The sequence below is a fragment of the Rhinatrema bivittatum genome, chromosome 16 (assembly GCF_901001135.1).
Source record: "Rhinatrema bivittatum chromosome 16, aRhiBiv1.1, whole genome shotgun sequence".
NCBI classification, from domain to species: Eukaryota; Metazoa; Chordata; class Amphibia; order Gymnophiona; family Rhinatrematidae; genus Rhinatrema; species Rhinatrema bivittatum.
In genome coordinates, this window is record NC_042630.1 from 60,434,934 (window position 1) to 60,579,112 (window position 144,179).

General features: G+C 43.3%; 4 protein-coding genes and 2 pseudogenes across 4 annotated transcripts; all 6 read left to right on the forward strand.

Moving 5' to 3' along the window:
• Positions 1–4,919: 4,919 nt before the first annotated feature.
• On the forward strand, positions 4,920–5,826 carry LOC115077743 (annotated as a pseudogene).
• A 26,438-nt stretch (positions 5,827–32,264) lies between these two features.
• Positions 32,265–33,227, forward strand: LOC115077744 (olfactory receptor-like protein OLF3). The gene has a single exon (XM_029580030.1). The coding sequence runs from the start codon at positions 32,265–32,267 to the stop codon at positions 33,225–33,227; it is 963 nt and encodes a 320-aa protein (XP_029435890.1).
• A 7,527-nt stretch (positions 33,228–40,754) lies between these two features.
• On the forward strand, positions 40,755–41,707 carry LOC115077745 (annotated as a pseudogene).
• Positions 41,708–76,931: 35,224 nt separating this feature from the next.
• On the forward strand, positions 76,932–77,891 carry LOC115077746 (olfactory receptor 6N1-like). The gene has a single exon (XM_029580032.1). It carries the CDS (start codon positions 76,932–76,934, stop codon positions 77,889–77,891), a length of 960 nt encoding a protein of 319 aa, XP_029435892.1.
• Positions 77,892–89,570: 11,679 nt separating this feature from the next.
• LOC115077747 (olfactory receptor-like protein OLF4) lies at positions 89,571–121,236 on the forward strand. The gene is made up of 3 exons (XM_029580033.1): positions 89,571–89,768; positions 109,740–110,413; positions 121,074–121,236. The coding sequence occupies exons 1-3, from the start codon at positions 89,571–89,573 to the stop codon at positions 121,234–121,236; spliced, it is 1,035 nt and encodes a 344-aa protein (XP_029435893.1).
• A 19,621-nt stretch (positions 121,237–140,857) lies between these two features.
• LOC115077748 (olfactory receptor 5V1-like) lies at positions 140,858–141,826 on the forward strand. The gene has a single exon (XM_029580034.1). The coding sequence runs from the start codon at positions 140,858–140,860 to the stop codon at positions 141,824–141,826; it is 969 nt and encodes a 322-aa protein (XP_029435894.1).
• The last annotated feature ends 2,353 nt before the right edge of the window (positions 141,827–144,179 follow it).

Genomic DNA, 144,179 nt, shown 5'->3' on the forward strand with positions numbered 1-144,179 from the left:
GTGATTTAACTACTCTGAATAATTTTGAATCATCTGCAAATCTGGTTACCTCACTCGTCATATTCTTTCCAGATCATTTATAAATATATTGAAAAGCACAGGTCCAAGTACAGATCCCTCAGGCACTCCATTGTTTATGCTTTTTCACTGAGAAAATTGACAATTTAATCGTACTCTCTGTTTCCTGTCTTTTAACCACTTTGTAATCCATGAAGGCAAATGCCTCCTATCCCATGACTTTTTAGTTTTCTTAGAAGCCTTTCATGAGGGACTTTTGTCAAATGCCTTCTGAAAATCCAAAACACTACATCTACTGGCTCAATTTATCCACATGTTTATTAACCCCTTCAAAAAAAATGAAGTAGATTTGTGAGCAAGACTTCCCTTTGGTAAAGCCATGCTGACTGTGTTCCATTAAACCAAGTCTTCTATGTGCTCTGCAATTTGATCTTTAGAATACTTCTACTATTTTTCCTGACACTAAAGTCAGGCACACTGGTCTATAGTTTTCCCAGATCACCCCTGGAGCTCTTTTTAAATATTGGGGTTACATTGGCCACTCTCCAGTCTTCAGGTACAATGGATGATTTATTGGTATGTTTTAAATTTTAATTAATAGATCTGATATTTCATTTTTGAGTTCCTTAAGAACCCTGGGATGTAGGGATGTTCACATAAATCTGATTTATAGACACTATATAACAGTTTAATAACAGGTGAAAAACCATGAGAGCCACATTCATCTTGTTGCAAAGGATTCACATTGGTTGCCTGTAACACAACAAATAGATTTCAAAGCATTATTCCTAAGTCTTCCCATCTTTATATTTACAATGCTGGAAACCCGCATCAGCCATTATGTTTCTTGCGGTCTTCACAATGAAGCTTGTTGGAAACTCCGGCTCCTACTTCCAAATTAAAGCAAACAAAATGGAGTGCATTTATCTTTGGAGATCTGAGGCTCTGGAACTCATTGTCTTTCCTTTCTGAAGCTATAGATGAAGCTATTTGGCAATTTTGAAACTGTTTAAAAAATGTTTCTAGCTGCAATTTTTATGGTTGCCTTAAGGCTTGGGGATAACTGCACAAAGCGACAGTTACTGCCCTTAAGAGAAACATGGGAGAAACTAGCACGGAGTGGCAGTTACTACCTTAAAAAGCTTGCTGGGCAGACTGGATGGACCATGTGGTCCTTTTCTGCCATTATTTCTATGTTTCTATGTTTTTTTGAATGGTAATGTACAAATTTAACATTAACAGAGATTACGGGCTGGACAATATACTTACGCTAAATCTAGTACGTATGGGGGAAACTTCCCATATAATACCCGATGCACCAATTTCAAAATCTTAAATTGAACTCTGTATTGGAGCAAAGCCTGACTGACTCCTTCAATGTCATAGTGACATGGGCTGATAGAGCACACCTTGCAATCATCCAGGCTGCCACATTCATTAACAGATTGCACAGAGCCCTTGGGAAGGACCACATAAGGCCTGCATTACTGGTCTAAAATTCCTCCTATTCAATATGTATCTTAATCATGTGATTTTTCTTAGCTTGAAAATACCTTTCCTCACCACAGTTTAATAGCTGTTGCCGTAAGGTAAATCAGGTGTCTAACAAGTCTTCCCTAAATCATGAATAGCCTTCACACTATGCTTTCCTACCTGTAGTGATATTTATGTTTCATTTATTCCTCATGTAAGTGATATCTTGTCTGTCTTTTTTTACATTTACCAACAGATTATTCTGACCCATCCATGAAATAGCTAGACAGTATAAAACCCTCCTGATCATATTTGGGCTTATAAAGTCTTCCTTTATGTTTTCTGGATCATGCTAAGGCTTTAGACATCACCAGGTTCCTCCAACTTGTTAGTTCACATCCTCTATGAAAGTTTCATCTCCTTATAGAGACTCATCTTTCACTTTAAGGTTAAACAAACCTAAATTAATCTCCTTGGCCAGGTCAATATTCAGCCACTGCATCACTGAGGTTATCCAGATAAACCAAAGTTAAGTGGATAAATTTAGGGATGCCTTGCAACATGAGCAGACTTATCTCAATATCTCCTTTATAAGGTATGTGAGCTCTACCTTGGAATGCTTCATATGGCTTTTGATGCAGACCCTGCACCATTTTGGTCAACTCTCTCAGGTCCACCTCCATCCTTTCTCTATCCTTTTTGAGATACGGTCTCCAGAACTGAACACAATAGGGATGTGCATTCAATGATTTGAAATATCGTACAATATTTCAAAAGTCGTCATGTATCGGGGGGACCCTGAACACGAAAGGAAAACCCCACAAACTTTTGTGTGGTTTTCCTATCATTTTTTGGGGGGTGGAGAAAGGGCACATAGAAAAAAAATCCAAACCCACCCCAACCCTTCAGATCTGATTATTTACAATCCCCCATTGGCCGGCCTCTGTCACATGGCCATCTTAAAAAATGGCGCTTGCCATCCATTGCTCCTACCATGTGACAGGGGCCGGCCAATGGCACTAATAACCCCTGTCACATGGTAAGGGAAAAGGGCCATGGCATCATTTTGTTTTCTTGGAGCTGATGGCCCGAGAGCGGGAGATCACTCCTGGGACCCCTGCTGTACCACCAGGGACTTTAGGCAACTTTTTTTTTTTTTTTGGGGGGGGGGGGGGGGTCAGGAGGGTGGAAGATTGTAAATAATTAAATTTGAAGGTGGTTTTTTTTTCAGCTCAGGACAGCCAAAAAAAAAAAGCTATCAGAACCACGGGAAACAAAGATTTCCTGTGGTTCTACGAACATGATTACCGGAAACGATTCCGGAACTGATTCACATCTCTAGAACACAATACTCCAGGGAGGCCACACTAATGACCTATATAGGGGTATTATCACCTCCTTTTTCCTGCCTGGTTTATACCTCTCTCCATGCAGCCCAGCATCCCACTGGTTTTAAGCTACCTCCTTGTCACATTGCTTAACTATTCTTCAGATCCTCAGACACTAAGATCCTGAGGTTTCACTCCTGGTCTGTGCACATCAGTCTTTTGCTCCCCATTCCTATGCTATTACTTTGGATTTCGGCACCCCCAGATGCAGGACTCTGCACTTCTTGGCATTGAATCCCAGCTGCCAAAACTTCAACCACTCCTTGAGTTTTCTTAGATCACCTCTCATTTTCTCTACTCCTTCAGGTGTGTCCACTCTGCTGAAGATCTGTACTGCAAGGGGAGGTACATCTTAACCTGCAGGATCACACTCGAATAAATGTTTGCTAATCCTTTCATCATTATGTACATGAAATATAATGGATGGACATCCCATACTCCCAATCTGATCTCTTGTTCTTATTTGTGGATCGATAGCTGCCCTTGTATAATCTTAGTAGTCCCCATGTTCTCTTTCTAATTGCTCATATTTTCATTTTACTCTTAAAAAATTGGTGTCAGTTTTATCCAGAAATGCTTGTTTTTCCTTAAAATAATTTTAGTAAGAATTAGAGATGAGCTTTCGTTTTTTTTCTACCGGGTCGTTTTTCAGTCAGACGCTTCAGGGTATATTTCGTTTTTCCTCAGTTTTTTTGAAAAATGAAACAAAAACTAAATGGGGAAAACAAAACCGGCCCAAAAAATGACACGGGAAAACAAAGCTAAAAAAACCCCACCCCAAGCATTAAAATTCACTTAAATACATTAAATACAACCCCCCACCACCATCCTGATCCCTCCCCAAGACTTACTAACATCCCTGGTAGTCCAGCGGGGTCCCGCGAGGGATTTTTCCCTCTGTGCTATCGGGCGGTCTGGCCTGCCTCGATCAAAATGGCGCCGATAGCCTTTGACCTACTATGTCACAGGGGCTACCGGTGCTATTGGTCAGCCCCTGTCACATGGCCATCGGCACCATCTTGTGCTCCTACCATGTGACAGGGGCTGACCAATGACACCGGTAGCCCCTGTGACATAGTAAGGGGATTGGCGCCATTTTGATTACTGGCAGCCGATGGTCCGAGTGCAGGAGGTCGCTCCCGGACCCCCGCTGGACCACCAGGGACTTTTGGAAAGGCTTGGAGGACCTTCCTGACCCCGATTAGACTTGCCAAAAGTCCAGCGGGGGTCCAGAAGCGACTTCCTGCACTCGGACCATCGGCTGCCAGTAATCAAAATGGTGCCGATAACCTTTGCCCATACTATGTCACAGGGGCTACCGGTGCCATTGGTCAGCCACAGGTCACATGGTAGGAGCACAAGATGGCGCCGATGGCCATGTCACAGGGGCTGACCAATGGCACCGGTAGCCCCTGTGACATAGTAGGTCAAAGGCTATCGGCGCCATTTTGATCAAGGCAGGCCAGAACCGCCTGACAGCACAGAGGGAAAAATCCCTCGCAGGACCCCGCTGGACCACCAGGGATGTTAGTAAGTCTTGTGGAGGGATCGGGATGGTAGGGGGGTTGTATTACAGTGAATTTTATTCTTGGGGTGATTTTTTATTTAAAAAAATAAAATGTGCCCCTCCCCCCCGTACAAACCCAAAAAACTAATTTTCCTCATAGATCAGGGAAAATCAGTTTCGGGGTTTGGGGTCCCCGACCCATGACAAATTAGGCAATTTCGTTGAAATTGCCTAATTCATGATAAACGAACCACATCTCTACTTAGAATTAATTTTCAAAACATTTTCCCAAACACATAGAATAGGATAAGATTTTAATAACACAACAATTTGTCTGAGCAATCTCCTCCCAATGCAATAAATGGTCACTGCCCAGCCAGTGAGTTTAATGTGACATCTGTTGAGGTGCAGATCAGTGACCTTTTTTTTTCTGGCCACACATTGCAGCATCTTTAATGATCAATGATATCTGTACGAAACATGTCATATCAAATTTATTCTTATACCCACAGGACAAGAAAAAAAAGGAACAAATGGACATTGAAAATATGACATTGGTGGCAGAATTTATAATTCTGGGACTTTCTGATAATCCCCAGCTGCAGGTTCCTCTCTACCTGGTCTTCCTAGTCATCTACATTATCACCATTCTGGGGAACCTTGTGATTATTACAGTGATCTATGCTGACTCCCGCCTGCACACTCCCATGTATTTCTTTCTCTGTAGCCTGTCCCTCACAGACATCTGCTGCACCTCCACTGTCATCCCAAAACTGCTGGAGATCTTCCTGTCAGGAAATAAGTCAATTTCCTATGCTGGGTGCATGGCGCAGCTGTATTTTTTCCTAGGTTTCACCGGCATTGAGGCCTTCCTTCTCACTGCTATGGCTTATGATCGCTATGCTGCAGTCTGCCACCCCTTACACTATTCAATCATCATGAATCAGAGAGTCTGTGTCCTGCTGACATCTGCTTCCTGGATCATTGGCTTTCTACCTTCTGAGACAATCACAGCTTCTGTCACCCGCCTTTCATTCTGTGGCTCTAACAAGGTCAATCATTTCTTCTGTGAGCTCATGCCACTGTTAAAGCTTTCCTGTACTGACACGGCTGGCCCTGAAACTATATTGTTTGTTGAAAACTGCATTGTTATCAGTGCCTGCCTTCCTTGTGACTCTTATATCCTACACCTACATCATCTCAGCTATCCTGAGGATCCGCTCTGTGGAGGGGAAGCGTAAAGCCTTCTCCACCTGTTTCCTCCCCACCTCATTGTCATCCTCCATATATTATCTGTCACTCTTTTCCATTTACATGAGCTCCAGCTCAACATATTCCCAGGAGCAGGGTAAAATCCTATCTGTGGTCTACACAGCAGTCACACCCCTTGCTGAACCCCATCATTATAGTCTGAGGAACAAGGAGGTGAAAGATGCATGAGGAAAGTCATAGGGAAGCTGCTTATGAGGCCACATGATGTATAAATCACAGAAGGTTATTAGAAGGAGGAGACTCCAGTTTCTAGAAAGGCTCAAGATGAAGCTCCCTTTAAAGTTTCTGGTTCAATCAATGGGTTGGGTCTTCCACTCTCAAGTCAGCCAGTTGCTACGTATTGGCAGAGACAGCATTCATAGCTCCATTGAGGGAGGGGGGGTGGTGCACAGAAAGTTGTGGTCATTGCTCAAAGCCAGTTTTAGGGACCAAGAGTTTTGAGTTCCAGAATGATCCCTGCTGCATGGTCTCTGGCTGAGATTGCAATTACCAGACTAAAGGGGAAAGGGGAATAATAAATAGGAGAAAACTGCATCCTAGTTGTGAATGAAGGCTCCTGGTGCCAGATCCAACCCTGGTTCTGATTGGGCCCAAAAGGAAAACAGAAAACAATGCTCCAGTGCAACTCAGCACAACTCTTAGACAGCTGACTCAAGAAAAGATTCACAGATATACAAACTCTTCCAATAGGAGAGGGATCTTTCCTTCATCAAAAAATAATCTCACCGAGAACCCTGTGGAGGATCAAATCTCAATTTTGGGATCAGTAAAATTCCTTCCTCTTGTATTCTCAGGCCTCTACACACTCCATTATAGCATCAGTACCGTCCATAATACAGCACTGTGACATCATCACTGTGAGACTCCTACCAAAAATACCCTACCTATTGTGCACCTTCTAACTAATACTCTATAAACTAAAAAAATATTTGAAAGCAGGAAGAGGAAGGTTTCATATATATACTGCACCTTGCTAATACATAGCCTTGTCTGCAGTAATCATCACACATATAATCATCAACCAACCTTCCTCCTGCCGTTTTTATTAATTGTTCTCCAAGCAATTCAACCCTTTATTTCCCTTATCTTGCAGCTTAAAAAACTTTAAACAGTTTATGGGTGACGCTCTTTAACTAATGAGTCTTGCTGATGTAATCTTACTTAGATATTTTTCTTGCACTCCATTGCTGTAATTGATATTTCCTCTTTTTAATTTCTTAAAAAACAATTGTACTTGTGCCGTTATTTTCAAACCGGCACCCATCAGCTATCCTTGTGGTTGGAATTAGGTTTACGTAAGAGACGCGGTGCTCCATTGGTTCGAATGAGATCAAATGACTGGTTTAAAAACAGCAGTTACAAGTTTTATGAGCTTGAGGAACAAGGAGGAACAAAGAAGAGCGACCCGACGATAAAGAAACAACTAAGAGACTCCCTTGAAGAAGATAACACACAGATATCGAAACATGGCCATGTCGGGAGACATTAAGCAAGGAAGATAAGTAGATCGGGAATGCAGTGTTATTTGATAAAACAGGATGAAGGGGCAGTGTATGGGTTAACAAGACGCTGAAGATGGAGTAAAGAGATGCTGTGATTTTGAAGGGGCAGAATATATATTATATAGATGCAGTTAATTTGAAAGGAGATTATAAATTAAAGCGATTATTACAATAATGTAAAGTATTGATAAGGATAAGAAATGTCATAATACATTTTACAATAACAAGTTCTTAAAGACAGCCGGTAGTTATCGGATTGAGAGACCACAAGGATAGTTTGAAAAATAACGGCGCAAGTACAATTGTTTTTTAAGAAATTAAAAAGGAAATTTCAATTACAGCAATGGAGTGCAAGAAAAATATCTAAGTAAGATTATATCAACAAGACTCATTAGTTAAAGAGCGTCACCCATAAACTGTTTAAAGTTTTTTAAGCTGCAAGATAAGGGAAATAAAGGGTTGTAATAATATATTTTTTAACATAAATAAGAAAAATAAAAATTGTTTGGACAACAATTAATAAAAATGGCAGGAGGAAGGTTGGTTGATGATTATTATGTATTAGCAAATTGATTATTATTATTATTATTATTATTATGTATTATTATGTATTAGCAAACTGATGTATTAGCAAGGTGCAGTATATATATATGAAACCTTCCTGCTTTCAAATATGAGTTTAGGTTATAGAGTATTAGTTAGTAGGTGCACAATAGGTAGGGTATTTTTGGTAGGAGTATTGTGATATTTTTATCTTACCAGTAGCGGGGAGTGAGGATAGATCATCACTGTGAGAGACAGCCTAACAACATCACCACTGTGAAATACAGATTAACATGACATCACTGTTGTGACACACAGCCCCAAATGACATCACTTCTGTGAGATACAGATTAACATGACATCACCGTTGTGTCACACTGCCCCAAGTGACATTAGTTCTTTGAGATACAGATTAACATGACATCTCCGTTGTGACACACTGCCCCAAGTGACATTAGTTCTGTGAGATACAGCCCAACATAACTCACTGCTGATAGATACAGTCCCATGTGATATCACAAGTAAGGGATACAGCTCAACATGACATCATTCCTGTGAGTTATAACCAATATTCCCTTTGGATGGAAAACCACTAACTTCTTTTTTCCCATTAGTTGTGCCCAGCCCTTCTGTACTTTGAACTGTACTGGGCCACAATTCCCTTAAAGGGTCTTGCAAGACCCACAAAATGGCTGGGGTGCACCTGGTAAGGAGAAAGATGTAAGTGGTCTTTCATGTACCTAACAGGGACATTGATTTGAACACAATTTTATATTTCTCTTGTGAGTAACAACCGCATGTGACATCACACATAAATTAGCCTATTGTGACATCATTTGTGTCACTGCATTGTGACATCACTCCTGTGACTTAAAGTTCAGGGCACATTCTTAAGAGTCATTAACTATACAGAAAATGTGATTCCAAAGGTCAAGTTGTTTCTGTGTGGAGCCAATCCATCAGGCTTGGGGTGCCTTAAAATATCTCCTGTTTGCACATCTCATAAAATGATTCACTGTTTCCATCAGTGGTAGCACTGAGAGGAGAGGATCACCTTGCTGGTGGCTGAAAGGAATCAGTAAGTTTTTTCTTGGGACATTTTCTTTTTTAAAAGTACTGGGGCGAAGTTAACTATTTAGGAATATTATTTAGTGTGTTTGTGTGTTTATGCTTTTAATAGTCAGTAAGGCAGCAAATAAACAGAAGTTAGACTGTTTGTATTTTTAAATAGTCAGTCAGTAAGGCAGCTAGTAAGCAGTAGATAGTGTGTTTATTTTTAATAAGTCTGTAAGGCAGCTAGTAAGCACAAGTTAGAGTGTTTGTATATATTAAAAATAAACAAACAAAACAACAAAAGTAGCCAGAGCTAGAAATAAGCTAGGAGCAGTGTATACCTAAGTAAAAAGTTGAAAAGTTCAGTTCAGTTACTCACCTTGGAAAGGTGTTGAGGTAGTGTGATTTGGTTTGAATAGGTACCAACATTTTAAATCAGTAAGTCTTGTGGGGTCGGTTGGGCAAGTCTTGGGGGGTTGGGAGGGTGGAGGGGTACAATTAATTACATTTGAAGGGTAGGGTGGGTTTGAGTTTTTTGGGTTTTTTTTTTACAATCCCCCTTGCTCGGGAACAAGGCGGGGCCCACAGACTCAGGCTTCCTTGTCTGGTTCATGCGGCGGGCAGTGGTGGAAACATGCTACCAGCTCAGGTATCCAGAAAAGTTATCATGTTGATTAAAATAAAAGCTGTGGCCATATTATACCAAAGATGGAGTATGTGTAGCTATGGACAAAGAAAATTGAAGGGACGACAGACAGAGGAGTAAGTGGCAGCTGCGAGCATTAATCTAACGGTCCAACCGATTCCCTCACAGGTTTCTTGCTTTGGACGTATATTTTTAAAGTTTTTATTAATATTTTTTTCCTCTACAGCCAACTTCATTTCAAATTCTCTCTTCGCCTGTCTTATCAATGTTTTATACTTAACACTGCTTATGTTTTATCCTATTTTCTTCAGATGGATCCTTCTTCCAATTTTTGAAGAATTTTTTTTGGCTAAAATAGCCTCTTTCACCTCACCTTTTAACCATGCCAGTAATTATTTTGCCTTCCTTCCACCTTTCTTAATGCGCGGAATACATATGGACTGCACCTCTAGCATTGTATTTTTAAATAATGTCCATGCCTGTTGAACACTTTTAACCTTTGCAGCTGCACCTTTCAGTTTTTTTCTAACTATTTTCCTCATTTTATCAACTTTCCCCTTTTGAAAATTTAGTGTTAGAGCTGTAGATTTACTCATTGTCCCCCATTGCCCCACCACTGATTCCTCTCTCACCAAATCCTGTGTTCCACTAAGAATTAAACCTAAAAAAGCTCCCTCTCTCATTGGTTCCTGAACCAATTGCTCCATGAAGCAGTCATTTATTACATCCAGGAACTTTATCTCTAGCAAGTCCTGATGTTACATTTACCCAGTCAATATTGAGGTAATTGGAATCTCCCATAATTATTGCACTGCCAAATTGGTTAGCTTCCCTGATTTCACATAGAGTTTCATCATCTGTCTGATTATTTCATCCAGATGGACAGTATTATACTATCACTATACTCTTACACAACACACATGGGATTTCTACCCATAAAGATTCTACTGAGCATTTAGTCTCTTGTATGATCTTTATCCTGTTGGACTCTAAACCCTCCCAGACATAAAGTGCCACCCCCCACCATGTTGATCCTCCCTATCATTGTGATATATTTTGTACCCTGATATAGCACTGTCCCATTGGTTATCCTCCTTCCACCAAGTCTCTGTGATGCCAATTATGCCTATCTCATCATTCACTGCTATACACTCTAACTCTCCCATCTTACTTCTTAGACTTCTGGCATTGGCATACAGACATTTCAAAGTGTATTTTTTGTTTGTATTAACAACCTGCTTTTCAGTTGTTAGGGATAATTTGGAAATCTTTAGCTCAGGTGACTTTTTACGTATAGGCACATGAACTACATTTGCTTTTATTGGAACCCCTCTGTGGGATGCCCTGTTTCATTAGTATCCTTCAAGGATCCATTTCTCCGAAACCATGCACTGCTGAGTGACTGTTGGCTTTCACCCTTGTTCTAGTTTAAAAGCTGCTCTATCTCCTTGTTGAAAGTTAGTGCCAGCAGCTTGGTTCCACTCTGGTCAAGGTGAAGCCCATCCTTTCAGAAAAGTCTTCCCCTTCCCGAAGAGTTTCCCCAATTCCTTACAAAACTGAATCCCTCTTCCCTGCACCATTATCTTATCCATGAATTGAAACTCTGGAGCTCTGCCTGCCTCTGGGGACCTGCGCATAGAACAGGGAGCATTTCAGAGAACTAGGGGTCACGAAATGAAACTCCAGGGAGGATGCCTCAGACCCAATGTCAGAAAATATTCTTCATGGAGAGTGTACTAGATGCATGGAATGACCTTCTGGAGGAGGTGGTAAAAACCAAAACAGTGAAAAAAATTCAAAAGGGTATGGGATAAATACCATGCAACCCTAAAGGCTAAAGGATGGAAATGAAAAAAACGAGTGCATGGAGTAACTTGATGGAGCAGCGGTTATTACCCTTAACCAATAAGCCTTGATACTGTTAATGCAACTCCATCATTGCTTTCTGCTTCAACGGCAGGGGGGGGGGGATAGGGGAAATTGATTTTTTCAGCAAGGGAGGGCCCTGACGTTTATGATCTGGGGGAAAAAAATATGGGGGTTACTTTCTGATGCAGTGGTTACTATCCTTAACCAATAACACTGTTACTTTGATGCAACTCAAACATTGCTCTCTGTTCCAACAGCAAGACATAATAGGGAATTGGATTCAAACAGCAATCAATAAGGGCTAATATGGGTAACTGCTAAAAATGTGGGGATACCCGGAAACTGGATTCAAACAGCAAATAACAAGGGCCCTGAGCCTGACTTTTATGGTCTGTGCTCTTCTGGCAGCTATCTCATGGGTAACAGGTTTAATAGAAGCATTGCCACATACTTTCATTATATCCAAGATTTCTTTCTTTCTAATTTAATCAGTGACTTTTACTGTGAACTCACAGCTCAGCAGAAACTTTCCTGGAGAGACATCACAATCATTGAAATTATGACATTTGTAACAGGAGTGATTTCTGCCTTACCTCATGTCTCCTATCACTGACATTCCTACGTATTTATCATCTCCACCATCCTGAGGATCCATTCTACAGAGGGGAAGAGCAAGGCCTTCTCTACCTATTCCTCCCACCTTATAGTCAATTTCTGTTACATGGGACTATAATTGGAGTGTAAATGCAACCTGGGTCAAGGGAATCTATGAATCCAATGTGCTACCTTTCTCAATGTATACCGTCACTCTCCCAATCCCTTGGTTATAGCATGAGAAGCAAAGACTTTGTCAGATACATTTTGAGGGGTTTTTGAGCAGGATCAAAGTTTTCTATTGGTGCTGATCAATATGTGACAGAATTTAATACAGTCAATTATACTATGCTACTACATCATCTGTCTGAATTCAATACGTTGGGGTTATGAAAGACTGGTTTTACTCATTTCTTTCAAAGAGAAGTTTTCAGGTAACTATTTGGTATGGGAACTTAACATGGGGTTCCACAGGGATCTTCCCTGTCTGCTATCCTATTAATATTTATATTGCATCGTTATGCCAGGTACTGGGAAAATTGGGGTAGAGTATCAGTTGTTTGCAGATGATATTCAATTTTGGTTCCCAATTTAGGATTCCCTGAAGGATTGCATTTTGAAATGCTGGCAATCATATTTGTCAATAATAAAAATATGGTTAAATCAAAATTGGTGTTAACATTGAACACCATGTAAGACTGAAATATATTGTTGGCAAAATAGTGTTTGCATGATGGCAGCATGTTTGAAGATGTCATTGAAGGAAACTGATCTTGTACTATCATCAGTTGTATGTAGCTTGGGAGTCCAGCTAGATTGCAAATTAGCTATGAAAGATCACATGCGTAAGCTGCTGAAAAACTGGGTACTTCAAATTGTATATATTGCCATTGATTAAAGCCATATTTGGGTTTGATGATTTTAGGTTAGTTATACAAATGATGGTACTAAATAATGTTAACTATTGTAACTCACTTCTTCTAGGGTTACCAAAAACGTGATTAAATCAGTATAATTGTTACAAAGTTCCACAGCCAGTGTACTTTGTGGAGTGAGGAGGTATGAACATATCATGCCTGTACTTAAGGACCTTCATTGATTACCAGTATCTATTAGGATCTGTTTTAAAGTGTTAGTAGTAATACATAAGATACTCTATAAATTGGACAATAGATGGTTGAGATCCAGATTACAGTGATATCTGCCACAAACGGAAATATGGTCAGTGATCAATTAGTTTTTCCCATGAAAAGAATTTTCCTTTGCTTTCAAGACAAGAGTTCCTTTAAAATACTTTCTTGAAGGATCTTATGTAAAGCATTTTGAAAGTATAACTGTGTGATATCAACTTGATCCACCAGTTTATGTGGTTGCAGATATTCTCAAGGAAGTTCAGTGGATTAACCTGATCAATAATACACCAGTAGAAAACAAGAAATAAATGGGAATGAAGCGGTGCTGGACAATCAGAGCTTGTATTTTATTTTTAGAAATACAACTACAGTGTTCCATCTTTATCAAATGCTTAGTTCTTCCCACATATAATTTGTACATGGGCAGATGATAACATATAACACTTATAAAGATGTACAATTGGTCATATTCATCAATATATAAGTACTTATCCAGATGATGCCTCCCGCCATGTTTCTCTACTAATTGTCAATGTACAAAACAAACAGTCACCACATGGGGAGTGACCTTTTACATAGGATGCATTGTCATTTCAGTCACATCAAGCAAAACTGATTTTACCAATAAATCTGATTGCTTCCTCAAATTTATGCAATTAAAGGTAGAGTGTGGGATACTGAATGTAATTAAATATGCCAGTGCTTATAAATCAGTGAAGCTACCTTGGCTCCCAATATTTTAATGTCTGTAAGTTTCTTCTACATTTCTTTGAATCTTACTTTCTCTATGCTTCCTTTTTCTACCAGTTCATCTTGACTTGGCATCGCTATATAGATAATGTTTTTTAATTTGGTCTGCCTCTATTATCCTATTTTTTACTCTTCTTTCATTGGTTAAATTCTTGCGACCCTAACTTACAGTTTAGGATCTTTGTCTCTTCAGGTTCCTTGATATTAATCTCTCTATTATTACTGGTAGTGGTTACTTCCCTCTCTAGAAAATTCTCTGACAGAAAAAATCCCCTCCACTTTAATAGCCACCACCCACATTCCCTTAGATATAACATTCCTACAGGCAAATTCCTGTGACTTTATCACCTGTGTTCCTCCCAAGAAGATTTTGTTATGCATGCCTGTGTGATGGTGAAAAACATTTTTGCATATGGCTATCCTATTTGTGTCATTAAAAAGGCCTTTAAACATGCTTACTTTGGGTCAGATTTTCAAAGGGGTATGAGCGTAAGATACGTGTGTACCCCCCGAAAACCTGCCCGAAGGTCTCCCTGCATGCACCAAGCCTATGTTGAGTAGGCTCGGAGGCACGAGCAAGCCCCGGGACGCACGTACGTCCCGGGGCTTTCCTGGGGGAGGGGAGGGGGGGGTGTCGCAGCAGCACGTCATTTGGGGGCGGGGCCATGGGCATGGTTCTGGCCCAGGGACGTGGCCGCGGCCTCTGAAATGGCTTCTGGGCCTGGGAATCGTGCACCGGGCCAGCCCTGACGCAGGCAGGCGTAACTTGTGCAACAAAGGTAGGGGGGTTTAGGTAGGGCTGGGGGGGGGGGTTTAAGTAGGGGAAGGGAGGGGAAGGGAGGGAAAGTTGCGGTGGGGGAGGGGTGGAAGGAAAGTTCCTTTCGAGGCCGCTCCGATTTTGGAGCTGCCTTGGAGGGAACGGAGGCAGGCTGTGCAGCTCGGTGCGCACAGGCTGCCAATTTTGCACAGCCTTGCATGCGCCGATCCCGGATTTTAACAGATACACGCGGCTACGCGCATATCTATTAAAATCCCGCATACTCTTGTTTGCGCCTGGTGTGCGAACAAATGTACGTGTGTGCGCAAATTTGTAAAATCTACCCCTTTGTGAACTGTGACCTTCTTTTTCTACCCTGGACTGTAACTACATAAGTTTGTTTCTGTGGAAAATCTGCCTTCGCAACAACAAAACTGTAGAGATGTGCTTCGGGTTTAATTTTCGTGTCGGGCTTTGTTTCGGGGACCACCCTCGGGAATTTCATTTTTTCCCCGGTTCTGGGTTGTTTTTTGGGGGGGCCCAGATTTTCGGGTTAGCGTGTGCTAACTCCCGATAGTGCGCACTAATGTGGCAGAGTTAGTGTGCACTATCTGGGAGTTAGCGCAAACCCGTGCTAACCTGAAAATGAATTATTTCTGAAATTTTGGAAAAAATTCAATCATTTTTTCCATTCTCCGGAACCTTTCCAAATTAGGCAAGTTCATTGAAATTGACTAATTTGGGAAAAATGATTGCACATCCCTACAAAACAGTGGCAAACATCTACTGGTGCTTGGTCTCTGTGGCAAGATTCAGAGGGAAAGCAGGCACACACGTTTAACTTTGACTCGGATCACTATCAATAGGCAAAGATTTGTGACCTTTATCCCCACAGTGAACATTTGAAAACTTGCCCCCTTAAAAGTATCCAGAAAATCAGATTATTTAATGGCTTGATTATCCTGGATTTCTTACACAAGTGAGTAATCACTATGTATGTGAGTTTAGGTGTCATATAGGTCTAAAGATACAGAAAAGAAAAGCATGGGTCTGTGTGCCTGGAGATCAGATCCCAGAGGTGCATATAAACCTACTTAAACACTCCAAGCCATTCATTCCAGAGACGCAGCATTCACTGGACAAGAAGGCAAGTAATGGCATCAGACTTTACTTTACTATAGGATCTGCTCAATTCCTTTTTTCAATATCAAGCTTCCTCTGATACGAACTGTAAAAAGTATTTATACTAAAAGCAGGGTTTTTCATGTGAATGAATAATTTCTTGACTAGTTAATCCCTGGGTCCAGATACAAATGTGTTCATTCTAGATTTATAAAACAAATTCTGCTTTTCTGTAATGTCTTTGGGGGTAGAAGCTCAAAAGTTGATCCCATTACCTCAATAAACCTGAGAATTGGGTCACTTTTAGAGTGGCAGGATCTGAAGTGTAACTTAGGAGGAATCACAAATGATCTGGTGTACCCTCAACAGAGCAGTGATATCTCTTGTCATATAAAAGGTCATGACATTTAAAGAGAAACCATCTCCAGACTTCTAATTGAAATCAGTGTTTACATAGTAACAAAATAAATGACATCAGAAAAAATGGTAGATCAAGTCTGCCCAGAAAGTTGCATATGGTAGTATTAGTAGTTGCCATGCAGGTTACCCCATGCTGTTATTTATTTATTTATTTTTAAATTTAGTCTTTATTATTTTTTTTAAATTATGACATAATACTGTCATTTACACTATTCAGATGTCTACTATCATAAGTTTACAATACAGAAAATTATTTAAATTAAATATTTAATTTCATATAAATTCAATTATAGAAGGCAGAATAAATTTAGACATTCTTTTAGACATCCTAAACCATGAAGTAGGAGGAATCAACATCTTAGCTGAGCATATATCAAAGCAATTTAAGATTAAATATATTAACTGGAAAAACCCCTATCTTCATTACTTTATGAATACCATTAATCAGAAACCATTTCCCCCAATAAATTCTTAGCCTCCAGGAATTTTTTTAGATCAGAGGTTCATAATAGATATAATTTATATTATTCAATTTTATCATACATTTACTAGGGTATCATATTGTCATCTGAGCACCCACTCTGTCTGCTAATTGTTTTAAAGCCAAAAATTCCTTTCGTCTGGTTTGTGTTGTTTTAGTTACATCTGGAAAAATACAGATCTGTTGATCATAATACTTTACAGATCTATTTCTCAAAAACAATTTTAGTACCATATCCCTATCTGATGGAAAAATGAATCTAACAAGTACAGTTCCTCTCTTAAGAACCATTTCTTTATTTGACATTTCTAACAATTCTGTAACATTTAATGGTTCTTGTCCTTGTTGTTGCTGTTGATCTTGCTGTCCTGCTTGTTCTTTCTCTCTTCTCTCAGATAGAAAGTATATTTTTGCCAGAGATGGTGTCAATTCATTCGGTATTTTTAATACTGTACCCAGATATTGTTTAAATTGCTCTTGAACTGAAATTCCTCCCACCTGTGGAAAATTAATCACCCTCAGATTTAAGTATCACAGTTCATTTTCAATTTTCTCCATTTTTATAAGATGTATCGAATCCCCTTGTATTAGGCTCGTCTGTATTTTCTCTATTTTTGAAATCCTCAGGTCTATATCCTGCATTTGCGTCTTTTGTGTTTCATTTTGTTGTTCAATATTTAACATTCTTTTATTCACATCTGTGACCACATTTGTAAGAGTGGTAATAGACTTTTCCAAAGCCATTATAGCAGTCCAGACATTATCTAACATTATTTTATAGGGTTTCTCGAATTTTGGAGGTAAAATGGGTTCTGACCCTAAGGCACTGACAGTATTCACACCCTTGTGTGTGTCTGTGCCTACTCCTTCATCCAAATCACAAGGTTCTACATCACCTCCTTCTTGTATTACCTTGTCCCCTGTTAAAGCAGAATTTAACTCAAAAATCTTAGATACAGATAGTCCACCGAGGGGGGGGGGGGGGGGGGGGTGTTTGAAGATGTATTCGGTGCTCCCGGACTTAAAGATGTCAATGAGGCAGGTGACTCCTCTTTGTGCTCAACCATAGGCTGCACAGCACCTCATTTTATTTTAAATAGATGGTAAACTTAAAAATATCAAACATTTGAGTGCTTAGTTTTAATTTCCTATACATTCTATCAATTCATTGCTTCATTGCTGAACCACATCAGTCTTTTCATTTTCTTTTCCTTCCTATAACTCCCGACACAATGATTTGACAATTCAGTTCTCTTTTGCATTGCTGCCCATTCCTTCTCTGCAGCGCTTAGATCCACTACTCTTTTGCAGGGTTTTCCCTAAAAACAAGATTAATTTTCTTAGGACAAGCTGATTCTGGACAGGACAGACAGAAAGAAGAAATTACTCTCAAACTAAGAAGTCCAGTGATTTCAGGAACATTTTGAGAGCTGCCTCAAACACACGTCATGTAAATTCAAGTTGATTTTTTTTTTTGCTAGTGTGCTGCGTGGAATCTTTAACCTGTCAGTACTGATGCTGTTTTGTGTTGAATCATTGAAAGTATGGGAGACTGATTCCTTCAGTTTGTGACACTGGGGAATCCTTTGCTCAATTGAGAGGGTCATTTTCAAAAAGATTAATACACTTAAAACTGGGTTTTATACATGTAAATGCACTTTACATACATGGGCTTTTGACAATTGCTATAATGTATCCATTGAATTATCCATTATACCTCCATAAGTGCACTTTACTTGTATAAATAATATTTGAAAATTGCTATGAAAGTAATTATATTTACACGTGTAACACCTTTGAAAATTATTCCTTGTGAGCGATCACCAGCTGCATTGAGTCTGCCAGACTCAGCTGCCCCTCACTCACTTTTCTGGTCAGCTAAATGTATTTTCTAAACAATTTAGCCAAGGTTTGTGGAAAGGTAGCATCAAAATCACTCAAAATAAATAAATAATGTTAAAACACTTGCAAGACACTTTATTGTATGATTTCACAGCAGATTATGAAAATCCTTAATTTTTTTTGCCATTCTGCATGTGATTTTTTTTTTTATTATCTTATTGTGAGGAAACCTTGGGCAACAATCACCATTAGAAATATTCACTAGAATGAGTCCAGAAGTGCCTTCTTCATCATTTTGTGAAATCAGACAGCAGGATGCTAATAGCAAGGACCCTCTTGAAAAACATTTCATTCCTGCGGCAGTGCCATAAACTGCCATTGATAACCCTTAGGGGACACATTGGGGAAAAAATGCATGCTCCCTTCTAATCCTCCTCTTCCTTAAACCCATCATTCTCTGTAATTCTTATTATTCCACTTTTGATCTTCCTGTTTTCATATATATGTTTAAAGAAAGTTTTTACTAATTGGCCAATACAATGGCGGTTTGAGTCATTCACCGCCCTTCCCTGCCTCCCTTTGTTTCTCCTGCTGATTTTGCCAAACCATCTCTTTTTGAGTCTATATTTTTGCTGTGCTTTGTTTGCTCTTTTCTCCTACTTCATTGCTGAACCACATCAGTCTTTTCATTTTCTTTTTCTTCCTATAACTCCCGACACAATGATTTGACAATTCAGTTCTCTTTTGCATTGCTGCCCATTCCTAGACACACTTCCTAGACGCACTTCCTAGACACACTTCCTAGACGCAATCCCCTCCAAAACCCTCCTCTCCATACCCACCACCATCGCCAAACCCCTAGCTAACTTCATTAACTGCTCCCTCACCTTCGGCAGAATCCCAGACCCCCTCAAACTCGCCGTTGTGAAACCCCTCCTAAAAAAACCCTCCCTTGACCCCGCTGACCCAGCAAGCTATCGGCCCATATCCAACCTACCCTTCCTCGCGAAAGTCCTTGAGAAAGTAGTCAACACCCAGCTCACCGACTACCTCGAGGACCACAGCCTCCTGCACCCCTCACAATTTGGTTTTCGGAAAGGCCGAAGTACCGAGAATCTCCTCTTAGCCATCACTGATACCATGCTCATCGGACTAGACCAAGGAAAATCTTACCTACTGGCTCTTCTAGATATCTCGGCAGCCTTCGACACTGTCAATCATCAAATCCTTATCACACGCTTGACAGAGATAGGAGTCGCTGACACAGCGCTAGACTGGTTCACCTCTTACCTTACTAACAGAGAATACCTCATAAAACTTTTTTTTTTTTTTTTAATTATTTATTTATAGATTTTCAAAAATTACAGAAAATAATAATTGAACTTTACATTATTCAAAGAAATCCTTGAATATTTTTCAGGAACTCAGAACATTTTTATATTAAATTTACATAACCTTCATTCTCCTAAAAATAAATCTAATTCATGAGACCAGTTACAATACCAATATTTGGGGAACCTAGAAGCAAAAATTTAACATAAATGCATCAATCCTTCAGGATACATTACAACAGGAATTAGGTAGAAAATTACATTTTTTCCAACTTGAAACAGGTTTAGACAATGTTCCCTACCCCTTGGTTTCTTCGCTCTTCCAAATATTTCTCTAAATGAGATGGATCATAATATACATATCTTACCCCTGCCACCCGCATGATGCATTTACAGGGAAATCTACCTCATAAAACTTGATAACTTTGAATCATGCCACGTTCCCCTCAGACAAGGCGTTCCCCAAGGATCATCCCTTTCCTCCACCCTCTTCAATATATACCTCCTCCCCCTCTGCAACTTACTCTCAAACCTAGTCCTGGACTTCTTCCTATACGCCGATGACATACAAATACTCATACCCATTCAAAAAACCCTCAATGAAACCATCCTTTTCTGGGAATCCTGCCTAGTCTCCATCAACTCCCTACTAACCGACCTACACCTTGCTCTCAACACTACCAAAACCGAACTACTCTTTATATCCAAGCAACCTGAACACGACACCTCCACCACACCACCGCACCCCTACATCTCCCCCCACACTACCCCCCTCCGTGAGAGACCTGGGAGTCACCCTTGACCAACACCTGAATTTCAAGCCACACATCAAGTCCCTCCTCAAAGCAGGTTTCTACAAACTCCAGATCCTCAAAAAACTTAAGCCCCTACTCCACACTCAAGACTTCAGATTAGTCCTACAGTCCACCATTTTCTCCAAAGTGGACTACTGCAACGCCCTCCTACTAGGCCTCCCATTCTCCACCATCAAACCCCTACAAACCCTTCAAAACGCCATGGCTCGTATTCTTACTAACACACGTAAAAGAGAGCATATCACACCCATCTTAGTAGACCTATATTGGCTGCCCATCCAGTTCCGCTCCCAATACAAAACCCTTACTATTCTTCACAACACCCTCTACAAAAACAACTCCCCCTGGCTTAAAGAAATGCCCCACTTCCACCTCTCAACCAAACAGACTAGATCCACCTCCACAGGCACCCTCCACACTCCCCCCCTCAAAACTGCCCGCCTATCCACCACCAGAGAAAGAGCCTTCACCATCGCAGGCCCTGCCCTCTGGAATTCCCTCCCCACACACCTCCGTCTTGAACCCTCCCTAACCATCTTCAAAAAAGGCATTAAGACCTGGCTTTTCAGACAGGCTTACCACTGTTCCAGCCCCTCATAGTCTACCCCCCTGAAACCCCCCCTAGTCACTCCCCCCTGTCTCTCCCCTGTCTCACCACCCTGAAACTACCCTAGTCTCACCCTTCAACCCACCCATACCCACCCTCCCTCCCCTCACCCTTTCCCTATACCCCCGCCCACCTCTCACCCCATCCCCACCTATCTACCGTGCTCCTCTGTAACCCCAGTTAAAACGTACAACCTTTATGATTAAATCAAGATACCGTTATTACCTGATATAACTGCTGTAAATAACCTAATATTTTATATATATGTGTTTAATTGTTTAATAAGTCATCAATATAATCCACCATAACTGCTGTAATTAAGCTTTAATATATATCTTTATATAATCTATTTATCCTGCATTAACCGCTGTAATAACCATCCATATTCTAACCTCGTTAAGCATCCTTTTTTGTAAATACTGATACGTTCCTTGTACCTTTCTCAGCTGCTGTCTTTCCTACTTTACCTCTCTCCCCCCTCTCCCCCGCCCCTTTTTTTTCGCTCCTGCTCCTTTCCCCCACTCCCTGTTTTTTGTAATTTCCTCCTTTCTCAAGTTTATTGTAAACCGGCGTGATGTGCTTGCACGAACACCGGTATATTAAAAGCTGTTAAAATAAATAAATAAAAAACACTTAGATCCACTACTCTTTTGCAGGGTTTTCCCTAAAAACAAGATTCATTTTCTTAGACACAAGTTTAGAATCTAGTGCCCTTGTTCAAGAATAATTGCATTTGATCCAGTGTTTACTAGAGATGTGAATCGTGTCCTCGATCGTCTTAACGATCGATTTCGGCTGGGAGGGGGAGGGAATCGTATTGTTGCCGTTTGGGTGTGTAAACTATCGTGAAAATCGTTAAAATCGTGAGCCGGCACACTAAAACCCCCTAAAACCAACCCCCCGACCCTTTAAATTAAATCCCCCACCCTCCCGAAACCCCCCCCCCCAAATAGGCTACTGATGCAATTAATAGCAGTGGCTAATGGCTATTCCCTAAGTAAAATTGATTAATAGCCATTAATGGACTTCTCCTCCAAGAACTTATCCAATCCTTTTTTAAACACAGCTATACTAACTGCACTAACCACATCCTCTGGCAACAAATTCCAGAGTTTAATTGTACGTTGAGTAAAAAAGAACTTTCTCCGATTAGTTTTAAATGTGCCCCATGCTAACTTCATGGAGTGCCCCCTAGTCTTTCTACTATCCGAAAGAGTAAATAACCAATTCACATCTACCCGTTCTAGACCTCTCATGATTTTAAAACACCTCTATCATATCCCCCCTCAGTCGTCTCTTCTCCAAGCTGAAAAGTCCTAACCTCTTTAGTCTTTCCTCATAGGGGAGTTGTTCCATTCCCCTTATCATTTTGGTAGCCCTTCTCTGTACCTTCTCCATCGCAATTATATCTTTTTTGAGATGCAGCGACCAGAATTGTACACAGTATTCAAGGTGCGGTCTCACCATGGAGCGATACAGAGGCATTATGACATTTTCCGTTTTATTCACCATTCCTTTTCTAATAATTCCCAACATTCTGTTTGCTTTTTTGACTGCCGCAGCACACTGCACTGACAATTTCAATGTGTTATCTACTATGACACCTAGATCTCTTTCTTGGGTTGTAGCACCTAATATGGAACCCAACATTGTGTAATTATAGCATGGGTTATTTTTCCCTATATGCATCACCTTGCACTTATCCACATTAAATTTCATCTGCCATTTGGATGCCCAATTTTTCCAGTCTCACAAGGTCTTCCTGCAATTTATCACAATCTGCTTGTGATTTAACTACTCTGAACAATTTTGTGTCATCTGCAAATTTAATTATCTCACTCATCGTATTTCTTTCCAGATCATTTATAAATATATTGAACAGTAAGGGTCCCAAAACAGATCCCTAAGGCACTCCACTGTCCAGTCCCTTCCACTGAGAAAATTGCCCATTTAATCCTACTCTCTGTTTCCTGTCTTTTAGCCAGTTTGCAATCCATGAAAGGACATTGCCACCTATCCCATGACTTTTTACTTTTCCTAGAAGCCTCTCATGAGGAACTTTGTCAAACGCCTTCTGAAAATCCAAGTATACGATATCTACCGGTTCACCTTTATCCACATGTTTATTAACTCCTTCAAAAATGGCAGCTGATGGCCCGAGAGGGGGAGATCGCTCCTGGTACCCAACTGGACCACCAGAGATTTTATACAAGTCTTGGGGGGGTTGGGCAAGTCTTGGGGCTCAGGAGGGTGGGGGTTTGCAATTAATTAAATTTGAAGGGTTGGGATGGGTTTGGGTATTTTTTAATGTGCCCTTCCCCCCCCTCAAGAAAATGATAAGAAAACCACACAAAATTCCATGGGTTTTCCTATCATTTCGTCAACCCCCCTGAAATGCATCAAAATAGGAAATATCATCTTTATTTCCTATTTCATTGCAAACAAATGCACATCCCTATTCAGCACTGTTTGTGACACAATTGAATCATTATATATTTCCAATATGTCAATTCTTAGCTAATCTAGATATGGGTTATTGGCTTTATGATGACAACATCCAGTTTTTTGTTTCAATTCAACAAACTGTAACAGAAACATTGTGTAAGGGATAGGAGGGGTGTGCACCCTTAGTGCTGCAGCATAGTTGATGCAGCATCGAAGGTAAACACCTGATGATTACACTGGCAGCCCTGTAGCAAGACAGTCTGAAGATTCACTTTCACCAGCCGACTTCTCTGCAGGATGAGCCCTTGGATTCTGGTGGCCGGCAGAACATAGATGGATCTCTAAGGCAGAGGTGGTACTTAAGAGTCTAGAGACACACCAGAGACAGAGTAGATAGCAGAAGAAGACCAGAGGAGAGAATGTCAGGACAGGCAGCAGGCAAGAATAGTCAGGGCCAGGCAAGGAGGCAGTTCCAGGCAGCAGAGAATCATAGTCAAGTCCAAACAAGAGGTCATGATCTGGAGTGACAAGCCATTGGTGGACATGGACACACAAAAGACACTGGAAGAAACAACAAGGAAGACAGGATGGATGGGGCTGGAGTGCAAGACAAGGCTGGAAGCCAAATTAAGGATTTTAGGTAGGAAGCTGAAATCCAGAACCTCTAAGGTTGCATTCTCTGAAATGCTTCCTGTTCCACGTACAGGTCCCCAGAGGCAGGAAGAGCTCCAGTGTTTCAATGTGTGGATGAGATGATGGTGCAGGGAAGAGGGATTAAGCTTTATTAGGAACTGGGGAAACATTTGGGGAAAGGGGAGACTTTTCCGAAAGGATGGGTTCCACCTTAACCAGACTGGAACCAAGCTGCATGGTTCAGAGAAATGTATCCTTGAAAGATACTAATGAAACAGGAGAGTTAGGGCATCCCAACAGAGAGGTTCCATTAAAAGCAAATATAATCCATATGCCTATATGTAAAAAATCACCTAAGCTAATAATTTCCAAGTTATCCCTAACAACTGAAAATCAATTTGTTAATACAAACAAAAAACAAACTTTGAAATGTCTGTATGCCAATGCCAGCAGTCTAAGAAATAAGATGGGAGAGTTAGAGTGTATAGCAGCAAATGATGAGATTGACATAATTGGCATCACAGAGACTTGGTGGAAGGAGGATAACCAATGGGACAGTGCTATATCAGGGTACAAATTATAACGCAGTGATAGGGATGATCAACTTGGTGGGGGTGTGGCACTTTTTGTCTGGGAAGGTATAGAGTCCAATAGGATAAAGATCATACAAGAGACTAAATGCTCAGTAGAATCTATATGGGTAGAAATCTCATGTGTATTGGGTAAGAATATAGTGATAGGAGTATACTATCGTTCACCTGGACAAAATGGTCAGTCAGATGATGAAATGTTAAGAGAAATCAGGAAGCTAACCAATTTGGCAGTGAATTAATAATGTGAGATTTCAATTACCCCAGTATTGACTGGGTAAATGTAACATCAGGACTTGCTAGAGACATACATTTCCTGGATGTAATAAATGACTGCTTCATGGAGAAATTGGTTCAGGAACCAACAAGAGAGGGAGCTATTTTAGATTTACTTCTTAGTGGAACACAGGATATGGTGAGAGAGGTAATGGTGGTGGGGCCACTTGGCAACAGTGATCATAACATGATCAAATGTATACTAATAACTAGAAGGGGGACAATAAGTAAATCTGCAGCTCTAACACTAAACTTTCAAAAGGGAAACTTTGATAAAATGAGGAAAATAGTTAGAAAAGAACTGAAAGGTGCAGCTGCAAAGGTTAAAAGTGTTCAACAGGCATGGACATTGTTTAAAAATACAATCCTAGAGGTGCAGTCCATATGTATTCCACACATTAAGAAAGGTGGAAGAAAAGCAAAACGATTACCGTCATGGTTAAAAGGTGAGGTAAAAGAGGCTATTTTAGCCAAAAAAAACATCCTTCAAAAATTGGAAGAAGGATCCATCTGAAGAACATAGGATACAGCATAAGCATTGTCAAGTTACGTATAATACATTGAAAAGACAGGCGAAGAGAGAATTTGAATTGAAGTTGTCCATAGAGGCAAAAACTCATAATAAAAACTTTTAAAAATATATCCAAAGCAAGAAACCTGTGAGGGAAGGTTATGCCATTGCAGAAAGACTAAATTAATTCTTTGCTTCTGTGTTTACTAATGAGGATGTTGGGGAGAAACCAGTTCCGGAAATGGTTTTCAGGGGTGATGAGTCAGACGAACTGAATAAAATCACTGGGAACCTGGAAGATGTAGTAGGCCAAATTGGCAAACTAAAGAGTAGAAAATCACCTGGACCGGATGGTATGCATCCTAGGGTACTGAAGGAACTAAAAAATGAAATTTCTGCTCAATTAGTTAAAATTTATAACCTATCATTAAAATCATCCTTTGTACCTGAAGACTGGAGGGTGGCCAATGTAACTCAAATATTTAAAACAAAGCTCCAGGGGCAATCCGAGTAACTATAACTGGGAAAAATAGTGGAAACTATTCTCAAGATCAAAATTGTAGAGCATATAGAAAGACATGGTTTAATGGAGCACAGTCAACATGGATTTACCCAAGAGAAGTCTTGCCTAACAAATCTGTTTCATTTTTTTGAAGGGGTTAATAAACATGTGGATAAAGGTGAACCAGTAGATGTAGTGTATTTGGATTTTCAGAAGGCATTTGAGAAAGTCCCTCATGAGAGGCTTCTAAGAAAACTAAAAAGTCATGGGTTAGGAGGCGATGTTCTTTTGTGGATTACAAACTGGTTAAAAGACAGGAAACAGAGAATAGGATTAAATGGTCAATTTTCTCAGTGGAAAAGGGTAAACAATGGAGTACCTCAGAGATCTGTACTTGGATCAGTGCTTTTCAATATATATATATATATATATATAGATAGATATATATTTATATATTATCCACTATGATAACATGGAACCTAACATTGTGTAACTGCAGCAAGGGTTATTTTTCCCTATATGCAACACCTTGCACTTGTCCCCATTAAATATCATCTGCCATTTGGATGCCCAGTCTTCCAGTCCTGCAAGGTCCACCTGTAATGTATCACAATCCGCTTGTGATTTAACTACTCTGAATAATTTTGTATCATCCACAAATTTGATAACCTCACTCATCGTATTCATTTCCAGATCATTTATTTATATATATATATATATATATATATATATATATTTATATTTTATTGAGATTATCAAATTTGAGGATGATACAAAATTATTCAGAGTAGTTAAATCACAAACGGATTGTGACACATTACAGGTGGACCTTGCAGGACTGGAAGACTGGGCATCCAAATGGCAGATGAAATTTAATGGGGACAAGTGCAAGGTGTTGCATATAGGGAAAAATAACCCTTGCTGCTGTTACACAATGTTAGGTTCCATGTTATCATAGTGGATAATACTTTAAAATCGTCAGCTCAGTGTGCTGCAGCAGTCAGAAAAGCAAACAGAATGTTAGGAATTATTAGGAAGGGAATGGTTAATAAAACAGAAAATGTCATAATACCTCTATATCGCTCCATGGTGAGATCGCATCTGGAATACTGTGTACAATTCTGGTCGCCACATCTCAAAAAAGATATAGTTGCGATGGAGAAGGTATAGAGAAGGGCAACCAAAATGATAACTGGGATGGAACAGCTCCCCTATGAGGAAAGGCTGAAGAGGTTAGGGCTGTTCAGGTTGGAGAAGAGACAGCTGAGGGGGGATATGATAGAGGTCTTTAAAATCATGAGAGGTCTTGAACGAGTAGATGTGAATCAGTTATTTACACTTTCAAATAATAGAAGGAGTAAGGGGCATTCCATGAAGTTAGCAAGTAGCACATTTAAGACTAATCGGAGAAAATTATTTTTCACTCAACACACAATAAAGCTCTGGAATTTGGTGACAGAGGATGTGGTTAGTGCAGTTAGTGTAGCTGGGTTAAAAAAATGTTTGGATACGTTCTTGGAGAAGTCCATTAACGGATATTAATCAAATTTACTTAGGGAATAGCCACTACTATTAATTGCATCAGTGGCATGGGATCTTCTTAGTGTTTGGGTAATTGCCAGGTTCTTGTGGCCTGTTTTGGCCTCTGTTGGAAACAGGATGCTGGGCTTGATGGACCCTTGGTCTGACCCAGCATGGCACTTTCTTATGTTCTTATGTTGACTAGATGGCAAATCTGGATGAGGCTAGACTGGAAGGCAAGGCTGTAAATGCAGGAACAGTATAGCAGTACTTTCTAGGGATGTGAATCATTTATCTGACGATTGAATATATCGGACAATATTTTTAATCTTGTCAGATATCAGGGAGTCCCCGATAGCGATAGGAAACCCCATGATTAATTTTGTGTGTGTGTGTTGGGGGGGGGGGGGGGGGGGGGGGGGGGCGGGAAGAAAGGGCACTTAAAAGTAACCCAAAACCATAGCCCGACTCTTTAAAATTAGTTCTTTAGTATCCCCCCACCCTCCAGACCCCTCCATCCCCCCAAAAAGATTTTTAAGTACCTGGTGGTCCAGTGGGGGTCCCGGGAGCATTCTCCAGCTCTCGGGCCATCAGCTGCCATAAATAAAATGGCGCAGATGGCCCTTTGCCCTTAGCATGTGACAGGGTATCCATGCCATTGGCTGGCCCCTGTCACATGGTAGGAGGAATGGACGGCAGGAGGGATCCGGAGGGTGGGGGGATACTAAAGAACTAATTTTAAAGGGTCGGGCTATGTTTTTGGGTTATCGGCTCTGTGCAGCCGATAAAAAAAAAATAACGATTGGACCGCGGGAAAAATAGTTTCCCGATGGTCCAAGAATCCAAAACCGAAACCGATTCTGGTTCCGATTCACATCTCTAGTACTTTCTGCTAGAGATGATACCTGCTGTTGAGGTGAGGAGGGGAATTCTGGGGAGCTCTTATGTAGGGCTGATGTGCTGAGATCATCAGTGAGCACTGAGGGCATTTTTCTCACTGTGGGCTTTTAACTAGCATGCATGCCTAAGGAAGACTGGAGGAGCAGTGGGCATAGTGGCATCCCGCACCACATTTATTTATTTATTTATTTATTTTTAGTTTTTATAAACCGACGTTCCTGTATAATATAGAGATGTGCTTCGTTTTTTTCTACCGGGTCGTTTTTCGGTTCGAATACTTCTTGGTATAATTCGGGTCTTCTCGTTTCGTTTTCGGGTCGTTTGCCCGAAAACGAAACGAGAAACCCGAAACCGGACCGAAAAACGAATCGGTAACGAAGCGAAAAAAAAAACCCACCCCAAGCATTTAAAAACATTTTTAAGCATTTTCGTACATATATAACAAACCCCCCCCCCCCCGATCCCTCCCCAAGACTTACGACGATCCCTGGTGGTCCAGCGGAGTCCCGGCTTCCATGTGCCCTCCGTGCCAGTGCAAGCCGCGCGCCTCAAAATGGTGCCGAATAGCCCGAACTACCATGTCACAGGGGGGTCAGGAGCCCCCTCCTGACCCCCCCAAGGCTTGCCAATAATCCCTGGGGGCCAAGCAAGGGTCGGAGAGCGATTTCGTTGTCGGCTGCCAGTAACCAAAATGGCGCCGATAGCCTTTGCCCATACTATGTCACAGAGGCTTTCGGCGCCATTGGTCAGCTCCTGTCACATGATAGGAGCACAAGATGGCGCCGATGGCCATGTGACAGGGGCTGACCAATAGCGCCGAAAGCCCCTGTGACATGGTAGTTCGGGCTATTCGGCACCATTTTGAGGCGCGCGGCTTGCACTGGCACGGAGGGCACATGGAAGCCGGGACCCCACTGGACCACCAGGGATCGTCGTAAGTCTTGGGGAGGGATCGGGATGGGGGGGGGGTGGTGCAAACGAAATTTCCACCGAAAGTCGGGGGGGAAATTTTGTTTCCGGTTTCGGGGCCTCCGAAACACCGCCGTTTATTTCGTGTTTCGGGGCCTCCGAAACACGAACGAATTAGGAAATTTCGGTAAATTTCCTAAATAGGGCGAAAAACGAACCACTATACATATCACACCGGTGTACAAGGAATAAAACTGTCGCCTCGGGGGCTTACATTTTAACAAATAACATTATAAATAACATTGTGAACAATTAAAGGATGAACATAAAGGAGTATGACGGAGCTTAAAGGAGCATAAATGAACTTAGGGGAGATTAGAGGAGTTTACAGTAAAACATGAGGGGAGACAAGTGGCATCCTGCCGCAACACAAGATCCAGCTGTTGGTGGCATCATGGGTAAGTCCAGTGGCTCGAGAGGTCTTCCTTCAAGCATCAATCCTAACACATTGATGAAGATCCCTGGAAGGATAACTTTCCAACAACTGCATACAGCAACACATACAGGATGTGCTTGATTTTCAAAACCATTTACATGCTTAAAAATGAGTTTTTACATATCTAAATGCAATATATCCATGTAAATGAGCTTTTGAAAATTGCTACAATATATACTATTGAAATGTCCATAGTATTTACTTGCATAAGTGTTCTTTACGTACATAAATAGCTTTTGAAAATTGCTACATAGTATATTACATTTATGTACGTCACTCCTTTGAAATTTCACCTGTATGTGTGTATATGTCAGTGCCCATATTTGTTCTTGTATTTTATAACATCCACAAATGATATGTGCACATTTTATAAAATATTCATAATTCTACCCTGCAGCATACGTGAGTACATAGGCTACTGATGCAATTAATAGCAGTGGCTATTCCCTAAGTAAAATTGATTAATAGCCATTAATGGACTTCTCCTCCAAGAACTTATCCAAACCTTTTTTGAACCCAGCTACACTAACTGCACTAACCACATCCTCTGGCAAAAAATTCCAGTGCTTTATTGTGCATTGAGTGCAAAAGAATTTTCTCCGATTAGTCTTAAATGTGCTACTTGCTAACTTCATGGAATGCCCCCTAGTCCTTCTATTATTCGAAAGTGTAAATAACTGAGTCACATCTACTCGTTCAAGACCTCTCATGATGTTAAAGACCTCTATCATATCCCCCCTCAGCCGTCTCTTCTCCAAGATGAACAGCCCTAATCTCTTCAGCCTTTCCTCATAGGGGAGATGTTCCATCTCCTTTATCATTTTGGTTGCCCTTCTCTGTACCTTCTCTATTTCAACTATATCTTTTTTGAGATGCGGTGACCAGAATTGTACACAGTATTCAAGGTGTGGTCTCACCATGGAGCGAGACAGAGGCATTATGACATTTTCCTTTCTATTAACCATTCCCTTCCTAATAATTCTTAACATTCTATTTGCTTTTTTGACTGCTGTAGCACACTGAGCCAATGATTTCAAAGACTATCCACTATGATGCCCAGATCCCTTTCCTCGGTGGTAGCTCCCAATATGGAACCTAACATCGTGTAACTACAGCAAGGGTTATTTTTCCCTATATGCAACACCTTGCATTTGTCCACATTAAATTTCATCTGTCATTTGGATGCCCAATCTTCCAGTCTTGCAAGGTCCTCCTGTAATATATCACAGTCTGCTTGTGATTTAACTACTCTGAATAATTTTGTATCATCCGCAAATTTGATAACCTCACTCGTCGTTTTCCTTTCCAGATCATTTATATATATTTTGAAAAGCACCGGTCCAAGTACAGATCTCTGAGGCACTCGACTGTTTACCCTTTTCCACTGAGAAAATTGACCATTTAATTCTACTCTCTGTTTCCTGTTTTTTAACCAGTTTGTAATCCATGAAAGGACATCGCCTCCTATCCCATGACTTTTTAGTTTTCGTAGAAACCTCTCATGAGGGACTTTGTCAAATGCCTTCTGAAAATCCAAATACACTACATCTAACGGTTCACCTTTATCCACATGTTTATTAACCCCTTCAAAAAACTGAAGCAGATTTGTTAAGCAAGACTTCCCTTGGGTAAATCCATGTTGACTGTATTCCATTAAACCATGTCTTTCTATATGCTCTACGATTTTGATCTTGAGAATAGTTTCCACTATTTTTCCCTGCACTGAAGTCAGGCTCACTGGTCTATAGTTACCCAGATCGCCCCTGGAGCGATCCGGGTAACAGCAGTGCATTGAAACCATGTATATCGATGGATTGAACATGTGTACTTTACCCACCTATTTTAAATATATATGTGCACATATTTCACCCCATATCTAGGTAATTCGCAAAAGCATTTACACGCATAAAATTGGGGTTTACTGTGTAAATGCACTTTGACCATGTAAGTGGGCTTTTGAAAACCTATACAATATATGCCATAGAATTCTCTATAGGTTTTTTTTATGTGAAACTTTATGAACATAAATGGCTTTTGAAAATTGCTATGATGGTATGTTACATTTACATGCATAACTGCTTTGATTGCTTCCTTGTTCTTCACAAATTGATCATCTAAAGGAGTGTGAAATATAAATAACATCTATCAAGTCAGGCAGAAATAAAAAAGTTGTGGTCAACCACACCAATGCCAAACTGCTGGTAACTTCAAAATAATACATCATTTCTAGCTTACTTGGTCTGATGTATTAATTCAGTGTTTGTGGGAATATGTTCTGATATAAATGTTTTGGTCTCAAAGCTGCCTTGTTCCTCATCATTTTCTCCATTCTCTTTGTTTTTCTTCCTTTCAGCACCCATGAGTTATGAATTCTATAAAGTGGGAAACCACAGCAGGTTGACCACATTCCTGCTTCTTGGGTTCTCAGAATTCCCGGAGCTGCAGCTCCCTCTCTTCACTCTCTTCTCACTGCTCTACCTGATGGCTGTGCTGGGGAATCTCCTCATAATCTGCATAGTATGTGCTGATCCACACCTGCACACCCCCATGTATTTCTTCCTGCTCAACTTGTCCGTCATTGATATCTGCTCTTTGACCATTATTGTTCCAAAGTTACTGTCAATTCTTCTAACAAACAGCAATAACATATCTTTTAGCAGATGCTTTCTGCAGATGTATTTCTATCTGGGATGCCTAGGTGCAGAATTTATACTTCTTACTGGGATGGCCTATGACCGTTATGTTGCAATATGCAATCCCCTGCGTTACACCATCATCATGAATAAGAGGGTCTGTGCTCTTCTGGCAGGTATCTCATGGGTAACAGGTTTGATAGAATCATTGCCACACACTATCATTATATCCCAGTTTTCTTTCTGTGACTCCAATGTAATCAATCACTTCTTCTGTGAAATCTCAGCAGTGGTGAAACTTTCCTGCACAGACACCTCTGTCATTCCAGTTATAACTTTTGCAGAAGGAGTGCTTACAGTCTTTACTCCATTTCTCCTAATCCTAATATCCTATGTGTTTATTATCTCTACCATCCTGAAAATCCGTTCCACAGAAGGGAAAAGCAGAGCCTTCTCCACCTGCTCCTCCCACCTGACAGTCATCATTCTGTTATATGGGACTATGATAGGAGTGTACATGCAGCCCAAGCCATGGGACTCTAAGAAATCAAACAAGCTGCCTACTGCATTGTATATCGTCAGCCTACCACTGTTAAACCCCTTGATTTATAGTGTGAGAAGCAAAGAGTTGAAAGTGGCTCTGAAAAAAGTCATAATGAGGAAGACAATATTTTTGCCCCACCAATAGCTTCTGTAAGTTTGCTGTTCTAGCAAAGGAAGCTCAAGACTAATAATAATATTATATCTGACTCATTATGGAAAATATTTGTACATGTTCCAGTCTAAAGAAAACTAAAATCTGATCCTGGTACTTACCTTCTTCTCCAACGGGCCCTACATCTCTGGAACACAGAAGCTGATGACCCTTTATACTTTGCTTTGTGTATTCCTTTGGGTATTCATTTATACTTCCTTTTGGGATATGAACCCTGGAGACACAGTTTGTTTTTTATTTTGCCACATTAACATAGTCATATAATAATAATTTGAGAAATGCTCTATATATTTTCTATAGCTGCCAGCCCTCCCCCAGGAGGCAGGGCTGGATCACCAGGCTCTGGCATTGCTGGAGGACATCATTTCCTGATGGCATTTATCAGGCTAATAGAGTCATTTTACAAGGTGCAATAGCCCATTATACCTCATACCTAACTTCCTACCCTTTCTCCTTTCCCCTCTCCTCTCAGTGGTAAAGGGCGGGGGGAGGGGCAAAAAAAGGTGTGGGGGGCACTAGTGTGCAGCCGGCCGCATCTCGGCAGTGCGGTTTCACCTGCTGTGTGTTATGGTTTTGAGGTGTTGGAGTGGATTCTTGGGGACTACAGTGATGGCCACTCCCATGGGGAGGAGCCCCATGAGGAGCCGCAGTACTAGCCTAGACTCTAAGCACGCAGACACAGAGACGTTGTATTTATTGTACAGCTCGATGGTACTGCCCGGGGAGCGGGCAGCAGTGAAGGTGACCCAGTAGAAGTAGTCCAGGGGTTCTCAGCAGAGGAGACCAGTCTCACACTCGAGTAGGTGATAGGCAGCGCAGCGTAGCAGGGACAGGTCCCGGATATAGACACAGAGCGCTGAAGCTGAAGGTGAGACGGACTGAGAGGGTTAGTACTCACTGAAGCAGCAGCTGTATAGTTGAAGGTCTTGGCAGGCAGAAGTTGTTCAGTGGCAGGCACCAGATTAGGGAGAGCAGGCCCTCGAGGAGTGAGTACCCGGTATCCCAAGATAGGTACCTGAAGTAGAGCAGAAGGGCCCCAGAGGAGTGAGTACCCAGGTTAGTGAAGAAATACCCCGAAGGGCAGAGAGAGCTTCCTGCAGCAGCTGGGAAGCAGCAGAGCAGCTTAGACCAGAGGCAATCCAATCCTTGCTAACTCAGTTTGTTAGCAAGCGAAGGGCAGGCTAAATGCCAGGATGTGATGATGTCACTCGAAGGAGACGCCCCAAAGGTTCCCGCCATGACTTGGATAAAGATGTGGGTGGCGTGCACAGGCACACCCTAAGAGGCCCTCAGGAAAATCATGGCGAACACTGTCGCCATTGCCGATCCAGGGACACTGGAGAGAGCAGCAAGAAGACGCAGCAGCAGCCATCTTCCCAAGGCTTGAGGAGAGAGTAGGAAGAAAGGTGAGGCACAGAGGTTGAAGCCATCTAAGACCAATGGATGCAACACTGTGGTGCGACCGGACTGCACACTATGGCCCCCATAGAGCCACGCTAAAAGGTGGCGCTATTTCCCGTGCTACTGCCGGCGATAATGTCCAAAACATTATCACCAGCAGTGGTGTCACCACCCCATTTCCCCAAACCCCTCCCAAGCTCCTCCCTAACCCCACCCCTTCCCCTAATTTTAATTTTACCTCCGCGATAATGGGCTATTGCACCTTGTAAAATGACTCTATTAGCCTGATAAATGCCATCAGGAAATGATGTCCTCCAGCAATGCCAGAGCCTGGTGATCCAGCCCTGCCTCCTGGGGGAGGGCTGGCAGCTATAGAAAATATATAGAGCATTTCTCAAATTATTATTATATGACTATGTTAATGTGGCAAAAGAAAAAACAAACTGTGTCTCCATGGTTCATAGCCCAAAAGGAAGTATAAATGAATACCCAAAGGAATACACAAAGCAAAGTATAAAGGGTCATCAGCTTCTGTGTTCCAGAGATGTAGGCCCATTGGCGAAGAAGGTAAGTAACAGGATCAGATTTTAGTTTTCTTTAGACTGGAACATGTACAAATATTTTCCATAATGAGTCAGATATAATATTTAGGAGTTCTTTACTGAATGCTCATGTATTTCAATTGATTTTATCTGTTATGATAATAAACCTGATGTAAGGAAGATCTTAGGGAATGGGTTTTCTTGTTGAGTAATTCATCATCAGGTATGGAAATAAATGAGTCCCCTTCTCATCTAAGCAAATGCTAAATATGATTCTTTTTAATAATCTCCTTGGAGCAGTTGACTAATAAATCCCATCATGACATTTAAAGAGCAAACCTTTCCAGATTTACAAATTCAAATGTCTTTATTTTAAAATGATGCCTAAATTAAAAGGCAAATATTCAATTGACCTAAATACAATGCATTTTATATTCTGAACAACAATTCGCACCACTTTGTGTCCTGCTGTCTGGTTTCTTTATCCTGCCAGTTTTCTTGCTATTAAGGATGGTGCTCGGCTTCTTGCTGAATCCTGTAGAGTATTGGAGGCGGATTTCATGAGCTCGGTGACACTGGGGGATCCTTTGTTCAGGTTGGCAGACTCTGTGCAGTCGGTGCTTGCTTACACTCAAGGCATCAGATGAGTGCATCTGTGGAATGTCTTGCAGGAAATTTATCTAAAGATCCCAAACCTAGAATGGTATAAATATAACACCCAGAGAAAATGAAGTTAATTATATATTAGAAGATTATCTAAAATTTAATATTTATAGCTCTAACTGTAATATTTACAAAATTATAGCTAACTCTTCTTGAGGAAACCTAATGCCACAAACATTTTCAATATTCACCATAGAAACCCCGAATGTGTCCCTGCAGGTTCTGCTTCTCCATTGTGGTAAATCAGTCAACAGGCAGATAATAGCAAAAGCTTCTAAAGAAGCTTATTCATTTTATTCAATTACTGCAATGGACATATTATATTTATAATATCAGATTGATTACTTGGAAATTGATGTTAACCTGGCTGCATCAACTAGCTACCCTGACACCTTTGTCCAACTAACTTACTCCAGATATTCAGCAAGAACGTGGCTAGCATGAATATCTGGTGTAGAGTAATTTTAGGCCAACCAATGTTACCTAGATAAATTTATTTGCATAATGCTGATTATCACTGTAGCCTGGACAAAGTAAAACCATTTTATCTGGGCTATAATATGCCCAGGAATAATTTTTCCAGAGGGTATGGGAAAAATTTAAGAATTCAATTTTTTCTAATTAACTCCAAACATTTGTCGAACAAAACTTTGAATATCAACCTCTTGGTGACTTTCCATTCACTTTGAACATTATTATTATCTTTTCAACTGGCATTGCTATATTAATGTGTACATTTATAATAATTTTATAGAGCAATATAATAATGCTTATATTTATAGTACTATTGAACATACACAATACTGTAGAAATGTAATAAGTAGTCAGGTACACTAAGTCCCTTCCCCAAACAGCTTATAAACTAAGTGGATACCTGAGGCAATGTGAGATAATGTGACTTACTTAAGGTCACAAGGTATATCAGCAAGAGGTGTAGAATTTGAATTCTGATCTCCCTGGTACTCAAGCCACTAAACTATAAGGTCAGTCATTCCTCCTACATACTTTCTTCTCCTTGTTCTTTCCAATTTTACAATTATATGTCCCCTTACCAGGTTTCCATGCTGTATTCCAGATTTATATGCATCAGTATGAAGCCTGAATGTAGCACTGGTGAAGATCTGCTCTTCAGCTCTTGGTGCTGTATTTATGCTTTATAGATATCAGTACAATAACTGAATGTGGCATTGGTGAAGATCTGCTCTTCAGCTCTTGGTGCTGTATTTATGCTTTATAGATATCAGTACAATAACTGCATGGGGCTCTGGTGAAGATCCACTCAGTAGCTGTTCATGCTGTCTTCAAACGTAATGTATATAATTGTGGATGATATCAGCATGATTTTTATGAGTGGCGCCTTTACAGCTTATTGTGCCATATATAGAAATGCTTTCAATTATCATTGGGATGCTTGATGGAAAGCTAATTGAGAATCCATTCTGCCCAGGATGCATTCCTAAGCTTTACTAAGAGATCAATATTCAAATTCCTGTTTAGCAGGTAAGATACCTGCTTAGCAGATATCTTACCTGCTAAGCAGGATATTTGAAGGGATACATTGAAGGATATTTGAAGGGATACATTGAAGGGATACCTGCTAAACAGAAATCCCTTCAAATACATTGAAGAAGGCAAGTAACAGGATCAGATTTTAGTTTTCTTTAGACTGGAGCATGTACAAATATACACTGAAGGGATACCTATTTAGCAGGTATTGTACCTAGTTAACCTGTATTCAGCATCTTGCTACAGTTTTTTGTTCCCTGTAAAGGCTATGCCTGTCGTTACGGCGACGCTGTTCATGTTTTATGTAAACCGATACGATGTGCAAACGGATGTCGGTATATAAAAATGCTAAAATAAATAAATAAATAAATAAATAAGATAGCTGTTTTTGGCTGGCTATCTTTAAACAAATATTCTGGTGAACTTAGATGGCCAGATATTACAGTTCTAGACACCTACCACTGAAAATCAGCATCACTGCCTCTCGAGCCCCCTACCCTTTGTAAACGACCCCCCCCCACCAACAGCCCATTACTCTTGTTCTGATTCTCTTTCCTTCTTTATTAAAAATTCCTAACATGCAGCAGTCCACCTCCCCTCCCCTCCCCTCCCTACCTAAAAAAACACAAAAAACTAGAACTATGGATGAGCCTGGAGTTTTTGAAGGGGGTCTTGAAAATGCCCCACAAGGAAAAGAACCAGCTCTCGAAGAACCCTGCATCCCCATCTGTAATAAAAGACAGGGGTGGTGCTCAAGAGAAGCATGAAACCGATGCCCTGCAAAATCATGGACTCTTCCTATCCTTGGACTAATAAGCTGGAACAACCAGGACAAAATAGAGCTGAAATGTATTCCTGATTCTAAGGCATATCTAGAAATCTGTAAGTGCCTAACACACCCATGCCATCTTGCTGGCTACTATGGAATAACAGCAGACAGTTTTACTTATATTCTGCAAACAACATGAGATAGACCCAGGGATAAGTACACATCCAAAACATGTTCACCTCCAAATCGCCACCTCTAGATTATAATAATAAAGACATCATACTAGGCTCCACCAGTATGTAAATGCATCATAGCCTTTTAAATAATCATAGGTCCAACTGTAATATTTTTGAACTTTCTTGGTTTTGCAAATACAATTTCATTACTTATCTTTCAGAAATGCTTTTATAGTTGGTGAAGATCTGAATTAATAAAATGATTCCTGACATGAGTCTGTGTTTAGCATAGGATCTGTGTCAGGGATTGATTAGATGTTTTCTTCCATAATCAATACTTCACCATGAAAAGCTAGAATGCAGCAACACTGATGTTATCTTCGCAAATAGTGTGAAATAAAATAAAACACAAAAGCAAAGAAGATCACTCAATCGTGCTCACTCTGACAGTGTTCAGGGCTAGTCTGGCGCCAAAATTTGAAACAGAACGATTTCTGAATGGTGTCATATATACAGATTTTTTTTATATTGGACAAGAAATAATTCAATTTAAATTTAAATTAAACTGTACAAGTCAATTTCTAAATGAAGGCTGTGTGGTAAAATTGTGCTTAAACTAAAAATTCAGAATTGTTCCCTATAGTCTGGTTCTCCTTTCCGATTGGGAGAGGAGAATGTGTTCAAGTATTCCCCACCGCATATCCTCAAAGTGTGTCCCAGGGCGATGCAGTGTGCTAAGGGTGATCCCAACTCAATATCATTTTTAGATATTTTAATTTTCAAAAATCAACAATGTATTGGCACATCAGTGTACTGAAAATTGTCTGAACATTAACAACCTATTGCAATTCTCAAGATTTCATCCATATCGGCTAAAGAAGAAACTTCCTGTGGGACAATTAATTTGGCGAATGTTCTCTGACAAAAAAAGACTTCATCTGTCAAGCACAAGAACTCACTGCTCCACGTCTTGTAAGAGTGCATACCTTTCCTATAATATAAAAGAACTTACAAATGTCTTTCAATGCAGACTGATCTTGGCTACTCTTAGACAAGCAAGATTCCTTAAATTCATAAACAGTGTACGTGATTCGCTACTCTCATGTCACTTCAGTCATTGCAGTGATTATTTTCAAATACTGGGAAATACTAAAAATGCACACGATATCAAAGATATGGTAGTAAATTTGTATTTATCATCTGAACCCCTTGACAGGTTTTGGTCACTCAGGGCCATATTGCTTGTGGACAATGAGCCATTTGCTCATGTCTTGCTATCTGGGCATGAATAGCAAGACCCAATACTGGAGAAAAAAGTAAAACATTATGAATCAAAAGACTGTAACCCCACATATGTTGTATATTTCATCATATGCTATGTAAGAAGACATACATTGGAAGAACTAAATGGAAAATCAAAATCAGAACATAAAAGTTGTATTTCTACTCATAAACTTCAAGTACCCTTAATTCCACCCTGCACAGACGTGGGACGCTCTTTTGAAGATATGCAATAGGGAATATTTGAACACGTTTCCCTCTCCCCATAGGAAGGCAATCACGAATGCAGATTTGACTATAGGGAACAATTCTGGATTTTTAATTTAAACACAATTTCAATTCACAGCCTTAATTTAGGTATTGACTAGTACAGTTTAATTTTAATTTACATTGTATTTTTTAATATAGCGTTTTTGTCCATTACATAAAATATTCTGTATGTGTGACACATTTTGGATATACTTCCAGTGAATACTTTAGTGCTAAACTAGCCATGAACGCTGTCAGAGTGAGCATGATTGAGTGGTCTTCTTTGTTTTCGTGATTATTTTATTTCACACTATCTCCACAGATAGCATCAATTTTGTTGCATTCTTCATGGTGGAGTATTAATTATGGAAGAAAACATCTAATCAACCACTAATGTAGATCCTATATGAAACATGGACCCATGTTGGGAACCATATTATTAAAAGTCATCTTCACCAACTGTAAAAACATTTATGAAAGATAAATACTGAAACTGTATTTGTAAAACAAAAACATTTCAAAAAAATTAAGATTAGACCTATGATTATTTAAGAGGCTATGAAAGTATTAGCTGCTGATGGAGCCTAGTATGAGGTCTTTATTATTATTATCTAGTGGCAGAGAATTGGAATAAAACATGTTTTGAATGTCTACATATACCTGGGGCTATTGTATGTTGTTATTGGATCCCCTTGTATTTGACATCGCTATATTTGAGCGTTTCATTACTTATTTTCTGTTCTGGCTGTTCTTATATATTACTTTAACAAATTTGGAAATATTTTGTTACGTATGCTGCTTAATTTATATTAATGTTCTTGATGATGACTCTTCTTTCTTTCAATCTAAAACTTGAAGCGGATTACATAATATTCTTTGTTATGGATCTCCTTTGCACTCTATTCAGCGCCTTATGGAGCATAAGTACAGGGAAATGGAAAACCACACCATTGTGACAGAATTTCTGTTTCTGGGGTTCTCAGAATTCCCAGAGCTGCAGCTCCCTCTCTTCCTATTTCTCTACCTGATGGCCGTGCTGCTGAACCTCCTCATTATCTGCATAGTATGTGCCGAGCCACACCTGCACACTCCCATGTATTTTTTTTCCTGGCCAACTTATCTGCCTTAGATATCTGCACCTTGACCACTATTCTGCCAAAACTGCTGCCAAACTTTCTGACAAACAACAGTTACATATCTTTCAGTGGATGCATTCTGCAGATGTACTGCTATATGATGTGTGTTGATACAGAGATTCTGCTTTTAACTGCCATGGCGTTTGATCGTTATGTTGCAATCTGCAATCCCCTGCGTTACACCATCATTATGAATAAGAGGGTCTGCGTGCTTCTGGCAGCTGTCACATGGGTAACAGGATCATTAGAGACATTGCCACACACTGTCGTTATATCCCAGTTTTCTTTCTGTAACTCCAATGTGATCAATCATTTCTTCTGCGAAATCACAGCAGTGCTGAAACTTTCCTGCACTGACACCTTTGTCCTTGACACTATGATATTGGCTGCATCTGTAATTTCAGGTTTGACCCCATTTCTCCTTACCCTGACATCGTATGTGTTTATCATCTCCACCATCCTGAAAATACGATCTGCAGAGGGGAAAAGCAAGGCCTTCTCTACCTGCTTCTCCCACCTCATAGTCATCATTCTCTTATATGGGACTATGATAGGAATATACATGGAGCCCAGCTCAGGGGACTCTACTAAATCAAACAAGCTGCCTACTGCAGTGTATATATTCACTCTACCACTGTTAAACCCCTTGATCTATAGCTTGAGGAGCAAAGAGTTAAAAGTGGCTCTGAAGAAAGCTTTAAGCAGGAAGCCAAAATATGTGAGCCACTAAACAGTTTACAAAATTCCTGTTCAGCTAATGGATTTGGCCGGTCCCAAACTCTGGAACTCTCTCCCATCAGACCTCAGACTAGTGCAATGCCCCACTATATTTAAAAAAGACTCAAGACTTGGTTATTCAACCAAGCATTCTCATAACTTCAGCTAGTTCAATTCCTTCCAATGATCCCTTCATTGGTAACCCCCTAGAGAACGCTCATGTAATTTATTTATCTTTATGCAGTCTAAAATAATAAACCTAGCCTTATGCCTAACATCTGTTCTCCAGCCTACATTAGGCTCCGTAACTTTTACGTTTTGTTGTTAACCCCATTTATCTGTATCCAAGTTCTAACTACCTGTTTATTGTAAGACATCAACTTGTCATTGTTATGTTTAGAATGTAAACCGACTTGATTAGTAATTCTGTTACTGGAAAATCGGTATATAAAAGTGCTAAATAAATAAATAAATAACTCTGCAAGACTTAAAACGAAAAAATTCTGAAATCAGTCAAACCTCAATAATACTCAAAGGTAACCAGAAAATTGAATTAGCTGGAAAAGTACGTAACTTGGGAATAATTATAGACCCTGAAATCATCTGAAACAACACATATCACTAAAGTAAAGGAAGGGTATGCAAAGCTCATGGTACTCAGAAAACCTAAACCACTACTAACTCAAAATGACTTCCGAACAATACTACAGGCACTAATTTTCTCCAGCATGGACTACTGCAACGCCCTTATGCTAGGACTACCTAATACGACATTAAGACCACAGCAGCCAGAATACTAACTGGAAAAAGAAGAAGGGACATATAACTGCAACCCTAACAGAGTTACATTGGCTACCAATTGAACACAGAATTAAATACAAAACCCTATGTATCATTCACAAACTAATTTATGATGAGAAATCAGATTGGTTAAACAAAGCATTGCGGGTACACACTCCACACAGGAACCTCCGATCAGCAAATAAAGTACTCCTAACCATTCCATCAGTTAAAACAGCAAAACTAACCCAAGTGAGAGAAAGAGCCCTATCTCTAGCAGGACCCATAATCTGGAACACAATGCCTCCAGAGATCAGACTACAAAGTGATCTCAAGAGATTCAAGAAAAGTTTAAAAACATTGCTTTTTAAACAAGCATTTTACAAAGAGACTGGTGAAAAGAGCGAAACTAGTCAGGAAAAGACAGAAAGGTACCGACACACAGTACTTAAGACTTCACAGTAGATTAGTCTATGAACTCTACACCACAATAAGCATAAATATAATACTATCGGGCGGATTTTAAAAGCCTTGCTCGCGTAAATCCGCCTGATTTACGCGAGCAGGGCCTTGCGCGCCGGCGCACCTATTTTCCATAGGCCGCCGGCGCGTGCAGAGCCCCGGGATGCGCGTAGGTCCCGGGGTTTTTGGAAGGGGCGTGTCGGGGGTGGGACCCAATGGCGCTGCATTTTGGGGGCGGGGCGTTTTGGGGGCGGGACCGGGGGCATGGCGCCGGCCCCGGGGCGTGGTCCAGGACTCCGGACCAGCCCCCGGGTCGGAGGACGGCGTGCCAGCAGTCCGCTGGTGCGCGTAGATTTACATCTGCTTCTCGCAGGCGTAAATCTACGGACAAAGGTAAAGGGGGGGGTAGGTGAGGGGAGGGCGAAAGAGCGTTCCCTCCGAGGCCGCTCCAATTTCAGAGCGGCCTCAGAGGGAACGGAGGCAGGCTGCGTGGCTCGGCGCTCGCCGGCTGCCCAAAATCGGCAGCCTTGCGCGCGCCGATCCAGGATTTTAGAGGATGCGCGCGGCTATGCGCGTATCTTATAAAATCCAGCGTACTTTTGGTTGCGCCTGCTGCGCAAACAAAAGTATGCGATCGCGCTGTTTTTAAAAATCTACCCCTATGTGTAATAAAACTACCCGAGTAAGTACCTTGGTACATCTGGTCATGATCTACTTCGCTAAATGACTATGTATATTGATATATTGTAACCGAACCTTTAATAGCACCTGTTAGAATGTACTATAGTACACTATTATCGACATTAAATATGTGCCGATATGTAAACCGTTGCGATGGTATATAACTTAGCAACGGTATAGAACCGTTTTTAAATAAATAAATAAATAAATAAATAAAGTAAATCAGTTTGCTAATGTTGGTACTGTGCATGCCTTTCTTAGGATAGCTCAGAACAGAAGACACACATGAAATATTTTATGTGGGACAGCATTGACAGGAAAAATATTTTTGGTTTTTTGTTTTGTGGCACCCAATAAATATATTATGTTCTTTGTTGGTATCTACAGAAATATACAAACTATTTCTACTATGATGAGTAGAAGGCTGTCATTATTTTGCTACCTCAGGGTGTTAAAGCATAACCTTCACAGCGGTGAAATACTCCAGTATTACTCTTGCCAAGTAATTTTACTTCAAAGCTATCCAAGAAAGTAGCTGAAAAGGAAAAATAATGTTATAATGTTAGCAAGTATATAAATGCCTGATATTGGTATTGCATGAACCTGTCTTATTAAAAAGAAAAGCTGTATCTTTAAATAGTAAATATTTTCATTTAATCAGGTATCTCCCTTTCATTTTTTAATTAATTTATTTATTTATTTAGCGTTTTTCTATACCGCCATTCATGATTAGAAACCACATCATGCCGGTTTACATGCAACAAGGGGTGAGAACAAAAAACGGAACATAAACAAGTGCAAAGAGATCAAAAGTTACATTACAACAAGGGTCTTAAAACTGGGAAGAGAATTAGAATAAGAGAGCCGAGCAGTTAGGATTACATTATTTACATTATTTACATTATATTGCGAAGTCTCTTGTGAAATTTGCTATCTCTTATAAAATTGCTATCATTTAGTTCGGATCTGGGAAGGCTTGTTTAAATAGCCAAGTCTTAAGCCTTTTTCTAAAAGTCGATAGTCATGGTTCTTGTCTCAGATCCGGAGGGATAGAATTCCATAATGAAGGACCGGCTGTGGAAAAGGCTCGGTCTCTGAAAGTTAAGTAGTGAGTGGTTTTGGTTTGAAGAACGCGGAGTGATCCTCTGTAGGCTTCTCTGATGGGTCTAGTGGATGTGTGTTGTCTAAGTGGTATTTGTAAATCGAGCGTTGCTTGGTGATGTATAGCCTTGTGGATAATAGTGATGGATTTGTGGATGATTCTAAAGTGTATAGGCAACCAGTGCAGGTTCTTGAGAGTGGGGGAAATGTGATCTCTTCTCCTGGTGTTGGTCAGAATTCTCGCAGCTGTGTTCTGGAGCATCTGAAGGGGTTTGATGGAAGTGGAAGGGAGACCTAGTAAGATAGAATTGCAATAGTCTATCTTAGAAAAGATAACTGCTTGAAGGGCCGTTCTGAAGTCTCGCACGTGAAGGAGCGGTTTGATTCTTTTAAGTACCTGGAGTTTATAGAATCCGTCTTTAGTAGTTTGTTTGATGAAGGATTTTAAGTTAAGATGGTTGTCGATAATTATTCTTAAGTCCCTTGTTTGGGTGGTAGGTGGGTTGGTTGGAAGACACGGAGATGGGTTGTTGTTTTCTGGTGAAATGATAAGAAGTTCCGTCTTAGCCGTATTTAATATCAAGTTTAAACCCGAGAGGAAGAGATTGATTTCTTTAAGACAGTTCCCAGAATTCCAGAGTTTTGGTGATGGTTTCTTTAATAGGGATCAAGATCTGCACATCATCTGCGTATAGGAAGTGAATTAGTTTCAAGTGGGTTAGCAGTTGACAAAGCGGAAGAAGGTAAATATTAAAGAGTGTAGGTGAGAGGGAGGAACCCTGAGGAACTCCTAAAGAAGAGGAATGGCGGGAAGATTCCTTATTATGGATCTTGACCTTATAGCCTCTGTTGCTGAGGAATGAATTGAACCATGTTAGAGCAGTTCCTGAAATTCCTATGATCGACAGTTGGTTGAGGAGGGTGGAGTGGTTGATGGTATCAAATGCGGCCGATAGGTCTAAAAGAATAAGTAGGAAGGATTGGCCTTTGTCTAGTCCCATGATGATGTTATCTGTCAGGGAAATGAGTAGAGTTTCCGTGCTTAATGCTTTACGGAATCCATATTGTGAGGGGTAAAGTATTTTGTGGTCTTCAATGTAATTGGAGAGTTTAGTGTTGACCAGCTTTTCCATTATCTTGGCAATAAATGGAAGATTTGAAATCGGGCGAAAGTTGTTGGGGTCTTTAGGGTCTAGATTAGGTTTCTTTAAGAGTGGTTTTAGAGAAGCTAGTTTAAGTTCTTCTGGGAAAATTCCCTGGGATAATGAGCAGTTGATGATATCTGCCAGGGTTTTGGAGATTGTTTCTGGTATTAGGAGGAGCTTTGTAGGTATTTGGTCGATGGGGTGGGAGGAAGGTTTCATTTTCTTAAGTAACAGAAGGATATCAGAGGCTGTGATGGGTTCGAATGACTCAAAGGAGGTTCCTTTGTTTAGAATCTGTCGGGCAGCAGTGAGAGTATTGTTACTAGAGGTCAGTCGCTTTAGCAGGTTAGATATTTTATCTTGGAAGAAAGTAGCTAATTCCTCGGCTTAGGATTGAGCTAGGTCTATGGGAATATCTGGAGTGTTGATGTGAGTCAGGTTGGATACGTAAGCGAAAAGAGCTTTTGCATCAAATACAAGGTCATGTATTTTGCTCGCATAGTAATCCCTTTTTGATTTTAGGGTGGAGTTCTTGTAGTGATGTAAAGCTAGTTTGTAGGCGGCTAAGGTGCTGGGGCATGGGGCCTTACGCCATTTGTTTTTTTTGTGTCTAAGGCTCTGTTTAAGCTTATGGAGGTTGTTTGAGAACCATGGTTGTCTTTTTATTGAGTTTGTGTTTAGTTTTTTTGCTGAAAGAGGACATAGTTTGTTTGCTACTGCCTCGGTGATGTTGTTCCAGGATAGGATGGCTGAGTTAGGGTCAGAGAGGTTAAGGTGAGGAAGCTCTGAAGTGAGCAGGTTGTTGAGGTCGCTAGACGAACAGGGTCTTCTGTAGAGAAATGAGGATTTTGAAGGGGGATTTTTCCTGAATTGTGTCAGAGAGAAAGTGGCGGTGATTAGTGAATGATCTGACCACGGGACCGGGGTGCAAGAAGGAGGGGAAGTGTATTTGATCCCTGCGTTCACGAAGATGAGGTCCAGGGTATGGCCAGCTTTATGGGTGGGCTTGTTGACAATCTGATTAAATCCCATAGCTGAGAGGGCAGTGAGTAGAGCCTCGCAATTGGTGGTAAGTGTAGGGTTGTCCACATGTATATTGAAATCTCCTAAAATAATAGCCGGGGATTCTAAATTCAAATGTGTTGTTATAATTTCTACAAAGGGGGAGGCATCTGAGTCCAGAAGGCCCGGAGGGGCATAAACAAGTAGGACTTGGAGTTGGGCTGTTTTGAAAAGTCCTACTTCAAGTTTAGAATCTGATTTGACTGAGAGGTGGGAGAATTTCAAATCTTTTTTGGCTGCCAAAAGAATGCCCCCTCCCCTTTTTTTGAGACGAGGGAGGGAGAAGAAGTCGTAGAGATCGGTGGGGAGTTGATTTATTATTGCAATGTCCGTTGGTTTGAGCCAGGTTTCTGTTATGGTACAGATGTCTGGGTTGGAGTCTAAGAGATAGTCATTGAGAATCAGGGATTTTTTGGTGAGAGATTGTTGAATAGCGTAAGGGAAAATAGTGTTAGACCTAGTAATTGTGTAAGAGGAGAAATCATAATAGGGATAAGGGCTGTGTAGTTGCGAGATCTTTGTGGCATTGTGGTTTTTCCTGTGTTGAGAAGGTTGTGTTGAAGAACTGGGATAGGAAGTTTCAGGGCCATTCTGAACTGTAGAATTAGGGATGTTCAGTTGAATTTGAGTGTGCAGATAATTGTGTAGGGAGGTTAGGTGGATGCTGGAATGGCTGACTAACGTTGGATCAGACTGGGTGAATGCTGTGATGATGAAAGCTGGTAAAGCTAGGTGAATGCTGTGATGATGAAAGCTGGTGATGCTGGATGAATGCTGTGATTTATTTATTTATTTATTTTTTGTTTTTATATACCGATCTTCCTACATTAGATGCAAATCAAACCGGTTTACATAGAACAATAACTTACCAAATGGCATTACATGAAACAATTAACATTTAAACAACATTAAATAACATTGTCAGGAGAATAAACCAATTATACAAATTGAATAATTTATTTTATTTTATTTATTTATTTTATTTAAGGTCTCTTTTATACCGACATCCGTTGACACATCGCATCGGTTTACAAAAAACAAAAACATTTGGGGCGGAGCCCTTACATATAACAGCGGAACAAGATTAACTTTTGGGCGGGGCCCTTACATATAACCAATAGAGTACATTAAACAGGGGGGTGAAAACTAGATATAAATATAAATCAATATGAGTAAACCAACTATATACACAGATAGGAGAGTTCAAAGTACAAAAAACAGCAGGCAAATTCTTAGTCTTAAATCGAAGGCATTCATAGTCATAGCTCGAAGAGTATATATTATAGAGGAATTCTCTAAAGGGGAAATTCTAAGTGGTGGGGGGGGGATATGGAGTAGGCTTGCTGGAAAAGCCAGGTTTTCAGTTTTTTTTAATTTGGGTGTATGTGTCTCTAGGCGTATATCATGGGGTAGGGAGTTCCATAAGGTGGGGCTGGCGAGGGAGAAAGCTCTGCTAATAGTAGAGGAGAGTTTGAAAGTTTTGATGGGTTGGGCACGAAGGGTCCCTTGAAGGGCTGTGCGGGTGGGTCTGTTGGAGGTGCGGGGGAGGAGGGGGGGTTGATCCAGTTGAGGTTGGAGTTTAACAGACTTTTATGAATGATGGAGAGTGCTTTATAAAGAATTCGTGATTTTATTGGGAGCCAATGTAGTTCTATGAGTGTGGGGGTAATATGGTCTCTTTTTCTTGTGTTTGACAGAATCCTAGCGGCGGCGTTTTGCAAAAGTTGTAAAGGCTTGGTATGTATTGCAGGGATGCCGAGGAAGAGAGCGTTACAATAGTCTATTTTAGACAAAATGATAGACTGTAGAACTGTGCGGAAGTCGGAGAAATGAAGCAGGGGTCTGAGTTTTTTTATCGTTTGGAGCTTAAAGTAGCATTCCTTTAGGATGGATTTAATGAATGGTTTAAAGGTGAGATGATTGTCAATAAGGACACCTAGGTTGCGAGTGTTGCGGGGGGGAAAGTGGTAGATGAGTATGCAAAAGGAATGTCTGGGAGCGGATGCCTGTTAGATATGATTATAGTTCAGTTTTGTTGGGATTTAGAGCTAGCTGCATGTCATTGAGGAGTTGGTTGATAGAGGAGAGACAGGATTCCCAGTTCTGTAGCGCAGTTTGTAGAGAGTCAGAGAATGGGAAAATGAGTTGCACATCGTCAGCATATATGAAATGCTTGATGTGAAGGTTAGTGAGAAGCGTGGTAAGGGGGAAGCATGTATATATTAAAGAGGGTAGAAGAGAGAGAGGATCCTTGGGGCACACCTTGAGGGAGACTGATGGGGTCAGATTCATTGTTGTCCACTAAAACAGTAAAGAAGCGATTTTGGAGGTACGATTGAATCCAGGTGAGGGCATTGCCAGTAATCCCGATACTCTTCAAGATATTGAGGAGGACATCGTGATTGACTGTATCAAATGCAGCAGAAATGTCAAGCATTGCAATCAGGTAAGAGGATCCTGAGTCGATTCCTCTGATGAGGGTATCATGTAGGGAGAGCAGTAGGGTTTCAGTACTTAAATGCTTCCTGAAACCGTGTTGGGTGGATGGGAGAATATTGTTCTGTTCTAGGTGATCAGATAGGCGTGAATTAACTAGTTTTTCCAGGACTTTAGCTAGGAGGGGTAGATTGGAGACGGGTCTGTAATTAGATAGGGTGGCAGGGTCAAGATTGGGTTTTTTGAGTAGCGGTTTCACTACTGCTTGCTTGAGAAAATTAGGGACTGTGCCATGCTCTAAGGAACAGTTAAGAATATTCGATAAAGGTTTGGCGATCACTTTGGGTATAGATAGTAAGAGTTTAGAAGGAATAGTTTCAGAGGGATGTGAAGAGGGTTTCATTTTATTTAGGATGTTCTCAACTTCCAGGGAGGAAGAGGAATCAAAAGTGGAAAGGGAGATTGGTGAGTTTATAGAGGGGAGACAGATTTTGAAGCTGTTGCGGGAGAATTGTGCTGTGATGGAGGATACCTTGTTTTTAAAAAATTGTGCAAGCTCATTGCACCAATTTTTTGAGGAAATTGCAGGTTGTTGTGTGAGGGAGGGCGAGGTTAGATCGGCAACCATGGAGAAGAGGGCCTTGGGATTGTGTTGCAGACCATGTATTTTTTTGGCGTAATATTCTCGTTTGGTTTGGAGTATGGACTTTCTATATTCATGCATACGTTGGTAGTATATTGTTTTGGTTGCGGGGGATTGGTGCTTACGCCAGGACCTTTCTGCAGCTCTGAGATGGGTTTTAAGATCCCTGAGCTCAGGCGTGTACCAGGGTTTTCGATTTCTACGGTTTGGGTTTACAGTTTTCGTTATTAAAGGGCAGTGTTTATTGGCGATGCTGAGGGTGGAATTAACCCAGGTGGAGAAGGCGTTGTCGGTGGAGGAGAGATCAATATGGTTGCCTATATCCGAGCATGCTTGTGTAATGGTGTCTATATCGCAGGATTTGCGAAAATTGAATGCTATGGGCTGACTGGGCAGTATAGTAGAACTTTGAGGGAGGGTGAGTCTAGTTTGAATCAGGGAGTGATCAGACCAGGGTACTGCCATGCATGATGGGGGGTTGCTTATGTTGAAGTGGGAGTTGATAAAAATCAGATCAAGAGTGTGGCCAGCTTTGTGTGTGGGCGAGTTCACAATTTGTTGGAAACCCATGGCTTCGAGGGAGGACATGAATGCTTCGCATGCTGGGGATTGTGTGATGGTATCTATGTGTAAGTTAAAGTCTCCTAGGAGAATCGTGGGTACGTCGGGGGATAACGAGTTAGCAAAGAATAATGATGAAAGCTGGTAGTGCTGGGTGAATGCTGTGATGATGAAAGCTGGTGACGCTGGATGAATGCTGCGATGATGAAAGCTGGTAGTGCTGGGTGAATGCTGTGATGATGAAAGCTGGTGACGCTGGATGAATGCTGTGTTGATGAGAGCTGGTATCGCTGGGTGAATGTTAGGTGAATGCACTAAACTGTGTGCCGCATTGTGAGTCCTGGGGTGGCTGTCCGTTGTGTATGAGAGTTGCTGAAGAGGTCTTAGGTTCCGTTTTATTCACTGTGAGATTCTCTAGAGTCTGTGGTGGTTGGTCGTCTGCGAGGTTCAATATCCGATTGCGGGCTTCCGATGTAATGGTTATAGAAGAGCGGCAGAGATGTTTAAAGGTCCTGGAATGTAGGTTTTGCTCTATTCTTCGGGTCTGCATGAAGGGGAGCACAAAGGGGTGGGCCCCTTTGTCGCGCTCCTTCGGTGCGCTCCTTCGGTGCGCGACGCCTGGCGCGCGGCGCCTGGGATCGCTCTGGGTCTTTTAAATTCTGTAATTGGTCGCGTCGAGTGAGGTAGGTAGGCGACACGCCCTGATGATGCTGTTAGGCCTCTGCTGGAAAATGTGCCTCTCGCGGTGGGAGGGCTCGCGGTGGGAGGGCCTGTCGGTGCGGTAGCGGCAGCGAGGACGAATCAAGAAAGAAGCAAGTTTCCCCGGGTGGTCGGTGCGGGGGCCCACGGAGGTAGGGTGAGAGTAATGGCCTTACCCCGATGGGCTCAAGCGCCGAACGCGCGGGCCTCTCTCCCAGCTCTACCTTGCTCCTGGATTCCTGCACGTCTGCTCGGGTCCTGTTGCCGCGGCAAAGAGGGTGCCTGGGATCACTCTGGGTCTTTTAAATTCTGTAATTGGTCACGTTCAGTGAGGTAGGTAGGCGGCGCGCCCTGATGATGTTGTTAGGCCTCTGCTGGAATACGTGCCTCTTGCGGTGGGAGGGCCTGTCGGTGCGGTAGCGGCAGCGAGGACGAATCAAGAAAGAAGCAAGTTTCCCCGCGTGGTCGACGCGGGGGCCCACGGAGGTAGGGCGAGAGTAATGGCCTTACCCCGATGGGCTCAAGCGCCGAACGCGCGGGCTTCTCTCCCAGCTCTACCTTGCTCCTGGGTTCCTGGACGTCTGCTCGGGTCCTGCTGCCGCGGCAAAGAGGGCGCCTGGGATCGCTCTGGGTCTTTTAAATTCTGTAATTGGTCGCGTCGAGTGAGGTAGGTAGGCGGCGCGCCCTGATGATGCTGTTAGGCCTCTGTTGGAAAACGTGCCTCTCGCGGTGCCTCTCGCGGTGGGAGGGCTCGCGGTGGGAGGGCCTGTCGGTGCGGTAGTGGCAGCGAGGATGAATCAAGAAAGAAGCAAGTTTCCCTGCGTGGTTGGCGCGGGGGCCCACGGAGGTAGGGCGAGAGTAATGGCCTTACCCCGATGGGCTCAAGCGCCGAACGCGCGGGCCTCTCTCCCAGCTCTACCTTGCTCCTGGGTTCCTGGACGTCTGCTCGGGTCCTGCTGCCGCAGCAAAGAGCAATTCTTGTCTTAAATCTTGTCTTAATGCAATTCTTGTCTTAAATCTCATTACTGTCTGTGTATGATCTGTTTTTGTTCATTTTTCATTTTGCATCCAAAGGTGGCAGCGTGCATGCTAAGGTTTTATGACTATGCACACATTAGGGAAAAAATAAACAACTTGGTGTTTTAAATTTAGTTTAAAATCCTGATTTAAGCATTGAAGAAGAATAACCCTAAGAATCCTTTAAAATGCACATATTTTGCATGCATTTTGTACTAGCGACACATCCAAAGTTCACACACTAGCATGGTTTTTCAGTGCTATAATGATAGAAATATTTCACAAAGAGACCGATTATCCAGGAACTGTTAAACTGTAAAGATAACCAGTCAATCCCACTTACTTTTCTTCGGGGAATGTTCAGCTGAAGATTTGGTTAAATCCAGCAAGTTATAATTCTGATGTATGCTAATCCTAAATTCTGGGCTGGTTTACTAAACCTCAAGGTTAATGTTGCAGATGTTCTTGGCTCTGTCCTCACTCAACATTTCCCTTAAAGGAGCAGCTAACAATGAGTTTCATTACCTCTAGGACAAAATCTGCCCTAAAATAAAATCCAGCCTCATGCCCTCCTCAAGAACAAAGAATATGGTGGTAGCCTTGCTCCTTACTTGACCTCCTAAAAGAGAAACAATAATAGGCCCTTCAGAACACCTTTTAACCTAAAGACAACATTGGGTCCATTGGACAAGAATGATGTCCAATCACCGCTGCCCTATTGGTGCCAAAATTCAAAATGGCATCGACTGCCCGAAAGCTCCCTTTGACATGCAACAAACATTATTCCAGGGTGGGGGATTAAGAGGGAGATTTTTTATTTGATGGGATTTTTGTCTATAAGGATTGAAACTCAGGAATTGTGGCCCCTTCAAGGATCATGCTCTAATGTAGAACTCCTAAAATAGAGCTAACTTTCCAAAGATTGTGAGGATTATCCTGGAGGAGATATCCATAAACTGCTATTAGTCAAGTTGACTAGTTAATAGCCATTGTTTATTACTGGCTTTGGTTGCCTGGGATCTATTTTATGTATAGGGAGGATATTTGTGAAGTACTTGTATCTTGGTTTGGCCACCGTTGGAAACAAGATGCTGGGCTTGATGGACCCAGTATGGCAACTTCTTATGATCTTATCACAATCTATGGGTAACATCAGTTATGTACTAGTATGTACTAGTACATGAACTCCGGTATATAAAAAAGCCTTTAAATCAGTGCATTTCCTGCCATTTATTAAACTGTGGTGCTCACTTGCCATGGTTCAATTAATATTATGGGCTATAAAATGGTGCATTAACTTAGCTTTACCACAGCTTAGTATATCGACCCTCAGCCATTAAAGTCAAAGGGGGAAGAATTTGCAGTCTATTTTTGGCTGCAGAATTGGGTTTTTCTTATCAATTCTGATGAAACTTCTGGGGAGCAATCATCAGAACGAGAAAAGAGCTCCAAGGTACTTAGACTGTGGCAACGTGGCACCAAAGTGGCATGAATAGCCTAAGGCACTGTAAAGGGGAAAATGGGTACCAGGAGTTGCAAGAGTATGTCAATAGAGGTGCAAAGCAGCAGCGAGAGTGTCAAAAACACACATTAGCTTCAAAAGAGGGCACCGATAACAGTTGCATGAACCCTCGAAGGCAAAATGACAAGCAAAATGGCAAGACAAGTGGCATCAACATCCTACAGCACAATGAAGGGGGAACATAGCAAGCAGAAAGAGTGTCAGAAAAAACCACAAGGCACCAATAAAGGGATAAATCAGCAGAAAGACTAGCAGCAACACACTAAGGAACCATGATAGTGGCAAGAACAACACATGGAGTAAGTGAGTTGTCTGGTGTATGGCAGCAAGGCAGAGTGGCAGAAAGTTGATAGGGGCAAGAGAGGTTGGCAGAGTGGATGTCGTCTGGTCCCTGTGGTTTTGATAGGGGCAAGACAGGCTGGCAGAGCGGATGTACCGTATTTCCACGTACATAACCCGCGGGTAATGTGCGTTTTTACCTACCCCGCATGCCCCCCGCGGGGTATAAACGTGGGCGGGTTATGCAGAAAAAATTTTACAGCAGCTGAGAGGAGTCCGTCCTATCCCTGCGCCCGGCCGCTTCCTGATTGGTCAGGAAGGAACGAGGGGACAACGAGAGAGGAGGGTCAAACTCCCTCGGGAAGCAAAGCGCCGGCGATGTGAGGGGGAGGGCCTGTTTTTGGGTCTTCGCGGGCTCTCCTGCTCCGCGGCACAGCATGCCGAGGCAGGCAGCTTGTCGGGCCTGTGGGTCCGCGGCGACGTGGCTGTCTAGAGATAGCCTCTGCTCTTCATGTGTGGGAGGGGGAGAAGGAGCGTCGGCGCCGGCGTCGGGACCCGGGGTAGGCAGCCATGCACCGTATACTCTGCGGCTGCCGCGACAAAGCGCCGGCGATGTGAGGCTGTACACGGCTGTACACGGCGCGCAGAGTGCGCAAGGTCAGTGTGCCGGCGGCCCCGCCCCCTCGGACAAGCGCGGGTTATATGAGGAGGCGGGGTATATTAAAACTTTCTTACAAAAATTTTGAAAACCTGCGGGTTATGTGTGTGGGCGGGTTATATACGTGGGCGGGTTATTGTCGTGGAAATACGGGTAGTCTGGTCCCTGTGGTTTTGATAGGGCAAGACAGGCTGGCCCCGGGGAGAGTTCCATTTCCTTTGTGCAGGAAAGGGCTCCATAGAATGGATTTGCCCCTAGAGAGGGGTGGTTCCGTTGGCATCTAATGAGCTCTTGCTTGTCTTTTAAAATCTGGAGGATGTAGCAGATATACAAATGATAATTTTGAAGGCCGAGGCAGAGGAGGTTTCCATGTGAACAGTGGTTCAACAAGTGTCAGTGGGTACTAAGAGATAGGCTACACCCGGGGAGAGTTCCCTTTTTTTGTGTAGGAAAGGGCTCCCAGAAATGGGTTTGTCCCGATAGTGGGGCATGAGCCTTCAAAATTTGGTGGAGTGGAGGAGGTTTCCATGTGAACAGCGGTTCTGGTTCAACATCTGTCAGCGGGTATAAAGAGATAGGCAACACCTGGGGAGCATTCCCTTTCCTTTGCGCAGGAAAGGGCTCTCTGAAATGGGTTCACCCCAAAAGTGGGGCACGAGACTCGGAAAGTGTTCCAACGTGGAGGAGGTTTCCATATCAACAGCAGTCTGGTTCAACAGGGGTCAGCAAGTACTAAGAGATAGGCTATACCCAGGGAGAGTTCTCTTTCCTTTATGCAGGTATGTTGTGGTTTGTTCTGTCACTTCTTCATGAACTGGTTCACTGCCAGAAGAACATGGCATCTTTTTCATTAGTGAAAGATTTTTCAACAGAGGATGATTTTAGAGCAATAGAGATTGCTATTTGTGAAGCAAGAACTGAGCTGGAGGTTATTTGTGAAAATCCAGAAGCTACTAACTATACTTATGCACTTCAGCTGATGACAAAGGAACTTGAAGAACTCTCAGAAATAAGAAAACTGCTACTCGTCCAAATCTACAATATCAACCTATGTTGACTTTGTACCCTATACAGTGCCTTTGTAAACTATGGGAACACAGATGATGAACTAGAGTGCAACTACCACCAGATTTCTATAGTACTAGAAATATTAATGTTGGCACCTAAGAAAGATTTAGGGAAAATGGCCCATATTATGAAGGTCATGAAAACTATTAAGCATATGAAATATGCAAGCTCCAAACATCTTGTCAGCTTTTTATGTTATTACATCCCAAATGTTGCAAAACAGGAAAAATAATATTCTGGAATGAAGTGATGCACAAATACATAAAATGCAATTAGAAATACTAGAAATAAACTCAGACAGGCACAGTGTTTGAGGTCAGGCTCTTTTAGTGAAGTAAGGGCTGGATGGGCAGGCACAGCGTTTGAGGTCAGGCCTTTGTAGTCACGTAAGGGCTGGACAGATAGGAACAGCGTTTGGGGTCAAGCCCTTGAAGTGACTTAAGGGCTGGTCAGACAGGCACAGCGTTTGAGGTCAGGCCCTTGTAGTGATATAAGGGCTGGACAGACAGGTACAGCATTTGGGGACAGGCCCTTCTAGTGACATCAGGGCTGGACAGTGGACAGACAGGCACAGCGTTTGAGGTCAGGCCATTGTAGTGATAAAGGGGCTGGACAGTGGACAGACAGGCAGTGTTTGACGTCAGGCCCTTGTAGTGACATAAGGGCTGGAAACTTCCGCCCAATCTCCAACCTCCCCTTCATGGCCAAACTATTGGAAAGAGTCGTCAACTCACAACTCATGGTTTATCTTGAAGACCATCTGATCCTCCACCCATCGCAATTTGGATTCCGGAAACACTTTAACACTGAATCCTTACTTCTCTCCCTCTTGGACCATCTCCTCTGAGGCATGGGTCAAGGCCACAGCTACCTCCTTGCCCTCCTCGACATCTCTTCAGCCTTCGACACCATTAGCCACCATCATCTTTTAACCCGACTGGAAAACATTGGCATCTCAGGTCTAGCTCTCACCTGGTTTAATTCCTTCCTCTCTAACAGAAAGTTCTCCGTTAAAATCGGGAACTCCACATCTACCCCGCAACCCCTCCAGCAGGGAGTCCCCCAAGGCTCCTCACGTTCCCCCATCCTCTTCAACATTTACATCACTCCCCTATGCCACCTCCTCTCTGACCTTAAACTTATGTTCTACCTGTACGCTGATGACGTTCAGATCATCATTCCCATACAGAACTCTCTCGCTGACGCCCTAGAACACTGGGAGAAATGCCTCATAGCCATTAACTCCCTTCTCATTAATCTCCATCTTGCCATTAATACGAACAAAACTGAGCTGCTACTCATCTCCCCCCACTCATCCGCTTCCCCTCCTCTGCCTAATACTACTAAATTCAACCTCCCCTCTACACAACCCTTTGTCAGAGACCTGGGAGTAATCCTTGACCATCAATTAAGTATGAAGAACTACGTAAACCTACACTCAAAGTCTGATTTTTCAAACTTAATGTGCTCAAAAAACTTAGACCTCTCCTACACACCCATGATTTCCATACAGTTATCCAAGCCACCATCACATCCAAATTGGACTACTGTAATGCCTTATTGGACTCCCCTACTCCACCATCAAACCTCTACAAATGCTACAACATGCTGCAGCGAGACTCCTTGCAAACTCCTACAAATATGACCACATCACCCCCATCCTCAGAGACTTACACTGGCTCCCTATAACATCACGCATTATCTACAAAACATTCACCATAATTCACAAAGCAATCCACACGCACAACTCCAACTGGTTAGACCTCCCTTTTACAACTCCTAAATCCAGTCGACCCACCAGAACAGCAAATTCTGGAACCCTACTTGTGCCTTCCTTAAAAACAGCCCATCTCTCTTCCACACGCGTCCGTGCTCTTTCGATTGCAGGTCCCACTCACTGGAAAACATTTCCGCCTGACATACGCCTCGAACCCTGTATGAACAACTTCAAAAAGAAATTGAAGACATGGTTGTTCAACCAAGCTTACCCAGATTAAAAAGTCACCATTCCGTGCCAATGTAGACCACAATACGTCTACTCCATATTTCTCATATTGAGGAACTATGTTAGTTTTACTCCATCTCCTCTCCGCGAGGTACCTTGTTTGTTTGTTTACCCTATCTTTTCTTAGCTGCCTATCGTTACCCCCTCTCCCAGTTTTGACTTCCCTGTTAAAATGTAATTTCCAAACTTAACCTGTTTACTGTGAACTGACATGATGTCCACAACGAATGCCGGTATATAAAAATGTTTAAATAAATAATAAATAATAATAAGGGCTGTATGGGCAGGCACAGAGTTTGAGGTCAGACCTGTTCAATAGATCCCTAGAAACGGGAGTGGTGCCGAGTGATTGGAGAAGAGCGGTGGTGGTCCCGCTTCACAAGAGTGGGAACAGAGAAGAGGCTGGTAACTACAGACCAGTTAGCCTCACTTCGGTGGTGGGAAAAGTAATGGAGTCACTGTTGAAATAGAGAATAGTGAACTATCAACAGTTGGGAGAATTGCTGGACCAGAGGAAGCATGGATTCACCAGGGGAAGATCCTGTCAGACAAATCTGATTGACTTTTTTGACTGGGTAGCCAAGGAATTGGATCAAGGAAGAGCACTCAATGTCATCTACTTGGATTTCAGCAAAGCTTTTGATATAGTCCCGCATAGGAGACTGGTGAATAAAATGAGAAGCTTAGGAGTGAGTGCCGAGGTAGTGGCCTGGTTTGCAAACTGGTTGATGGACAGAAGAAAATGTGTGATGGTAAATGGAACTCTCTCTGAAGAGAGAGCAGTTTTAAGTGGTGTACCGCAAGGATCGGTGTTGGGACTGGTCCTGTTCAATATATTTGTGAGTGAACTTGCGGACGGGATGGAAGGTAAGGTTTGTCTTTTTGCGGATGACACTAAGATATGCAAAAGAGTGGACACGCCGGAAGGAGTGTGTTACAGTTTTGGCTGCAGTGCAACCACCTCACCACAAGGGGTCCCTCTAGTGCTGGCTTTCCGGACAGGCCCCGTCCATCTCCTCTGTCCACTCTATGCTCTGGGTGTGTCCTTATAACCCTGCCTGACAGTTGCCTCGGTGCTTCGGCATCGAGCTCACCTGGGCTCCCTGCTCTAGCCCTGCGCGGCCTTCGGGCCTTTCCTTGCCTAGCCCTGCGCGGCCTTCGGGCCTTTCCTTGCCTTGCCCTGCGCGGCCTTCAGGCCTTTTCCTTGCCTTGCCTTGTGTGGCCTACGGGCCTTCTGACCTGCCTTGCTCTGCTTACGGTGTGTGGCCTACGGGCCTTCTGTGTATGTGTGGCCTACGGGCCTTCTGACCTGCCTTGCTCTGCTTACGGTGTGTGTGTGGCCTACGGGCCTTCTATGTGTGTATGTGACCTACGGGCCTTCTGTGTGTGCGTGTGGCCTACGGGCCTTCTGACCTGCCTTGCCCTGCTTACTGTGCCCTGACCCAGCCTGAACCTAGACACTGCTATCTGCCGCCTGCCCTGACCCAGCCTGAACCTAGACACTGCTATCTGCCGCCTGCCCTGACCCAGCCTGAACCTAGACACTGCTTTCTGCCGCCTGCCCTGACCCAGCCTGGACCCAGACACTGCTATCTGCCGCCTGCCCTGACCCAGCCTGAACCTAGACACTGCTATCTGCCGCCTGCCCTGACCCAGCCTGAACCTAGACACTGCTTTCTGCCGCCTGCCCTGACCCAGCCTGGACCCAGACACTGCTATCTGCCGCCTGCCCTGACCCAGCCTGAACCTAGACACTGCTATCTGCCGCCCTGCCCTGACCCAGCCTGAACCTAGACACTGCTTTCTGCCGCCTGCCCTGACCCAGCCTGGACCCAGACACTGCTATCTGCCGCCTGCCCTGACCCAGCCTGGACCCAGACCCTGTATCAGCCATTCTTGTCTCTCTCAATCTGGAGCCACCCTTCTGGGTGGTGTTCACGACTACTGACCGGAGCCCAGTCGTAACAGTATGCCGAAGCCATTTACATTGGGAGAGACAGTAAGGACTCAGTATTCAGACGGTGAGTCTCCACGCTTTATTATCTGTACCATTTGTCAAACTCTGAATTATCCTACGTACCTGAACTGTTTAGCTTGTCAGCTCTCGGACCAGGAGCACTGGATTTGCAGCAACTGTCACAAAAGGAATGTGTCTGTATATCAAGAATGCCTTAATTGCAATTCTCCCAAACCAGGCTGGTGGAAGTGTCTCTGTCTTCCTTGTCTTTTGCCTCCAGGCAAACCCTGCCCCCGCTGCACAGCTAACGGGCCACCTTCTCCTCCGAAAGATTCAGCCAGAGCTATCACACTCTGCCCTGCTTCTGGCTCAGCTAGGAATGTTTTCACCCTGGACAGTTTGCTAACAGAAGATTGTAGCATAACTTGTCACAAAACTTTTTACCAAAAAGCAGCTTATACTCCAAGAAAACCAAAAACTTACCTGGCCAAGAGAACTTCTAGGACTTCCGTTCTAGGAGATCAGGCACAAAAACAGATGGAACTCATTAACCCGAGCAGGGCTCTGCTTCCCACAGCTGCTGAACAGCCTGTAACGAGCACCTTCCCTAGACGTCCTAGAACTGCCTGTGCCTTCTCTAAAATGCTCCCCCAGAAACAAAATCAGGAGCTTCAGACTTTGGCTCGAGGTTTCAAGCCCTTGGCAGTACAATCTGTGTCTTCCATGTACACTACTTCCAACCTTGCTGCTCTGCTTCATCGCCCCGAGAGGGGTCCGAGCCTGCTACAACGCCCGGAGAGGTGTTCGAGCCTGCTTCATCGCCCCGAGAGGGGTCCGAACCTGCTACAACGCCCGGAGAGGTGTTCGAGCCTGCTTCATCCCCCCGAGAGGGGTCCAAGCCTGCCTCATCACCCCGAGAGGGGTCCGAACCTGCCTCATCGCCCCGAGAGGGGTCCGAGCCTGCTACAACGCCCCGAGAGGGGTCCGAACCTGCTTCATCACCCCGAGAGGGGTCCGAGCCTGCCTCATCGCCCCGAGAGGGGTCCGAGCCTGCTTCATCGCCCCGAGAGGGGTCCGAGCCTGCTTCATCGCCCCGAGAGGGGTCCGAACATGCTACATCGCCCCCGAGAGGGGTCCGAACCTGCTACAACGCCCGGAGAGGTGTTCGAGCCTGTTTCATCGCCCCGAGAGGGGTCCGAGCCTGCCTCATCACCCCGAGAGGGGTCCGAGCCTGCCTCATCGCCCCGAGAGGGGTCCGAGCCTGCTACAACGCCCCGAGAGGGGTCCGAACCTGCTACAACGCCCGGAGTGGTGTTCGAGCCTGCTTCATCGCCCCGAGAGGGGTCCGAACCTGCTACAACGCCCGGAGAGGTGTTCGAGCCTGCTTCATCGCCCCGAGAGGGGTCCGAACCTGCTACCATGCCCCAAGAGGGGTCCGAACCTGCTACAACGCTCGGAGAGGGGTCCGAGCCTGCTTCATCGCCCCGAGAGGGGTCCGAGCCTGCTTCATCACCCCGAGAGGGGTCCGAGCCTGCCTCATCGCCCCGAGAGGGGTCCGAGCCTGCTACAACGCCCGAGAGGGGTCCGAACCTGCTACAACGCCCGGAGTGGTGTTCGAGCCTGCTTCATCGCCCCGAGAGGGTCCGAACCTGCTACAACGCCCCGAGGGGGGTCCGAACCTGCTACAACGCCCCGAGAGGTGTCCGAGCCTGCCTCATCGCCCCGAGAGGGGTCCGAGCCTGCTTCATCGCCCCGAGAGGGGTCCGAGCCTGCTTCATCGCCCCGAGAGGGGTCCGAACCTGCTACCATGCCCCAAGAGGGGTCCGAACCTGCTACAACGCCCGGAGAGGGGTCCGAGCCTGCTTCATCGCCCCCGAGAGGGGTCCGAGCCTGCTTCATCGCCCCGAGAGGGGTCCGAGCCTGCCTCATCGCCCCGAGAGGGGTCCGAGCCTGCTACAACGCCCCGAGAGGGGTCCGAACCTGCTACAACGCCCGGAGTGGTGTTCGAGCCTGCTTCATCGCCCCGAGAGGGGTCCGAACCTGCTACAACGCCCCGAGGGGGGTCCGAACCTGCTACAACGCCCGGAGAGGGGTCCGAGCCTGTTTCATCGCCCCGAGAGGGGTCCGAGCCTGCTTCATCACCCCGAGAGGGGTCCGAACCTGCTACAACGCCCCGAGGGGGGTCCGAACCTGCTACAACGCCCCGAGAGGTGTCCGAGCCTGCCTCATCGCCCCGAGAGGGGTCCGAGCCTGCCTCATCGCCCCGAGAGGGGTCCGAGCCTGCTTCATCGCCCCGAGAGGGGTCCGAACCTGCTACAACGCCCCGAGAGGGGTCCGAACCTGCTACAATGCCCCGAGAGGGGTCCGAACCTGCTACAATGCCCCGAGAGGGGTCCGAGCCTGCCTCATCACCCCGAGAGGGGTCCGAACCTGCTACAATGCCCCGAGAGGGGTCCGAGCCTGCCTCATCGCCCCGAGAGGGGTCCGAACCTGCTTCATCGCCCCGAGAGGGGTCCGAACCTGCTACAACGCCCCGAGAGGGGTCCGAACCTGCTTTATCGCCCCGAGAGGGGTCCGAACCTGCTTCATCGCCCCGAGAGGGGTCCGAACCTGCTACAACGCCCCGAGAGGGGTCCGAACCTGCCTCATCGCCCCGAGAGGGGTCCGAGCCTGCCTCATCGCCCCGAGAGGGGTCCGAGCCTGCCTCATCGCCCCGAGAGGGGTCCGAGCCTGCCTCATCACCCCGAGAGGGGTCCGAGCCTGCCTCATCGCCCCAAGAGGGGTCCGAGCCTGCCTCATCGCCCCGAGAGGGGTCCGAGCCTGCCTCATCGCCCCGAGAGGGGTCCGAACCTGCCTCATCACCCCGAGAGGGGTCCGAACCTGCTACAATGCCCCGAGAGGGGTCCGAGCCTGCCTCATCGCCCCGAGAGGGGTCCGAACCTGCTTCATCGCCCCGAGAGGGGTCCGAACCTGCTACAACGCCCCGAGAGGGGTCCGAACCTGCTTCATCGCCCCGAGAGGGGTCCGAACCTGCTACAATGCCCCGAGAGGGGTCCGAGCCTGCCTCATCACCCCGAGAGGGGTCCGAGCCTGCCTCATCACCCCGAGAGGGGTCCGAGCCTGCCTCATCGCCCCAAGAGGGGTCCGAGCCTGCCTCATCGCCCCGAGAGGGGTCCGAGCCTGCCTCATCGCCCCGAGAGGGGTCCGAGCCTGCCTCATCGCCCCGAGAGGGGTCCGAACCTGCTTCATCGCCCCGAGAGGGGTCCGAGCCTGCTGCACTACCCCGAGAAGAGCCTGCTCAACCGGTCCTGCTGCCACCCCCGGAGGGGCTCAAACCGGTACCACTTACAGACTTTCTGACTCAGCCATCTGAGCCTGTTGAATTGCTCCAGCTGATGTTGCCCTCGGAGGGGCCAGATTTCATCTTTGAGTACCCCCTGCTAAGATGGGACCCAGGAGGAGGGGGAGGCCTTGAGGAGGGGGTACTGTTACAGTTTTGGCTGCAGTGCAACCACCTCACCACAAGGGGTCCCTCTAGTGCTGGCTTTCCGGACAGGCCCCGTCCATCTCCTCTGTCCACTCTATGCTCTGAGTGTGTCCTTATAACCCTGCCTGACAGTTGCCTCGGTGCTTCGGCATCGAGCTCACCTGGGCTCCCTGCTCTAGCCCTGCGCGGCCTTCGGGCCTTTCCTTGCCTAGCCCTGCGCGGCCTTCGGGCCTTTCCTTGCCTTGCCCTGCGCGGCCTTCAGGCCTTTTCCTTGCCTTGCCTTGTGTGGCCTACGGGCCTTCTGACCTGCCTTGCTCTGCTTACGGTGTGTGGCCTACGGGCCTTCTGTGTATGTGTGGCCTACGGGCCTTCTGACCTGCCTTGCTCTGCTTACGGTGTGTGTGTGGCCTACGGGCCTTCTATGTGTGTATGTGACCTACGGGCCTTCTGTGTGTGCGTGTGGCCTACGGGCCTTCTGACCTGCCTTGCCCTGCTTACTGTGCCCTGACCCAGCCTGAACCTAGACACTGCTATCTGCCGCCTGCCCTGACCCAGCCTGAACCTAGACACTGCTATCTGCCGCCTGCCCTGACCCAGCCTGAACCTAGACACTGCTTTCTGCCGCCTGCCCTGACCCAGCCTGGACCCAGACACTGCTATCTGCCGCCTGCCCTGACCCAGCCTGAACCTAGACACTGCTTTCTGCCGCCTGCCCTGACCCAGCCTGGACCCAGACACTGCTATCTGCCGCCTGCCCTGACCCAGCCTGAACCTAGACACTGCTATCTGCCGCCTGCCCTGACCCAGCCTGAACCTAGACACTGCTTTCTGCCGCCTGCCCTGACCCAGCCTGGACCCAGACACTGCTATCTGCCGCCTGCCCTGACCCAGCCTGGACCCAGACCCTGTATCAGCCATTCTTGTCTCTCTCAATCTGGAGCCACCCTTCTGGGTGGTGTTCACGACTACTGACCGGAGCCCAGTCGTAACAGAGTGGAGAGAATGAGATGGGATTTAAGGAAGCTGGAAGAGTGGTCGAAGATATGGCAACTGAAATTCAATGCCAAAAAGTGCAGTGTCATGCATATGGGGAGTGGAAATCCGAATGAATTGTATTCGATGGGGGAGAAAGGCTGATGTGCACGGAGCAGGAGAGAGACCTTGGGGTGATGGTGTCTAATGATCTGAAGTCGGCAAAACAATGTGACAAGGCGATAGCTAAAGACAGAAGAATGCTGGGCTGCATAGAGAGAGGAATATCGAGTAAGAAAAGGGAAGTTATTATCCCTTGTAGAGGTCCTTGGTAAGGCCTCACCTGGTGAACTGTGTTCAGTTCTGGAGACCGTATCTCTGAAGAGACAGAGACAAGATGGAGGCAGTCCAGAGAAGGGCGACCAAAAAGGTGGAGGATCTTCATCGAATGACTTATGAGCAGAGATTGAAGAATCTAAATATGTACACCCTGGAGGAAAGGAGGAGCAGAGGTGATATGATACAGACTTTCAGATAATTGAAAGGTTTTAAAGATCCAAAGACAACGACAAACCTTTTCCGTCAGAAAAAAATCAACAGAACCAGAGGTCACAATTTGAAGCTCCAGGGAGGAAGACTCAGAACCAATGTCAGGAAGTATTTCTTCACGGAGAGGATGGTGGATGCCTGGAATGCCCTTCCGGAGGAAGTGGTGAAGACCAGAACTGTGAAGGACTTCAAAGGGGCATGGGATAAACACTGTGGATCCATAAAGTCTAGAGGACTTGAATGAAGAGTGGGTGGCTTGTGGGAATGACAGCTACTACCTGGAGATAATACCCTTATTCAATAAACATACACATGGTTAATGCGACTCCAACATTGCTCTAAGCTTCAATGGCAAGAGGAAATATGGAAAAAAGGATTTTCATTCACTAAAAAGCAGGGAGTAGCTTGCTTGTTACGGCAGTTACTACCCCAAACCAAAAAAGCTTGATACTTCACTTTCAATGCATATCCAGCATAGCTCTCTGCTTCAACGGCAGGGGAGGAAGACCGATACTTCACGTATATCCAGCATAGCTCTCTGCTTCAATGGCAGGGGGAATGAAGAAAAGTTGATCTATATACAGACAACAACCAACAAGGACTGAATTACATAGTCTGGGTAAACAAAGAAGCATGGGTGTAGCCTGCTTATTGCGGCAGTTACTACCCCTAACTAATTAAGCTAGATATTTCACTTGGATGCAGTTCCAACACTGCTCTCTACATTAATGGTGGCGGTGGAAGGGAAATAGAACCAAAAGGTTAATAAGAGCCAAGAGAAACAGATAAGTATGAGAAAATAAATAGGTGTGAAGCTTGCTGGGCAGACTGGATGGCCCTTTTGGTCTTCTTCTGCCGTCATTTCTATCTGGAAATTTGATTATCTCACTTGTCGTATTTCTTTCCAGATCATTTATAAATATATTGAAAAGTAAGGGTCCCAAAACAGATTCCTGAGGCACTCCACTGTCCACTCCCTTCCACTGAGAAAATTGTCCATTTAATCCTACTCTCTGTTTCCTGTCTTTTAGCCAGTTTGCAATCCACGAAGGGACATCGCCACCTATCCCATGACTTTTTACTTTTCCTAGAAGCCTCTCATGAGGAACTTTGTCAAACGCCTTCTGTAATCCAAGTACACTACATCTACCGGTTCACCTTTATCCACATGTTTATTTACTCCTTCAAAAAAGTGAAGCAGATTTGTTAGGCAAGACTTGCCTTGGGTAAAGCCATGCTGACTTTGTTCCATTAAACCATGTCTTTCTATATGTTCTGTGATTTTGATATTTAGAAAACTTTTCACTATTTTTCCTGGCACTGAAGTACGGCTAACCGGTCTATAGTTTCCTGGATTGCCCCTGGAGACCTTTTTAAATATTGGGGTTACATTAGCTATCCTCCAGTCTTCAGGTACAATGGGTGATTTTAATGATAGGTTACAAATTTTTACTAATAGGTCTGAAATTTCATTTTTTAGTTCCTTCAGAACTCTGGGGTGTATACCATCTGGTCCAGGTGATTTACTACTCTTCAGTTTGTCAATCAGGTCCTCCACATCTTCTAGGTTCACTGTGATTTGATTCAGTCCTTCTGAATCATTACCCATGAAAAGCTTCTCCAGTACGGGTACCTCCCCAACATCCTCTTCAGTAGACACTGAAGCAAAGAAATCATTTAATTTTTCCATGATGGCCTTATCTTCTCTAGGTGCCCCTTTAACCCCTCAATCATCTAACGGTCCAATTGACTCCCTCACAGGCTTTCTGCTTCGGATATACTTTTAAAAGTTTTTACTGTGAGTTTTTGCCTCTACGGCTGAAGAGGCATCCAATGGTAGGCTTGAGTCAGGGCTGGTGGCAATCCAAAGGCAATCTAAAGGCTGGTGTTAATCGAAAGGCAGTGGCAAGCAAGGCTGAGGTCTGATCACGAAGACTGTCAAGAACATGGTCAAGCAATGCAGATGTCTGATAACCGAGATGGTCAAGAGCGTAGTCAAACAAGGCAGAGGTCTGGGTCTGGGGATAGGCAATGTGTACTCGGACGAAGCAGAGGTCTGGGTCTGGATATAGGCAGTAGCATAGTCAGGTGAAGTAGAGGTCTGGGTCTGGAGATAGGGAATGCGTAGTTGGACGAAGCAGAGGTCTGGGTCTAGAGATAGGCAGTAGTGGTCAGGCGAAGCAGAGGTCTGGGTCTAGAGATAATCAATGGCAAAGTCAGGCAAAGCAAAGTCAAAGTCCGTGTAATCAATCCAGTGCCTACTTAAGGATCAGTGGTGCGCGCACCTAGGGAGGGGTGCGGTGCGAGTTGTAACGTCTCTCCATGGGCCATGTGGAGAGGCCCGCAGAGAAGTGGTAAGAGGACTGGGAAATCCAGGGACTGTGGCAGAGCTGGAAGCACCAGGGGAAGCCCAAGGACAGAGCTGATGGCCTACCGCCGCCAGCGGGGAGGAACCAGAGGCTGGAGTCACTGTAGAAAGGTGAGGGGGCCGTGCTGCCGGTCTGCTGCGGTCGGCACTCATAAAAGTTCCCCCCCTTTACGCCCCCCTCTTGGAGGTCGGGGTTTTCCAGATGGGCATGATGAAAGTTCAGGAGAAGGGTTTTGTCCAACAAGCATTTGTCCAATTTTGCAAATAAGTGATTCTCGCAAAGGCGATGGAGGATGGTGCGGACGGTACGGACATCAGTGCGGTGTGTGGCCAGATCCTTAGAAAATAAAAGGATATCTTCCATGTATGCCACAACCTTGGTATACAATAAATCTCGTTCATCATTTGTTGAAAAACTGTGGGTGCGTTATAAAGGCCGAAAGGCATCACCAGGTATTTGTAATGCCTGTCCCAGGTGTTAAAGGCAGTCTTCCAAATGTCATCGGGATGGATCCATACCAGGTTATATGCTTCGCGTAAGTCCACTTTCGTGAATATAGATGCTCCCTGCAAATGATCAAATAATTCTGAGATCAGTGGCAGAGGATACTCATCTTTGCAGGTAATGGAGTTTAGGCAGCAGTAGTCAATACACGACCTGAGTGACCAATCTTTCTTGGCCACAAAAAAGAATCCCGCCCCAGCAGGTAAAATTGAGGGATGGATGAATCCCTTTGCAAGGTTTTCTTGGATGTACTCCATCAAACCCTTTGTCTCTTGTAGGGACAGAGGGTAGGTGCGTCCTCGGGAGGCGTGGTCCCAGGAAGGAGGTCAGTGGGACAATTGAACCTTTGAAGAGGTAGAAGAGGGTCTGTTTTTTGCTTGTAGAACACATCTTCGAAATCTGCTTAAGGATCGGGTATACCTGAAGAGGTGGCAGCCAGAGGAACCACAGATGGCAGTACCACTTTATGAATACAGGACTGGTGGCAGGTGGGACCCCACTCTACCAGTTGCATTGAACCCCAGTTCATTTGGGGAGAGTGCTTTTGAAGCCAGGGGAGTCCGAGGATTACTGGATGGATGAATCTATCCACTATTAACAGTTCAAGTTCTTCTGTATGCAGAGCGCCATTGCGCAGCTGGACTGGTTCCTTGGTAAGGAAGATTCAACTGGGTAACAGTTCTCCATAAACAGAAGCTAAAGATAAGAAAATCTTTAGCAGACGGGTCTTTATACCCAGGAACTGGACTAGATCCTTGAGAATGAAATTACCTCCTGCTCCGGAATCCACCAGAGCAAGAACTGGAAAGGATCGACAATCCCAGATCAAGGTGACTTGTACAGACAGCTGAAGGGCCAGAGAAGTTGCGCCCAAGTTTATGACCCCTACTGAACTTAGGCCGGGAAGTTTTCCGGACAGACAGAACAGGTCTATAGATGATGGCCAGGTGCTCCGCAATACAGGCACAGACCAGTTTGTCTCCACTGGAGGCTCTCTTCCGGTGTCAGCTGCCCATGACCCAACTGCATAGGCTCTTCCATCTTGGCAACAGCAGTGACCCTGATCGGGGCAGCGCCGATGGTTGTTGGTGAACGGGATCGAACCTGGGAAGGCTTCTTAGGCATCCGACTCTCCTGGTGATGCTCTTGGAGATGGTGGTTGATTCGGCCTGTCAAGTGTATAAGGTCCTCGAGGGAGCAAGGGAGCTCCCTTGCAGCCAGCTCATCTTTCAGCTGTGAGTAGGCAGTCCTCCTTCCAAGTGAGCTTGGAAGCCAAAGTCTAAAACTCAATGGTATAGTCAAAGAGACTTATTTGACCTTGATGAAGATGTAATAAGTTCGTGCTTGCCACAGCCTGCCACCAATGATCATCAAAGGTCCGTCAAAACACAGCCACGAACAGAGATAACTCCCTTAGGAGGGAGTCCGACCATTCCCATAGGGGGGATGCCCAAGCCAGTGCCTTCCCTTCAAGACGAGATAGGATGAAAGTGACTTTGGTCAATTCGTCCTGGAAGACAGAGGGCTGCAGATCGAATTGCATATAGCATTGGTTGATAAACCCTCTGCAGAGTCTGGAGTCACCGTTGAAGCATGGGAGTGCTGGTAGGGTCAGCAAGGCTCGAGGCATCGATGATGATGGTTGTGGGGGGAGGAGGAGCCTGCGTAGGAACTGAATCGCTGGTGCGGTCATTAAGCCAGGTGTGGAGATGTCCAATGGAGGAGGCCAATGCCTCAAGGAATTGCTGCTGTTCTTGTACCTTGGATGGACCCACAAAGCAAGAAGGGAGGCGATCTGTGAAGGACGTAATGGTGTCAACAAAGAAGATAGATGCCGAATGTCCTTAAAAGGATCGCTCCATAAAACTGTCATTTATTCCATCCAGGAACTTTATCTCTCTAGCATGTCCTGATGATACATTTACCCAGTCAATATTGGGGTAATTGAAATTTCCCATTATTACTGCACTACCAATTTGGGGAGTCATTTTCTATCGCTTATCGTGTGTGATAAGCGGCTATTGCACACAAAAAGTCCCTTTTCACATGCGATAGCTGGTCGTGGGAGGAGTTGAGGCGAGTTTGGGCAAAATTGGGGTGGAGTCACGGTGGCGAGGAGGCGGACACTGCAATGTCTTCACTGGTGGCGATAAGGTAAGCACCATTATCATCACCAGTAGCACGTCCAATAGCACCACCTTTCACTGTGGCGCTATTGGGTGCGAAAGCCCGCAGCGATATCACTACAGTGGAGCGATGGCTGCTGTTGCAAGCCTGCCTCCCTTCACCCCCCCTGCTCCCCATGTTCGCTGGATTCACCATTCTGCGTTAGAATGGTGAATCCAGGCCTTGGTTAGCTTCTCTAATTTCTCTTAGCATTTAACTGTCCGTCTCACCATCTTGACCAGGTAGACGGTAGTATACTCCTATCACTATAGTCTTCCCCAACACACAAGGGATTTCTACCCATAAAGATTTGATTGTGCATTTAGTCTCATGCAAGATGTTTATCCTGTTGGACTCTATGCCATCTCAGAAATAAAGCACTACTTCGCCTCCTGGGTGCTCCTGTCTGTCATTGCAATGTCCTTGGAATAAGCAGCTTGGAATCTATCTACTGCTTGAGATCCTGCCAGGTACTTATGATCTGAATTGGCCTCTGTTGGAAACAGGATACTGTGTTGATGGATCTTTGGTCTGACCCAGTATGGAAAGTCTTATATTTCTGTTTACAGAAATCATCCTGTTTAAGAATATTTTGCTAGCCAGAAGGCAGTTATCTTGTTTTTCCCCTGCCAATTTATGGCAATCAATAGCAGCCATATTATCAAAACAATCTCACCATCCAAGAGACAGATATTTTTTTTTGAAGAACACTTTTATGAACTACAGGATGACCGGCAGAATCCTGTAAAGGAAAGATACCAAAAATGATAGTATGCAACAAAGACATGAAAAGGAAAAAAAGACACAGCAACTGTAGCAGTCACAATAGCCATTACTATAGTTTTAAGATGGAGGACAAAGACAGAGACAAATTCATGCATAGGAGGCATGTATTCCTGAGATTATAAAGATCTACCACTTTAGAATCCACTTGACTGGTTTTATCCTTCAAATCCTCGGGAAATACATTATTTTATGAAATAAATACGCTAACAATGGGGCCATATTATCTATTCAGATTGATAATGAAGATATAAGCGGATTTAAGCCAAAGATACTCTAACCTTCCAGCAAATTCATTCATGAAAAATATATCTGACACATTATAGGCATCTAGCTGAATTTATGAAAATATTTTTGGGGAAAAAAACCCTCTTCTAGAACTTTTTAGACTTTGCATTTCAGAGATTTTGTGGCATATTCTTTCATAAAAAAAATATTCAAGGCTTATTTTTCAGATAAAGATGCAATTTCAGCATACAGAGAATGTTGACTATTATAAGATAGATTCAATTTAAAGAATAGATTTCAAAGCAAAGCACTGTAAGAAATGTAAAGTTCAAAATGATTCTGGAAACACAGAATGCTATTGTCATTTAAAACTCTATTAAAAATTTAGCAGTGAGCATTAATTATTGTTTTCCATCATCAGAGATCTTATGCAATAAGTATTACAGTCTTGCCCTGGGAGCAATTAGTAACCTTTATTTTCTCAACCTTTTCCCATGTGAAAGGGTGTATATATCTAAATGAGTATAAAGGGTGGGACATGGATTATGTTATTAAAGGAATAAGACGGAAATTCTGGATGTGGTAAGAATAATTATGACTATGATGACTGTATTTGAATTTCACAAATGTCCCCTACTACAACATTCAGGTGACAGGAAGTATGTAGGAACATTTCAGAAACACTAAGAAAAGTATTTATTTACTTAAACATTTAGAATACATCCTTATTTTAACATATTCTCATTTATGAAACTAGAAAACAATAGAACAAATGTTTGCCCACGTTACAATTAACAAATCAACAATAAAATTAAAAATAAAATGCAGAGTATCCACATTCCTTCTCAAAAATATAAATATATTTCAAAAACATCTACGGTATTAATTGCAAGAAAATAAAATGGGTCAGAATAGTGTAGGGAGACCTGAATATTACCAAAGTTGAAATTTATTCTGGATATATTTTTCCCATGATCCAAATATTTATTTAGATACATATAGTACCTGAATGTAATCTGCTTTGACGTACACTTTGAAGTGCCGAAAAGTGGAATATAAAAATCTAAACACATAAAATAAATAGTTATTAGACTGGGGAACAGGAAAGTTACCTGCTAAAGGTATCCAGGTAATGTTATTCAAGAATTCAGAAGAATATACCTGAGTATGTTTTCAACTGAATATGCTAGGTTAAAGTTACCTAGATAAAATTATTAAGGTACATTTAGGACATATTTTTCTGACCCCAGACTTACCTGGCTAAAATTTAACCACACTCCTGCAAATCATCCATTATTGCCTCTTTTTCTTCAGATAAATTATGTTTGGTTAATGAGTTACTTGCACAAAATGCATGCAGTGAGCTGGAGGAAATATTCACATCTCAGGCTTTCACCAGGAAACTCATTAAGGTACCCAGACAAAATCTTTGAACATCGACCTCTATATGTATTAATTCATTTTTATGACATTGGTCTACTAAACACAATCCATAAAATAACAAAGGTTTCTCTTGTAGGCACCAGATAAGTAAAATCATTCATAAACCATGCCTATCATGTCCTTCAAATTAGTGCATTCATTCATTTTCACCCTTTACTGTGGTAACAGCGTATCAAACATTTTGCTGAGATCGCTGTTGCATATTCTCCCACAACAGCCTATATCCGGTAAACATGCTTTCTGTTATTTTATTGATGAATTTATAAATGTATGCATTTATTATACATTTCTATACTTCCTCTTCCATTTTTGCTAAAGGTGGAGGGCCGGGAACATGCATTGTTGCAGCTGTTAATACACAGACTTTTCCAGCTTGATAAAGCTCATTGCCAACATGAACACAGGGCTTACTGAACTGCAGTACTCACTGCAGTAGTAAATTGTACTGCAGTACAGTAAATTTGTACACTGCAGTAGTAAATTTGTAGTACATTCTGTTGGACATAGTGTGCATCTAAATGTGACGCTGACATGCAATTTTAATATGGGGTTAATAAATAGGCTCCAAACAGGGTAATTTTCAAAGCTATCTCCACAGATAAAACAGTGCTTTGCCCAAAGAAATTGGATCTACACATTTGTTTGCCTAATATATGAGTATTCATATGTGCTTGTGTCATATAATAACATCAATTTAGCAGGAATGAGAGGAAGTATTCCTAGTGTTGGAATTAGGGAAAGATTTGCACTTATGCAGATACTTATTCATTTTCAAAATGCATGTGTGTAAAATCTCCCAGAAAAGTTCTAGGCACATATTAGCAGATATAAGAACATAAGAACATGCCATACTGGATCAGACCAAGGGTCCATCAAGCCCAACATCCTGTCTCCAACAGTGGCCAATCCAGGCCATAAGAACCTGGCAAATACCCAAAACTAAGTCTATTCCATGCTACTGTTGCTAGTAATAGCAGTGGCTATTTTCTAAGTCAACTTAATTAATAGCAGGTAATGGACTTCTCAAGAACTTATCCAATCCTTTTTTAAACACAGCTATACTAACTGCACTAACCACATCCTCTGGTAACAAATTCCAGAGTTTAATTGTGCGTTGAGTGAAGAAGAACTTTCTCCGATTATATTTATTTATTTATTTATTTATTTTTAATTTTTATATACCGAAATTCCTGTATGAGATACAAATCAATCCGGTTTACATAGAACGGCAAATCACCTGGGGTTTACAAACCGCCCAAGGCTTTACAAAAAACAGTTAGATAGTGAGTCTCCAAAAAACTTTACATATAACGATTAAAACAGTTAGTATTAGTATAACAATTTAACAATTGAACAGGAAATTGCCCGGGGCAATAAGTGCAAGTCTGAGGCTTTACATAAATAATAACTCGCCACTGATTTACATTGAAAACAATTGATCAAGGTTGTGGAGAGGGAGCAAAAAGGAGAGTAATAGATGAATGCATTAAGGGAATGATTACCAGAAAGGAAGTTCAACTTTGCGAGGGAGGGATATATGAGAGGGTTAGTTTTAAATGTGCCACATGCTAACTTCATGGAGTGCCCCCTAGTCTTTCTATTATCCGAAAGAGTAAATAACCGCATGTGGAGAGTTTTAGTGAGATACATTTCAAAGCAAACTTACATGCATACATTTGTTTTGAGAGCTAGTGCAACTTAGGCAAGTGTTTGGTAGAAAATGTATGTAGGCTGTTATGTGTTGTTGAATAGCATCTTAAATGTGACCATTCAAAATTGTTGTGGTTAGATTTTGGACAGATATGTGGATGCACTTAGGGGGACAAGCTTAGCTTAATATTCAAGTCTCACTGGCTAACCTGCCACAACCCAGACCTTTCTTTATCTGGATAAATCTGTGTGTACAGTGATTTTGTACACACATATGTAACCAGACAGTGGGTGGAATTTTAGATTAGATTTATGTGGTTAAAAGCTGATTTTAGTCATGAATATCTTTTGAATATCTACATTTATGAGTCTCCATACATCTTATTTTTCAATATTTTGTTTATTGATTTTTCAAAATAGCATCAGAAATTAGTTTGAAAAAAATGTTATTTTGCACAAAAGGACACACAAGAAAAATTCAAGAAAAACACTATCATAGCAAAAAAAAATGCCTACTAGAAGGGAATTAAGAATAAGTGAAACAAAAGGAGTATGAAAATCATACTTTTGATAAATCAAAATATAACTTTATAAAATCTTTTTTCTTTACAGGTGCTTTGTACCTATATTCTCTACCCATTTTTATAGCTGCACTGTGTCTCCCATGTGTTTCTTTCAGCCTTTGTTTTGTCTTCTCTAATTTTCTTTGCATCTATTTATTCGCTGTGGTAGTGCACACACCTGGAACAAATTGGCTGGGCTTCTAGTTTTTCTATGTTTATCATCTGCTTTGCTCTCACCCTATATGATTTTTTTTTAGGTTTCATAGGATAGTTACTAAATTCAGTGCCTCACTTTTTGAATTGTCTAAGCATGACTCATATATTGACTGTAAAGCTATATTTAATGAACAAAATATTACACTACAACATCACATCATCAGCACATCAATCAAAATCACTATTTTTTTGCAAAAGAAGATGTACAATAATATAATATGGGTCATGTTTATAAAAGTCTAATTATATCTATGTTCATTATTTTTCAATCCTGCCTAAAAGATTCCCTGGGATAAACCTCCCCCAAATGCAGCTAAAAGTATGGGAATTATTAGGAACGGAATGGTTAATAAAACAAAAAATGTCATAATGCCTCTATCGCTCCATGGTGATACCACACCTTGAATACTGTGTACAATTCTGGTCGCCACATCTTAAAAAAGATATAATTGCAATGGAGAAGGTACAGAGAAGGGCAAGCAAAATGATAAAGGGGATGGAACAGCTCCCCTATGAGGAAAGGCTGAAGAGGTTAGGGCTCTTCAGCTTGGAGAAGAGACGGCTGAGGGGGGATAGGATAGAGGTCTTTAAGATCATGAGAGGTCTTGAATGAGTATATGTGAATCGGTTATTTATATTTTTGAATTATAGTAGGACTAGGGGGACATTCCATGAAGTTAGCAAGTAGCGCATCTAAGACGGAGAAAATTATTTTTTACTCATCACACATTAAAGCTCTGGAATTTGTTGCCAGAGGATGTGGTTAGTGCAGTTAGTGTAGCTGGGTTCAAAAAAGGTTTGGATAAGTTCTTGGAGGAGAAGTCCATTAATGGCTATTAATCAAGTTTACTTATGGAATAGCCACTGCTATTAATTGCATCAGTAGTATGGGATCTTCTTAGTGTTTGGGTAATTGCCAGGTTCTTGTGGCCTGAATTGGCCACTGTTGGAGACAGGATGCTGGGCTTGATGGACCCTTGGTCTGACCCAGCATGGCAATTTCTTATGTTCTTGTTCTTATGGAACAGAACTCATACTTTTAGAGTGAAATTTTGTAAATGCTGTAGTTAAAGCACCATTTTCCTACATAAATGGCTTTACAATTATTCTCTAAAATAGATGGGCGTTGGAAGGAGTTGTTATGTAACCAGAGGAAAGGAAATGTGTTCTCTCTCTTCCATTATATTCCTTACTCATCTTGACGGTAAATTTTAGCACAGGCACACATGTACATGCATTTGTCAGCCCACACCCATGCACTCAGCCATTTTATAACATACATGTGTATATGTACACATGTTATAAAATAGCCTGTCTGCATGTACATGTACGTGCAATATTAAGTGGATGCAGATCTATGCGCACAACTGCTGCTTCTACTGCATAAGTGGTGGGATTTTAAAAGACACACATGCTGACACCATTACCAGTTTTCCCAGTTTGTTCCTAGGTCTCCCAGCTAAGGAATAGGACTTCCAAACTTCCTAGTTTAACTGCACCCTTTTCCCTTGTTAATGCCAACCCTTAAAACCCTGCCAATCTGATTATTTATCTTTATTTTATTACTTACATGTCATCTATATCAGAAGTAAAGTTACTCGGCAGGGGACCCCGGTATGCACCTGTGCATGTAAGTATTTACGTGCAGATTTAACGTGAAATCCAGGGCACCTTTTAAAATCCGCTCGGTGAATGCCAGCACAACTTGTGCATGTATCTCCTGGTTTTGGTGTGTGCTGTGCTTTTAAAATTCATCTTTATAGTTTCTGTGAGGATATTCTCAAGCTCATCACTCAAATGCCTTCCTAAGATCTTTGGTGAAGCTTACTTTAGACTGAATCCTAATCTTCTTGTTGACTTTCATACCTCTGGAGCCCATGAATTCCCCCTTCACAGCATGCAAATTGTATCTTATGCATATTCATTGTGGATATCCTGAAAACCTGACTGGCTGGGGGTCCTTCCTGACTGGTTTGTGACCCTCTGCTTAGGTTATGATATATTTGATTAAAATAAAATCAAATCTGATTTTGCCTATCACTAATATTATCAAAGATTGATTATTTGATGATAATGATTTGCTTACTCATAACTTTTTAATCTAGGTGTTCTGATGCTCCAGTTTGCATGGTTTACCCAGATATTCTTTTTGCTGTTTATTTATAGATACATTTTTCTGATATATGTGAAAAAGAATACGGTATACATTTCTAGGTATTATTATAGCTACTATGGAAATACATAATCAGACTATGGCAAAGTACTTCCTCATCCTTGGATTCTCCAGTTTCCATCAGTTTCAGAATCTACTCTTCTTCATCATTCTTCTCGTGTATCTGACCATACTTACTGGAAACTTATCTATTATTATGCTGGTAAAAGTGGAGATCTCCCTGCATTCTCCCATGTACTTTTTCATTAGTTCCCTGTCTGTTTTAGAAATATTGTATGTATCTGTCATTGTTCCCAAACTGCTTCTCAACTTGTTAGCAGTCAGTACATCAATTTCCTATGCTGGTTGCTTTGTCCAACTGTATACATTTCATTCTTTAGGAATTACAGAATGTGTGCTTTTAGGGGTGATGGCATTTGATCGTTATTTAGCAATCTGTAATCCACTGCGTTATGAAACCATCATGACCAAAAAGTTTTGCATTCAGTTGGCTGCTTGTTCCTGGCTTCTGGGGTTTTCAGCTGCACTCATCCCAACAATTTTGGCTGCTAGATTATTGTTCTGTGGTCAAAATGAAATCAATCACTTTTTCTGTGATCTTGCCCCACTCCTGAACCTGGCTTGTACAGATATCTCATTCAACATTGTAGTAAATAGTTCAGTTGCTGGGTGTGCTGCAATGATTCCTTTCTCATTGATCATTGTTTTTTATATAAATATTATTATTGCTGTATTAAAGATTAAAACAGAAGAAGGGAGACACAAAGCTTTCTCTACTTGCTCTTCTCACCTGATTGTGGTTATATTATTTTATGGTTCAGCGCTTATTGTTTATGTACGACCCAAGGGGAGCTTCCCTGTAGACTATGACAAATTACTTTCCCTAACATATGCAGTGTTCACACCCTTGTTCAATCCCTTTATTTATAGTCTCCGGAACAATAATGTAAAAGAGGCAGCAAGAAAATTGTACAGACATCACTTTATAGCTCCTGAAATGAATGTACTAAGGACCTGATTTAAAAAAGCATTTACTGGAGAAAAACAGGGTTTTACTTGAGAAAATGCACTTTACTCCAATAAACAGGCTTTTGAAAATTGCTACAATATATCCCATTGAATTCTTGAGTAAGTGTGCTTTATTTATATTTAAGTGCACTTTGCTTTTGAAAATTTCAATGATTGTAGGTTACATTTATGCCCTAAACTCCTTTGAAAATCAGAGTTGTTACAACATATGAACAGCACCTCATTTTTACATCAGCTCATCTAACCAACATTGTAAAATATGCTGACTTGGAACTGGTAACAGATGATACTCTTTAAATACTCAGTGGAACATGGTGCATTTCAGAATCAAGAGGAAACTAATATTACTCACGGCCCCACCACTGATCTCTAATTTGCTTCCTTCCTAGCTGGTTCCTTAGAGTACAGATTTTTTTTTTTTAAAGAATAAATAAAATACAACCAGTGAAGTTGTTATTTGATAAATGGCTTGGTGAGAAAGAAAGCTTGTGTGTGAGAATTAGTTAAAAACCTGTGTATATAATACTGAATTTTGAAATTTCGCAGATCACACATATTTGCCTACGTTGTTTCTAATTTTGTCTTGCTAAGTGGGATATTTTGTCTTGTTTCCTAACAGTTACTATTAATCTATATGTTGATTAGAAAACTTTATAATTTTAGAAATACAAAATTAAAATAAAATTCCATCATAAATGAGGAAATGTATTCATTTTTTTTTCTAAAATCAAAATAAGAGATTTTTTTAGGAAAATGCTGTAATTTCTTAAATGTCAGAAGTATATGTATTCATTTTCCAGTAAACTGTAAATGGGCTGTGTGAGTAAATTTCAGAATGTATGCGTGTGGCCGGGTCTTGCGCTCATTGCATGCATTTTACAACGGGTCTAGACGCGTGCGTGAACCCCAGCATGGACCAAAGTGCTGGGCCTCTCCAAAGGCGTCGGCTGAGGGGCAAGGTCGGGGTGGGGTCAGCCAGGACAGCGCCATTCATTGCTCTCCTGGGGAAGCGAGTGCTGGCAGCTGGCTGGCATACGGAGATTACGTCTGCTCCAGAGAAGCAGTAAGTACCAAAATAAAATAATTTGGGGATAGTTAGGTTAGGTCTAGAGGGTGGAGAGAAGAGGGAAAGAGGGAAGAAGGTTAGGTACGGGGGTAGGGAAGTTCCGGAGAGGACTGGAAGGAAACAGGGAAAAAGGCCGATCGTATCACCATGCGTAATTGGAAAATTCCCCCCCCCCCCCCCTCTGCACGTGCGAGTCACGGGCTGCCTGCACATGCACACATGGCCATTGGATTTTATAACATGTGCACGCCAGCACGTGTATGTTCTAAAAGTGGTGTGTCCATGTGCATGCACCAGGATTCGTGCGCACATGGACGCATGCTGCTTTTAAAATCGACCCCTTTGGTTGTTATTATTTCTGAAAGGTTATGATTATTGTTAGCAGCACTATAGAATAGACAAATAGTAGTAGTAGTAATAGTATCAGTGGGTTCAATATTCAAAACTGGCCAATTAAGTAATTTAGGCCTAGATTCACTAATCTCGCAGGGCTAACGCTAGCGTTAGTAAAAGGGGCATTTTCATGCAAATGAAGTAGTTATCACATAGTTGCAAAACTTTCGCACACTGTGATGTTACCGCAAATCGCGAAATGATTTCGCAGTTTGCGAAATGGAATCGTGGTTTGAGATTAAGCATCATCGAGGTTCGCGATGTCATCGCGTTTTGCGAAAAAAAACCTTTCATCGCATCCCACAATAATGTTACATGTATAAAAGGTCACTTCCTGCCCCTCCTCCTTTGAGGGTTTCGAAGGAGTTTGGTAGTGGAGGTAGGTGTTTAGAGTTTTTGGAAGTGATAGAGGATTTATATTGATTACTGTTTGCGGAGTCTTGTTTTCTGTTGTCATCTGTTTCCCTTAACTAGTGTCTTTTGTCATATCTTTTGGAGTGAAATCCTGTTTGTCACATCTTTGTCTTTTTCTGTGAGGTGTGGAGGAGGAGGTGAGGTGTGGAGGAGGAGGTGAAGCATAGAGGAGTGGTGTGGAGAAGCATGGAGGAGGTGGTGAGGTGTGGAGGAGTGGTGTGGAGAGGCGTGGAGGAGGAGGTGAGGCATGGAGGAGTGGTGTGAGGAGGAGGAGGGGTGGTGTGGTGAGGAGGAGGTGAGGCGTGGAGGAGTGGTGCGGTGGTGGTGTGGTGTGGAGAAGTTGAGGTGTGGAGGAGGAGGAGTGGTGTGGAGTGGTGTGGAGTGGTGTGGAGGATGCAGTGTGAGAGGAGTGGTAGGAGGGGCGTAATGATAGGGGAATGAGTAGGAGTAGGGACAGGGGTAGTGGCAGGAGGGAAGGGATAGGAGGATGGGGGTGGGGGAAGGGGTTAGGCAGGTAAGAATGGGGGAAGGAGGTAGGGCTAGGCAGCCAGGCCAGAGGGGAAGGGAGCTGGAAGTGCAGGGTCAGGTGAGGGGGGGGGGGGGAGGAAGGGAGTGGGGAATCAGGTGGATGGGAGAGTGAGGGCAGGGAGGAGACCCCTCCGGAAGTGGCACCCCAGTCAGGCAGCCATGCAAGGCAGAGGCAGCGTGCTATTCGCTTTATCACGGAGGAGGATGACCTGCTCATCGCAGATGTGCTGCAGCACTATGCACACCTGTTTTGCAACCAGTCGGTCAAGACCTCAAAAGCAGCAAAGGTGCAACTGTGGACCAGCATCGCCCAGGACATCAGCTGGGAAAGTGGGATACAGCGCAGCTGGGAGCAAGTCTCCCACAGGTACAGGGACATCAAGGCTCACCTGAAGGCGAAGATAGCAGAGAGGAATCAATATCAGCGCCAGACTGGTGGAGGGGCCCCTTGCCCAATAACATTTACCATAATGGAAAAACGCTTAATGCAGCGTCTGGGACCGAATGTGTTCGAGGGGATGGATCCCCGCCCTGACACATCCCATCTCAAAGGTGGTAAGTTGGGCTCTCCCCCCCAAGCCTTCAGCTAGCCAGCTCAATGTTTTTAAACTATGTACTGTTTTGTTCTCTCTGCAACATGTGCTAGCAGTAGCTGCCCTTTCACCCCCCCCCCCCCCGCCCCAGGGCCCAGCCCTTCAGCTAGCCAGCTCATGCACTGTGATGTTTTTAAAGTATGTACTGTTTAGTTCTCTCTGCAACATGTGCTTCCAGTAGCTGCCCTTCCCCTCCCCCCCAGGGCCCAGGCCTTCAGCTACAGAGAAACCACATAATGTTATAAGCAGCATGCTATGTAATAGTATTACAATGTAAAATAAAAAGATGTTCCTCTCATGCAAAGAATCGCAGTGGTACTGATGTGGTCTCTCTTTTTTTCCTTCTGTTTCCACGGAACACTTCGGTCCCAAACAGGAGGCTCCATGAGGCAGCTGGGAAGGCCCAGGGACGAGCTGTGATTCCTCGGGGTCAAGGCGGCCACCATGATTATATGGTCTGTCTCATTGACAGACCATATCATCATGGGACTAGACAAGGGCCATTCCTTCCTTCTAGTTCTCCTAGACATTTCGGCGGCATTCGATACCTTCAACCACTCCATCCTCCTGAACCGACTGGCAGACATAGGTATTTCTGGATCTGCCCTCAGCTGGTTCACGTCTTTCCTCAGCAATAGAAGCTTCAAAGTTAAAATTAACAACAAAGAATCACCCTCAACTTCTTCCTCACTTGGTGTACCTCTAGGATCCTCTTTATCACCCACCCTCTTCAACATTTACCTCCTCCCTCCTGCCAGCTTCTAACAGACCTTAACCTAACACATTACCTATATGCAGATGATGTGCAGATTCTGATTCCGATAACTGAATCCATCGCTAAATCACTCAAGCACTGGGACAACTGCCTAAAATCGATTACCAACCTCCTCAACAGTATTAACCTGGTTCTTAATGCATCGAAGACAGAACTCCTCGTCATTTCCACTAACCAAGACAACCCACTGCCTCAGACCAACCACAACAGCCAGCTCACACATACCCATGTTAGAGATCTTGGGTTTCTTCTCGACAATCGCTTAAACTTAAAGAAAATGATCAACACCACAACCAAAGATTGTTTCTATAGACTTCAGGTTCTAAAAAGACTCAAACCTCTTCTTTTCTTCCACTACTTCAGGACAGTTCTGCAAGCCTTGCTATTCGCCAAAATAGACTACTGCAGCGCTCTCCTCTTGGGTCTCCCCGGCTCTACCACCAAACCCCTACAGATGATACAGAACGCTGCGGCAAGAATCCTGACCAACACCAACCGTGGAGAACACATATCACCTATCCTCTGTAACTTACACTGGCTCCCAGTGTACTATCGTATCCTTCACAAATCACTCACTCTAATTCACAAATCCATCTAAAATCACCTATATCTGGACCTGGTATTCCCTCTCACTCTTCATATCTCCAACAGGCTGACTAGAGAAGCATATAAAGGAACTCTACAGGCCCCTCCCACAAAAGCAACTCGCCTCACCTCGACCAAAGATCGTTAATTTTCGACAGCAGGCCCAGCCATCTGGAACAATATCCCTTCTGACCTCAGAATGGAACCCTGCCTCTCAACATTCAAAAAAAAACTTAGACTTGGCTCTTCCGCCAAGTCTTCTCAGATCCCCCTGATACACATTAGCTGAGGTTTTTATGGATCTCCGTACCTCCTTGAAGTTTCCAATAAGATCCTCCCCTGACTCACCAATCGTTTATACTTGTTTTCTGCGTTCCTAGGCCTTTTCTCTTCCAGCAGTCTATGCCACCAAGTTTTACTTTCCTTGTTGAATGTAACTTTGTTTTTTCCTGTTTTAACTATTGTCTTTGGTTCAGTCCCCCAGTTCGATGTAAACTGATCTGATATGGTCTTTTAACCATGAAGGTCGGTATAGAAAAGTGTTAAATAAATAAATAAATGCTGACACGTCCTTTCTACATGGATGCACAGACACAGTGGTCGGAGAAGGAGGAGGAGGAAGAAGAGGTGGGCCACACCTTTGGCGTGTTCTCCTGCTGCCTATAAGCTAGTTTGTCTGCTGCCTTGACTCTAACTTTGCTGCCATGGCTCTCAGGCTGTCCCCTTTCAGTGCACTCTCAATATTATTATTATTATTATTATTATTATTATTGTAGAGTTTTATATACCGTCGTTCAGTATTGCCATCACAATGGTTTTCAATTCTAATATTTTGTAAACATGGTTAGCAATTTTTCATAGAAAGTACATTCTAATGCTACATTTTTAAAAGGTAACAAACGTCAAATTATAGTACATCAAATAGTAGGAAATACGGAATTACGTTAACCATTTAAGGTTTGCCAAGTTATCAGTATATTGCAAGGTTCGCTTATGGGTTTAGACAAGTAGCATGGGTGTGTGTTCTTTCAGAGTGGTGTGGGGTAGGTTAGTGGCTGTGTGCATTTTGGTAAGCTTTGGTGAACAGCCATGTTTTCAGTTCCTTTTTGAATGTTTTTTGGCTAGGTTGTAGTCTTTGTTCAGTCGATAGTGTATTCCATAGTTGGAGGCTTGCGAAGGAGATAGTGCGTTCATATACTGATGTCAGTTGTGTGGCTCGGTGAAGGGGGGGGGGGGGGGGAATTCCAGGAGTCCTTTGTTGGCAGAGTGGAGGTTTTTTGTGGTTTGTGTGATTTAATCGTTTCACTTAGCCAGTCGTTTCGTTCTTCATGTATGTGTTTGTGTACAATGGTTAATATTTTGTAGTCAATTTGGTATTTGATTGGAAGCCAGTGTAAGGATGTAAGAATTTGGATTAAGTGCTCGTGTTTTTTGGTTCCTGTGAGTAGTCAGGCTGCTGAATTTTGTAGAATTTGGAGTGGACGGATGGTGGATAGAGTAGTAGAGAGTTGCAGTAGTCGAGTATGGAGAGTAGGGATGTGAATCGTTTATCTGATGATTGAAAATATCATCCGATATTTTCAATATCGTCAGATATCGGGGGTCCCCGATAGTGATAGGAAACCCCATGATTAATTTAGTGGGTTTTCTTATCGTTATGGGGGGGGCAGGAAGAAAGGACACAACCTAAAAACATAACCTGACCCTTTAAAATGAGTTTGTTAGTATCCCCCCACCCTCCTGACCCCCCCCAAATTTTTTTTTAAATAACTGGTGGTCCAGCGGGGGTCCCGGGAGCATTCTCCCATGCTCGGGCTGTCGGCTGCCACTAATCAAAATGGCGCCGATGGCCCTTTGCTCTTACCATGAGACAGGGGCTATCGGTGCCATTGGTCAGCCCCTGTCACATGGTAGGTGCACTGGATGACCATGCCATTTTTAAAGATGGCGCCAGCCGTCCATTGCTCCTACCATGTGACAGGGACCGGCCAATTGCATGGATACCCTGTCACATGCTAAGGGCAAAGGGCCATCTGTGCCATTTTGTTTACTGGCAGCAGACAGCCTGAGCATGGGATAATGCTCCCAGGACCCCCGCTGGACCACCAGGTATTTAAAAAATTTTGGGGGGGTCCGGAGGGTGGGGGGATACTAACAAACTCATTTTAAAGAGTCGGCTGTATTTTTTTGTTATCGGCTCGGGCGCAGCTGATTAAAAAAAACCCGATCGGACTGCAAGATAAAAATTTCATGATGTGAATCGGAACCGGAATCAGAACCGATACCGGTTCCGATTCACATCTCTAATGGAGAGAATGAGAAGTTGTAATAATGTTCTTAAGTCCTCTTGGGTTAGGAAGGGTTTTATGCATCTCAGGGTTAGTAGTGTTAGGTATCCTTCATTTATTTTTGTTGTGATGTGATTTTTGAATGAGAGTTCACTGTCTATGATGACTCCAAGATTGTGTGCATGTGAGATCAGGGAGATTGCAGTTATTTGATTCTCTATAATTAGGGGTGGTGGGGGTATTGGTTTGGTTTTTCTGTCAAGAATTATTATTTCTGTTTTTTCAATGTTTATTACGAGTTTCAATTTGGTTAACAATTGTTTTGAGATAGGTTGCTGTTTTCTTATATGTTTTGTCCAGGGAGTTTTGAATCAGGATGAGTATTTGAATGTCATCTGCATACAGAAAGTGTGTTATTTTAAGGCTGGCTAGGAGCTGGCAGATTGGGAGAAGGTAGATGTTGAATAGGGTTGCGGAAAGGGCAGAGCCTTGGGGGACTCCTGTGTTTAGTTGTATTTTTTCAGAGAGGTCGTTGTTGGTTGTAACTTGGTAGGTTCTGTTGGATAAGTAGGATGAGAACCAGAGTAGGGTTTTGTCAGTTATCCCTATTTCAGTTAGGCAGTCAATGAGAATTGTTTGGTTTACCATGTCAAAAGCAGCAGATAGGTCTAATAGGATTAGTAAGTAGCTTTGGCCCTTATCGAAGCCTCTGAGAACGGTGTCGTTTAGGGAGGGTTTCAGTGTTGAGATGTTTCCTGAACCCAAACTGTGCAGGATATAGTAAACTGCCTGGGGCCTTGACTCTAACTTTTCTGCCGTGTCTCTCAGACTGTCCCCTTTCAGTGTACTCTTTCAACATGGACTGCCTGGGGCCTGGACTCTAACTTTGCTGACTTAGCTCTCAGGCTGTCCCCTTTCAGTGCACTCTTTCAACATGGACTGCCTGGGGCCTGGACTCTAACTTTGCTGACTTAGCTCTCAGGCTGTCCCCTTTCAGTGCACTCTTTCAACATGGACTGCCTGGGGCCTGGACTCTAACTTTGCTGACTTAGCTCTCAGGCTGTCCCCTTTCAGTGCACTCTTTCAACATGGACTGCCTGGGAGCCTATGCCTGTTTACACATTGCATACTGTACTGCAGTTCTAATTTGATAGCAGTACTTGAGCTATTGGGGTGCCTGTTTCTCTGTTCCTAGGTAATCATGCTTTGCCAGTACAGATAACACCCACTACCTGTATATTTACATGAAGTATACTATTAATGTGGGAGCGACATCCAACGATATGTGATGTTGCACAGAAATAGCCCTTTTGGTAGCTATTTGTTATCTTGTACTTGCAGAATGTGACTACCTATGAACTACAAATGAATGTTAAAACCTCTGCTCAAATTATTCACAGTACACAGCGCTATGTTTTCAGGAATAAATATCCTGTTATTCCAACCACTTTGTGTGTGTCCTGTTATGCTCTGATTGTGCACTTGCTTTACACCCACCACACCTAACATGCTGCATATCACCCCTTAGGTAGCACATTGAACCATATGTTCTTTGCCAATTGTATACCTATGAAGAGCCAATGCAGAGCTTCCTAAACACCCCCTGGCTGAGATAATGTACAGCAGGCTCTGTACCTGCCTTTGACATACCTTACAGTTTGGTTCATGAACTAGGTGGCTGCTAAGGAGGAACCTGCAGTGTCAATGACGTTACAGTCAGAGAGTGACACTTATGTATGCATTTTGGTAAGATTGTGGAAGAAAGGGAAAGGGGTGCCCACTGTTGGTGGTAAGGTGTGTACAAATATTAAACCTAGCTGTGTTCAGTAATATAGCAATTTCAGCCTGACAAAGGCCACATATGTGAGGAACCACCATGCCAGCCAAATTAAACAGTTAGGATGCTATAATGCTTTTTCACATGTGGTGGGAAAGGGATGCTGATTCCCACCTACTCAGAGTGACCTAGATGCAGAGTAACAAGTCTTTGTGCCATGCAGGACATCCATTATAGTGTGTGCTAATGCATACACTCCATGTCCTGCCGCTATAGACATACAATAGTGTGTAGCCATTGTCATCTGCACAAGCTAAGCATGTACCTTCTAGCTAGCGACATATGACTGTATATACAACACATGCCTGCTTGTAAATGTATACCTTGTGTGACAGGGAAAGGTTCTTATTGCAACTGTCTTATACTTATGCTTGGGGGCAACTTCAAGGTAATGCATAATAATGCTTCTTTAGCAATCTGCATGCAGTGTATGAACACAAGGGCACAAACTGTCATCTGACAAGTAACAAGGCTGTTGCTAGTCATTTCGGGAATGCTGTAGCAACTGTGTAAGGTATGTTGAAGAGGGCATACGAGTGGCTATTTGGTAGCCATATCCATACAGAACTAATGACTGCTGGTGTGCACTTTGTGTGCACATTCATCTGATGGCCATGCTCAACATAGTGTTATGTTAACTCATCACAGGCATTCCCCCAGAAATGGCCAGATGGGCCAAAATTCAGTCACCATCCCTTGTGACAGCCAACCCTCCGGTGTCAGCTACCAGCTGTGGTGTGTGCATGCACCCTTTATATGGTGGGCCACTCACAACAGAAAGACCAAGCCTGAAGAGGAACATGGTGTTCCTGGTCATATATGTATAGACCTGTATAGACCTGTAAATAGCCTGTTACAGTTTTTTAATGCTTTAATTTCAACCCCTCCTGCTCTATGTATATTCCTCCCTGTTTCCCCTCCCCGTTGATTGCAATTTCAGCCTTCTAGTTACATGTGAACCGGTATGATGTATGCATACTAATGCCGGTATATAAAAGTTTCAAATAAATAAATAAATAAATATAATGTTATGTAGTCCAAAGTCATACATTCTGTGGAAAGACAAATCTTCTGCACACATTTATGTGGGAGCCACTACCCAAAGTTAAGGACATTGTAGAAAGAGTCCATGTTGTAGGGAAGTCCACTAGAGTCCACTGATACTTATCTGTCTGTGTTTTCATTGATTTGGTATACTTCCACAAATAAAAAAGAACACAACAACATAGAGAGAAATTTTTGTGAACTGCAGTGGACTGTTCTCCCAAAAGGGCTGCTGTAGAAAATTGAGCTGGTAAGGAATGTTGGTCACACATACATGTCTGCAGAATAAAATTGCTTGCACATACGGTAGCACATACATCACTTTATATTTCCACTTCACCCATGTTGTTCATGATACTTATTTTTAAAGCTTGTGTTCCTGCAAGACGTTTCTTGTTGGACCTACTGTGAATAGGTAGGATCCACTCCATGGAAAATGAGATGGGTGCATCTATCATTATTGGAGGGAGACCTAGGCCCACATCCTGTCCAGATCAAGGACAGATAAAACCCACCAGTTTGAGGGCCATTACTCCTACCTCTCTTTTTGCCCTTCTTCATGACATGACACTGCTCAGTTACCAATGTCTGCGCTGACCACTTTCCTGCAGCTCTTGGGTAATACCTACTTGCTGGCCAAGAGTAATGGGTTATGCCCACGTATTTCCTTCGATACATTGCCATATTCCCAACATCTGAACCTAGATATATCAGAATGGGCCACACACTTCTCCACAACTGGATGAGGTGCTTTGTGCGGGCATCCACCCCACACCTCTAAAAACATAGTCTGCCCGTGTAATCTGGTATCCTGCACCAAAGAGGCTTCTACCTCTTAACAGATGTGGAAATACGGGTGTCCTAGGTTTCCAGGCCAGAGGGTGGCCTGTGTATGCTGTACTTCACAGTCAAGGTGCAACCATCACAGGGATGAGGGATTATGTACCCATAATCATACCTCACCCTGAGCACTCCACTGCTGTTTGTTGGGCCTCTTAGGCACAACTGTGTACCCAGACACTTTACACCTCAGGAAGGACAAGTTGCCATGTCTGAGATGACAGCACGTATTGTTCGGCCTGTTTGTACATCCAAGTAATGGGCCTCCTGGACCACATGACAGTGTGGCTGCATCGTCACGATGTACATGTGCATGCCCAACTGGCAGGTCATCTCACACTGAAGCCTAGCATGCCAGAGCCTCTTGCCTATTCTTGGATGTCTAATATCCCCTTATGGAGGCCATCTCCTGGTAAAAGCATGTGGGCTGCTTGCAGAAGGGAACACCCTTATCTGGTACTGTATATAAAGTCTATTTGTACAATTCTGCCTGCTATCATGGTTGAGGAGGTCACTTGGGAGCTGTATGTGCATAGGATTTGTTGGTAAGCAGGAGCCTATATACCCCCTGTACTCCCTGTGATAGCATGCAGTCAGGTATGCCCTCTGGGCATTGGCTGGTCATGTGGCCAGCAAGACAGTCTTCACAATTGCAGACAAGCGCAGAGATATGTGCCAGTGACACAAGCTGGGTGGGATGGGCTCCTCACTATTGTGGGAGGAGTCTGTGCAGATATGGGTCTGGTCACAGTGCTGGGATTACCTCTTCCCAACTGTGTACCCTCCAGGCCAGCCTACCATTGTACTATACAGTATGAGGCTCACTGTCCAGTACATCCAGTACAGCCTCACTGTCCAGTACATCCAGTACAGCCTTTCCTGAACTAAACTGAACCTATTCCAATACTACCGATTCGCTCAGACTTTGCCTTAATCATAGTAATTAATATCCCTACCTCATAAGGGCAATTCATCAACGCTATAAGCACATTGACTGGCATATATGTTCTCTATATTTAAACCCCTGCTTCTTTTCTCTGATCTAAGTTATATTACTCTCTTGTTTTATTGTAACTGCATTCCTTAGCCTTCTCTTGTTTAAAGTTTTTACTACTACTATTATTATTATTATTATTATTACTTAGATCAATGTTATTTTTTGCCTTCTGTTCCCTATCTACTTGTTAATTGTAAACCGACATGATGCAATATTTATCGCGAATGCCGGTATAGAAAAAATTAAAATAAATAAATAAATAAATAAATAAAATCCAACACCCAATTCCATCCCCAAATGTGTACACCATGATGATAGTGGAAGAAATTAGCTTGGCCATCTGTCCAAACGTGTCATCATCATTACTGCAACTAGCAAAAGTGGAACCTGCTGTTGGTGTCCTGTTACGGGTGTCAGGTAGTGGGGCCTCACTGAAAGCCATCCATCTGCAGGTGTTCACAATTGAAAAGGTGGATGTTGTTCATATGAGGTGTGCAGAAAGGCTGGTACCCTTTACCCAGACACATAGCATACTTTACTACTTTTTACTCATTGATCACCTATTCGGCCTATAACACCAGTTGTTTGCTGCTGCACAGGAGTACTATCCATTGTTCCTGTTGGTCTGCACAACCGTATTTCAGGAGACCTTCACCCTCTGCAGTCTCCTGTTGTGGGCTGCCATCTCCATATGGTGGACACATGGCTAATGCGAGCTCATGTAAAGCCTTATGCTCCAGTAACCCATTCACATATGAGTAGCTAAGTCATTTATGTGGAAGCAATTACCTGTGCTGGAAGGTTGTGGGAGATTCAGTCATTATAGGCGGTTTCCCTCTGGAAATGGGTTAAACATCGTACTGTGTGCAGTAGTGGACCTATGATGATGGCCTTTGTCCGGCCCACAAGCTTCTAATGGAGTCCGTTGGGACAAGGGTGAAAGACTGTGTGTAGGCTCACTGGAAGCGTGCTGTTGGCTTGAAACTGCCAGGTCTGGGGTGCTTCCCCATTCCACACCACTCTTTCTGTCCTATTAAATGAACCAAAGTGGGTTACCTGGCACCAGCCACACCCTGATCTGTGGCTTGTTGCACTGTGACTCCTTTGCGGGAGATTTGCCAGCCCATCTGGTGAGAGGATGGGTGAACAGGCACTCTGTTAAAGTCATGGCAGCCTCGTTGTCAACTTGCACACATCTCCATTTTGTGTTATATTCCATGGCGCTACATGCTGCCCTTTACACACATTTGATGTGCAGGTAACCCCACATTTATATGGACACTATCACTGTCCCTTCCACCTGTCAGTCCACTGTTCACTGTTGCCTCCTTAGGAACTGCCATCATTAACTCTATAGACCACTGTACAGATGCATGCAACCTCCCTTTCGGGCCCAAGCAGATCAGTTGTGCTGCTTGTGAAATGATTAGGTGCTTGTTGCTGGCAATAATCTCAGTATCACCTTGTGGTTTGGAAAAGTGACATATGGTTGTGGACTCCCATGTGGCTCCCATAGATGGCACAGGTGATAACTGATATCAAGTGGCATGGTATGACAGCTGCATGTGATTCCTCCATTAAATGGAGGATGGGTGTCCCGACTGGAGTCATCTCTATCATTCAGAGTGTGACGGTTTATGTGTGTGCTGTGAACATGACCATGCATGACCAGGTGGCTATTCTCTTGCTTAACATGTGCACTGTGGTCTTCAGTTACTCCATCAGATTATGTCTCCCATATCTGGCCACAACCATTATTTGCATGTGGGAGAATGCCTGTTACAGGTGACCTGCAGAGGGTCATGACTAGACCCTCAGCATTTAGCAGTACATGCAATAGTGCTTTGCCAGTGGCTTATATGTCCTTGCACACCAGGTTTACAGTAAACCTTAGCTGCAAGGTATGAAGGTTACCCCTAAGTTGACCTATGGTGCTGTACCCTCAATAGTACTAATTCAACTGCATCTCTTCTTCACGTTTATCTAGGTTCTTTGTTATTTTCATTGCACCCCTTTTTTATGTAAACCGACATGATGTGAACGCTTCATGAATGCCGGTATAAAAAAAACTTAATTAAATAAAATAAATAAATAAAACATTTTGTACTGTTAATGAGGACATGATGGGCAAGGCATAAGATACTGAACTTATATTCACAATCCATATATATATACTATGTTACAATCTGCACATTAGCACCACTGGTTTTACAAAAAACAAACTGAGAAATGGTGTATGTATGCCTTAAAGGACCTACTTCCCATTTTTGACTGCTATTAAAGCCTGTCCATTGACTTCCACATTACCGGTGTTACATTCACAGGCAGAGACCACTACATGATATGAGCAGCAAGTATTGTACAGTGGGAAACCATATCATGTAGGCCAGACTAGGGATTAGCAGAGGGACGGCATACGTTGCATTCAGTATTCATATTCATTGCGGGGCAGACAACTAGCATTCGGCAAGGGGGGCCCCGATATGTTCATGTGTTCATTCTTATTTGTTTCCCAGCTAGAATTGAATTAACTACAACCCCCTACCCTCCTGACGCCCCCAAGACTTACTAAAACTCCCTGGTGGTCCAGCAGGGGGTCCGGGAGCCATCTCCTGCACTCATGCCGTCGGCTGCCGGTATTCAAAATGGCACCGATAGCCTTTGACCTTACTATGTCACAGGGGCTAACAGTGCCATTGGTCAGCCCCTGTCACATAGTAGGAGCACAAGATGGTGCCGGCCATCCATTGCTACTACCATGTGACAGGGGCCGACCAATGGCACCGGTAGCCCCGGTGACATAGTAAGGTCAAAGGCTATCGGCGCCATTTTGAATACCGGCAGCTGATGGTGTGAATGCAGTAGATGGCTCCCGGGCCCCCGCTGGACCACCAGGGAGTTTTGGTAAGTCTTGGGGGGGTCAGGAGGGTGGGGGTTTGTTTAAATTTGCTCCTTTAAACAGCCGAATAATTTGGTGAAGATTTTGTTACAGTTTTGGCTGCAGTGCAACCGCCTCACCACCAGGGGTCCCTCTAGTGCTGGCTTTCCTGACAGGCCCAGTCCATCTCCTCTGTCCACTCTATGCTCTGGGTGTGCCCTTATAACCCTGCCTGACAGTTGCCTCGGTGCTTCGGCATCGAGCTCTCCTGGGCTCCCTGCTCGGCCTTCGGGCCTTTCCTTGCCCTGCGTGGCCTTCGGGCCTTTTCCTTGCCTTGCCTTGCGTGGCCTACGGGCCTTCTGACCTGCCTTGCTCTGCTTACGGTGTGTGGCCTACGGGCCTTCTGTGTATGTGTGGCCTACGGGCCTTCTGACCTGCCTTGCTCTGCTTACGGTATGTGGCCTACGGGTCTTCTGTGTGTGTGTGGCCTACAGGCCTTCTGTGTGTGTGTGTGGCCTACGGGCCTTCTGACCTGCCTTGCCCCACTTACGGTGTGTGGCCTACAGGCCTTCTGTGTGTGTGTGTGGCCTACGGGCCTTCTGACCTGCCTTGCCCCGCTTACGGTGTGTGGCCTACGGGCCTTCTGTGTGTGTGTGTGTGGCCTACGGGCCTTCTGACCTGCCTTGCCCTGCTTACTGTGCCCTGACCCAGCCTGAACCTAGACACTGCTTTCTGCCGCCTGCCCTGACCCAGCCTGAACCTAGACACTGCTTTCTGCCGCCTGCCCTGACCCAGCCTGAACCTAGACACTGCTTTCTGCCGCCTGCCCTGACCCAGCCTGGACCCGGACACTGCTATCTGCCGCCTGCCCTGACCCAGCCTGGACCCAGACCCTGTATTAGCCATTCTTGTCTCTCTCAACCTGGAGCCACCCTTCTGGGTGGTGTTCACGACTCCTGACCGGAGCCCAGTCGTAACAGTATGCCGAAGCCATTCACATTGGGAGAGACAGAAAGGACTCAGTATTCAGACGGTGAGTCCTCACGGTTTATTATCTGTACCATTTGTCAAACTCTGAATTATCCTACGTACCTGAACTGTTTAGCTTGTCAGCTCTCGGACCAGGAGCACTGGATGTGCAGCAACTGTCACAGAAGAAATGTGTCTGTATACCAAGAATGCCTTAATTGCAATTCTCCCAAACCAGGCTGGTGGAAGTGTCTCTGTCTTCCTTGTCTTTTGCCTCCAGGCAAACCCTGCCCCCGCTGCACAGGTAACGGGCCACTGTCTCCTCGTAAAGATTCAGCCAGAGCTATCACACTCTGCCCTGCTTCTGGCTCAGCTAGGAATGTTTTCACCCTGGACAGTTTACTAACAGAAGATTGTAGCATAACTTGTCACAAAACTTTTTACCAAAAAGCAGCTTATACTTCAGGAAAACCAAAAACTTACCTGGCCAAGAGAACTTCTAGGACTTCCGTTCTAGGAGATCAAGCACAAAAACAGATGGAACTCATTAACCCGAGCAGGGCTCTGCTTCCCACAGCTGCTGAAGAGCCTGTAACGAGCTCCTTCCCTAGACGTCCTAGAACGGCCTGTGCCTTCTCTAACCTGCTCCTCCAGAAACAAAATCAGGAGCTTCAGACTTTGGCTCGAGGTATCAAGCCCTTGGCAGTACAATCTATGTCTTCCATATACACTTCTTCTAACCTTGCTGCTCTGCCATCTGAGTTTGCTTCATCGCCCCGAAAGGGGTCTGAACCTGCTTCATCGCCCCGAGGGGGGTCCGAGCCTGCTACAACGCCCCGAGAGGGGTCCGAGCCTGCTACAACGCCCCGAGAGGGGTCCGAGCCTACTGCAACGCCCGGAGAGGTGTTTGAGCCTGCTACAACGCCCGGAGAGGGGTCCGAGCCTGCTTCATCGCCCCAAGAGGGGTCCGAACCTGCTACAACGCCCCGAGAGGGGTCCGAGCCTGCTACTACGCCCCGAAAGGGGTTCGAGCATGCTTCATCACCCCGAAAGGGGTCCGAGCCTGCTTCATCGCCCCGAAAGGGGTCCGAGCCTGCTTAATCGCCCCGAGAGGGGTCTGAGTCTGCTTCATCGCCCGGAGAGGTGTTCAAGCCTGCTACAACGCCCGGAGAGGGGTCCGAGCCTGCTTCATCGCCCCGGGAGGGGTCCGAACCTGCTACAACGCCCCGAGAGGGGTCCGAGCCTGCTACAACGCCCGGAGAGGTGTTCGAGCCTGCTTCATCGCCCCGAAAGGGGTCCGAGCCTGCTTCATCGCCCCGAGAGGGGTCCGAACCTGCTACAACGCCCCGAGAGGGGTCCAAACCTGCTACAACGCCCGGAGAGGTGTTCAAGCCTGCTTCATCGCCCCGAGAGGGGTCCGAGCCTGCTTCATCGCCCCGAGAAGGGTCCGAACCTGCTACAATGCCCCGAGAGGGGTCCGAGCCTGCTACAACGCCCGGAGAGGTGTTCGAACCTGCTACAATGCCCCGAGAGGGGTCCGAGCCTGCTACTACGCCCCGAAAGGGGTTCGAGCCTGCTTCATCGCCCCGAAAGGGGTCCGAGCCTGCTTCATCGCCCCGAGAGGGGTCCGAGCCTGCTTCATCGCCACGAGAGGGGTCCGAACCTGCTACAACGCCCCGAGAGGGGTCTGAGCCTGCTTCATTGCCCCGCGAGGGGTCCGAACCTGCTACAACGCCCCGAGAGGGGTCCGAGCCTGCTACTACGCCCGAAAGGGGTTCGAGCATGCTTCATCACCCCGAAAGGGGTCCGAGCCTGCTTCATCGCCCCGAGAAGGGTCCAAGCCTGCTTCATCGCCCCGAGAGGGGTTCGAGCCTGCTTCATCGCCCCGAGAGGGGTCCGAACCTGTTACAACGCCCCGAAAGGGCCCGAGCCTGCTGCACTATCCCGAGAAGAGCCTGCTGAACCGGTCCTGCTGCCGCCCCCGGAGGGGCTTAAACCGGTCCTGCTGCCACCCCCGGAGGGGCTCAAACCGGTACCACTAAAATACTTTCTGACTCAGCCATCTGAGCCTGTTGAATTGCTCCAGCTGTTGCTGCCCTCGGAGGGGTCTGAATTCATTTTTGAGTACCCCCTGCTAAGATGGGACCCAGGAGGAGGGGGAGGCCTTGAGGAGGGGGTACTGTTACAGTTTTGGCTGCAGTGCAACCGCCTCACCACCAGGGGTCCCTCTAGTGCTGGCTTTCCTGACAGGCCCAGTCCATCTCCTCTGTCCACTCTATGCTCTGGGTGTGCCCTTATAACCCTGCCTGACAGTTGCCTCGGTGCTTTGGCATCGAGCTCTCCTGGGCTCCCTGCTCTAGCCTTGCGCGGCCTTTGGGCCTTTCCTTGCCTTGCCCTGCGTGGCCTTTGGGCCTTTCCTTGCCTTGCCCTGCGCGGCCTTTGGGCCTTTCCTTGCCTTGCCCTGCGCGGCCTTTGGGCCTTTCCTTGCCTTGCCCTGTGCGGCCTTCGGGCCTTTTCCTTGCCTTGCCTTGCCTTGCCTTGCGTGGCCTACGGGCCTTCTGACCTGCCTTGCTCTGCTTACGGTGTGTGGCCTACGGGCCTTCTGTGTATGTATGGCCTACGGGCCTTCTGACCTGCCTTGCTCTGCTTACGGTGTGTGGCCTACGGGCCTTCTGTGTATGTGTGGCCTACTGGCCTTCTGACCTGCCTTGCTCTGCTTACGGTGTGTGGCCTACGGGCCTTCTGTGTATGTGTGGCCTACGGGCCTTCTGACCTGCCTTGCTCTGCTTACGGTGTGTGGCCTATGGGCCTTCTGTGTGTGTGTGGCCTACAGGCCTTCTGTGTGTGTGTGTGGCCTACGGGCCTTCTGACCTGCCTTGCCCCGCTTACGGTGTGTGGCCTACGGGCCTTCTGTGTGTGTGTGTGGCCTACGGGCCTTCTGACCTGCCTTGCCCCTCTTACGGTGTGTGGCCTACGGGCCTTCTGTGTGTGTGTGTGGCCTACGGGCCTTCTGACCTGCCTTGCCCTGCTTACTGTGCCCTGACCCAGCCTGAACCTAGACACTGCTTTCTGCCGCCTGCCCTGACCCAGCCTGAACCTAGACACTGCTTTCTGCCGCCTGCCCTGACCCAGCCTGAACCTAGACACTGCTTTCTGCCGCCTGCCCTGACCCAGCCTGGACCCGGACACTGCTATCTGCCGCCTGCCCTGACCCAGCCTGGACCCAGACCCTGTATTAGCCATTCTTGTCTCTCTCAACCTGGAGCCACCCTTCTGGGTGGTGTTCACGACTCCTGACCGGAGCCCAGTCGTAACAGATTTGTTGTATTTGTGGGGAATCACAATACGTTTCGCTTCCCCACGAATACAACGAATATGGCCCTATACGTTGTGGATAACCAATACGTTGCTAATGAATGCACACCCCTAGTGTCTAGCCTCAATTCAGTGTTGTACCAAAGGTTTCTCAATATGTGAATGTTTCAAATTACTACGAGGTTCAATAATCCACGCTTTTAAAAAGCAAATGGTTTTACCCACATATATCAATCCACAAGGGCATAAAATGATATATATTAAATTCTTAGATTGACAAGTGGTAGATGACCATAATCAAAAATCGATCCTAATCAGGATCAGAATTGCAATTAAAAAGCAACATTACTTTTCCTATTGAAAATCAGCCATCACATACAGGACTGCAAGTTGAATTTAGATTCCTGTACGAAGCCATAATCTTTTGTGGATTCAGATATCAATCTATTGGGTTATTTTTGTGTCTTTCTTTAACAATTCCATATTGAGAAAAATAATTATATGCTTGATAATCCTGTTTCTATACTGGATATGACATTTATGCTTTTGCTCATGTTTTTTAATAGGTGTATGTGGTTAATGATTGTGGGAGTACTTCAGGATGTATGTGCATTTGTGGGCGTGACTGAGTTTTTTATTAGTGAGGGATTTATTGTACAATGAATTGTTTTTTTGATGACATATACTTTTATATGAATATATATAGTAAAAGGGTAAGTGTTTTATCAACAGCACTCTAACTGGTTAAACCTGAAAGTTATACACCACCTTAATCCCCTTAATTAATTCCAGAAGTGTTTAAACCATTTCTTTGTTCCATTTAAAAGGCCATTAAGGTTCTACAAGCTAAAATGCCATGGGCCATGTGGATGAACATTTCAATCATTTCTGTCTCTCTGTTTAACAACCACTTTCTATTCAATAAAATGATAAAATATCATTCGTGGCCAGAAACCCAGTGTCACACTCAGACCTAGGTCATGGTCCTTGCTTTGGGCCTCGGCCTATGTACAAGGCAAGGCCTTGGCATCAGGCCTAGTCATAGGCCCAACCAGAAATTTTAATCAAATCAAATAAATAAGATTTGATTAATTTAGGAGGTCCTCAATTAGTTTCAGGGGTCCCTGAAATGAAATGAATAGACCCTTATTAGTTGCATTTTGCAAATGTAGTTAAAATGAATGCACATCCCGAAATAGTACATGGCTGATTGAATATTTCAGTGGAAATTTGTGGTTTGTATGTTCAGCTCTTTGTCCAATATTTTCTGTTCTTGGACTGGAATTTGTAGCTCAGTTTTCCTTACTCATTTTCTATTACATGGACTACATGTAGTTATACTTTTTTTAAAATACGTTTGTGCTAGAAATTGGAATAATAATACATGCTTTTCATATTGATTCTAACTGATCATCAATGTTCAGCTTCATTTAGCTGATTCAGATCAGCAATTAAAATAATAAAAATAATATACAACCATGCACCTTCCTCCAATCACCTTTCCTTCTTCATAAACAATCTCCAATTGCAGCAGCCCATGCTCCCCTCCTCCTTCCCTATCTTAAAAAGATCTTAATACAGCAGTAAAATTCCCCTCTATGAATCCCCCAAAGTGTAACCTTAGTCAATTCTCTATAAATATGCTTGAGAAATATTTGATTACACAGGAGGTAGAGCATGAAACTAAATTCCATGCATATTCATTTCAGATATCCTGAAAACCTGACTGGCTGGAAGGGAGCCCAAGGCCCAGTTTGTGCATCCCTGTTCTATTTCAAGATGTTTGTCAGACATTGTGGGATGAATGCATCCATTCATGATGCAGAAAATCCATAATACTTAAATACCTCACAGAAAGATAAACAATAATCAAATCTTGAGTCCATCCCTCTCTATCTTTCCCTTTGTATCTCAATCTTTGAGTCTTTGCATTGATTGCATTGGCTGTCTCAGAAGATATATCAGTTGCTAATTCTTATATTAGTAGCAACAAGTCAATATTTCTTATGCAATATCACTAAAAAAACCACAGAACTTTAATCAAACTATTTCAAGGATGGATAATAGTAAACGTTATTGATTTGAAGTGTGGCAAAACAAAAACAAAAGCCTGTGTGTCCAGGGATTGCATCCCGAAAGTACATATAAATGAATGTAACAGTGCTATGTCATCAGGGTCTTCAATCCAGAGATACAGGAACCATTGGCAAGAAGGTAAGCGATGGATTCAAACCTTTCTGTAGTTTAGACTGGAACAGCTACAAATATTATCCGGTATGAATCAGAAATAATATTCAGACGTTCTTAGGGTGAATAGTCTTGTCATGATATTCTCTGTTATGTTTGTAAATTTGACATAAAGATGTTCTCTGGTAACTAGTTCATTTCTTGACAAATTCATCATCAGGTATGGATATAAATGACTCCTGATATAAATCAGTCAAAAATGTGTAAAATAATGTTTTAGGATTTTTGTTAAATAATGGCCTAGGGTAGATTACAAGTAGAGCCTATCAATAAACATAATCTGGATAGGATTAGGGAGGCAGGATCTGAATTATGCTTCACAGTGGTTATAACTGACCCAGCAAACACTCAGCAGAACACCAGCACATATCAGCATCTTAAAATGATAGAGGGAAAGTAATGTTTAGTGTCTGACTGGTCTTATAATGATTTCAAATCTCCTGAAATGAAAAATGGGATTATGATTACAAAAAAAACCCAAAAAAAAGTCACAACATTTACAGAGAAAGCCATTCCAGATTTATGAATTAGAATGTCTTCCTTTAAAAATGATGCCTAACTTAAAAGGCAAATATTCAAATGATGAGTACAATTCATTTTAAATTTTAATCAAGCAAATGGTATCATCCTGTGATGTGCTATCTGTTCTTTTAATCCTTTTAGTGAGGAGGGAGTGCTGTTTCTTCTTGAATTCTACAGAGTATGGGAGATTGGGTTATGGTGGTCAGTGATACAGGGGGATCCCTTGTTCAGTTTTGCAGACTCGTATAGTTGGTTCTCACTTATACCCAAGGCATCAGGTGAATGCATCTGTGGAATGGTCTCGCAAGAAAATTCCCCAAACCCTCCAAAGCAAAAGTGGTTTAAATAACACCCAAAGAAAATGAATTGAATTATCTAATAGCATATAATCTCAGACTTTAATATTTAGTGCTCTGCCTGGGTGCAATGTCTCCAAACCTATGGATAACTGTCCATGAGGAAACCTAATGCTGCAATTTATTTCAATATTTACCATAGAAATCCCCGAATGTGTTTCTGTAGTTCCCACTTCTCCATTGTGATATCACTCACCAAATTCCTAATGAGAAGGGCTTCTTGAGAAATGTATTAACTTTATTAGGGAAGGGAGGAGGAGGGTGGGTGGGTCAATGGGGGTAAGATGAGAAACCATTTGTGTTGGAAAATGGAGGTGAGTTGTGTACTCATCTAACACGGTTGTAGATCAGACTGAGGGTCCATCGAGCTCAACAACCTATTTCCAACAGTGGCAAATCTATGTCACAAGAACCTGGAAATATTCCAGCAGTAAAATAAATTACATGCTGCTGTAGAAAGGATGAACTGTGTAAATCTGTGACTGTGAAATCCAGCTCACACAGGATATTTGGATGAAAAAAACACTGGTGTTCAGGAAAATCCATAATCCAATAACCAGTAAAATCATATATTCCCACAGTTGAAGAAATATTCTAGACTAACAAGTATAAAAGAGTAGAGGTGTGCATCCGGTTTCGACGTATTGGCGATCCACAATGTTTTTTGTCCTATCCGTTAAATACGTGGGGAGGCAAAACGCATCACGACTCCCCACGTATTTAACTTATTATATGTTTAATTCGGTGTGCCCAGCAGCACGTGCTTTTCTTTGCCCCCATTAGCTACTAGCTACCTATGATTTTCACAAAATGGCAGCACCCATGCCCTACATTCCGATATCCATGCCGACCTGTCTGACCCTTTCCTGTGAGTCACAGTGACCCACAGGAAAGGGTCGGACAGGTTGGCATGGATACCGGATTGCAGCGTATCTGCGCTGACATTTTGTGACATGCACTGAATGCAGCCAATTGCGCTGTCATTCAGTGCTCTTTGTCGATTTTACTGATGAGCCAGCACTATATAAACACCAGCACAAGGAGCCACGCACTTATTTCCAGCGATGCTGTGGGGAGGTGGGCTGGATGTAAGAGAAGGCTGCACTGAGAGATAGGCTAGTTAAGCTAGTTAAGGAAAGAAAAAGCAAATTATTCTTTATTTTGCTGCAGTGCCAGGGTCAGCTAGTCCTGTTTCTTTCAAGCTGTTTATTTTGGTGCCCAGCAGCACGTGCTTTTCTTTGCCCCCATTAGCTACTAGCTACCTATGATTTTCACAAAATGGCAGCGCCCATGCCCTACATTCCGATATCCATGCCGACCTGTCTGACCCTTTCCTGTGAGTCACAGTGACCCACAGGAAAGGGTCGGACAGGTCGGCATGGATACCGGATTGCAGCGTATCTGCGCTGACATTTTGTGACATGCACTGAATGCAGCCAATTGCGCTGTCATTCAGTGCTCTTTGTCGATTTTACTGATGAGCCAGCACTATATAAACACCAGCACAAGGAGCCACGCACTTATTTCCAGCGATGCTGTGGGGAGGTGGGCTGGATGTAAGAGAAGGCTGCACTGAGAGATAGGCTAGTTAAGCTAGTTAAGGAAAGAAAAAGCAAATTATTCTTTATTTTGCTGCAGTGCCAGGGTCAGCTAGTCCTGTTTCTTTCAAGCTGTTTATTTTGGTGATCTCTGACAGAGAAGAGAAGCTGTGCTATGTCAGCTAGCACTGACCACCATTTATGGTGTTGGGCTGGCTTGGAGAGATATATTATTTTCAATTTCATCCATTTTTCTGGAGTGACAAAAATTCCAGCTTTTTTAAACTGATTTTTTTTTAATTCCAATTACTTAGTCTCTCAGTGCACTGGGCTTCACTGGGCAGTTTAACAGGCTGGGTCTGTGCAGTCAAGTGCCCAGGGAGCCTGCCTCTTTTGTACTTACAAGCAAGCTGCTTCTGTGTGCACGCCACACACATTAGTGCACAGCCAGGCACCGTGACAGTGGGCAGTGGGTAGTTTTAACAGACTGATCCTAACTATTGGGTGGGTATGTGCAGTCAAGTGTCCAGGGAGTCTGCCTCTTTTGTGCTTACAAGCAAGCAGCTTCTGTGTACACACCGCACACATTAGTGCACAGTCAGGCACCGTGACAGTGGGCAGTGGGAAGTTTTAACAGACTGATCCTAACTATTGGGTGGATCTGTGCAGTCAAGTGCCCAGGGAGTCTGCCTCTTTTCTGCTTACAAGCAAGCAGCTTCTGTGTGCATGCCAAACACATTAGTGCACAGCCAGGCACCATGACAGTGGGCAGTGTTACTACTCAGTGACATTAAATCCATAATGTCAGGGAAAGAGAGATGTAGTTGAGTGATTGGGACTGGCAGAGGAGGCACCTCAAAAGACACTAGTGCAACACCACCTGTACAGCTAAAAAGGCAACTGTCACAATCTAAACTCTTTGTAGGGGATGGCAGTTCCATGCCAAAAAAAATGAAATCTGACCATGATACATCGCCATTGCCACCACTTGTTTCTGGCCCTGTAGTTTTGGAGGTGAGGGAAGGGGAGGCAGAGTCATGCCAGACAAAATGTAGACACCCAAAAGCAGCAGGGGGACAGAAGTCTCGACTAACACTTAACGTTAACAAGGTAGCACAATCACTGTTTGCTTCTGATTCAGATGAAGAATCTTCTTGTGTGGGATTCTCATCAGAAACGGAAGAAGTAGTAGCTGACGAATCTTCAGTAGAATCAGTTAGTCCTGTCTTAGCCTCCACAAATGTGCAGCAGGGGAGAGATGAAAGTGATAACGAGGAGGAGGAAGAGCAGTCAGCACAGGCACAGAGGGTGACTGAGCCCCCTCTGGCATTGCTTCTCAGGGTGTACCCACTACCTCAGCTCCAGTGCCAGCATCCACCCACATGGTGTTAGAGAGGGGAGGATCATGAAAGACATCTGCGATCTGGAGACATTTTAAAATGATGGAACACCTGCATTATGCTCGGTGTAATTACTGTGCCAGGGATATTAGTAGAGGCAAGCACTTTCTGGTACAATGGACATAGGTGTGCAGAATCCCCTAGGGCATCATGATTGGTTAGTCATGAGTCAGTGGTAAAAATCCTGCAGCCCTTCAAGGATGTCACGGAGGAGCTGAGTTCTAGAAGTGCCACCTTGGCTGACATCATCCCTATAGTTAATTTCCTGGATGAACATTTGGAGGCCTTTAAACGGGAAGAGGGAATGACAGTTGAGGTGCTGTATTGTCTGGACATTTTGCAGCAGTAGGTGAAAGACAGATTAAGGCCTTTAACAGACAACCGCACATACATGCTTGCCTCAGTCTGTGATCCCCATGTGAATGGTAAACTCACCCTACAGACCAATTGTCTGTCAGTTGTGAAGGAGCTGCTGTTAGCAAAGGTCCATGAACAGGAGCGCCATAGGCGAAGACAGATTAGGCTTGAAGCAGAGGTGGAAACAGCAGGCACGTCAGAGAGTTGTGCTGCTAGCCCAGGCAGGAGAAGCTCTGTGTCAGCGACAGATAGTACCTCCTCCTCCACGTCAGAACGCCCAAGGCATGTTGCCCAAAAATATTCATCAATTGTGCAACGGACGAGAGAGAAAGCAGCTGGCATGAGTGACTCTGAGCCCGTCCAAGCAAAGGAGACACCAGCACAGCTGTCAGTGACACGGTATCTCTCAGAGCCAATAGAGAAAATGCAGACAGATCCGCTGGCATATTGGGCACACAAGTCCACTGTCTGGCCACACCTAGCCAAAGTGTCATGTCCACCAACCAGTGTGCCCAGAGAAAGTGTCTTTTCAATGACAGGGGATATCATGAGCCCTCACCGCTCAAGGCTGGCACCAGAGTTGATGGAAATGCTAGTGTTTTTGAAAGTAAACCTGCCTTTGCTTGGGTTTCCAAATTTTCCCTGTGAATGGCAAGATGAATAAAAGCAATTCAAAGCCTTGCAGCAGCTCCAACTGCCTCCTAAGCTCCAGATAATAGGGATGTGAATCATTTTTTGACGATTTAAAATATCGCCGGATATATTTTAAATTGTCAAAAATCGTTAGAGTCGATATTTAATAGGAATTCCCCTGATTTATCGTCAAAAATCATAAATCAGGGCAAGGGGGAGGGGAAGGGGGAGAGCGGGAAAACCGACACACTAAAACATCCCTAAAACCCACCCCGACCCTTTAAAATAAATCCCCCACCCTCCCGAAACCCCCTCCCCGCCAAATGTCTTAAATTACCTGGGGTCCAGTGGGTGGGTCCCATTGTGATCTTCCACTCTCGGGCCACGGGTGCATTGATAGAAAAATGGCACCGGCGCTACCTTTGCCCTGTCTTATGACAGGATACAACAAACCTGGCAATCTATCTATATATCACAAACCAATTAGTAATTAATAAACATATAGTGACATATATCCAATTTTGAATCTTTATTAGTGAAAAATCTTCATAAAACACATCCCAAAATTATGTCTCCATAATACCCCAGACACCAAACATTTAAAAATCTCATCACACCCATACAATCACATTCACTGTTTATATCACTCATACAATCTGTTATATAAAACACTTCAAAAATTTTTTAAATTACACATAAATGTAAACCTTTTCACATAACATCATCAAGTTTAAATACAAACTATTTGCAAGCAGGAAGAGTTCTATTGCAGCCGTGGCCCGAGAGTGGAAGATCACACCGGGACCCCCCCCCTCCACTGGACCCCAGGTAATTTAAAACATTTTGGGGGGGTTCGGGAGGGTGGGGGATTTATTTTAAAGGGTCGGGGTGGGTTTTAGGGTTGTTTTAGTGTGCCGGTTTTCCCGCCCTACCCCTTCCCCTCCCCCCTCCCCCGATTTATGATTTTTGAAGATAAATCGGGGGAATTCCTATTGTATCGCGCCCCTAACGTTTTTTGACGATTTAAAATATATCGGACGATATTTTAAATCGTCAAAAAACGATTCACATCCCTAGTGACGAGGCCCCGGTATTTCCATCTAGGCCGGAGGCTGTGACACTCAAGTCACTATGGGACCTGGTGGCAGGTCAAGGACAGGCTATGAAAAGACTAGAACAAAAAATGGATTCCCTGAATTATAACTTTCAACAAAAAATATTAGGAATTCAGGAACAGGCTATGGAGACATCGAATAAGATTACAGAGACTGAAAATAAAATTCAATCTCTGCAAGCTGTTAATGTAGCTGTAATTAAAGAACAGATGGCCTGCTCCAAATGTTTAGAAATTCTGGAAAATAACATCAGACATTTGAATTTACGAATTATGAATTTTCCCCAAGTTGCTGGAGAAATTCCCTTCACCACATTGAAGAGACTCTTCAGAGAAGGACTTGAATTCACAGAAGAGAATATGCCATCTATAAATTTTTGTAGATTCCTTAATAATAGTAACAGACCTTCTGCTGCAGGGCCCCCACCAACAGCCATTTCATTAAATTTAACCAGCTTTTTAGAAAACACTGATATGGATGTAATTGATAGGAAAACATTGCTTGTTGCGTTTATTTCTGTGCATGACCTTAATAGTGTGATGCGTAATTTCTTTAGAAAATTCCCTTTAATTTTTCATGGTCAAGCAGTAAGAATATACCCGGACTTAGCTCCTATGACACAAATAAGGCGGAGAGAATTTCTATCTTTAAGACAAGATGTTATTTCTCTAGGTTTTGCATTCACACTTCGTTACCCATGTGAGTGCATTATCAAGAAAGGGGATGACTGTTTTATATTTTTTCAGTTAGAACAACTTCGTCACTTCATAGATGCCCGTAGACCAACCACTTCTTCCCCGGTCAATTAAGAATAGGGTTATAATGATGTTCCAGTTAAATACTCTTTGTTAAGGCCACTGATTATATAAAAATTTCTAGACAATCTCTCATTTAGATTTCACTTGCCTCCCTATATTTTTCATGGGTTGAAACATGTTTAAGTTGCCATCGGTAGAGAATTAAAATGACTTATGAAGTTTAAATACTTTTCGAATATAAGGAAAAGAGATATTATGCATTATTTTTTCCATCTTATTATTTCTCTTAAAATAGCAGTTTGCTGTTTATATCTTATGTAAGACTCTACATAGATGTATTTTTCTTTTATTTGTACATTTGAAAAAGTAATAAATAAGAATTTTTAAACCCCCCCCCCCCCCCAATTCTGCAGCCAAAAATAGGCTGGAAATCCTTCACCCACTGACTTTAACGGGAACCGGAAAATGAATTCACATATCAACGTATCGGGGGCGCCATACGTCCGAATGCAACGGAAATGCCCCCAGACAAATACGTATTACGAATGCAACGAAAATATTTTGGCTGCACATCTCTATAAAAGAGAAATAAAATGTACTCTTGATTATGTGAGGTAGAAATCAGAGAAGACCAAAACATTGATAAGACAGGCTAAAAGAGAGTTTGAAAAAAGTTAGCCATAGAGGCAAAAACTCATAATAAAAATGTTTTATCTAACGGTCCAACTGTGATTAAATCAGTTGGACCATTAGATGATCAAGGGGTTAAAGGGGCATTTAGAGAAGCTAAGTCCATTGGGGAAAGACTAAACAAATTATTTGCTTTGGTGTTTACTGAGGAGGATGTTGGGGAGATACTTGTTTCGGAGATGGTTTTCAAGGGTCACAATTCAGATAAACTGACCCAAATCATGGTGAACCTGGAAGATATGGTAGGCCAGATTGACGAACTGAAGAATAGCAAAGCACCTGGACTGAATGGTATATATCCCAGGGTTCTGAAAGAATTAAAAAATGAAATTTCAGACCTATTAGAGGTAATTTGTAATCTATCATTCAAATCATCTGTTGTACCTGAAAACTGTAAGGTGACCAATGTAACCACATATTTAAAAAAGGCTCCAGAGGTGAGCTGACAAAATAGAGACCCAGTGAGCCCAACTTGTACTGGGTAACATTTTGAAACTATTATAAAGAATAATAAGTACAGCAAAACAAAAAACACGGTCTGTATGCCAAGGTATTATCTTCCAAAAGGACCTATAACTGAATGAGAATAGTCCTATTCATCAGGCTCTTTATGCCGGAGATGCAGGAAGAGTTTGCCAAGTACTTGAAGATAAGTGATGGCATAAGACATTTCTTTAATTTACACTATAACCTGTACTAATGTTCTCCAAGATTATTCAGAGTCAGCTAATTTTCAGAAGTTTCAATGGTAAATATATTTCTAATGATATTCTTGGGATAATTTTAAGCCTAACATAAGGATGCAGTATTGTAACTAGATAATGTTTTGCCTGATTCACTACCAAGTACATCTAAATCCATATAAAATTTGTGAAACAAAGAGTAAGATTAAATGGACATTTTTTCAGTAGAATGGAGTGGACAGTGGAGTGCCTCAGGGATCGGTATTGGGACCCATACTTTTCAATATATTTATAAATGATCTGGAAAGAAATACGACGAGTGAGATAATAAAATTTGCAGATGACACAAAATTGTTCAGAGTAGTTAAATCACAAGCAGATTGTGATAAATTCAGGAAGACCTTGTGAGACTGGAAAATTGGGCATCCAAATGGCAGATGAAATTTTATGTGGATAAGTGCAAGGTGATACATATAGGGAAAAACAACCCATGCTATAGTTACACAATGGGGGTCATTCTCTAATGCTATCGCACACGAAATGGGATGTTTCGCACGTGAAAAGTCCCTTTTCATGTGCAATAGCTAGCTCGTGGTGGAGTCGGCCCCAGAAGAGGAGGAGTTGGGGCAGCACCAGGACCGATGCTGGGGACACATCTCTGGCAGCGAAAGGTAAGATTCCTTATCACTGCCATTTTCACGCCGAATAACTACACCTTTTATGGTGTAGTTATTCGGCGTGAAAGCCGGCAGCGATCACACCATGGAGGTGCGTTGCTGCCGGCTATCGCAGGACCACCCCCCACTTCGCCCCCCCATTACCGCCGGATTCTCTAAGATCTGTGACCTAAAGCGGATTATTGTGAATCGGTTATTTACTCTTTCAGATAATAGAAAGACCAGGGGCACTCCATGAAGTTAGCATGTGGCACATTTAAAACTAATCGGAGAAAGTTCTTTTTTACTGAACGGACAAATAAACTCTGGAATTTGTTGCCAGAGGATGTGGTTAGTGCAGTTAGTATAGCTGTGTTTAAAAAAGGATTGGATAAGTTCTTGGTGGCGAAGTTCATTACCTGTTATTAATTAAATTGACTTAGATAATAGCCACTGCTATTATTAGCAACAGTAGCATGGGTAGACTTAGTTTTTGGGTACTTGCCAGATTCTTATGGCCTGGATTGGCCACTGTTGGAAACAGGATGCTGGGCTTGATGGACCCTTGGTCTGACCCAGTATGGCATGTTCTTATGTTCTTATGTGATATAATTATATTATATTATGTAAAAATCTGCCCATCCAGATGCTCACTCCCTCCGGTGGCTTTTAAATATTGAGCCAGGGAAGGCTGAATATCCCCTCAAACCAGAATCTCCCCTTTCCTCCTATCATTTTAAAAACAATGAACTGAATGACTAACAGCCTCCGACCCCCCCCCCCCCCCTCCCATCATTACTCCTCTCTCCCACTGTATGTAAAATGTCAAGCCAGAGTGGGTCTTCCCCACTTCCATTGGCTGCAGGAGCACTATGAAGCCATGAATAAACAAGCCTCTCGTGGCAATCCCACTAACTCCTGCTATTTCTACGATGTTGTTCCAATGTCCTCCTCCCACCCATCAGAATCCCGCCCCCCCAATTCTCCTTCCAGCTTTTATTATTGTGCAATTGCGTATATGCTTTATTAATAAAGTATCTGAAAGTGTAACTTCATGACTTTTTAATTGTGTGATTATACATCTAAGTGACAGAGTTAAGGTATATTTTTGTTAATCTGAATCTCTGTGACCCTGCTGAAAGAGTAAAGATATTGACGGTGTTCAAGAGAAGCAAGGATCCAATAAGCAGTAAAATCACACACTCTTCTCACACTTGAAGCATGTAGAAATTTTACATTCAGAGTAATAATCTACAAAAGTCAGAACAATATGGGGCCAATTTTAAATGTTACGCATACAGGGTACATTTGTGCGCGCTACCCAGTGCACACAAATGTACACCTGATTTTATAACATGCGCGTGCTGCCACGCACATGTTATAAAATACGGGGTCAGTGTGTGCAAGGGAGTGCACACTTGTGCACCTTGTGCTCACCGAGCCTAAGGGGAGCCCCAATGGTTTTCCCCGTTCCATCCAAGGCCGCTCCGAAATCGAAGCGCCCTTGGAGGGAACATTCTTTTGATCCCCCCCCCCGCCTTTCCCTCCCTTCCCCATCTAACCCACCCCCCAGCCCTAACTAAATCCCCCCTTCCTTTTTTTCAGGAGTTACGCCTGCCCAAGGCAAACAGAATGTTGGGAATTATTAGAAAGGGAATGGTGAATAAAACAGAAAATGTCATAATTCCTCTGTTTCGCTTCATGGTGAGACCGCACCTTGAATACTGTGTACAATTCTGGCCATAGTATCTCAAAAAAGATATAGTTGCAACGAAGAAGGTAAAGAGAAGGGCAACCAAAATGATAAGGGGAATGGAACAGCTCCCCTATGTGGAAAGACTAAAGAGGCAGGCGTAACATTTGCACGCCGGCCAGCTGCCGATGCGCTATGCTCCGGCACAGGCCGCTGTGCCGGAGGATTCGGGACCGCCCCTGGACCGCCACCTCACCCCCTGGCCACACCCCCAGTCTGCCCATTTTGGAAAGCCCCGGGACATATGCGCGTCCCGGGGCTTGCGTACACCGCCAAGCCTATAAAAAATAGGCTCGGCGCAAGCAGTGGTAGGTTTTCGGGGGTTACGCGCATATCTTACGCGTATAACCCTTTTAAAATCTACCCTATATATACATAGGAAGTAGTCTTTATTATTTTAGATAGAGAAGAATCCAAGAATGCCAAATGCCCCAATGTCAACTTGTAATTCACTATCACATAATAACAAAAATGATTGCTTTGTCCTGGTGGTCTTTATATATTAGTTCAGGATTTGTGGGATTATTTTGTGATTTTATTTGTTGGTCTTGTTGTTTAATTTCTATTCACTTTCCCTCATTCTGTCTCTTCTTCTTCTTCTCTTCAGCAACTCATGAAGCATGAATATATGGAAAAAAGAAATCACAGCAGAGTAACAGAATTCCTGATTCTGGGATTCCCAGAATTTCCAGAGCAGCTCCCTCTTTTCGCTCTCTTCTCACTCCTCTACCTGATGGCCCTGCTGGGGAACCTCCTCGTTATCTGCATAGTATGTGCCGATCAGCACCTACACAAACCCATGTTTTTCTTCTTGGCCAACTTGTCTGCCTTAGATATCTGCTCTTTGAGCACCACTATACCAAAACTGCTGGCAATCCTTTTAACAAACAACAGTAAAATATCTTTCAGTGGATGCATTCTTCAGATGTACTGCTATATGATGTGTGTGGCTACAGAATTTCTGCTTCTCACTGCCATGGCCTATGATCGTTACGTTGCAATATGCAATCCCCTGCGTTATTCCATCATCATGAATAAGAGGGTCTGTGCTCTTCTGGCATCTGTCACATGGGTAGCAGGTTTATTAGAAGCAGTGCCTCACACTATTGTTATATCACAATTTTCTTACTGTGACTCCAATGTAATGAATCACTTCTTCTGTGAAACCACAGCACTGCTGGAACTTTCCTGCACAGACACCTCTGTCATTGAAAATATGACTTACGTAGAATCAGTGCTTTCAGTCTTCACTCCGTTTCTCCTAACCCTGACATCCTACATGTTTATCATCTCCACCATCCTGAAAATCCGTTCTGCAGAGGGGAAAAGCAAGGCCTTCTCTACCTGCTCCTCCCACCTTATAGTCATTTTTCTCTTATATGGGACTATGATAGGAGTGTATACACAGTCCAGGTCATGGGACACTGGGAATTCAAACAAGCTGCCAACCGCATTGTACATTGTCACTCTCCCACTATTAAACCCCCTTATCTATAGCTTGAGAAACCAAGAGTTAAAAATGGCCCTGAAAAAAGTCATCAGCAGGAAGTCAACATTACAGAGCCGTTGAAGACTTCTGTAAGATGAGGCCACTTCTATCAAATAACTTCAGTGTCTCTCTGAAGGTTGTTTTCAACACAATGCCTGTTTTTGCAAGTCCATGTGACATGTGTACTTTAATCTCAAAGTGAAAAAAGTGCATACTTTTCCTTTGAGAATGTCCTAGGGAAGAAGAACCCAGAAACATTTGCATCAGCTTTTGCTGTGGATATATTTTCCCTGCAAAGGACTTTCATGGTTTTAGAAACTGCAAAACGTGTGTGTTTGTAGCATCCCCCTCTCCCTGGGGACACCTCTGTGCCATGAGGTCAATCAGTGGTGGCTCTTCCATGGATGGCATTGGGGGGGAGGGGCACATTGTATTTTAGGATGGGCAAGTCCCTTTCCCTCCAATCAACAAAGGAGCTCACTTCTCGTCTGGGAGGCAGGTACCTCATCCCTTCTTCCCCCCTGCCCTTCTCTGACGTTTCTCCTCATGTCAAACTTCAAAAACATTTATGCACATAAAGCCCAGTTTAAGTGCCTAAAAGGGCTTTGGAAAACTAACCCGGGTTTGTACATGAAAGAGTACACAAGGAAGAGGTTCCGTATGTACATTTACACCTACTGTAAAGTGGTATTCCTAGTGGTGGCATTGGAATGGAGAAATCACTGATGCATGTTAAATCCAGTTAGAAAATTTAATCTGAAGTTGGAATCAATATTATAGAGCTATTATATTGTATTATTTCTTAATTGCATTGTATTTTGAAGTTGATTTTTTTTCCCTTTGGTTAAAAATATATATGAAGCAATAAAGAAAAATCCACCTCACAATACCTTAGATTTAGGAACAGGAGAATACAAAAGCTGATGTGCACTTATTTTGCTGATAATTTAACAACATGTGTCATACTGATCATGCAGTGGTCTGGAGCAGTGGTTCTCAACCTTTTTTTGGCCGGGACACACCTGACAAATGGTTCTCACATGCGTGACACACTGAACATGTGACCATCACGGGGCTAAATGTAAACATGCACTCTGCATCCACAGGAATCCTCTCAACCCCCAGCAATGAGTGCAGAGCAGATCTAGGGCATAACCGGTACAACTCACCATACAAAAAAAAAAGATATTCTGGTTCTGATGACATCTCAGTAAAAGCAAAACAAATTCCCTTTACTACCAGGCACAATAGCCTTCCTTATGAAAAGACAGTAATTTACCACTAATGTATGTCCTATTGAGAAAACACATCAAATAAGATTGATACAAATGCCTACATGCTAGTAAAATACCTCACTTTGGTCACACACCCAGAACTGACCTTCACCAAGTAGAGAAAAAACACAAATTATAAATATGGAGACAGAAACTGGAACGGAAAACCAAAAAAGCCACTCTGCATACAGTGCGAACCTGGAGAAATGGAAAGAGAAATATAGCACCTAACAGACTCAGGATTTGCAATAATGCACACAAACTAACCTGCACAAAGTTACACCTGTATTACGGAACATACGCAAACAGTAATAACCCTATCTAAGAAATACAACTATTAAACCAGGCCATAAACACTAAAACATTTCCTATTGGGAAAACAGAATAAGCCAAGCTGCTACAGAGCCCCACACAGAAATCATTGTAAAGTTATACCAAAAATGTTACAAAACAGCTGCTAAACAGAATAATATTCAATTAAATACTCATAAAAATTATTAAAACGTCCAAATATCAATAAAATACTTCAAAACAGCAGACATCGCATAATACCCAATAATTAAAATGGCAGTCAATCAAGAAAAATAAATTTAAAAAGCCACCTTTACTTACCCTCTCCAGCAACTCTCCTACTCCTTTCCCTTCCAGGCCAATAGCACTAACCAGAAGCAGCAAGGGCTGCTGAAGCTCTGTCCTTGATCTTCTTCCTTAGCACCCACAACCAGTCACTCACAACACACACCCCCCCAATTCGACCCCACGACCAGTCTCGGTCTCTTTCACACCAGTCATCTTCCTGACCAGTTTCTCTCTCTCAATCACACTCATGTTCTCTTATATACAAGCTCTCAATCACACACAAAAGCTCTTACACCCATTCACACCAGCTCTCACCCAGGCTTCCATTCACACCCCTACACACAAGCTCTCACCCAAGCACCCATTCACACCCAATGACACAAGCTCTAACCCAGGCATTCATTCACACCCAATGACACAAGCTCTCACCCAGGTACCCATTCACACCCTCAGACACAAGCTCTCACCCAGGCACCCATTCACACCCTCAGACACAAGCTCTCACCCAGGCATCCATTCACACCCACAGACACAAGCTCTCACCCAGGCACCCATTCACACCCTCAGACACAAGCTCTCACCCAGGCATTCATTCACACCCACAGACAAGCTCTAACCCAGGCATCCATTCACACCCTCAGACACAAGCTCTCACCCAGGCACCCATTCACACCCTCAGACACAAGCTCTCACCCAGGCACCCATTCACACCCAATGACACAAGCTCTCACCCAGGCATCCATTCACACCCAATGATACAAGCTCTCACCCAGGCCCCCATTCACACACAAGCTCTCACCCAGGCACCCATTCACACACAAACACACCAGCTCTCACCAAAAATAACTTCTTCCTTAACTGCAGGGATGGGCGCCAGTTCAGCCATGGCTTTAATCCGGCGGGCCTTCTTTTTTTGGCGCCACGGGGATGGGCGCCTCAGTCAGAGGTCGGGTTTCCTCTTCATCGCTAGGGGTCGGGTTTTCTCTTCACCGCTACGGGGATGGGCTCCCGTAGCGGCCTTGCACCGTCACGGTCGGGTTTTCTCTTCACCGCTACGGGGATGGGCTCCCGTAGCGGCCTTGCACCGTCGCGGTCGGATTTCCTCTTCACCGCTACGGGGATGGGCTCCCGTAGCGGCCTTGCACCGTCACGGTCGGATTTCCTCTTCACCGCTACGGGGATGGGCTCCCGTAGCGGCCTTGCACCGTCGGGGTTCTACACTGCTATTCCTCCCACCCCACTCCCGGACAGTGCCATGCCTGCCTCACCGGCCAATCAAAGGCTTCCTCCCTTCTTCCTACTCCCACTGGCAGGTGGCAGGGAGGAGGCTTCCGATTGGCCTGCGCGGGGGAAGGCAAAATGAAGGAGGCTTCCGATTGGGCAGTGGGGGTAGGAAGAAAGGAGGCTTTCAATTGGACCGCGGGAGCTGGAAAAAAGGGAGAAGGAAAGTACAACGGGGCAGTGGGACACCGGGAGACGCGACACACCTACTGGTGTTTGGCGACACACTAGTGTGTCGCGACACACCGGTTGAGAAGCGCTGGTCTGGAGGATAGAAATTAGAAGTTCACCCATCTAAAACACAAGGCAGAAAAATCCTTCTGGCACTCCTACCAAGACTGCTGTTAGGGGACAATTCAGATTCTTCATCATCATCTAGTTTTCATATTTCAGTGGTGATTTAATGTTGCTTTATGCAGTTCTGCCTAATTTAGAAGTTACTCTGCATTCTGTAGAGGAAAGATTTGGCCATAATAAAAATGAATTCTTTGGCAATCAGATGAATTGGCTACTCCAACTTTTTATATTATGGCTTTTCACAGAAATCTATGAAGCAACTTCAGCGCCTTAACGAAACTTCAGCATGATTGATGGTGGTCATAAAAAGAAATACCTCCCTGCAACAAAATGGCACCAGACACTGGGCCCACCAGGGTAGGGCAGAAGCAACTGGGGTTCACTACCTCCCCATTTCGATCTCAAGATCCCATGAAAAGGGCAAAATCGGTCAAGGAGGTGGGAAGTGGGATAAGGGGATGGTTAGGGCAGGGTCTTCGTTATTTACATTTTGATGGGACTGTTTCTGGTGTTTTCAGGGCAAGGGAGGGCAGTGAGCCTGGGCCCAGTGCTGGTACGTAATTGAAAATGAAACAAAATTAATGAAAGTACATCCTCATGGAGTATAAGTATAAATTATGTGTTGTGAGCCTGCCCGCGAGCCACGGGCAGTCCCCCACCTACCTCCGGTGGCCTGCTGAGCCGCCGATGTTGTTCCCTCGCGGCAGGCCATGCCGCTGTGTCCTGGCTCCCCCGTGGTTCTGGTGCCCTCGTCGGGAGCTCTCCTTCATGGCAGAAGCTGCTGCTCCTGCTCCGTCATGGCTGGTGCCGCTGCCGGGGTCCTCTGTCTGAGCGGCAGGGTAGCCGCCTCTGCCGCTGCCTGCATCCATCTCCCAAGCAGCAGGGAGCCGTCCCTCATAGGGCCTTCCACGCGGCCTGCATGCTGATGTCTTCACCTGCTTCATGCTTCAGTTTAGGCACGGGCATGCACCTCTCTCCTGCTTTTAAAGGGCCAGCGGCCGGAAAAGCCCCGTGGCCCTCAATGATGACATCATCGACCTGCTTTGCTTCAGCCCTATAAAAGGGCCCTTTGCTTGTCCCTCAGGACCTTCGCAGGGAGCCAGCTTGCTCCTGGATGTTGCAGTCCATCGTTCCAAGAGGCTTCTGAGGTCCATCACTTCTTCAAGGTCCTTTGTTTCTCGTTGGAGCTACTTTGTCTTCATCTGTGGTTCCTTTCCTGAATATCTTGATGTTCCATGTCCTGATGATCCAGATGTCCTGATGTTCTGTGGTTCCATTTCTGTAATTCCTGATGTTCCACATCCTGATGTGTCCTGATGTTTCCAGATGTTCCGTGTTCCTGCTGTCTTGCGCCTGATGCCCTGGTCTTCACCTCTGCAACCAGTTCCCAGGTTCCTAGTGCCCACCTTTCCTGGCATGCCATGTTCTGGTCCATGACTAGCCCCGGGGAGGCTGTGTAGTGTGCTTCGTGGTTCAAGGCCTTCTTCTTGCTTGCAGCGCAAGCCTCCAGGAAACCTTTGTTTTTATTGCTGTGCTGTGTATCTAGTTCCCGGTCTACGGAGTCCCCTTGTGCCTGCTCTGCCTATGCTTCAGCATGGTCCGCGACCAGCCACAGGCAGCTATGTAGGGCATGCCCCGGTGCAGGCCTCAACTGAATCTTCATCATGTTCCAGTCTCAACTTCCATACCTCATCTGGAGTCTGCTTTTATGTTCAGCGTGGTCCGTGATCAGCCATGGGCAGCTCTGTAGGGCATGCTGTGATGCAGTTCTCATCCAGTACTTTTGCCCAACTCTTGAACCCTTGCCTGAAACTCCTGTGTACCTGAATCCATGCTTAAAACTCCTGAGTATCTTGAATCCTCGCCTGAGTTTTCGTTTGAGTCTTCCGAGTATTCCAGTCTTCGTTTGAGTCTCCGTCTGAGTAACTAATTCTTCATCTGACCCTCCTGAGTATCCAAGTCTTCATCTGAGTATCCAAGTCTCCGTCTGAGTATCCAATTCTTCGCCTGACTCTCCTGAGTATCCAAGTCTTTGTCTGACTCTCCTGAGTATCTAAGTCTTCATCTGAGTATCCAAGTCTTTGTCTGATTCTCCTAAGTATCCAAGTCTCTGTCTGAGTAGCCAAGTCTTCGCCTGAGTCTTCGTCTTATTGCCCTCAGCCTCTGTCTGGCCTCATGCACTCATTATTCCCAAGCAGTGGGTCCAAAAGGGATTTCGAGTGGCCCAAGGGCTACTCTTGTGACCAGCATTACATTGCTGGGTCACACTCGTGCATGTAGTTCCAGAGGAGGCCGGGCCCAACCTTGTTCCTGTTCCGTATTCCATTGCTTGTCTTCAGTCCAGCCTTGTTCCTGTTCTAGATTCCATCACTTGCCTTCAGTCCAGCCATGTTCCTGTCCTGCCCATGCTTGGGCATACCTCGCCTGCCTCAGCACCTCTTCGGATTTCCTCTGTTGTCGAGCCGTGGCCCAAGAACACACTCTCTTTCCTTGGAAGTGGAACTGCTCCCTAGCATTTCCCAACATTATGATTAAAATAATAATGTATTTTAAAAAATACTTGGAGAAATATTTATTTTATGCATTATTACATCTTTTATTCCGCTAGATCCATTTTGTACATACATAAAAATAACATACATAAAAATCACAGACAAAACAATTAAAAACATAATTTTTAAAAATTGACAACACACATCTTACACTTCCCAGATTTCACATCAACACTCCCTCTTCTACATTATTAAATGCCTTTTTAAATAATTCTGCTTAACAATTTTATAAACCGCAAATAATTTTGTTCTTGATGTAACCATAACAGCAGATTTTTCCATATAATGGGAGCTATGATAGAAAAAACCCTTGATCTTGTTCTAACTACACGATAATCCTGCACTGATGGTATTCTCAACAATTCTTCAGAGGATGAGCTTAAGATATGACTAGGTACATATATGTCTAATTTTCCAAACAATCCATATGATTCCTGTATGATTGATTTATATATTATAGTGCACATCTTAAACTGAATTCGATGTAAGAACATGAGAACATAAGAACATGCCATACTGGGTCAGACCAAGGGTCCATCAAGCCCAGCATCCTGTTTCCAACATTGGCCAATCCAGGCCATAAGAACCTGGCAAGTACCCAAAAACTATTCCATGTTACCATTGCTAGTAATAGCAGTGGCTATTTTCTAAGTCAACTTAATTAATAGCAGGTAATGGACTACTCCTCCAAGAACTTATCCAATCCTTTTTAAACACAGCTATCCTAACCACATCCTCTGGCAATAAATTCCAGAGTTTAATTGTGCATTGAGGTAAAAAGAACTTTCTCAGATTAGTTTTAAATGTGGCACATGCTAATTTCATGGAGTGCACCCCTAGTCTTTCTATTATCCGAAAGAGTAAAAAACCAATTCACATATACCCGTTCTAGACCTCTCATGATTTTAAACACCTCTATCATATCCCCCCTCAGCCGTCTCTTCTCCAAGCTGAAAAGTCCTAACCTCTTTAGTCTTTCCTCGTAGGGGAGTTGTTCCATTCCCCTTATCATTTTGGAAGCCCTTCTCTGTACCTTCTCCATTGCAATTATATCTTTTTTGAGATGCGGCAACCAGAATTGTACTCAGTATTCAAGGTGTGGTCTCACCATGTAGCGATACAGAGGCATTATGACATTTTCCGTTTTATTCACCATTCCCTTTCTAATAATTCCCAACATTCTGTTTGCTTTTTTGACTGCCGCAGAACACTGAACTGATGATTTCAATGTGTTATTCACTATGACGCCTAGATCTCTTTCTTGTGTTGTAGCACCTAATATGGAACCTAACATTGTGTAACTATAGCATGGGTTATTTTTCCCTATATGCATCACCTTGCACTTATCCACATTAAATTTCATCTTCCATTTTGATGCCCAATTTTCCAGTCTCACAAGGTCTTCCTGCAATTTATCACAATCTGCTTGTGATTTAACTACTCTGAACAATTTTGTATCATCTTCAAATTTGATTATCTCACGCGTCGTATTTCTTTCCAGATCATTTATAAATATATTGAAAAGTAAAGGTCCCAATACAGATACCTGAGGTACTCCACTGCCCACTGCTAACTTTAATAAAAAAAGGTTTTAGAGATACCCCCAAGGTAAATTAAAAATCACCCTAACAGTAGCATTTTGTATCAACTGGAGAACCTTTACCAAATTTACTAACAATCCCACCTAAATTGTATTACAATAGTCTAAATAGCTGTGAACTAGTTCCTGAACAATCAATCAAAAGTCATCCAAAGGCAACACATTTCTTACTGGTCTCAGAACCTTTAGGTTGAAAAACACTCTTTGACTTGTTCCTTTTACCTGGGCCTTTAACGTCAGTACTGAATCCAACATAACACCTAGGTTACAGGATTCAGTTTTACTGTCAACATACAGTTCTCAAAATTTACCATCATTGGTGTCAAAGGTGAAGAGCTACCCAACCATAATATATTTGTTTTACTGCAGTTTAAAACAATTTAAAACAATTTTCTAAAAAGAAAGCTATTCAAATTTCAAATTGAAAACTTGATTTGTAGGGCTGTACATATCTGAGTCTTGTTGTATGACTTGCAATTCCACTCATGGGATAGGCCCGCGAGCAGCTCACTCACTTCCCAACTCCACAGATGCCACCAATCTCCAATGCTTGCGGGTGCCACTCTGTCCTGTGTGGAATTGAGCCGCTGCCAGCACCACTGTTGCTGTTGTTCCACAGCAGGAGGAGCACCCACTATGCCACCCAATGCTACCTCTGCTTTCTTAATGAACTGAGGGCTGCTGACTTCTGCTTTGCCATCACTCCTGCCCCGGTGTTCTCTCTAGGTGTACGCGTATGCCTCTGCTGCTAATTTAAAGGACCCATGGCAGGAAATGCTGTGGCACCTCCTGATGATGTCATCTCCAGCCAGTCCTATAAAAGGGCTCTTCAGTCTTTGCTCTAAGCCTTCGCAATGGTTTACAAGCAACTTCAAGGTTTTCGTTGTTCTCTTTCCTTGTTCGATGTTCCTGGTCTCTCATCAGTTCCTGATTCCTGTCTTCAGTGTCTTCATTCCCGAGTTCAAGTCTTCATTCTTGCATTCTACGTCTTTCCCCCATGACTTGATATCATGCATATATGCCCAGAAAAAATCTACTGGATATGAAACCCTCAATGAACTCCATTAGAGTATCCTTTCACAAGAGTCCATTTGTGTACCTTTGAGCCAAGCAGGTACAGCTTAACTGCTGATTGGCATGGGGGTACAGTGGAGTGCAAGGGATGGGAGGTCTAGCCTGGAGGGAGAAAAGGTCTGTTCATGCCAAGGATCACTAAGTTGCAGGGGTCTCCTTAGCAGTCAATGGAGTGGCCAGCAAATGTGAAGGTCAATCTCATTTTTACAGAAAAGAATGGACTAGAAGAAGTTGTTATGGTGGGATTCTTCATGTGGGTAGACTCCACAGCAACATCAGGACTCACCTCTTCTTGGAAAGGATGGTGGATTCATGGAATGGACTACCAGACACTTCTTTCTACCAACCTAGAATTTTTTCTCCATGAAATGACTTTTCCTCTGACTCAGGACAACATAGTTCCTTTTAGAGACTTTCTTGAAGGACATTATCAAAAGCTTTTTGAAAATCTAACTGTGTGATATCTTGAGCGACCTCTTCATGTGGATCAAGTTGATATCAAATAATTCCAATGGATTAATGAGACATTACTTCCCTCCTTTATACAGTGTCCTCTTGACCCAGAACCCAATATATCATGTGACAGAAAACAGCTTCTGTTTTTTCAGATGAAGGTTTTTCTTCCAGAAGACCTGCACAGCTACAGTTTCCAGATTCAAAGGATAAGGGATATTGATCTGAGGTATTTCCTCACATTGGATGCCAGATGTAGATTAAAATATATAGATGCTTTAAATTTTCCCTGTTTATTTTTATCTAAATAAAAACATAATCTTCTGAATTAAGGCTGTAGATCTGCTGTTTACCACAATTTTGTCTGCCATATAGTTACAACTGTGGGATGTAAATCCTGAAGTTTTTATAGGGCCGTATTAATGATTAAAAATAGCAGCACATTGAAATGATTATCTTTGTGGTCCCAGGGTTTAGCACTGGTTAAAGGTATAATAATACAGTATGTGACAAATCTCCAACAGAGGTAAGAAATAACTACAATTGAAGAAAAATAACGGAATTCCTATATCTTGCTCAGAAACAAGGACTATGTTTATTCTTTGGAAGTGTGCTATCCATAGAAGAGAAAGTAGTAAGTGGGTGTCCTAAGTCCAAGCTGAACTGTTTTTACATTGTTTCCACCTGTTGAGCCCATCGGTCGCAGACGGCTGTGCCCTCTATTGCTCACCTTTCTTTTGCCAAATTCAATTCATGTTGGAAAGATGGCTGCTGCTGCCTCTCCACGCCGACCCCTTTGGCATCCTCGGTCTAGCATGGGCGATTGCATTCATCATCTTTTCTCTGGAGTCACTTAGGGTGTGTGCGCAGCCCCGTCCTTTACATGTGTCATGGCAGGAACCTCGGGGGCATCCCCACCACATGACGTCACGAACCTCCGGTATTTAAACTCCAATTATAAACATCAATATGAGTTAGCAAGGATTCCTCCATGATTCTCTACCTATGCTACCAGACGCCTTCACTCTGCGTACTTCCAATCAGGACGACTTAGGCTCCTGCTCCACTCGGGGGGCCTTGCCTTGCTCCTCTACACCCTTCGGGGTTAGACTGTCTCCAACAAGGACGCTTAAGGTACCCACTCCTCGGGGCCTTGCCTTGCTCCTGTCAACCCTCCGGGGTTACCTATCTTCAACAATGACGTCTATGGTACCAGATCCTCGGGACCCTGATTCCGTCCCGGACCTCCACTCCTCGTGGGTTCCCTGCTACTGCTATTACCATCCTCAAGTGAGTACTAATGCTACTGTTCTGTCTCTGCATTGTCTCACGTCTCTCACAGATCATCGGTCTGTTCTACACTGCAGACCACGACTGGACTCTCCTCCCTCTCGGGATCCAGTGAGACTACATTCTGCATTTCCATCCTACAGCTAGCAGACAGAACACCGCCATCAGAGATCTCCTCTTCTGGCTGGGACCAGTATCTGCTCCTCGGATTATAATCCTTATTGCAGTACAATAAAATACTTCTTTCCTGTGTCCATCTCTGGTTGGAGCTAGCCTATTTCTGCAAGTTCCCACAGGGCTCCACCCTGTGGGAGGTGTCAACTCTTGCAGTGACCAAGAGCCCACACTTCAATGTCCAAAACACAACACCACCAGACTTAAGCATCCTGGGTATGTTGCTTTGAGACACGAAAGCAGGAATGTGGTTAATCATTTTTCAAGATTTTATGAGTACATGAGGTGAGAATGTTGAATCTGCTGTAAATGATTGAACCAAGGGTTTATGTTAGATACATTGGAATTGCTGAGTCTGGTTTTACATCCAACACTTGAAAGAGAGGTAATAGCAGTTGTTGTGAAGATGCATCATGTGTAATAGAGGACATTTCAAGGGAAATTTGTGGTTCTGAAAGTGCAACACTGGGTGCAATATTCAATGTTTTAGGACTAGACTTGGGATTCAGTCCTTCATTCTCAATTTTAGCTTTATATCTCATGCACTACCCTTAACTATAAAAAAAAAAACCCCATATCCACTGGAAATTAGTTTCTACATTAGTCCTGAGTGATAATTAAACTCATAAAGCAAATGTACATGTAGACCTCTAGTCAAATTTCTGTCACTTCAGATCCTATGACATTGTGGGATTAATGTAGCAGTGTTTGTGATGCAAACAACTACAATATTTAGAGGCCTAACAATGAGATAATGAATGAACTAATCCTTCTGCCATCTCTCACTCTGTCATTAACTGAGAATCTTTGTTTATTTCATTGATTGGAATGGTCTCAGCTTCTATGCAAAAGGCATCTCAGGCACTAATTTTGCAAAAGGCATCTCGTGCACTAATTTTATCTTATTAGACACTCATCAATAAATATTACACAGTGTTAATTACAAAGTGTTCAGAATGGATGGGTTAAGAAATGCATTGTTAGTCTTAAGATTCACTACAGAAAAAAACACAGTCTGTGTGTCCAGGGATTATATCCCATAAGTACGTATAAATGAAACAGTCCTAGCTCATCAAGCTATTCATGCTATAGATAGCGAAACCATTGATCTAAAAGATAAATGATGAAATGCAACATTTTTCTACTTGGATTAGAACCTTTACTAATGTTCCACCATTTAATGCCTTCCCAAAATTCCGTGCTCTCATCTACAAAAAAAGTTCTGAATGAACTGTCCTTTTTTTTATTTTCAATCAATTTTGATAAAATATATTGAAGAAAGAGGTAAGTTTCATATTACTGGTGCATGCCTCCACGGCCTTGCGCCCTTCTTGTAGTATAATCATTAACTTGCCTCCTTCCTCCTTTTGTCCATTTTATTTATTTGTGAATAAATTTAATGTGATATTTATATCAAAAAAATTTGTTTAAAAAACAATTATAATCTCCACTTTGCATAGACAGGATAATACAACTTGTATTTTTTTCTTTTGCTTTCAATATCGTTTTAACTTTTATTGAATAGCTAAATTCCTTTATCCCTATGCTCATGAAAGGTTATGTTTCAGTCTCCATTTTGTCTATACGCCATCTACTTTAAATATCCCTGAAAGGGTTTTATGAACGCCAAGTTCTTATATATTAGACTGCCACTGTCCAAATAAAACTGTTAGAGACTTATCTCCCGACACAGCTGCGTTTCGTTCTTTCTTCGTCAGGGGAGTGTGTCCATTCCTGTTATCATTTATTCCACGGTTGATCCAAAATTCATGGCTTTTTTGTTCAGGCTATCCGTTCTCTCTCTCAGGCTTACAAGCTCCGAGTGGCGGCGTTATTTTTTAGCGCTTTCTCTGTGCTTTAAAAGCTAGTCAGCAGATCACAACTCGACCAATGGTGTTGAATCCGTATTACGTGCTACGTCATGTTCACAAGCAATTGCTGATTGGTGGTCTCAAAATTAAAGAGCCGCTTGTCCCAAATGAACATATGTCAGTTCTCGTTCTATCTCAGATTAGACTCGCCCACTCCACTTCTTCATTTAATCCTTGTGGTGCCACTGTGTTCAACCTAAAAATCCATTGCTGTTCAATATAATTCAATTTCTTCTTTTCATCTCCACCTGTGTTATTACTTTCGACCTTATCTATGACCGTCCATCTAAGTTGATCAAAAATATGATCATGTTCAATACAATGCTGCACCATAGGTGCTTCCACAGTTTTTGTGTTTAATTTCGATCTGTGCTCGATCAATCGGGTTCTTATGACTCTTGATGTCCTGCCCACATAATTTTTAGGACAAGGACACTGAATCAAATAGATCACATTTTTTGATGTGCAATCAGTGTCTCTACTCCTCATTATATGGTATCCTGTAACGGGATCCTTCCATTCATTGCCCTCAATGGTGGTTTTGCACATGTCACAATGTTGACATGCCTTATGATTTCCTCCTAGAGATTTCTCTTCCGTTTCTCTAATAATGTCCGCATGTACCACCATGTCTTTTATGTTAGATCCTCTCGTTGTTGCTATTAATGGAAATTCTCCAAATGCTTCATGTACAGATAAAATAGGCCAGTGTCTTCTTATGGAAGCTGTAATGGATGTCGTTGCTGTACTTTGAGGAATAATACAGGTTAGTCTACCTTGCTCCTTCTTGTTTCGATATTGGAGCAGTTGATTGCGATCAGCGTATTTTGCTCTTTTGTATGCTCTATTTATGATCTTTTTGGGATATCCTCTATCCTTAAATTTGTTCTTCAAATATTCCGCTTGCCTCTCAAATTCTTCTTTGGTGGAACAGATTCTTTTATACCTAAAGAATTGGCTTGCTGGTAATCCTTGCTTCAAGGACAAAGCGTGATGACTGTGGTATTTTAGTAGCGTGTTTCTCTCTGTTTTTTTATGATGTACAGTTGTCTCTAATGTTTGTCCTTTTCTTTCTATTAGTACATCCAGGTAGGATATTCTTTTTTGGCTACTTTCTGATGTGAACTTTAAATTCACGTCTACTGTGTTTATCCACAGTAAAAAATTTTCCAATTCTTCTTTAGATGACATCCAAATCAAAAAAACGTCGTCGATGTATCGACGCCAATATTTAATCTTAGACCACCATTGAGATTTGTAAACATGCAGTTCCTCGAATTGTGTCACATAAATGTTTGCAACTGAAGGTGCTAACGATGACCCCATAGCAATTCCATGAGATTGGTGATAAAACTTGTCACCAAATCTAAAATAATTATTGGTCAATACCAATTCCAAAAGTTGATGTAAAAATTGTAGGGGTATGTGTTGCTTCCTTTCTTTGACCAACTGTGACATGACAACTTGTATGGCTTGTTGTTGCGGGATTTGCATATATAAGAATTGGATATCCATTGTTATCAACCAACATTCTCCTTGTGTAATCTGAACTTCTGCAATTTCCTTCAAAAACTGTATCGTATCTTTCAGATAAGATTTCGCTCTGATCACTATAGGTTGTAGAATCTTGTCAAGTAGGATCGCCGGTGGCTCCAACACTGTATTTCAAAGTGAGACAATTGGTCTTATCGGTGGAGGCATGATTTCTTTATGTACCTTTGGCACAGAATATATCAATAGAATTTTTGGTTGTTTATTTTGTAAGAATCGTTTCTCTTTAAGTGTTAAAAACGGCACTTCTTCTGTGAGATCCTGGATGGACTCAACCAGTGTTTGGGTGGGGTCCCTATCTAATATCTGATAATATTTCTGATCTTCTAAGTGTTGTAACATTGTAGTTCTGTAGGTGGTGATGTCTTGTACAACAATCGCGCCTCCCTTGTCGGCCGGTTTGATTACCAGTTGACGTTCGTTGGATAATTTTTGAAGGGCTATCCTCAATTCCTTAGTAAGGTTATGGTATCTAGGAGTTTCTTTCTTCTCCATAATTTCGAGATCCCTCAAGATCATGTGTTTAAACGTGATGATATGTGGGTCTATGGGGCCCTGAGGCACCCAACGTGATTTAGGGCGAACAATGGAAAAATCAGTGGAGCTCGAAGCCCCTTCTTGCAAACTGAAAAACAATTTGACTTGTAGTTTCCTTATAAATCTATGTATCCAAATACGTGTATCGAAAGGCTTATGAAATTGAGTAGGTACGAAAGAAAGTCCGTTTTCTAATACTTGTGTCTGGTAATCGGTCAAAGGTATTTTTGACAAATTTATCACCGCGGAGGATCTTTGCTTGATTTTTGACTTTTGTGATATTGCTGTCTCGTTATTCTTCCCGGTTTGTCGACAGTATCGGATCTTAAAGATTTTTTTCTTTGATTGTTGGAATTTTGACCTAAAATAATCTTTTGAACGTCCCCCTTCAATTTCCAATGGTTTCTTCTTTTTATTAGATGACTTAACCGATTCTTGTCTGTCCTCAATTTCTCCTTCTTCTGAACTCCCCGAACTTTCTCATCACAAGCGGAGAGGGATATCGACCACCATTTAATGCATCATCAGATACAATTTGCAGAAGCTCTCATGATGGGTGCATTTGTCATTATATTCTTTAGTACAATTGTAAACCTGACCTAATATAATATTTTATAACTAGATAATTTTTTACTAATTCCTCATCAGGTGTATACATATAAAGGTCCACCTTCTGATCTAAACTGGTGCAAAATTTGCAAAACATGTTCTGAATTCTTTATGTTGACTGTGTTCACAAGTTGATCCCACCATCTCATAAACATTAGAATTAAGTCTGTGCTAGAGTTGAAAGATCTGCATGATGGCTCAAAACTGAGTGATCCCCAAAAGAACCTCAGTACACATTACCAGCTAGGAAATACAGAGGGGGAGGAAAGTGGAGCACTGGTTATGCAAGACAAATCTCCTGAAAATCATGAATGCCAGTAACAATAATAATAATAATAATAACAGCATAACAGTAAATGTCTGAGATTGCAACAGAGGGACTGTGTCTCTGTGCAGCTCTTTCACTATGACCCAGATAGTATGAAACTATGTCAAGCTGTAACCAATTTACCAACTGGTGACATTCTCAGTCAGCTAGTGACTATTTTATGAAATTTTCTATTGCTAGGAGCACAGTTCACTTGTTGGCTCCGCGAGCCACTGTATTCACCCCAACTCCACCGTGAGAGCTCCAGGATGCTGTCAGCACACACCCATGACTGGAACTCCACCATGCTGCTCCTGTCCTGGAACCTTCTTAGGTGTGGATGCACACATATGCACCGGGAAATGCTGAGTGGCACCCTCTGATGACATCAGGCTGACCGGCCTATTTATGCCAGGACCTCACAGCAGTTCCTTGCCTCAGCAATGGGTCTTCTGTATTGCAGTGCATGTTACCTGGCATTCCTGATTCCTGTGTTCCTGTACCTCATCCAGCCTTTTCCTTCCAGCTTTATCTCATCCAGCCTTGCCCAGCCTTGCATCATCTAGTCTTGTCTTCTCCAGCTTTCCTTGTTCAGCTCACCTTGTCCAGTCTTGCCTTATCCATCTTGTCCAGTGTCTTCAGTGTGTCTTCATCTGCCCTTGGCCTGACTTACCTGATCTTGACCTCTTGCTTGGACCTGACCTTGATAGCCTGCCTCCTGGACCAGATTCCTTTGCTGAGCCAGACCACTCTTGCTAGCTGCTGCCCCAAACTTGGCCTGTCTCTGACTCTATTGGTCTACTGCTTGCTTTGACTCTAGAGTGCTTTTGGACTAGTTATCTTCACTGCCCTAGGGATCTACTTAACCCAAAGGCTTAACCTGCAATGGAGGAGACTGATAAAGATGAAGCACACCACGCTAGAATTGTTTGTGGTACAAATTATAGCTGTAGCCCTAGTCTCTATTTATCTTTATTCCCTATATCAAAGAAGGCTTTAATCTGGCAGACCGTTCAGTACTGGGGATAAGTATGACTGACCAGCAGGAGGTATTTGAAGATTTCTAGGGGGATTTTTTGTTGGGGGGAGGGGTATGACATGCAGATGGATTGAGATTGCCTCGACTGTGACTTCAGAATTCAGACAGAGATCTGCAGATGAGGTCTCACCAACATCCAGTACTGGGGCAATATCACCTTCTATATCTCCCACTCTTGGTTAACACCATGCTCCACTGTTCAGATGCCTTGAGATCAGACATAACTCTGCCCTAAAAGGGAGCTGTAAAATAGATTCCTCTTTTTTGGCAGAGGGCAATTATTAAGAGCTCACCATGAACAGGTAAGTTAGGGCATGAGAAAAATGTTTTTTTTTTTTCAAAAAAGAAAAAGGAAAACAAAAATCCCAGATGTTAGATCATTTCTAAATGATATTGCACTGAAAGATCCCTCCTGTACAATACCTTATAACACAGATATGCCTTTAAATATCAAATAGTTGGAAAATTAACAAAAGGAACCATGAAATACAATCTGCCAGCAAGGAAGACAACTTTTTTTCTAAAGTATTAATTTTCTGCCATTCAAAAACCTACAATAAGCAATTTGTGGAAGGAAAAAGATGTTCAAACAGCTGATTGCAGAGTTCAGTAGAGGTGTGCATCCGTTTTCCACGTATTTGTGATACGCAACGTATTTTGTCCTATCTGTTAAATACGTGAGGAGACGAAACGCATCGCGACTCCCCACGTATTTAACTGATTTCTGTTTTATTCGGCCACCTAAATAAAAATTTAAACAAACCCTCCTGAACCCCCCCCCCCCAAGACTTACCAAAACTCCCTGGTGGTCCAGCGGGGGGTCCGGGAACTATCCCCTGCACTCACACCCTCGGTGCTGGTTTCATCATGGCGCCGATAGCCTTTGTCACAGGGGCTACTGGTGCCATTGGTCAGCCCCTGTCACATGGCCATCAGCGCCATCTTGTGCTCCTACCATGTGACAGGGGCTGACCAATGGCACCAGTAGCCCCTGTGACATAGTATGGGCAAAGGCTATCGGCACCATTTTGAGTCCTGGCATCGGACGGCCGGCGTGCAGGAGGTCGCTCTGAGACCCCTGTTGGACCCACAGGGACTTTTGGCCAGTTTGGGGGGGCCTCCTGACCCCCACAAGACTTGCCAAATGTCCAGCGGGGGTCCGGGAGCGACCTCCTGCATGCCTTTTGATGCAACTGCTTCAAAGGAGTTGGCTGGGGAGTGCAGCGAAATAGGAATTTGGATTCAGAAACAACCAACACAAAGCCCTGATTTTTTTACAGTGGGGTACTGATGCACAGATGTTTAGTAAAAAACACAGGACTGCTTCTATAGCCAAGTCCATAAGCAAAGCACATCAAGAGCACTGACTGATCATGGGGGTAAGTTGCATGGCATGGCTGATACTACCATGGGAAGCTTGCTGGCAGACTGGATGGCACCACCTATGTAAATTATGATCTACGTTTTTCTTTGATATAGGTGCCCTATTGTAAACCGTTATGATGGTAAATAACTGAATGACGGTATATAAAAACTCTTAAAAAAATAAATAAAAAAATAAATAAATCATTTCTATATATTTATGTTTCTATATGCCTTCTCTTTGATACACCCAAAAATTAAATACCCACCCTCCTAAGGCCCATTCTCTCCCTTTTGCCTTGAACCACAGATTACTTTCTTTTAATCATTGGTGATCCAGTTTGCCCAGAGAGTCCCTGAGACTCTGGGTGCAGTTCAGCATTTTAAAAAATGGGGATTGATGGCCTCTGATTCTCCTTTGCCCCATAGCTCTTCTAAGAGCAGTTTTGAAATACCCATGGAGGTTAAAGGTCTGTGGGCACTATTTCCACCTACAGACCTTATGGCTAATTTTTAAAGAAAAACTACCTAGGCAGATGTCCTTTGAATACTGCCTACAAGTTGCATGGGTAAAATGCACCCATTTACTTTGCACATCTGTTGTGTTTTTGACATGGAAACGTGGGCCCTTGGTCTTTGGGAGAGATGAAACCTCCCACAGATAGGCTAGCTCTAGTGGAAATGGACACAAAAATAATATGTTTATTATACTACAATGAAGTTTTAGATCCCAGGAAGGGGTGCAGTGCCAACACAATACTCAGTCCAGGAGAGTGCCGGTATAGGCACCTAGCATCACCAGATGTCACGAAGCAGAAGGGTCTGGTAGTGGTCCACAAAGCAGGGTAGACCATAGACCTTGGCACTTGAGGAGTACTGCAGGAATGGATCTGGTAGTGGTCCGTTGTGCGGGGTAGGCTGAGAATCAGTTCCTGAGATGTAGATGGGTCGGGTAGTGGTCCGCGAGGCAGGGTAGGCCGAGAACCCTGAACAGGTAGAAGTGCCACAGGATGATCCAAGAAGAAGGTGGTAAGACGATGCAGAGACAGAGTAGAAGCTGGAGTACTCACTCAGAAGCTGGTAGAGGATGGAAGAGGGAACCCTCGAGAGGAGTGAGGGTTCAAGACGAGGCAAGGCGCCCGAAGAGTGGGTACGTTAGGCACCTTGATATGTAGAGAGTTACCCCGAAGGGCATAGAGGAGCAAGGCAAGGCCCCTGAGGAGCAGGTACCCAAGTCGTTCCTAAGCTGAAGTACACCAAGTGAAGGCGTTCAGTAGTGAAGAGAAATCAGCATGGAGGAATCCTTGCTAACTCATAGCAGAGTTCGTGAAACGGGGTTAAATGTCCAATGTGAGTGATATCATGCGGTGGTGATGCTGCCGAGGTTCCCACCATGACGCATGTAAAGGATGGGACTGCGTGCGCCGCTGTGCCCTAGGTGATTCCCGGGGAAAGATGGCGAACGCAATCGCCCATGATGGTCTGAGGTTGCCAGCGAGGTCATCATGGAGAGGCAGAGGCAGCGGTTCTCCCGATGGGAGTTGACTTGGCCAATAAAGAGGTGAGCAACAGAGGGCGCAACCATCTGTGACTGACGGGCACAACAACATCCTTGTTCTGTAGGTGGCAAAGCAAAGCAGGGAAAATCACCACATGTATACATGGATTAATCTTTACTTATCTAGTTAGATAGCATAGAAATGCGTCCTTTGTGCAGATTGGGACACTTGTGACATTTCTTGCATCTCAGAATAGACTGTAAAGGGTCCTTGGGGGGGGGGGGGGGGGTGTTTGTATGTCATCTTCACAAACAAACAAGTAGAGAAGTGTGTGTGCCTTATAGAATATTTCAGGGGAAATGTGGGATTGTGTATGTGCTTGTACGTGCAACTCTTAGTATAGTCGGGGTCGGTCAAAGTTGGGGATCTGGTCAGGGTGGGAGAAGTTTGCAGACTGGGAAAGGGATTCATTCCCGGATATTTAAGTGAGGAATAGGAAGAGGAGGGTGTTCTATCCATGAGGATTGGTGAGAAACTGGCGGTTATTAGCTTGATGCCATGGCGCTTCTAGTCATGTGCATCACGACTTTCATTGACAATGTCAATTATGATTCCATAACACCAGTTATCGCTGCAGGTTTGAACTCAAACTACTTTTGCAGGCTGAATTAAAAGTTACCATGGGCTGGATGTAGCTAGAGGCCCACCTCCAATGTATAAGGAAGCCTAATCTCTGGCCAGTACTTTAACTCATAGGGGTGAATTTTAAAAGCCCTATGAGCCCCAAAGCTGGGAGATACATGCAGAAGTTGGGACAGTACGCACTGCATGGTTTTTAAAAGACACCTGATTATGCACGTATCTACTGGTATGCGCCACTTTTTTTTTCAATAAAAGAGGTATGCTATGGGCAGGGCATGGACATTCCAGGATTTTATCAATGAAACCAGCGCATAAGTATTTACACATAGAAGTGTTCACTGGGGTCCCCTGCCACGTAACTTTACTACTGCTATGGATGGCATGTAAGTAATAAAATAAAAAGTAGGCTGGTCAGTGGGGTTTGAAGGGTTGGGACTAACAGGGTAAAAGGGAGGCTATTTAACTAGGAGGATTAGTAAATTCTGTCCTTTACTTGGGTGAACTGGGAACAAACTGGGGCACCTTAATTGCATCAGCGCTCATGTCTACTATAATCCTCCCACTTATGCAGTAGAAGCGTCATTTGAGCACACATGTGCATGGCCATGTAAAATTGTGTGCACAAGTACATGCACACAGCCTATTGTATACCATGTGCGCATATTCGTGCGTATGTTATAAAATGTCTGCTTCCACTGGCATGAGCCGGCATACATGTGTATATGTGCACCTGTGCGGCTGTTTAAAAGTTACGGTCCCAATGAGGATACAAGATACAGGGAGAACAATTTTCAAAGTTCTTTATGTGGATTGGAAGTGTTTGACCTGCATTGATTGACCATCTGAAAATTATCACCCCTCAGTGGTTCTAAAAGTCTGTGCATTCTTCAGAATGTGCAAACCATAGGAGGAGGCTGCAATCTTCAGGGTGTGCTTAGGTCGGGCAAGAAAAATGGAATGCACAGACTGCATTTTCATATCTTCATACATACTTTTTCAACAGAAATCTGCTCACAGAAATAAGAGGTGTCAGTGATTGCATGGACTTTCCAGCAAAATTATTTTTCCCATTGTCGACCATTTGCTGAATTTATCCCATGGGTGCAGTTTTCAGTTCAGAAAACCTTCATACTAATAGTTATCTTACAAAGATGTAAAGAATGATTGAATGCCCCTCTCAACCTCACTCTGTCTAGTGCCCTCAGATGGCAATGGCTCCTCAGTTTCCTCCCACAAATCATTTCAGCCACTGATACTGTCCTAATACCAGTCAATAAAACCTATGGCATATGGAACACTAAAAATATATATACACAATTATTTCATGGATTAAAACCCTTGGAATTTCATAAAACTGGATTTAAGATTAGTAAACAATTAACAAGGTCTATGTCTCCAGGCTCCAGAAATCATATCCCAAATGAATTAATCCACTATATAAATATTCCTCCTAGCTCATCAGGCTCTTTACACCAGATGCACAGAATCCATTCATTCAAAAAGTAAGTGATGGGATCAGATTTTTCTTTACTATATAATTGTTAGTAATGTTCCCTAATATGATGAATCCTCAGACACAGATTGGCAAAATCTATTCTGAATGTGCTATTCATGTTATTCTTTGGAACAATTGTAGTTATTTATTTTGTATTTCTAGACTCTCTATGCAATTTTAGATGAGGGCAGTTTACTGCAAATTTTTTTTCAGATATGTTAAGGTCAAATCTATGCAACCAGATCATTTCTGGACTGACACACAGGTCCAGATTTAAACTCAGGTCATTATGGTGACCACGGATATATTTGTAAAATAGTTACTGCTTTTATGTTATGGGGTTAGCAGTACATAAAGTGCCTCTCCTGCTCCTCATCCACACACATCCACACACAAATAAGCAATACAGCTGGATCTTGATTTGAGTAGTAGCATCTGAAATGTAATTCAAGACAGGTCACAAATGAGCAAATGAATGATCTACAGAGCACCAGAACACGTCACCACTTTAGAAACCAGAAGGTTACACCGTGCCTCACTGTTCCTGCAGTGACTTGAAATCCCCTGAATAAGAAGAATACAACCAAGATTATGGGCTTTTTTCCTTTCGGCACAGAATGGGCTAGAGCTCTAATACATTGAGCATTATGGTTGTGTAAACAAAGATCTTGTCATGCAAAAAGAAAACTTGTCCAGATTTCAATATCACAGTCTTTATTTAATTTCAAATGATGCGGAACTGAAATGCATTCCATTGCATTATCCATAATATCATTTTTTTAAACAAATGAGGCACCTAAAGTCTAAGGTACATGTGTGTTTTTCAGCCTTCACCAAGTATTGGTTTTTAAAAAACAATTACCAGCTAAACATAAAGTAAAAACCAGGCTGTTATACTAGTAGAAATAGGCATATCATTTAAAATACATGACATGTAAGTACATCAAACAAATGCCCACAGAACATCTCTGATTAATGTTATGCACATTAGGAAAAGGATGCATGTAATTCAAGGCAGCTTAAAGTCTTTTACCTGAATTTCACGCAATCATGCTATTTTTATCTATTTTAAAAGGTGAATGAAAATATTCCCTTTAATGGCTTAATGGAACTGCCAACTGAACTATTTCAGTTATTTATTAACATCAATTTCTGATCTATTAGTTAAAATGTATAACCTATCATTATTTATTTATTTATTTATTTATTTAAGGTTTTTATATACAGGCATTCATGATAAAATCTCATCATGCTGGTTTACATTAAAACAGTGGTGCATAGAAAGAAAAAACAAACTGGAACTGTAGTGCGGAAGAAAGCAGTTACAAAAAACAGGGATGCTTAAACTGGGAGAGGAAGGAAAAAGAAAAGGTTAATATTTTAAATATTTACAACGAACAGTTAAATGAGCTGGTTGTGTTATAGAACTTGAAGTTGAAGGACATTAACTGGAGTCCGGGAAAGCTTGTTAAAAATCATCCATTGTACCTGAAGTCTGGAGGGTGGCCAATGTAACCCCAAATTTTTAAAAAGGGCTCCAGGGGTGATCTGGGAAACTACAGACCAGTGAGCCTGACTTCAGTGCGGGGAAAATAGTGGAAACTATTCTAAAGATCAAAATCATACAGCATATAGAAAGACATGGTTTAATGGAAAACAGTCAACATGGATTTACCCAAGGGAAGTCTTGCCTAACAAATCTGCTTCATTTTTTTGAAGGGGTTAATAAACATGTGGATAAAGGTGAACCGGTAGATGTAGTGTGTTTGACAAAGTCCCTCATGAGAGGTTTCTAAGTAAACTAAAAAGTCATGGGATAGGAGGTGATATCCTTTCGTGGATTACCAACTGGTTAAAAGACAGGAAACAGAGTAGGATTAAATGGTCAATTTTCTCAGTGGAAAAGGGTAAACAGTGGAGTGCCTCAGGGATCTGTACTTGGACTGATGCTTTTCAATATATATATATATATATATATATATATATATATATATATATATATATACATATAAATGATCTGGAAAGGAATACGACGAGTGAGGTTATCAAATTTGTGGATGATAAAAAATAATTCAGAGTAGTTAAATCACAAGCAGATTGTGATATATTACAGGAGGACCTTGCAAGACTGGAAGATTGGGCATCCAAATGGCAGATGAAATTTAATGTGGACAAGTGCAAGATGTTGCATATAGGGAAAAATAACCCTTGCTGTAGTTACATGGTGTTAGGTTCCATATTAGGAATCATAGTGGATAATAGTGGATAATACTTTAAAATTGTCAGCTCAGTGTGCTGCAGCAGTCAAAAAAAGCAAACTGAATGTTAGGAATTATTAGGAAGGGAATGGTTAATAAAATAGAAAATGCCATAATGCCTCTGTATCACTCCATGTTGAGACCGCACCTTGAATACTGAGTACAATTCTGGTCACTGCATCTCAAACAAAATATATTTGCAATGGAGAAGGTACAGAGAAGGGCAACCAAAATGATAAAGGGCATGGAACAGCTCCCCTATGAGGAAAGGCCGAAGAGGTTAGGCCTGTTCAGCTTGGAGAAGAGATGGCTGAGCGGGGATATGAGAGAGGCCTTTAAGATCATGAGAGGTCTTGAATGAGTAGATGTGAATTGGTTATTTACACTTTCAGATAATGGAAGGACTAGGGGGCATTCCATGAAGTTAGCAAGTAGCACATTTAAGACTAATCAGAGAAAATTATTTTTCACTCAACGCACAATTAAGCTCTGAAATTTGTTGCCAGAGGATGTGGTTAGTAGGGATGTGAATCGGGTGTCCAATCGTTCCTGCCTTCGGGATCGTCTGCTTGTGGGAAAATCTCATTTTCCCGCGGATCCCCGTTTTTTATTTCGTGAAAAATCGTTTTTTGTGTTAGCGTGCGCTAACTCCCGTTAGCGCACGCTAACTCATGTTAGCACGCCCTAACAAAAATAGCAAGAAGTAACAACAAATAACAAAAATAAACATTTCTTTGTTAGCATGCGCTAACATGAGTTAGTACGCACTAACCCGAAAAATGATTGTTACAAAAAATCAGGAGAAAAGTGATTGTTTCTTTGTTTACCTGATTTATTAATGAATTTAGAAATATCATATGATATTTAAACTCGTTAGAAAAACGATTCACATCCCTAGTGGTTAGTGCAGTTAGTGTAGCTGGGTTCAAAAAAGGTTTGGATACGTTCTTGGAAGAGAAGTCCATTAACGGCTATTAATCAAGTTGACTTAGGGAGTAGCCACTGCTATTAATTGCATCAGTAGCGTGGGATCTTCTTGGTGTTTGGGTAATTGCCAGGTTCTTGTGGCCTGATTTGGCCTCTGTTGGAAACAGGATGCTGGGCTTGATGGAAACTTGGTCTGACCCAGCATGGGAATTTATTATGTTCATATGTTCTTAATACTTTGTATACATTTTTAATAAAAATAAATACAATTTTTTTTTTTACAATATCTTTATTTTATTGATGTAGCATTATTAAAAGAAGGATAAAACCCAGCATACATTCAAAACAGCAAAAATGTAACTGCATATGTGTGAGCATGGAGGGAATACGGTCACTGTGCAACCATCTCACTGTGACCCTGAGAGTGTGAAACTGTGTAATTGCAAAGTCAGAAATCTTAAATAAAGTGTTTATGCTTGACAGTTACAAAAGATGGTGGATGGAAGATGGGAAACAGCATGGCAAAATGTGACCTTCTTATGAAGCAATTTACAGAAGAGAAATAAGTATTTACATTTGCGAGGGTGGATAAAGGCATGGGATTTGGTAGTCTATGCCTGGGAATACTTAATGAACTCTAGAATGAAGACCGGGGAAGTTCTGAGGGACTGGGAGAGAGCATATGAGATTCTGTTACACAAAGGCAGAAACAGGGAGGAGGTTATTCAAATGCCAGTAATGAGGAGAACTTTTGAAAAACTATCAAGAAATTGATAGGGCAGTATTTTAAAATGAATAGAGCACAGTCAAGAAGAGGCTCTTGCCAGATGAGCTTGAATGAGTTATTTCAAGAGCTAACAAAAATGATGGATCAGGGAGATGAGGCAGATGTTGCCCAACTGGACTACAGTAAGGATTCTGACACCATTCCACATCAAATGCTAATAAGTAAGGTACGAGTCTGGATGAAAGGGCTGCAAGTTCGGTGAGGAAGTGTTTGTCAGGCAGGGCACAGAAGATGGTGAGTGATGGATTCCATAATACTGAAGGCAAAGTGATCAGTTGGGTTCCTGAGACCTCGATACTGCAACCACTTATTTTTATGCCTTTATAAGTGCCCCTGCTGGGGGACTGAAGGGGAAATAATGCTTGTTTGCAGGCGATTGTGGAATGTGTAACAGAGACGGCTTTAAAACCCTGCATGATTGCCTGGGGAGCAGCATAGTTATTTTTTCTTATCATGATCGGTTAGAGATATTAATTCAAGATCACAAATCATTAACTTCTGGGGCAGTGGGGGTGGAGGGGACAAGATGAGGTTCACGGTCATCTTTGGAGGATTCAATTTTTTTCTTTCCCGGTCTGGATTTCCATTCTAACAGGAATGTTTGTGCTTTCCATTTTTCTTTTTTCTCTCCCCTTTTAAATGGTGGATTTCTATCTATATTGACAGTTGTTTCTCCTTTTTGACATTCCTTTTATTTCTTTTATTTATCCAGTTGTTACATAAGAACAGAAGAAGTTGCCACACTGGGTCAGACCGAACATCCATCAAGCCCAGCATCCTGTTTCCAACAGTGGCCAATCCAGGCCACAAGTACCTGGCAAGTACCCAAACATTAAATAGATCCCATGCTACTAATGCTGGTAATATAAATGTAAACTGTGAAAGTTAGCATCTACGTGAGCTATAAATGAATTAATATCACACAGGGACTGCTTGTGGATGAACAAAACATCCTGTGGATTATAAATCTTTTTGTGAAGCAACATGTCAATTACCTGTGTTGTGTTCAGCGTCAGAGGAAGCTGCTAGTTCTGGTGCCCGTCGTTTCCCGTGCCGGCGCGGGTCTCCAGGGTGGCCGCAGGGTTGGGAGCCGCCCCTGCTCCTCCCTTGCAGCTTCGGGCAGCTTTCCTCTGCGGTCCGAAATCCAAGCTGGCTGCCGCCATCTTAGGCGCAAGGCCACGCCTCCTTACTAGATTTAAAGGGACCTCATCCATTTAATTGCTTACAACTGTTTCCAATGCACCGGACCAGGGGAAGTATAAAAGGAGACTTCCTCTGCTCATTCCTTGACTTGGCAACTTCCCTGGTTGGTCAGGTTTGTTTGCTTCGGTGAGTCTTCTTGTGCTTCGGAACCTTGCTTCCTGGTTCCTGGGTCCTGTCTCGTCTCATTGATTCCTTGGTTCCTGACTTCAGATTGGCAAGTGGTGTGATTCCTGGTGTGTGACTTCGGAATGGCATGCGGTGTGATTCCTGGTGTGTGATTTCGGACTGGCAAGCGGTGATCCCTTAGTGCGTGACCTCGGACTGGTAAGCAATGACCCTCTGGCACTCGACCTTGGACATCTTCTGGACCATCATATCCAAGGGCCCACCTAAGTCCCAGTGGCTCGGGTCTCTACGGGCTCCTCCCGGGGAAACCGCGGGCTTCCAGGGGTGAAGCTCCAGTTGGCCCTTGCACCGACCTCATGACTCCTTGACCTCTCAAAGGTCCACCTAAGTCCCAGTGGCCAGGGTCCCTAAGGGCTCCTCCCAGGGGGACTGCGGGCTTCCAGTGGTGAAGACGCAGTTGGCTTCTTCGACGTCACGACTCTTCCTCTGCCTCCACGATCACCTCAGTCTCCAGTGCCGAGGGTCAGCAGGTCACATCCTCTGTTCCACCTCGCCACCCGACGGGAAAACCTAAGGATCCACCTCCTAAGGTATACCATCCTCCCGTCGGCCCAAGGGTTCACAAGCCTGAGCATAATGCCCTGGAAGGAAGATTCAGACTGGTTCCCTGAGGTAGGAAGTTTGAAAACTTCTGAAACCTGGACTACATTGGGATGATGTTCCTTCTCCTTTCAAGAAACAATCTGTATAGTCCGGAAGGGTGCTCTGATGGATATCCAAAATAAGTTTTGTTTTTCACTTATAGAACACTAAAAAATTGGTTACAATTTTGGAAAGGTTGGTGGACAGATTGATGATTATAAAAACATTCAGTTAAATTTGCAGCAACAGATGATGCCTGCTGATATGATGGTTTTGCAACCCTTTTTAAAAAATTTAAAACAAAAATTTTTTTGAACATTTTTTTATATATAGTTCACGTTGATGCTAATTATTTTGGAAGGATTATTTGTTATTTTGATATATAGTGTTTCCTATCCTGGACTTTTTTATTACAAAAGTGAAAGCTATACATAAAGAAGGAAAAAAGGAATGTAACACAGTTGACACAGTTAAAGGTGTGAAGAAATTAAAGAGTTGTTGAAAAATTTTGGAAGAATGTTCAGGGGTTTGGAAAAAATTAATTAAATGTGGAAAAATTATTACACTTTGCATTTGGGGCCTAATTTTAAAAATCATTTACTCGAGTAAGCTTTTGAAAATTGCCACAATATAATGATAATTTTCATACCTGTGCATGGGTGCACATCGCCTTGAGTGCTCCAGCACGTGCCTGGGGACACAGCCATTTATAACATACACACACATATGTGCACATGTTATAAAATAGCCTGTGCGTGACTACATGTGCACCTAATTTTAAGTGGGCGACCATGTAGGTGCGCAAATCCCAATTCTACCGCATAAGTGAGGGTATTTTATAAAGAGCGCGCACCCACACCATTTCCTTTTTCACCAGTTCATCTACCAGTTACCCAATTAGGAGCTAGGTCCACCCAATCCCCCTAGTTTAATAGTCTACTCTCCCCTAGTTACCCTAGACCTTTAAATCCCTCAGTTATGGGTATTTTGGGGTTTCTTATACCTGGTCCCTATGCTGCACTAGACCTGGGTGCATGCCCAGACGTGTAAATAGATACATGCATATATCTTGTCTCTTCACATTCCCTGCCCCAGAACATCCATGGCCAGCCCAGGTCCTGCCAACACTCTACTCCTTTTGACAGCCTCGTGAGATGTGTGTGTAAGAGGAGAAACACATATACCTTGATGGCTATTAAAATAGGGTGGGCGCATGCCAGCCCAACATGTGCATGTATCAACTGATCTGGGCTCATGCCAGGCTTCTAAAATTCACCTTTATATGCCATTGAGTTATCCATAGGATTTACTTGAGTAAATGCCTTTTGAAAATTGCTATGATAGCATGTTATATTTACATGCATAACTCCTTTGAAAATTACCTCCTTTGGATGCAAACCATAAGCTAGCCATGATTCATTAAGAAGGTCAAAAACTGCAAACTGTTGATTGGAAAAGAGACCTAGGTATAATTATGACAAATGACCTCAAGATAGCCAGTTAAAGAAACAAAGCATCTGGGAAAGCTAGCAATGTGACTGAATGCCTAATAGAGGTATTAGTAGGGGGAGAAAGGAGGCATTATTGCCTCTGCACAGGTCACTTATAAGATCCTCAGCTTGAGTTCTGAGTAATAAGATCCGCACTGAAATCCGGGCTGATTTTTCTGTGTGGACGTTTTTGGTGGACAAGGCAAAACAAAATGGACAAGCGGGATGTAATAATGACCGCATTTCAGACACGCATAAATATGTGCACACCAAACATATGCACTATAATGCATGCAGTAATGCATACTCATGGCCCTAAGTAGTAAAACAAATCGGAAGCTGATCCAAGATGGCTATGTAGCGACCAGAGGAAACAAGATCGGGCACATTATTTGGTCATCAGCACAGAAACCCACGTGGACACCCATCAGCGTGTGAACACCTATGACTGATTCTTGGGGCAAAAGCCTTAAAAAAAAGAAGAAATTAGTGGTCAGGACGCTGATGTGATGATCTAACTCCAACAGCTGGTGAGAGCATGAAACTCAGATCAGTGAATCTGCTCATTAAGAAGTTGTATTCTCTCTACCAGTTTCGTACATCGCTTGACTGACCTGGAAAAGCATCAAAAAACCAGTCTCCACACAAGCTCTTTCACGTAACTTCTGCCTTGACCCAGGCACTAAAAAACTGCATTAAAAAGCGCACACTAACCTAATCTCCCTGCTATAGTGGCTCCCTGCGTTGTCCATGATTAGATAATCGCTTCCTTTGCATGCCATTAGCGTGCACTCACACAGAACAAGCTGCGGGTTGGTAAGCAGGTTTATTTGTGCGTTTTTTCCCCATGCACAAACCCTTATTAGACACCAGTATAAGCTTTGTGGGAGAAACCACGCGCAACATTCGCGCATAAACCTGCACCAGCTTTAGCACTGCTTATTATATTGCCCCCCGCTGAGAACTAGGACTGTGATGCAATCCCTACAAAGTAAGGCTTACAGTGCTTACAATGTACTCGCTGGAGGAAAGAAGGGATGGGAGCACTAAGAAACCTTCAGATACCTGACAGTCCTGACATTTTCCATAGAAGAAGAAACTCAAGGAAAAAGCAACCTTTACTGAGTCAGGAAAAAAGCGAAGTTTACTTATACTCATTACTGTTTATTAGTCATTAGAGCATAATAAGAGATACATTTTATATTTTATCCGGCTGTAGGATTTCAGAGAAAACATTTTATTTTTTTGCTCTGAAGGATGCCTAATCTTTATTCACTTTTTCCCCATTCTGTTTCTTTTCAATTGTTTCAGCACACCATGGTGCATAACTTCAGAGAAATGGGAAACCACACGGGAATGACAGAATTCCTGCTTCTGGGGTTCTCAGAGTTCCCAGAGCTGCAGCTCCCTCTCTTCACCCTCTTCTTATTGATCTACCTGATGGCCATGCTGGGGAACCTCCTCGTTATCTGCATAGTATGTGCAGACCGGCACCTATACAACCCCATGTACTTCTTCTTGGCCAACTTGTCCATCCTTGACATCTCTTCCCTGACAGTCACTGTGCCAAAGTTACTGGCAATCCTCCTCACACAGAGTAATATCATATCTTTCACTGAATGTTTTATACAGATGTATTGTTTTTCTGTTTGTGTAGAGATAGAATTTCTGCTTCTCACTGCCATGGCGTATGACCGTTATGCTGCGATATGCAATCCCCTGCGATACACCATTATCATGAATAAGAGGGTCTGTGCTCTTCTGGCAGGTATCTCATGGGTAACAGGTTTAATAGACACATTGCCACTTACTATCATTACATCCCAGTTTTCTTTCTGTAACTCCAATGTAATCAATCACTTTCTCTGTGAATTCACAGCAGTGCTGAAACTTTCCTGCTCAGACACCTCTGTCATTGAACCTATGAATTATACAGAGTCAATATTTTCAGGCTTCACCCCATTTCTCCTAACCCTGACATCCTATGTGTTTATCATCTCCACCATCCTGAAAATCCGTTCCAGAGAGGGGAAGAGGAAGGCCTTCTCCACCTGCTCCTCCCACCTCACAGTCATCATTCTGGCATATGGGACTATACTAGGAGTTTATATGCAGCCCAGCTCAGAAGATTCTAAAAAATCAAATAAACTGCATATTGCATTGTATATAGTCACTCTCCCTCTGTTAAACCCGCTCATTTATAGCTTGAGAAGCAAAGAGTTAAAAGTGGCCCTGAAAAAAGCCTTATGCAGAATATTGGTGTTTTCAGTTCCTAAATACATCTGAACTGCAGGGAGATGTCTGCCATTGCCCTCATCTGTTTCTTTTCAATTGTTTCAGCACACCATGGTGCATAACTTCAGAGAAATGGGAAACCACATGGGAGCTACAGAATTCCTGCTTCTGAAAGAAAAAATATTTCAATAGAACTATTGCTTGTGAGGAAATGGAGGTAGCAGTGGGATCTACCAGAAAAAGAAATGGGATCATAAAATAATAGTTAATCTTTAGAGCTGAAGAATAAAAGGCAGAAGGTGGCAGGCTCTATGTTTCAGAAGGTTAATCCAGGCAGATTTAAACCGGCAGGACAATCCTCACTGGTGAGGAGAACAGTCTATGGAGGCAACAGTGTCCTAAGGCTTGGCACTGAAATGGTAGATTGATTTATTACATTTGTTTATATTCCGCCTTTCAGATCAAAGTGGATTATGTTCAGATACTATAGATATTTCCCTATCCCCAGAGGGCTTATAATCAGGGACAGTAACTTTCAAACCGGTGCTTAGGTTCATATGTGCGTGCATGCATCAGCCTTACCCAGGGACGCAGCTATTTTATAATTTGTGCATGTATATATATGCATGTTATAAAATAGACTGGCCATGTGCTCATGTGCAGCACATTTTAAGTGATCATGCACATGTGCTAGGGTTGCCACCTTGGTCCAGATCTTCAGGACAGGTTGATCCTGCCCTGGTTTTACTCCCCTGCATGCAGGTACTTATAATCTTGCTTTTCTTAGGGAATGCAATAGGGAAATCAGTAGAGATGTGATTCGGGTCAGGCTTCAGGTCATTTTCCTACGGCTTTTTTTTTTTTTTTTTCCGGCATATTATGACGAAGTGCATTAGTGCACACTAATGGGTTACTGCACACTTACAACCAGTTAGTGCGCACTAGCTAGATATTAATGAGCATGAAGACTCATTAGTGCACACTAACATGTTAGTTAGTGCGCACGAACAGGTTAGTTAGTGTGCCCTAATAGAATTTACAGTGCACTAAAAAGTTAGTATTGCACTGTAACTAATGTTAGTACGCACTAAAAAATTGCAACCTAAAAATTGCAAACTAAAAAGTATCAATTCAGAGGAGTTTGTTAGCTAGAAAGACACTGTGCACTAACAGAGTTACTGCACACTAACAGATATGTAGTGCGCAGTAACTCCGTTAGTGCGCACTAATACGAAATACAAATTTTTGCCGAATTTTCGACAACTCTAACATGGGCGCGCAAATCCTGCCTTCTAGCAAATTATTCAGGGGATTTTAAAAGGCATACACACCGACACTATTCCCAGTTTTACTAGTTCATCCCCAGTTCACCCAATTAAAAGATAGGTTCTCAAACCCCCTTGGTTTAACAGCCTGCACTCCCCCAGTTAGTTGTGACCCCTAAAACCCCACTTTTCTGCCTATTAATCTTTATTTTTTAACATTCACATCATCCATAGCAGAAGCAAAGTTACGTGGCAGGGGGCCACAGTGTATAATGGATCACTTATTTACATGCACATCTCAGGTTCATGCCCGAAAAGCCTGTGTCCTAGCCCTTTTTATACATTTTCTACATGTGCGAGCTGCAGGAGGTATGAGTGTATCTTGCCAGCTTTTAAAATCCGCTCGGCACGTATGAGCCCAACTTATTCCTGCATCCCCTAATTAATGCATTTGCCTGGCTTTAAAATTTCACCTTTAAGTCTGTACCTGAGTCATTAGAGGGTAAAGTGATTTATCTGAGCTCACAAGGACCTGAAATGTAAGGTATCAGAACAGCAGGAGCCTGGATTAAGTTTTCTGAAGCAGGATGCCATCAATAATTTCAGGCCCTGGAAATAGAAACCTTAACAGGAGGATGTGAGCCAGACAGGTTAGCATGCATGTGGTGAAAGCACCATTGTACATTGACAAAAATCTAACGGGGAGCAGGATGTAGGAGTACCAGGGCCTGCAAGACTAGTCTTGACAGTTTTATAGTCTGCGGCAGTGGCAGAGTTATAATGATAATATGTATTTATCTCACACTTTGCCAAATAACCGTTCAGTGCTTATTATTGTAAAATAGCTTGAGGAGCTCCACCACTGTACCATCTGCTTCTGGCTAGGGGCCTGGTTTACTAAGGTTTTACTTCCATTCTGCCGATGGGAAACTTCTCCACAGCAGGCCCTGTCCTCTGGAACAGACTACCGACTGACCTTAGACTTGAACCCTGCCTTCATACCTTTCGAAGGAAACTTAAGGTGTGGCTTTTCCTCCAAGCCTTCCCCTAAGTCAAAATTTCATGTCGGACTCAGCACGCCGGACTCAGCCCAAGGAATGGGATGTTCACTAATCTCTTAACCCGTCTCATTTTATTTA

What these genes read in the sequence shown, in the direction of transcription:
- LOC115077744 (XM_029580030.1), top strand. Translation starts at nt 32,265, where the DNA reads ATGAGTTATGAATTCTATAAAGTGGGAAACCACAGCAGGTTGACCACA.
- LOC115077746 (XM_029580032.1), top strand. Translation starts at nt 76,932, where the DNA reads ATGGAAATACATAATCAGACTATGGCAAAGTACTTCCTCATCCTTGGA.
- LOC115077747 (XM_029580033.1), top strand. Translation starts at nt 89,571, where the DNA reads ATGATGATAGTGGAAGAAATTAGCTTGGCCATCTGTCCAAACGTGTCA. An exon ending in TGAGGTGTGCAGAAAGGCTG is followed by an intron (nt 89,769 to 109,739) that starts GTACCCTTTACC and finishes TCTTCTCTTCAG; the next exon opens with CAACTCATGAAGCATGAATA. An exon ending in CTAACCCTGACATCCTACAT is followed by an intron (nt 110,414 to 121,073) that starts GTTTATCATCTC and finishes CGTCTCTCACAG; the next exon opens with ATCATCGGTCTGTTCTACAC.
- LOC115077748 (XM_029580034.1), top strand. Translation starts at nt 140,858, where the DNA reads ATGGTGCATAACTTCAGAGAAATGGGAAACCACACGGGAATGACAGAA.